The 144,179-nt window shown below is 43.9% G+C and overlaps 1 protein-coding gene across 1 annotated transcript; it reads left to right on the top strand.

Moving 5' to 3' along the window:
- Window positions 1-27,278: 27,278 nt before the first annotated feature.
- Window positions 27,279-98,875, top strand: GABRG1 (gamma-aminobutyric acid type A receptor subunit gamma1). Its single transcript, XM_028744256.2, has 9 exons — window positions 27,279-27,654; window positions 56,547-56,695; window positions 60,869-60,936; window positions 75,295-75,515; window positions 80,091-80,173; window positions 82,343-82,480; window positions 84,282-84,434; window positions 86,319-86,530; window positions 95,209-98,875. The coding sequence occupies exons 1-9, from the start codon at window positions 27,554-27,556 to the stop codon at window positions 95,482-95,484; spliced, it is 1,401 nt and encodes a 466-aa protein (XP_028600089.1). The 5' UTR covers window positions 27,279-27,553; the 3' UTR covers window positions 95,485-98,875.
- The last annotated feature ends 45,304 nt before the right edge of the window (window positions 98,876-144,179 follow it).

Here is a 144,179-nt window from a genome sequence, read left to right as displayed (position 1 = left end):
AGCCAAATGCAATCCACTAGCCATGCATTTTTGGCCTGCCAGATGTGTGTGACAAGCCCACTTTTTCTGTGTCCCTTGCTGACAGCAAAAAACAGATTCACTGAACCACTAGTAGGACTCTGTAAAACATGCCTAGCTGGTGGACTGTTTGCCTTGGTGAGATCGAAAGTTGAGCAAGCCTCGTTTATAGCCAGCTTGTTTTCAAATGCCATCTGAGTTACATAGGACCCAAGCTGTTTGGGGTCAAAGCCAGCACTTTGAATTTGGCTGGGGGATAAATTGGAAACCAGAGAAGATGGTGCAATCTAGGAGTTACTGGCTCCATATAATGCACCCTAGTTAGTGATCTAGTAGCTCCCGTGAGCTGAGCACACTTAAAAGGCATGTAGAGTGCATTGCTGTGATCCAGTGGATAACTGTCCCATGTGTGATAGTGACAAGGCCTGACTTTTCCAGAAAATGTTGCCACTAAGGCACTACCCTAATCTAGGGAAAAGTACTCACATTCATAGCCACTATGACCAGGGCATCCAGGGGCAGTGTTGGGTCCAGGGACACTCCTAAAACGTGACCCTGATGAGACTTTTTTGATTTTTTTTGTTGAGTGAAAAAGGAGCATCAGTGGTGAATTGTTTGCTTTTCTAAAGAAACACACACACACACACACACACAAACACACACAAATTAAACACTTGCACAATAAAAAAAAATCTGCATGATAAATGTAGTCTATGTAATTTTGAACATCAGTGTCATTAAAAAAAATCTCTGGATGGCAGTTCACTTTTAAGTGTTCTATAGTTAAGGAGAAAACAAAAATACAAAAACAAAGTGGGATTATAATATTCTGTAATTTGTGACCTTGTTTAGCTGGGGGGAAAGTTATTGCTTTCATGAAAAATGTAAAAGAAATAACTTGACCAATGTTTGAATGTGTCACTCTGCTTGCTGTTAAAAGAATATTTATTAACCCCCACACAGAATATTGCTAAATATTATCTTTTTCGTACTTATTAAAATAATTTAAATAGACTGTATTTGTTTTGTTTTGGCTCTGACGGCATACCTCTCCACATCTCTGTGTGTTCTGTAAAACGGAAAGAATGGAAGCACTATAATGAAAGGTATTCACATAAAAGAAAAAAATCCTCTGTGTTCTGTTGTACTATTTTGTGTGGCATGGGTATTATGGACACCGCCTCCTGCGTCGAGTGGGAGGCGGATAAATACCGGTAACACCCAGGACATGGGGGTGGGTGAAAACAAGCCAGCACTTTTGCACTTTGGAAAGCAGGGTTGCCATGGCATTGGGTCAGGTTGTGTTAGCTCCTAAGACTTCTGATCTAAAGCCCAATACACCACAGGTGGTGCTGTGGTCTAAACCACTGAGCCTAGGGCTTGTCGATCAGAAGGTCTGCGGTTCAAATCCCCATGACGGGGTGAGCTCCCGTTGCTCGGTCCCAGCTCCTGCCAACCTAGCAGTTCGAAAACATGCCAGTGCAAGTAGATAAATAGGTACCGCTCCAGCAGGAAGGTAAACGGCGTTTCCGTGCGCTGCTCTGGTTTCGGTGTTCCATTGCACCAGAAGTGGCTTAGTCATGCTGGCCACATGACCTAGAAAAACTGTCTGCGGACAAATGCCGGCTCCCTCGGCCAGTAAAGCGAGGTGAGCGCCACAACCCCCGAGTCGTCTGCGACTGGACTTAACTGTCAAGTGTCCTTTACCTTTTAAGACTTCTGATCTAAAGCCCAATACACCATCCCAGCTTGCCTTCTGGAGAATGCAGTGGCAGTTCACCAACACAGAAGGACCTCTGTGCCACATGACTGGAATGCAGCTGGTAACCTGAGATGAGTGATGCCAGGCCAATCCCATCCAAACTTGGGCCAGGAGCTGGTATTCCTTCTCAATACCCCCCCCCCACAAGGCACCCCATATTGTTTCTCCACCCAATGCCATTTCCACCAAAGTTTTGGCAGATGGCCATAAGTAGAACATCTTGCAATCATGTGTTACCCACCAAGAGACAGGAAAAAACCTCTCAACCATTGCAATTTTCTTTCTTTCTTTCTTTCTTTCTTTCTTTCTTTCTTTCTTTCTTTCTTTCTTTCTTTCTGTTAAATGCTTTTTATTAACTTATTATTACAGCACATACACACACGACACTTAGAAAACAAACTACAAAAGAAAACACAAAATAAATTATAAATATATATCCATAAATCCGCAAGTATCTGCACACGGACTTATGTTACCCAATCGTTAGTTCTTATTCTATTTTAATAGACTTCCTTCCTCCTCAACACGGGTCTGATTTTAAACTTGATAAACTGTTTCTTTATCATTTCGTCTTTTCTACCCTTCTCCATATGTTGTATTTGTAAACCGTGTTTTGTTTTGCAAAAATTATTCGAAGCAAGACCAGGTTTTAATTTGAGGGAACTGTTGGTTTTTTTTTTTTAATAATCTGTACTTTCCCCACTCTTTTTGAAATTTTTGTTTAGACTATCGCCTAATTGCATCCGTCATTTTTGCCAATTCAAGGTAATAAAAAAATCTCTTTTGCCACTCTTTTTTTGTTGGTACTGTTTCACTTTTCCAGTTTTTTGCAATTAGTATTCTTGCTGCAGATGCTGCATAGAGGAATATTCTCTTATTTTCATTTGCAATGTCTGAATCTATTATGCTCAATAGAAATGCTTCTTTTTTTACAAAAAAAAAAAAAAAAAATCAACTCCTCATATACTCAACCATTGCAACTTTCAGTTTTCTGGATGGGAAATTTCCAAGCCTCGGTACCCATCTCAAAAAGGGGAGGAATTTGCTTCATGGTAGGATAGAGTGGTATCTGATTAATAAGGCAGACCTGCCCATAAGTGCATTTCTTGGGCTTCTTAATGGAGGATAAATATTAAGACCTCAACCTTGGTAACCAACAGGCTGCATTCAATTATTTAACAAATGTGCTATCAGAAAATGAAAGTGATGGTTTTTTCAAGTCTTGGACTGTAATAATAATAACAATAACAATTTTATTATTTGTACCTGTCCATCTGACTTGGTTGCCCCAGCCCCTCTGAGTGGCTTCCAGCATATACAAAAACTTAATAAAACATTCAACATTCAAAACTTCCCTATTGAAAATATTATGTTTTGCTTCAGGCTCCATTAATTGCCATCCAAGCAGGCAATTAGCAAGCTATTTAAGCCTGGATTCAAAACAATCTTTAATTAATAGTAATGTGCTAATACTTGTGCAAATAAACAAATCCTACAGTCTTGAATTCTCAAAATAAATATATGCCAGCACCTCTCCACTCAAACTAATGATTCACTAGGGTAAGACTACTGTATAGGACAATAGGCAGGACAATATCTCTCAGGACCTTTTGGCTGTATGGAGATCTTGAGCGCAGTGCTTTTTGTTTGGTACAATGTTTGGAATCTTAGTAACCCCTAGAATGCAATTAGTCCATGAATGTAACTAGTCCATGGCATATTCCTTGCTCAACAGAGAATGTTGAATCCTATCTCTCTAGGGCAGCTTCCCCCAACCTTGTGCCCTTCAGATGCTTTGGGCTACAAATCTAATCAGTCCCACCCAGCATCGCTTAGACAGCTACACTATTCCGAAATGTTGCAGGAGGAGAGTTTTGTGAGTTGTTATTTTTCCCCACTACTACTTTTAGAAAAAATTTAAATGTGCCATGTTTCATCTACCGTGCTTGCATGGATGGTGGCTGGAGGATTTGGGTGTGTGTAATGATATATCATAAAGGGATGCGGGTGGCGCTGTGGGTTAAACCACTGAGCCTAGGACTTGCTGATCAGAAGGTAGGCGGTGAGCTCCCGTTGCTCGGTTCCAGCTCCTGCCAACCTAGCAGTTCGAAAGCACATCAAAGTGCAAGTAAATAAATAGATACCGCTCTGGTTTGAAGGTAAACGGCATTTCTGTGCACTGCTCTGGTTTGCCAGAAGTGGCTTAGTCATGCTGGACACATGACCCGGAAAAACTGTCTGTGGACAAAGGACAGCTCCCTCGGCCTGTAAAGCGAGATGAGCGCCGCAACCCCAGAGTAGTCTGCGTCTGGACCTAACTGTCAGGGGTCCTTTACCTTTACCTTTTAATGATATATCATAATATTTAAGATATGGAGATGTATATAACTGATGCACACACATTCCAGCACATTTATTTGGGCTGGGAGTATGTCTTTCTGAACTCAGTGGGACTTATTTCTGAGCAGATGTGTATAGGATTGCACTGCTATTATGCAAGCTGTTGGACTTCCAAATAGTATGTCTTATCTATGTTATATTAGCTGGCAACCCCTTTTTTTAAACATGACACTTGCTTTTCTGAAATTGAAACTCTGCTTTTAATAAAATGGCTAATTTTTTTAAGCCTACAGCTTCAACCAATGGGTTTTAAAAATACAGTTTTTTTTACATGGTATTCAAGGCTCAGCAATGATTCCATAACTTTCAACCTAAAGGAGAGTCAGAAAAGGTAGCAACGATGCTCCAGAAAAATAATGTTGAAAATATCTGGCTTTCCTAAGAAGCAAATCATTGAGATATGTGGGAAGGGAGCATGAAGGTTGCACTGCGATGTGTACTGAGAGAAGGAAGGGGAAGGAGACTTCAATTGTGTTTAAATGCCATCGTTTTATTAAAATACTCTGCAAAGACCCTGAAATGCCACAACCAATGTATAGCATTCTTCTCTCTGTTTGTAAGCTAGCTACACACAAGTCAAAAACTGAAGTATCAAGGAGAAGAGATGCACAGCCGGGTCTCTCACTGCTGGAGGGCTAAAGTACACACCTGCCTAGCGAAAGAAAGAAAGAAAGAAAGAAAGAGAAATTTGTTTGGGTGTAATACACATCAGTACAACCTGTCAAACACAGACTAACTGTCATGTATATAAAGTAAAGGTAAAGGGACGCCTGACCATTAGGTCCAGTCGTGACCGACTGGGGTTGCGGCGCTCATCTCGCTTTATTGGCTGAGGGAGCCAGTGTACAGCTTCTGGGTCATGTGGCCAGCATAACTAAGCCGCTTCTGGCAAACCACAGCAGCGCACGGAAATGCTGTTTACCTTCCCGCCGGAGTGGTACCTACTTATCTACTTGCACTTTGATGTGCTTTCGAACTGCTAGGTTGGCAGGAGCAGGGACCGAGCAATGGGAGTTCACCCCGTCGCTGGGATTCGAACCACCGACCTTTAACCCACAGCACCACCCGCATCCCTTGCCATGTATATAGACTCCTACCAAACATTCAATGAACCTTCTCCCACCCGATTCTTAGGTGGAGAATCAGGTGGGATTTTTCTTAAGTAGTCCACAGGAATGTAGGGAGAGATCCTCCTACAACAAATCCAGAGGTGATCTCTTCAGGATAGGGTGGGCTGGTGGGGAAAAAATGTCAGCAGGAGGCTTTTGCCCCTTAAGCAGTTGCGTAGAACTGGGAATGTCAGCAAGTCTTGCATGACAAGCTATACCTGGCTAACATTTTCTCTTCCGCAGAGCCATTGAATGTTCATGACTTTCTCTTTTTGACCTGGTCACTCACCTTCAGGATCTGACAGCATAAGCTCCTTGACCTGGGCTTCTTACCTCCATTGAGGCCATAGTTTCTATCCATCGCCACTTCATTCCCAACCTAGATGAGCAGGCACGGCGCCCTCAGAAGTTGCTGAAGGGCAAAGAGAGAGAAAATAAATAATTATATGCTCAAAGCTCAGGCGAGGAGGGAAAGTAAAGATAAGCATTTGCTATATTTAAACAGATTATGCCTTCTAAGAAGAATTCCCAGTAGACAGACTCGAGGCACCGAGCTACCAAAGTAATCTCTCATTTCGGCTTAAGGTTGCTGGCCTTAAACCACATGCTTCACGTTTGTCCTACTGAAGTTTTTATAAGCTAGGGAGTAATCAAGCTAGGGACGCGGGTGGCGCTGTGGGTAAAACCTCAGTGCCTAGGACTTGCCGATCGCATGGTTGGCAGTTCGAATCCCCGCGGCGGGGTGCGCTTCCATCGTTTGGTCCCAGCGCCTGCCAACCTAGCAGTTTGAAAGCACCCCCGGGTACAAGTAGATAAATAGGGACTGCTTACCAGCGGGAAGGTAAACGGCGTTCCGTGTGTTGCGCTGGCTCGCCAGATGCAGCTTGTCACGCTGGCCACGTGACCCGGAAGTGTCTGCGGACAGCGCTGGCTCCCGGCCTCTAGAGTGAGATGAGCGCACAACCCTAGAGTCTGTCAAGACTGGCCCGTATGGGCAGGGGTGCCTTTACCTTTTTAATCAACCTAGTGGCCTCTAGATGGAAGACTACAGCTCCCATCATCCCCAGCCAGCATGGCCAATGGCCAAGGATGACAGGCATTGTCGTCCAAAATGTTTGAAGAGCTCCACATTAGCTGCTGCTCGTATAAGCAGCCAGAAGACTGCAAGCAAAGGTATGTAAGAATCCTTCTGAACTGCAACATGCACCTGAAAATTTAAACAGGAGCAGTGTAGGTTTTCAAAGGATGAGTGCCCAGCAGCAAATATCACACACATACCAAGTGCAGCAATAGCCTTAAATAAATATGTGTAAATGCAAATGGAACCATTATACAGAGGTACCTCGGGTTAAGTACTTAATTTGTTCCAGAGGCCTGTTCTTAACCTGAAACTGTTCTAAAGAACCACTTTAGCTAATGGGGCCTCCTGCTGCCGGAGCACAATTTCTTTTCTTGTCCTGAAGCAAAGTTCTTAACCTGAGGTACTATTTCTGGGTTAGCGGAGTCTGTAACCCGAAGCGTATGTAACCTGAAGCGTATATAACCTGAGGTACCAATGTACAGTACACTTATCAGAGATCTGGAATTGGCTGGATTTTTCTGTCAAATGTACACAGTAGCAAAGCTGGGGTTGTTTTTTGAAATGCGCAAGATGGCCTAGAGTCCACTGGTGAGAGGAGAAACATGTCACATGATAGTGAAACCAAAATCAGTATTCCTTTGAATGGTAATCAATATGTTTGAGGGGAGGGGCAAGCGGCAGCAGCAAGTGATAGTTGCCTTCATAGCCCAGATATCGGGTTCTCAGAACATCGGATCTTTGGAAACCCCAAATTATTTCTGCGCCAGCTTCCAACCTCCATCCACCCAACTCATCCAGAGGTTTCACATACACTTAACCCCATTCATACCTTGGCCAAGGCCGGGGCACTCACTTGGCATAGGCTGAGATTACTCAAAATCTACCCAGATCAGAATATACCAGTTCAGCAAACAAGTCAGCAAACAACCCACAAAGACCACAGATTCGCAGTCAGTGAAACAAACAAAACAAAATTGTTGGTTTTATTTCCAACACTTGACCTAGTAGTTGATGAAATAAGCAGTTTGGCTAAATCCTACCTGCAGAGAATCCATAACAAAAGGCACTCGCTGTCTCAGAAATAAAGAGATAAAATCAATCTACCAAGGTGTAGCATAGATTCCATATTTTGTGAACTGAAGAAGCCTTTCACAAGACTGAGACATTCATAACATCTTACCTTTGAAACCTGTTCTAGGGGGTTCCACACAGAGGTGGAACCAAGGTCAGTCCACCATAGCAACATGTTAGGTGCATAGTTTTAGTTAGCTTTTATTGTTCCCCCTGGTCTTATAATTTATTATTGTTTTTATGTGATTTATTTAACTTAACGCTCTGAATGCATAGAAGCATTCCCTTAGGGAAGAAGCTGGGAAGAAAGCTTGGGGGCTCTATTTAAACGAAGTCTCATACAAGCTTATACATTTTATGCAATTTCTACAATTTAATACCTCCCTAACTCTCAGTGACAGTAACAAACAGATGAGAGGCCTAAAACAGTCCTTCAAGCCTGGTAGTCTATCGTGTAAGAAAGTCCTTTTTTCTTAAAAAATGTTTAGGGGTACTCTCATTTTGACTCAAGAAAATCACCATTTTATAGCTCAAATTGGGAAAAACAAATACAGTCAAGGGACAAAAGTACAAAGATTCACAAAATGTTTAGGGGTATGCGTACGCCTGCGTACCCCCAGGGGAAAAAAGAACTGGTGTCAGACAAACCTAAGAACTACTGATTAAGAAGTATAATTGGTTACTGGGAAAAAAAATCTATAGCCTTGAGTTTGAGAGGGCTGCTTTTGGTTTGTGTGTGTGTGTGTGTGTGTGTGTGTGTGTGTTATAAATGCTGATCAAACAAGGCGTTAAGTTAAATCCTACTGGGCTGTGGGGAATCCATAGCAGAAGGCACTAGCCAAATCAGATATTTTTTAAAAAGCTTATTTTCACCTTGAAATTATACATGCTCTGCTTGGGGCGGGGATCACCTAGGCAAACATTTAGATAATTAATTGGTGGGTGCCTACTGATCACTTTAGTATAAAGTGTCCACTGTTTTTCTTCCATTCTATTTGCTGCAACCCTATGCCTACTTACCTGAAAGTAAGTCCTATTTAGTTTCATACTTACTTCATATATATGTCTGTATATGCGTGTTTTACACAAGATGTGACATTATTCAATTCACTTTCAGTATAATAATTCATTACATTTTGACTTCCCATCCTTACATCCATGATGTTCCTGTTGTATTCCTTTATCTGCTGCCATATCTGCTGTTTATTTCCCGTTGTAGTATAACTTATATTACAATCATTTATTTACACTCCTTCCCTTGCCTATTATTCAAATCCTGCTCATGATTTCATTTGATTATAGTTCTCAAATAGTCCCAAAAGGAACTCCACTCTTCGACAAAGTTTTCACCTTAAAACAAGACTTACTTCTGAGTAGGCACTCATAGGCTTGCACTGTAAAGAACCTAGAAGCAAATTATCCATGGCTCATTTAACATATGGATGTCATTTAATTTATTTCTGAAATATTAATCTATTTAGATTGCTTGCTTGGCTTATTCTTGAAGGCTCAGGGCAGTCTAGCAAAAGCTAGCTGTTGCAACTAAGTCCCAATGCAAGAATGGAATAAACCACAGAGCCTAAAAGGTAAAGGTAAAGGTACCCCTGCCCGTATGGGCCAGTCTTGACAGACTCTGGGGTTGTGCGCCCATCTCACTCAAGAGGCCGGGGGCCAGCGCTGTCTGGAGACACTTCTGGGTCATGTGGCCAGCGTGACAAAGCTGCATCTGGCGAGCCAGCGCAGCACACAGAAACGCCATTTACCTTCCCGCCAGTAAGCGGTCCCTATTTATCTACTTGCCCCCGGGGGTGCTTTCGAACTGCTAGGTTGGCAGGCACTGGGACCGAGCAGCGGGAGCGCACCCCGCAGCGGGGATTCGAACCGCCGACCTTTCGATCGGCAAGCCCTAGGCGCTGAGGCTTTTACCCACAGCGCCACCTGGGTCCCAACAAATTCCATGAGACTTGCTCTCAATTACATGTGAATGAGATTAACTCAAGTTCTGCTGATTTCTCTCTGCTATGTGACCAGAGTTTGCTGGAATGTGACACCCAAACAGGTAGGGATTCATAAAACCACCCTGGGTTGGATCCAGATTTTGTCACAGTTAGAATACACCCACTGCAATCAACAGGCATCAAGAGAATCAAGATGAACTCTAGATCCACCTCATTAACATTTCCAAATGACCAAGCTATTACAGTGGTACCTTGGGTTACATACGCTTCAGGTTACATACGCTTCAGGTTACAGACTCCGCTAACCCAGAAATAGTGCTTCAGGTTAAGAACTTTGCTTCAGGATGACAACAGAAATCGTGCTCCGGCGGCGCAGCAGCAGCAGGAGGCCCCATTAGCTAAAGTGGTGCTTCAGGTTAAGAACAGTTTCATGTTAAGAACGGACCTCCAGAACGAATTAAGTACTTAACCTGAGGTACCACTGTATATGATAGTTGAAATGCTCTCCAGGACCTTTGAGGGTGCCAGAAAAGCCTAATGCAGGCATGGCCAAACTTGGCCCTCCAGCTGTTTTGGGACTACAACTCCCATCATCCCTAGCTAACAGGACCAGTGGGCAGGGATGATGGGAATTGTAGTCCCAAAACATCTGGACGGCCAAGTTTGGCCATGCCTGGCCTAACGGGTGCCAATTTTAAAAATGCAATTGACTATAGGAATAAGTGTGGGTTGGTATATGAATGAGAGAGGCCCTCAAGTTTGCAAGGATCAAGCTATTCTGCCTTTCGTGTCAGGCAAGCCTTTGGAGTTCGTCATGTCTCTACAGATTCCACTGATAGCCGCCTGGGAGGAAGCCGCCTGCTTTAGTTCGCTGGCTGTTAATTAGCAGCACGGAGTGTTCACTTTCTATCAGACGTAACTCCCCAGTGCTTCTTAAATATTGCATGGAGTTTGAAATCATATGGAACTAAAGAGAGAGCAATTATTTCTAAGTCTGCTGGATTTACCTCCCTGCCCCCCACCCCACCCCAGGCCTTCCTCATAGTAACAACAAAAACATTTTCAATTGCTTAAGTTGCAGATTTACGTGCTTTCGGTTCTGTATCTTTGTAGAAGCTGCAAAGAGCTAAAACTGACATGGGGGAGCCCATCTCTCTATCTGGCCATGATTCCTTCCCAGGCCATGCCCTTCATTGGCCTTCCTCTGCACCATCCTCCAGTGTTTTCGCCTGGCTGAGATGCCCCTTGAATTATGGGAATCGCTCTTGTTTGCCTGGGTGGAGAGGTATGCCCAAGTGTGCAGACCTCTTGACTGGAGATGGAGGAGAAATTCAGTTCAGGGAGCATTTGAAGCCAAATCTGTCAAAAACCACATTTTAAAAAATAATATGTGAGCTGAAAGACAAAATTCACGCTGATCCAAATTTTGCACTGCAGTTCTCTAACTAAGAGAACCACGTTTTACAAAAATGCATATATCAGGTGACGTTTGTAAATCGCTTTGCAGGTTGCTGATGCTTTTACAATCAAGGAATGTATTGATTTTATGAAATAAAATTAAAGTGAGTAAGTGCGCATAAAAAGAAGATATTCATGAAAACGACATGCAAAGATGCATTTTTTTTAGGGGGAGGGTGCGTACATTACTCAAAACTGCATATAAAATATGTTTATAAAGAGATATTCGCACTAAAATGTGAAGAATTTTCTTTTTTAAAAAGGGTGCAAATTGCTGCAGAACATGGGGAACTTAATTTTTTATTTATTTTAATTTTAAATCCTTTATTGAAATTCATGGAGAACTTAATTTTCTTAATTGGTCAGCATAATGATCAAAATATATCTGAACTGTTGTAAGTGTTAGAATTTCATCTCCTATCTGACTGGCTGTGCCAATCTACCTTTTAAAAAATAAATGGATTCATACGGCACAAAGAGTCACTACCCACCCTGGTCTTTCTGGCCATGCTTTCTATGGTGGAAAGCACATTTACACAGACTGGAGCACCAAGCACTTCCTACAATTCTCAGATTCAATAACTACAAAGTGCCGCCCTGATCCATAGACACGAGCAGCAATCTTGTGTGCATTGCTAGCTTAAATGTAGATGTGCATAGACGGATGCACATCTTGATTCTCATCCAGACCTCATCGAAATGCCTGGATGCATCTGTTGATGTGCGCTTGGATCCTGTGCCACATGCTGTCGCCTTTGACTCATCGCCCAGGATGACTACGGCTGGATCAGAGCCTGGATATCTTGCTATTATCTTGGAAGCAAGAGCCATAAGACAGTCCTGCAGATGCTAAGTTGAAACTGGGTTCTTGCGCACGCCCTAACACCTAGGCAGCAGTCCTTAAAGTATGGGCCACAAATTAGGAGGTTTGATTTGGAAAGAAAGATATAAAAGATATAAAAGATATAAAAGTAGGTCCCACACTGGTTTTCCATTTGGGCATCCCGGTTCATCCCCATGTGGATTGTTAGGATAATTCCATATGAATATTTTAAAAAACAAACCCTGTACTGTGCATGAGAACAGTTCCGAACACACAAAAACAAAGACTTGGAAGTTGAGGTAAGGCCTTCCTCTCTCTTTTCTCTGGTATAAGCAGTGCTGGATTTATATATAAGCTAAACAAGCTATAGCTTAGGGTCCCACTCTCTTGGGGCCCCAAAAAAATTTAAAGGAAAAAGAAACACCTGGATGTGCATTTCCAAAATATAAGATAAAAAACAAATAAAATAAAACCTACATACAGCAACAGCATTTTGTCTTGTGTAGGCTCCTATGGTGTAAGTAATGGGCCCTGCTGTGGACATAGTGTATTTTGATTTCAGTAAGGCAGGCGTAGACAAACTCAGCCCTCCAGATGTTTTAGGGCTACAACTCCCACCATCCCTAGCTAACAGGACCAGTGGTGAGGGGTGAAGGGAGTTGTAGTCCCAAAACATCTGGAGGGCCGAGTTTGCCTATGCCTGCAAGCTTTGACAAAGTCCCCCATGGTATTCTCGTGAGGAAGCTGGTAAAATGTAGGTCGAATTAGGTGGATTTGTAGCTGGTTGACTGACCGACCCAAAGACTACTCATCAATGGTTCCTCGTCATCCTGGAAAAAAGTGACAAGTTGGGTGCCGCAGGGTTTTGTCCCGGCCCGTTGTTGTTTAATGTCTTTATAAATGGCTTGGATGAAGAAATTGAGGGGATGCTCATCATATTTGCAGATGACACAAAACTGGGAGGGGAGAAGGCAGAAAATGACCTTAACATATTGGCAGAAGGCAGAAAATGACCTTAACATATTGGAGAACTGGGCACAAGCTAACAAAATGAATTTCAATAGGGACAAATGTAAGGCTCTGCACTTAGGCAGGAAGAACCAGATGCACAAATATAGGATGGGGAGGGGGCATCTGGTTTCCTAGCTGTACATGTGGAAAGGATCTAGGAATATTGGTGGACCACAAGCTTAACACGAGTCAACAGTGTGATGCAGCGGCAAAAAAAGCTAATGCAATTCTAGGCTGCATCAACAGAAGTAAAGTGTCCAGATCAAGGGAAGTAATAGTACCACTCTATTCTGCCTTAGAGAGGTACCATTGCTTCCCTTTATACTTCTGTTGGTGCTTGTTTTCTCCTGCTCTGGAGGGTAGGACTCAAACCAACGGCTTCAAGTTGCAAGAAAGGAGATTCCAACTAAATATTTGGAAGAACTTTCTGACAGTAAGAGCTGTTCAGCAGTGGAACAGACTCCCACGAGAGGTGGTGATCTATCCTTCCTTGGAGGTTTTTGAACAGAGGCTGGATGGCCATCTGTCATGGATGCTTGAGCTGAGATTCCTGCATTGCAGAGGGTTGGAGTGGATGACTCTTTGGGTCCCTTCCAGCTCTAAGATTCTATGAAAACACAGCTAAGTCATTATTTCCCTCAATTCTAACTGAAGTTGCTTTGCGGGGAAATATGTAATTTCCTACTAAATGGCAGAATAGTTATGGTTTGTAGCTAATGTGTGTACACCGCTTCCCAAGCCAGCAATGGGAGCACACTGGATGCAGAGTAAATAGGAGTGTGTACACAGCCTCAGTAACTAGGGATGGAGGGGGAATTCGATTCAGTCCGCATTTAAAGCGAAATTTTTCAAATCCACACTCTCTCAAACATTATGTGAATTGAAACATAGCTACGCTTCGTCATTCACACTTAACTCAATTTTGTGGGGCAGTTCCCCAACCAATGTTTACAAAAATTCAAATATTAAGGGAAAGGTTGCATCAAAGGAAGCTATTACTGAAAATAACATGCCATAAATGCATTATATTAGGGGAAATTGAGAGACAATGGAGTGCTGTGCTAGAATACGGATAAATTTTCATTAGGGTTTTAATTGGTTTTGTGGGGTTCTTTTGCTGCAAAATGTAGAGAACTGAATTTAAGATTGTAAAGAGAGAGAGAGACAGAAACTGAGAGAACTGGACAGATATTTCTATCCTTACCAGTTCATGGGACAGCAGCAGGAGTCAGTTATCATGCTTATGTCGTCAGCTTCCTATAAGCACCTGGCTGTTCAGTATGAGAAACAGGATTCTGGGGCAGGTGGCTCATTGTCTGACCCAGAAGGGCTTGTCTTCTGCTCTTAAGATCGCAAGCCATCCTTAGATGACACTAGAAGATTTATCAGCTGTAACTATTTATACTGGGTACATTCTGCTTTGACTAGGAAGCAACACACATACCCCACATTTGGATGTCTCATTCAAATTATTAAATTCTCACTGGAAACACCGGGAGAACAATTTTAAAAGGAGTCCTTTGCAAACGCAGTTCCACAAAGGAGCTTTAAAGGTGGAAAGCATTAAGATCTATGTCTTCAGAAATTTCCCATGTCACATTATACTCCCTGGATCAGATTAAAAAGCATAGGAGTAAGAAGTCATCACTAAGGGAGTTTGTTCTGCTGAAACCTACAAATCCCTAAGGTACTGTAAAAAATTGCAATGGTAATACTATGGGAATGGCTAAGAAACTCAGGCTAGCACAGTGAAGTGCTATTAAGATGAATGTGCTAACGGAGAAGTCTGGTCGCTTAAATAATTTAATTTGCTAAATCAATCTGGATTTAGTTCAGAACTTAGTTACTCGTTAAATTTTGCTTTTTCTGCAGCAGTGTTCTTTTCCTTGCAGATATTGGGCTTTAATAACCCTACTTCTATCTTCTTGAAAGGTTTAGACTGTTGTGCACTACTGATACACTGCAGAAGGTGATTTTCAATGCTTGCTTTATCTGCAAGGAGATTAAATCAGTTCACTGTGGCTTCACAATTCAGATGGGCAGAGCAAGCCCAATGAGTGGCCAGGGAGGATCACAGGGAGGATACCACCATATTCCAAAACCCTGCTAGGGTGGAAGAGCGTGATGTCCCTTCCTGGAATTTCCTCGTGATTTTATGTCACAGTAATTTAATATTTTGGACGCGGGTGGCGCTGTGGGTAAAAGCCTCAGCGCCTAGGACTTGCCGATCGAAAGGTTGGCGGTTCGAATCCCCGTGGCGGGGTGCGCTCCCGTCGCTCGGTCCCAGCGCCTGCCAACCTAGCAGTTCGAAAGCACCCCCGGGTGCAAGTAGATAAATAGGGACCGCTTACCGGCGGGAAGGTAAATGGTGTTTCCGTGTGCGGCTCTGGCTCGCCAGATGCAGCTTGTCACGCTGGCCACGTGACCCGGAAGTGTCTCCAGACAGCGCTGGCCCCCGGCCTCTTGAGTGAGATGGGCGCACAACCCCAGAGTCTGTCAAGACTGGCCCGTACGGGCAGGGGTACCTTTACCTTTACCTTTAATTTAATATTTAAATGGATGCCTCCATAAAGTCTCTGAAATGGAAGGACGGAAAATCTGGCAATTAAATTTCAAGGAAGGAAGAAGTTGCATGCATATCAGGTTAAAATTTGCAGAAAAATTGGCTGTAGTTCAGAACCAGCGATGCTGTCTAGTAAATCACCACCAGAGACTTTCTTTTGAACTATGGGCAGACAAGGGAGATGAATCAGTGAGCGATGTGCTCACAGTTTCCCATCATGCAGGAATTTGCAGTTTCTATGCATCCCTTGGACACATCAAACAAAGAAGTGGAGATTCCCTGTTTTTACACACTTTAATCTTTGCACAGCTTTTAAAAAATAGTTTGCTGTCCAGTGCATCCATGAATAGGCATAATGACAACAGCATAACACCTCGGGTACAATGAGCCTTTTCAGATGTCACATTCCTGACTTAATAAACCATAGTTTATTAAGCTGGGAGTGGGCAGCAAGCTTCTGGGACTTGCTCCTCACCTCTTTTCCTCCTCCATTTGTGGTGAGCTTTAGTGCTTCAGTTTTGGTTTGTGCAAACCAGAGTTCCCGATTGCATCCAAAATGGGGTACTCTGGTTGAATGCCAAGTTAACTAATGAGGGTCATATTATGGATCAAGTTACTGGATAATAAACTGACATTAAAACAGACTTACTAATTCTAGATGTAATGTGGATATCTGGTTTACATTAAACAGAGCAGGATTGAAGCATCAAAGGGAGGGTGTGAGGGTTGTTTTTTTAAAACAAAACATAAAACTTCTCTTGTCCCTTTATGTTTTGTTTTGTCTTGGACTATGATTCATATGCTATCATAGTAGAATGGGAGATTCTTTCCGCTGTTTACAGACTAGCATATGAGCTGCAGCCACAAATAACCCAGAGTGTGTTTCCAAACTCGGCCATTAAAATTCTGCTCTGGAGTTCTTCCTCGGCACAGATCTTTTCTCAAATTCAGCCTCTTTGCCACATCTGTTCAGCACCAGTTCATTCTTTTGTCCGCCACTGCATTCCTCCAACAACAGTCCAGGAATAATTTTAAATAAAGTAAGAAAGTATAAGAAAGCACAAAGCCTTGTCCTTCCCCCTCCTTCCCCAGCTGTTGTAAGGATTCTCAAGCTTCAAAGAAAACATTCAGATACCTTCAAAGAGCCAATCCCAGTCCTTTAGGCAGCTGGCTGATTGCAGCCCATTAGCATATGTCGGTCCAGAAGTGCCTCTTGGTTGATATCAATTGTCTGAATTATGGAGGAAACAACCACAAATCATGCCAGAGACAGAGGCTCGTCCATGGCAGGGACACACTCCCAAGTCACACCTGTTCTGCCTTTCAAGTTGACAGACACTGGCTTGAGCGGCACAGTGGGATGCAGTGAGCTCCCTAGACCCCATGGGGGAACACTGCCAGGATTTCTGCCTTATAAATCCTGGCTTTCCCTTGCCTGAACCTCCTCGTTGCCCTCCCACCACCATTGACTCATGATGTAGCCAGAAACCCCTTCTTTTCCCTTTCTTGATCAGTGTTGTCAACATTGACCACACAAGCCATTGGTTTGACAGATTTCCACATAATAAACTCTGTGTTCTCTATCACACACACAACCAGTACTTCTCTGCAAATATTTATGGATCAGGGCCAAAGACGGTGTTTCTTGATTCAGCACCTGCAGTACCATCTGGCATTCTTGTCTTCTGGTCAAGATGTCAAAAATACTGGCTAAAAGAAGTTAATGTACTTGTCAATTTGGGTCAATTTGGGTCTTCTTGCTTTGTCCCTTTGAATCTGTTTACTGAAGATTTGTCTTCCATGGTGTCAAGATTATTTAGATACCGTATGCCAATGATGTCTGCTGTGCACACACACAGTTTGAAAAGTTTGAACTCATTTCAAACATGGCAAAACTGCATAAGAATGGAATTTTTAAAATGACTTTAAAAACTTCAAATCAGTAGAATTAGAAGTTAACTTTCAGTTCTAACTTTCAAGCCTACAAGAATATTTTCATTGATGTTATGTAAACTAAGGCAGATCATAAGATCAAAATTAGAAGCTACACATTTGAAGGCTTAGCTGGTGTGATGAACAAACTCACTGTATATTAGCACAAGGTTCTTGGATCATACTGCGCTCCTGTGTAGATGAATGGATCTGCTCCTAAAACAAAGTGACACTTAGTGAGTTTTTGTAGAGTAAGTCAGCTTGGCATCAAATAGTTATCTGTCCTCTCCAATATTCAGCCTCTCTGAACATAAGATGCCATATTGTACACATAGAAGCTATTTAAAACTTCCAGAAGAGACCTACAATTGCTGCTTTTTAAAAGGCTGTAGTGAAGGCCCTATCCCTTCAACCCTTCAATTTTTTCTACTTTCTTGGATATTCTCTTGACGCACAATGGCAAGAAGGATGGGGTCATGCTGCCCTAAATTATGATACTTAAAATTATAACCTATTAAGGGATTGTCCCGCTTTCAATCACACATCCCGGCACATACAATGGGATTCCAATGCAAATTACTGTTATTTAAAAGAATTTACTCAAGAGTTAGTTCACATGTTAAACTGAAGAGTAGATGACATTATAGTTCATAGACATTTTAAGGAAAGTATAAGAGAGAGAGATGGGGAGGTCAGTCCTGTCACTAAATTCAATGTAAATACTTCCTACTAAGCATGTTGAAGATTGCTATCCAAGGTAACAATGGACCTGTTAATAAAGCTTCACTGATATATATTGCTAAACACATAGATTAAAATGACAAATTCCTAACTGGCTAGTCTAATGTAGCTTTTTTAAAAAGGAGGAGGAGGAGGAGGTCAATTTTTGGGAACTGCAATTCATTGTTTCTGTATAGATCCCAGCAAAACATATGTAAGTCTACTAGGTGAAGAAAACAATGTAAATTAGGATTTTCCACCTGATGATATTTCTAGATGAAATTGGTGATTTCATCACTAAATACATTAAAATAGAATAAAATTTAACTAGAAGAGTGGGACAGTTTTGTGCTTGGCGATAAAAAATAAACATGTTTGCTCTTTACTGGGTTTCAGTTAAGGTGGTAAAAGGGGTGGGAAGAGATGCCAAATTCTAACTATCACAAGCTGACTATTGCCTGCTCACTCATCACTATCTATTTGGCCACTCTGAGCCAAAGCATGCTTACAAGCCAATGTACCACCCAGATTCTGTGCTGGTGGGAACAGGACAAACTAGAAGACAGATTTAGCTTTCTTTCTCAATAAATGAGCATAACCCATATCTAAGTCAGGAAAGGTTTTTTGTTTTTAGCTGCTTGAGGTAGGGGAAGGCAGTGTGATGTAGTGGTTAAGAGTGGTAGACTCGTAATCTGGTGAACTGGGTTTGCTTCCCCGCTCCTCCACATGCAGCTGCTGGGTGACCTTGGGCTAGTCACAGTTCTCTGAAGTCTCTCAGCCCCACTCACCGCACAGTGTTTGTTGTGGGGGAGGAAGGGAAAATGAGATTGTTAGCCGCTTTGAGACTCCTTAGGGTAGTGATAAAGCGGGATATCAAATCCACACTCTTCTTCCCCTTCTTTTGTGTGGGGACACACAAACATTCTGCCCTCTAGGTTTTCCTCCAATGAAGTGTACCTTAGGAGTTTTTCTCCCCCTACTTGTGATCCATTTGGTATAGTCCATTTGGATATCTAGTCCATTTGAGAAGAAAATCCTGTTCAATTAAAGGAGGTTGAACTGAAATATTTTCAGGTAGAATTGTAGAGTTGGGAGGGTAGTCTAGTCCAATCACCTGTGATGCTGGAGTCTTCTGCCCAGTGTGGGGTTTGAACTCGCAACCCTGCGATTAAGAGTCTGATGCTGTACCAACTGAGCTATTCCAGTCAGATAATTTAATGATTCCAGCATTCCTAAATATCACTTTGAAAAACCACTGATTGGTTAAATACAGGATAAAGAGATATTTTTTAATACGTATATAAAAAAACCTTTTTGTCCTATAAAGTTGGTCTTAAAGAAATTACTGGACAATCATACTGTTAGTAGCAGCTGCACATAAAGCATTACACTGGATTACTGAACTGTACTTGAACAAATGAAGAGGAAGAAGAGGAAGGTTTAGCTTAAAGGGCACAGAAAACAGACTATGAAAGCCTAATTTTTCATTTCTGCTGTTGTATCAGGGTGAAAAATAAGCGAAACAATTGCGCTCTACCAAATAGTCAATATGTCTGCTATAAAAAAAATTGTATAAAGCTCTTATTTCCTACAGTTAAATACCATTTTAATTAAGATGTCATTGATTAGCTGCCTCGATTGCTTACATTACTCATTAACATGATTACTAGCAGCACGACTACGGCAACACTTAAAAATTAAATGAAGGAGGTAATCCTTAGCGTGGAAGTGCTTCTTCTCTTTTTGTTTTCAAGAAGCACTTGAGGCCAAACTTTTCATAACAATGAATTGCACCTTTCCTGCTTGCCCCATGTGGTTGAGCATCAGAATGACATGTGCAGAAGGATGTTCCCTCCATGAGTAGAGTTCATGTCTGCAGGAGGCCGTATCTCTTGCCTCTGACGACTTGCTCCAGGCCGTCTGCACCCCTACACCTGCATGCTCAGAGCAGGTGTTTGCAAAGGGGTGGCTCTGTGTGGGCAGCTGCTCACACCACTAGTAGCAGTCCATTGCAGACTCTCAACACACAGGTGTCGAGAACGGGGTCTGTGATGGATATGGCAATGTGGATGGGACCAGGAGGTTCTGCCCTACCACACCCTTCTCAATTCAGCATATGCATGAACAGCACTTTTTATTTTTTTAAGGGTATAAGCCAGGGGTCGGCAACCTAAGGCCCATGGGCCACAAGCGGCCCACAGGGGTCATTTTACTGGCCCACAAGCTGCCCCTGAACCGTAGAGATCTAGACTCATCCCAAATAGATAATGATGAGTGAGCAGGCAATAGTCAGCTTGTGATAGTTAGAATTTGGCATTTCTTTCCACCCCTTTTACCACCTTAACTGAAACCCAGTAAAGAGCAAACATGTTTCTTTTTTATCTCCAATTTCTAATTGTATGCTAAACCGAGGTGCAAAAATAGCCTTAAGTTGCACAGCTCTCTCTCTCTCTCTCTCTCTCTCTCTCTCTCTGTGTGTGTGTGTGTGTGTGTGTGTGTGTGCCAGCATTCAAACCATGGTGTGAATCCCAATCTTCTCACCACTGAAATCTAAGCCCTAGCAATAAGACTACAGTTTGTAGAAAAATCTTCACATTAAATAAGGGAGGATCTGAATATCTGTACAAGAATAACAACATCAGAAGCATTCTTGACTCACATTGATTTTAAGCACATTTAAGATTCAGGACAAGACTTCTACAAAAGTTGTTGAAGACTGTATTTAGGCCCCTTTTATGACTCATCAGCCAAACAAAGTGGTTTCTGGCATAAGTGTTGCTGTTGGTTGACTCAAGATGCAATTTCCACCTGGCAGTTACATTCTGGAATTTTTATTTTTTTACATTTAAGGTTTCTCTCCAAAGAAGAAAGGAACTGTGTCATAATTTTAAAAATGGCCCCCCCTGAGAAGTTCCAAGACATGTCTGTATTAGGTAAGCAGGGATTCTGTTGTTTCTCTTTTCTATCTATTCTCACAAATAACAGATTTCTACTGCATCTGAAATTTGCTTTGTGAATACACCATCCCCAAAAGAGCACTGTGTGAAACAAATTTAAGATACATGCTGCAGATACTTATGTGTGCATAGTGATCACAGTGAAGAACCACATGCAAGTTTCACAGAGTTCCCTGCATCAGAATAATTTTTGCTGTAGGAGAATGATAATGTCCTTACAGGAACAATAAAAAATCCATTTCACTCACCTGACATGTTATGCATTCTTGAAACTGTAACCATGCTATCTTTAAAATACATTTATGGAAGGCTTTCTAAACTTTTGTTATACAAAAGTAATAAAAAGCTAGTCTTGTTGCCTACTTTTGATAAAGCTTGCTGCTAGCAAAAACAACCATTTTTACAGACTCAAACAATCTTTGTTAAGTGTAACCATTTGCAGATGTTTAGTAACTAGAGAAGTACAAAATGATACTTTTAGAAATGCTTATTTTGAGAGAGACTACATTAAATAAGTGTACTAAACAAAGTTTCGCCTGTCAAAATATACAATTTGAAATATATATATGAGCTAAGAACTGCATTGAAACATTTGGGAAACACAATAGCCATTGGAGAATTTCCAAATCGGTAATGGATTGTGTTATGCTGTGAAGGCACACACCTGACCTCCTAACAGCTTATATACTTATAAACCTATCTGTATACCGCAATATCATAAAAAATATATCACAGTGATTTTCAGCAACATAAAAACATAAAATCAGACAGTAAAACCATAAAGTTACAAACAAGTTAAAAGCAATACAATAAAACATCAGTAAGCAATTGTAGAGGAGTGGTCTTAATTGCCTGCATAAGCCTTTCATTTTATTTGTTATATTTCTATGCTGCTTTTCACTCACAAAAATCACAACGCAACTCACAAACAACATAGTAGAACATCTCAAATACAAAATGAATCATGAATAATAATTAACAAACCACCAGTAAAACAACCACACTCCATAAAACACTATTTAAAAAAACTCTTAAAAAGCTAAACAGCACAACCACAACAAAAGTCCTATTATAAGATTATCAAAGCATTACAGCCAGTGCTATTTTTCTAGAAAAAGAGGTGTGAGAGCTCACAGTGAACATCTCCCTTGTTCTCTTATACCAGCAATGTTGCCCACCTGAGAGGTGATGGCGCAATCCACAAAAAAATACTAAGCAATGTTCTACTCAGTTCATCAAGACACTGACACATAATGCCCAGGACAGCAACTCCGTTCTGAAGGCTCCTAGGGCTGGAGGGTGGGGCAAGACAGGTGGAAAAAGCCATTGCCCAATGGCCAGTTCCAAGTCTCTCTCCTCCAACAGTTCTTCTTCTGGAAACAGGTCTCCTGTGAAGGCTGGAGGAATAGAAAAGTTTTCAGCTGGCATTTAAAAGTTGGCACAGAAGGCACCCGCTGAATCTCTATTAGCAGGGTGTTCCACAGAACTAGGCTGATGATACTAAAGACTCAGTTTCTGGTTGCTGTCAAACGAGCCTCACCAACTCATGGAATGACCAGAGATGCTTCCACAGATGATCTCAGTGCCTGAGCTGGGATATAAGGGTTAAGGTGACCTCTGAGGTATCGTGGAGGTATTCAGGGCTTTGTAAATGAACGCTAGAACCTTGAACCTGGTTCAGCAGCAGATAGGCAGCCAGTGCAGCTGTTTTAACAATGATGTCACGTAGAGACTGCAGATCAGTCTCTATCACAATTCACAAACAGCAAATTCTTCAGCATCCCTACTGGGAAGACCAAGCCACCTGGGAATGAGGCCTGGGGTGCATTTCTTTCTCAGTCTGTTGATTGTTGCCATGACATGTCCTCCCAAAATGATTGCAAAAGCTATGGAAGTTTTTGTGTATATTGCAACTGAAATGTGATTGACAATGAAGTTTCCAAAACAGTGTCTGAACACAGGATTAAGAGAAATGGCTCAAAAAACAATGTAGCTCCTTTGAAGGTTGAGAGAGTTTTACTAAAGAGATAAAATGAGAAGGAATATCTCAGCAGGACAGCCAATGAGAATACCTTCATACACGCGCTCATTCTGAGACCAACTAGATACTCTTGGTGGTGAAATTTACTTCCAACCCTTTGGACTTGAAAGTGTATTTGCAAGCTCACCCTAAACAGACAGCAAAGGATGTGTCATTCTGCTTCATACAAGAGGGTTGGTGAACTGCAGTCATCTTTGTGTTGTGACTAATCGAGCTACCAGCAAAAGCACAACTCTGTGGCCCATGCAGAACTTCCTGGACGCAAGGATTAGGCACCCTGCAAACTGAAAAGTTTCCGGTTACTATAAACCTGTTGTGGTGGCTCCTGCCAGATTTTCTCCATCCCCATAGCAACAGCCGAGTCTCAAAAAGCTTCAGTGGTATGCTGCTCATTAACATTGCTTCAGAGATTGGGTTGGGTACCAATCTGCCCATCACTGGTGCATTCAGTTGTGAGCATGTGAGATTAAAGCCAGGGAAGGTGGATTAGTTGGCATAAGCCATTTAAAGCGGAAATTCAAGTGTCTTTTATGGGAAGTGTATATTACACAAATCTAAAGGGGTAAAGTGCCTTAGAGCCTGCCAGAAATAATAAGCTCTAAGAGGTGGCCTCCAGCATTAAGATAATATATCTACTGTGCCCTGGTGAGTGGCTAGGTTTGCTACTGGGCCAAAATAACACATGCTGTCCTCCCCCCAATGGCTTGCTGCCAAATTTTATTGACACAATATTACACTTTTTGCATTTGTAGGTTGTTAAGAAGGAGGACTCAATGATACCTCCTGAATACCAAATGTGAGCCTCTTGTTACTGATCCCTGCTACTGCAATGTCAATACAGTAAAGGTACAGTGTTACCTCGCAAGACGAATGCCTCGCAAGACGAAAGGGTTTTTGGTTTTTTGAGTTGCTTCGCAAGACGAATTTCCCTATGGGCTTGCTTCGCAAGACGAAAAATTCGCAAGATGAAAAAACTCGCAGAACGAATTAATTTCGTCTTGCGAGGCACCACTGTAAACAGTTAAGTCCAGTCAAAGGTGTTTATGGGGTGCGGCGCTCATCTCGCTTCAGGACGAGGGAGCTGGTGTTTTTACATAGACAGCTTTCTGGGTCATGTGGCCAGCATGACTAAACCGTTTCTGGCACAATGGGACACTGTGACGAGAGGCAGAGCACATGGAAACACCATTTACCTTCCCATCACAGCGGTACCAATTTATCTACTTGCACTGGTGTGCTTTTGAACTGCTAGGTTGGCAGATTCAACGGGAGCTCACCCCGTCACACAGATTCGAACCGCGACCTTCCGATTAGCAAGCCCAAGAGGCCCAGTGGCTTAGACCACAGCGCCACCCACTCCCTTTTAATGTCAGTGTGATATTATAGTTTGTGATATTTCACTGCATCAGTATTAAACACCCGTCCTAATCATGTTATATCTGAGGACAGAGCTTCAACATTGCTAGAGAGAAGTATTTAACTCAGCTTGCCTGTATGGCAAGAGCTGCCAGGTCTCAAACAGGAAAGCATGCACATCTCTGCAGCTGGAGCATCTTCCTGGACAGCTTACCTGGGGTAGCCCACCCAAGTTGTACATTGGACCCTGCTGTACATGAAGTACTATGAAAGGAGGTCCTGCTTAAGTTAGGTCGTGCCTGCACAACCATGTCTTCCTGGCTCAAGTGCATTCCTGTGGGTTCTTTTGATTGCTGATTGGCCCTGACTTTTGCTTTGTCCTCAGCCCTGACTTCTGGCTTGCTCCCCAGCTCCAATTCCTTGGTTCACCTCCTGGCTCCTGATTCATCTCAGATAACTGTCGACAACCCATCCCTGACATCATGACAGTGATGGAACATGTAAGCGTTCACATTATTCTGAGCTCTTATCCCAGCAGAACTTAAAAAGAAGTCATCTTCCAATTCTACATGAAACTAATTTACTTGTAAATGAACATAGATCTAGTCATATAGATGTATTCCGGCCTGTATGCATGCAGTAGTGCATTAAAATTACTCTTGTGAATTCATCCTACCAATAAGTACATGAAGGATTGCAGCATGCACTTTACAGCACAATTCCATTCTGTAATAATGTTCGCTGGAGCTCTTTAGGGGTCCATTTCATCACATCTTAGCATCCTCTATCATTGTACCTTGGAAATATGCCATCAGTGGGCACCCAAGACTCTTTACCAGAAATTTGAGTATATTATATGCTGTGTAGGAAAGGGAATCTTTGCTCATAGATGTCCATGTGCAGGTATGACCTCACCATGTACTGCTGAAAGTAAATATGAGAACAGACACTTGGTGCAGCAGTAGCAAATACCCCACTGCCACCGTTTGTCAAATACTCACAATCCCTTTTGCCTTGTAATATTGCAGCAGGCACTGTGGAGCTTAACATTTAGCCACTGCATACAAAGTTCAGCTGAAAAACCCTAAAGGGAACAGGTAAGTATTGTAGGCACGGCAGTTAGTAATCCAAAGAGATGGAGCCCTAGAAGCACACTGCAAGTGAGAGGGGCTGAGGCAAAGCACCACTCCCATTTACGGCTGTTCCCTTCCCTTTCTTTTTTGTAATTCACCCCTCGCATCTGTTTAGCTAAAGGCAACCCATTACAGCTGTTAACTGGTCTCATAACTACCTTTGTCTCCCAGCTTTCCACAGGCAGCAGTCCAGTAGATACAGCAGCAACCTTGTCGGTACCATACTGACCAGAAGTCAGGCCCACATACTGGCCACCACTGCCACCTACAATTCAGAGAGATTGCCAGCTGTTCTGTCCTTGTTCCTTGGCAAACCTAATGGAGCAAGAAAGGGACATAACACCCACACGCCACACTCTGCCAAGTGCTTCAAAGGGCACAGGCACCACAGGCACCCTTCCAAGACTGTAGAGTTGGCAACCTCATCTGCACATTTTTCTTTCTGGATCCGGCTGCTCTCCGATTCTGTTCAAATTCACCTTGTTTTCCGTTGCAGCTGAGTCTTTATGCGAATATCTGGGCCTGAGATAAAGAGCCCTGCGCCCCGTTGTTCACCAGAGCTGCCTTCAGGGTATGTCCTACACTGGAAAGGGGGTCCAAAGCGGGAAACAGCTCCACTCACCACCATCAAAGGATCGGTCCCTCATCTACACTCTCTAGCACAAGAAGAGCAGGCTCTATAGTGCAAAAGAGCCACGGGGAATCACAATGAGCTGGGCTAGGAAGGTGAAGTAGAGTGATGGGTTTGTGCCTCCATCACTATGCCAAATATTTCCCATTTAGCCCCATGCAAAGCATGCTCTGAATGTCTTGGTAGAACCATGGACCAAAGGTTTTATTTTATAAAGAAACTATTTTTGTTCCTCTCCTTCCTAGACTTTGCACAGAAGTCTTCAGGTGTGTCCTAGCCAAACCTATTTTAAAAACCTATTTGGTTTCAGTGGAAGTGTTGGACGTAGGAACCAACTCCTAGGGGCCGAGGTTCTTTCGGTCCCCCCCCCAAAAAAAAATTGAGGGGGCCAGGCCTTCTCAAAATTTGATGGGCATCTTGTGATCAGTTTTGAGGGCTTGCCCCCCCCCCCAATATTTTATTCAAATTGGCACCCTTGAGATGGAGTATTAGGTATAGCGAATAGCGGCAGTATTAATTAATACTGAATACAACCATGTGACCTTGCATATCTAGGGTGTAGAATAAAGAATTAGAATACAGATATTGAGGGAGGGGGGTAAGGAACTGAAATAAAGCCTTAGTAGCTACATGTTTGCATCTGCAGTTCACTTTCTTCTCCTTTCGTTAAAATGTGTGTTTCCTCCTTTGATTAAAAGCTGTGTTTTCCTACAACCACTGGGCTTGGAAACTTTAAAGGGAGAAAATGGCGAGGGTGGGGGAGACAGAGAAATGAATCTGTTGTGTGGTGGAAAGAAATCTCTTGATCAAGCAAGGAACGCAGGATTAGCTGCATGATAATTTGCTTCAGCCGAGACCCCTTTTCGGAGCTTGGCAACGCAGAACCAGAGAGAGAAACTCTCCCGCCACTTTTCCTGAGGGGAGGTTTTCCCCTCGCTCTTTCCTGAGAGACTTTTGCTGGAAAGAGAATATCCCCAGGAAGCACACACACACACACACACAATTCTAAAAAGTTGGAGGAGGGAGCAACTCCCCAGTTTACACGAATAACCTCCAACTTTCCTCCACAAGCAGAAAGCCCGGAGCCCTTCCCAGCAGCAGCCCCGCTCCCTATTGCAGCAGCCCGCCAATTTCTCCTCTCTCCCCTCAGCCCCCCACGGAAAGCAAACCCCGCCCCCGGGCCGGCTTGATTGGCGCGCTCCATCATTTATGGCGCGGGCTGAGGCGCCGATTGGCCAGTCACGCCTTGACGGCTCCTCCGCTCCCGGACCGGCGGCTACCTGTTTGCTGAGGGGTTTCTCGCGCTCTCCTTAACTGCTGCTGCCGCCGCCACTACAACTATTATCGCCAAAGCAGCAGCGGCTGCAGCAGCAGCAGCCGGAGGGCAAGTGGCGGCGGCGGCGGCGGCGGCGCTGGTGTTGCTGCTGCTGCTGCTGCTTCCATTTGCGAAGTGGAGACGGGAGTCTGCGGACCCGGCGCGCCAGCAGCAGCAGCAGCAGTGGCAGCTGGACCCAGAGCGCCGAGCGCGCATGGAGCCGGAGTTGGGTGCCTGCTTCCCTTCGCGTCCGTGGAGCCCCCGCGGCGGCGCGAGGCTCCTGCTGCTGCTCTTGACGGTGCGCTTGGGCAGCTGGTGAGTAGCCGAGGCTCCGCACGTGCCCGCCCGGTCCTGCCTGTGGCCACTTCGCTGCACTTAACCTAAGGTTACCAGATTTTTATTTTTTCCCAGGGACATTTTTCAACTTCAATGGATTTTGTACGGGGACTGGTTTGCAAATCCGGGGACTGTATGCATGCATACAGCCTGGCAAAACTTAATTTAACCCTGCATTCGATCGGCGCATCTGGCGAGCAAAGGGAGCGCTGTGCTTTTTGCTGCTTAGGGGGTCCGGTCCTTTGGATGCCATGATCCTCATCATTATCATCCTCACGCTGCCATCACTTTCTGTTCTGGTCCAGGACCGAGCGGCCGCGTTGCTGGAAGGGGTTGCAACTCGCCACCTAGACAAAAACCGCTGCTCTCCTCTGCTCCTTTTTCAGAGTGTCAACTTCTTCTCTGCGAAGCTTGATCCAGTCCGGGTCGATTCTGAAGCAAGTCCCTAGGGAATTAGAAACTGTAGAGTTGGAAGGGACCCTAAGGGTCATCCAGTCCAGCCCCCTGCAGTGTAGGAATTCTCCCCACAGACGTCCCTGGGTCGAACCCACCAACCTTCTGGTTAACAGTTAGGCACACTGACCCATTGTGCTACAGGTTGCTGAGATTTATTCTTTAAAAGGAGGGGTGTGATTTGGGGTTATTGGGAGCTGCGAAGCCCTAAGTGTGTCTGCTTAGAAACAGTAAATCTTAGAATTGCACTGTTGGAAGGGATCCCGTGGGTCATCGAGTCCAACTCCCCTTGTAATGTAGGGATTTTTTGCCCAACATGGGGCTTGAACCAATGATCTAAGAGTCTCATGCTCTACCGACTGAGCTGTCCCAGGTCACTTCTAAGGAAACCAAGGTAGGGTGGCAGACTTGAGCCCCTAGCCTTGGTGAGTTTTAGTAGAAAGTTTTGTTTTTTTTTTGGAGTGGGGAACAGCCACGTGTTGACTAGTTGACTAACAGCCCGATTGCCTCTGAAGTAAATTCCTCTAAGCATCCCTTAGGTTAAGGTTATTCTGGTAAGCGTATATATTAGGATGGGGCTAAATGGGAATTATTTTGGGGTAGGAATGCACGGGGAATCATGTTGCAATGCTGAAAGCCTAAGCACATTCAGCTGGAAGTGAAAGCCTTATGAAAACAGCACCCAGTGCTTCTCAGGAAGCCTGCGTGCAAAGCAACATGCAAACTTACTTATCGGGGAATATGTCATACAGAATCTAATGGGACTTCCTTCTGAGTAACCCTGTTTAGCATTCGGCTGGGAGCCTGAAGCACTTGGGAATAAGTTCCACTGAGATCAGCAGGACTTGCTTTCAACTAACTGGGGAGGGGGGAAGTATAACCCCTGTGTCAGTCTTCCGTGCCTTCCAGATGTTTCACATGGGGGTGGGGGTAGTTCTGGGAGTTTTCTGCAGGAAAGGATCTTCTGGGTTTTGTCCTGAAAAGTGGCTGGTTTTGCCAGAGGGCTGTGGAAGGCACTGTAACTGGGAGCAGAAGTTTTATGCTCTTTCTTTCTGTAGCATCGAGTCATTCAAAATTCTGCACTGCACTGCACCGCTAGCACTTCTGGGTGAAAAGCAACTGGTCTTCTGTGTGCACGGACTGTCTTCCTGTGATCTCTCAAAACTACAGAAAATGGTTGTTCGAAAGAGTGTTTACTTGCAGAGCCTGCGGCTTGGCTAAACCTGATCTTTAATGGTCCGGGGAAACTACAGCCACAGCTTTTTACCCTCCTTTCCCCTTGATTCTTTCACTATGTCTTTAGCAATGGGATACATTTTGGATAGGAAGCCTTGGAAATATTGTGCCTTGTGAGTACACATGGAACAGCTGGGGTGCTCCTTCAGAGATTTTGGAAGCCTGGTGGATTGGTAATGAAAAAGGATTGCCAGGCTGACCCTAAAGAAGCAGCACTTCGCGGAGGAAGGCGAGCATGCTGCTTCTGAGATTTTTTTAGGGGGAAGAAAAGGAAATCAGCTGTCCCTTTTCAATCCCTTGAATAATTCATAGATACTGTAATGGGCATTGTGCCATCAGTTTGCATTTCTCATAAAGATATTAAATTGCAATGCATAAAGATATTAAATTGCAATCCATTGCCATTTTTTTTTTAATGACGTAGGCCAAATCATTAAGCAGGGTGGGGGAATATTCCGGATATGCAGTATCCAGGGTGGGGGTTTTTTTTATATTAAAAAGTGTTTAAAAGTATTTGAATTAATCCACACTGCGCTATCATTCATGCATCTGTGTCAAGTGTGTGAATCTTAAGAGTGTGCCTCAGCTTCATCACCAGGATGCTGTAGGAAATTGGCCAGAAACATCTCTGATTATCTATTATCTATTATTATTATTATTATTATTATTATTATTATTATTATTATTATTATTATAGCATATGCTGTAGTTTGAGCCCTCTCAAAGGCTGGTGGGAGGGGGAGACTTGTCAGGTTATGGTAACGTTTCAAAGGCATTGATGAAAATGACACCAGCACAGCTAAGACTTCTTGTGAATGAATCTTAATGAAACGAGTTGCTCCTCAGAAAAAATAATAATATTCAAGTGGGTACATTCTGTTTGCAGAGGGGAGAGAGAACAATCACCTGTGATCATTTAGCTGGTTGACAGACTTTGAGGGAAAAGGCAGGGACTGGGGAGGGAAGTAGTTTGGAAATGGGGCAGAGCAGGAAATGAACTATTACTGCATTCCTTAGCGAAGAGACAAAAGTTAGAGGAGTATTCTGTAACTGCACTAAGAACGTTTGATTTTTGCAGTTTGTGTGCAATTATCCTCAAATTACAAAACTATTAAATGGGAAACGGGGAGGGGGGGACTGCTTGACTTCTCGTTTTGATTCCAGGCAGCACTTCCTCAGCTGAATGCTCAGTGTAAACACCAACACCTGCATCAACTGGTTTTCTTTAAAGGCACACCTCCCCCCACCCCCGGCCCCATTCACAGGATAATGGATAAAATGGCTGTAAGTGAAGTGAGTGGTTTTCAGAGCTAGACTTTGCCTCCTAGAATTGTTAAAGCTCTAGTGGTTTTGTTCATAGCTCTACAATGCCTGGGCAGTAGGTCAGCCTCCCCCAACCTGGCATTCTCCAGATGTTTGGACTATGGCTTATACCAGCCCCAGCAGGGCTGATGTGAGCTGTAGTCCAAACATCTGGAAGGCATGAGATTGGGGAAGATTGACACAAGGCTATACTCTCTCCCCCCCCCACTTAAGCATCCTTTTGCCAACTGAAAAAAAGTTTAGAATGGATTTTGTTATCTTGACAGCATGTACGATGACCATCAGAATCCTTCATATTGGTGTTGGTGATTTTTTAGGGGGCAGGATGGCCAAAATGGAAACCCCAGTTGTCTATGTAACGGGAGACAATGTCAGCTCTGGAGCAAGCAGGGTTTTTTGCCCTCCCATTGGAATCCATGGGAGGGAACTTAAGAAAAGACACTGGGAGGGAAGGAAATTTGCCCCCCCCCCCCCGTTTCTTCCTTATTGGTGTAAGCCCCACAGGGCTTGAATACCACAGTTCATCTGTCTTTAGTTCTCTTTGCCCCTTCAGTATTGCTCTGTAAAGTGTTCTATGAATTCTCCACTTCCAAAGGACCCCTGTCACCTAAGAAGAAAAAGAAGAGTTTGGATTTGATATCCCGCTTTATCACTACCCTAAGGAGTCTCAAAGCGGCTAACAATTTCCTTTCCCTTCCTCCCCCACAACAAACACTCTGTGAGGTGAGTGAGGCTGAGAGACTTCAGAGAAGTGTGACTAGCCCAAAGTCACCCAGCAGCTGCATGTGGAGGAGCGGGGAATCGAACCCGGTTCCCCAGATTACGAGTCCACCGCTCTTAACCACTACACCACACTGGCTCTACATTTATATGCTGAAGTCCATCTCTTCTGGAGCTCCTGCACTAGGAATGGATGGTTATATTGCAGGCTGCCCCATATCCCACCCCCCACCCCCCAATACATAGACATCTTAAAATATTTTGGGGCTAATTCCTGTGCAGATTTTTTTGGGAATAATTCTGGGGGGAAACCTTAAAAATAATCAGCGAAAGGAAGAGGCAATTTAGGAGTCCTTTCAAGGTGTATCAAGCGTTTGATCTCTTGCCCCTTTTCTTGTTTTAACACATTGCAAAGCTGCTTGGAGCAGCTTCAATGAACAGGACCTCTGGTGCACTAGGTACAAAGACTTTTCAAAATGGTGCAGGAAGAAACTGCACATGGTTTCCTGTGTCCATACAAAGGGCCACACAAAGGGGTCTGCCACCATCAAGGATGGGGAAGAAATTTGATTCGGTTCATACTGAAAGGCAGATCTGTCAAATTTGCACTTTCTAAAACGATATGTGAACCAAAACACAGCCATCCTTCAAAATCCTCACTTTATATGGGTTTTTCAATGCAGTTCCCCAATCAGACAGGGTTTACAAAAATGCATATGTTAGAGGAAAGTGTGCATAAAAATTAATATGTGAAAATAACATACAAGTATGTGTCATATTAGGGAAAACCAATGTACATTGGTCAAAACTGCATTAAAAAGTATTAGGAGAAATTTGCACTAAAACGCTGGTGAATTTTCATGATGATTATTTAAAAAAAACAAAAATGCATAGTGCTGCCACAATCTGGAGAACTGACTTTAAGATTGGAAAATGAGAAACCAAGAAAGCCAAAAGCAACAGAACTTCCCATTTCTAGTCTTCATGTTGCTCACAAGCAGCCTTACAGTGCTGAAGAAAGATGAGAGCAAGCAAGGAAGGAAGCCCACCCTCTTTTCACCAGAAAGGTTTGTGGTTCAGCAGACTAAATCACAAATCTATATACTGGTTTGATTAATTTATATATTTGTAGGGTTTGAATCAAAATTTCCATGGCATATTCTGCAATGCACATTCAGTTTACATAGAGGCCAGGCCTAATGGGCTTTAAAGTTACCTAGGGTATACTAAAGAGTGTACTATAGAATATAGCCGAAGCTTATTTGTAGCTTCCCGTTACCAGAGAAGCTAGGCAGATTGCTCCCACTACCACCATTTGGAACAGGTTTTCCAGCACTATTGACCTTCTCTTTAAGGAACCTCTGATAAGAATACCAGAGTTCCCTAGAACATGCTCTGAAACCTCTGCCTTTTGATAATTCAGCAGAGAACATTTGTAAGGGGGGGGGGGAATCATTTTTCGGTATCTTATGAAACGTTTTGCCTTGGTGTATAATTCAGTTAAAAAGTTAAAATATTTGGTAAGATAATTCTCCTTAGTATTATGTTGGTCTTTCCGTCTGAATGTACGCACATGTTTTCTGAAAGAAGCACCTGGTGTTTAGGAATAGACTACCGTAATTCTCGGGGGGACGCGGGTGGCACTGTGGGTAAAACCTCAGCGCCTAGGGCTTGCCAATTGCATGGTCGGCGGTTTGAATCCCCGCGGCGGGGTGACCTCCCGTCTTTTGGTCCCAGCTCCTGCCCACCTAGCAGTTCGAAAGCACTCTTAAGTGCAAGTAGATAAATAGGTACCGGTTTATAGCGGGAAGGTAAACAGCGTTTCCGTGTGCTGCACTGGTGCTGGCTCACCAGAGCAGCTTCGTCACGCTGGCCACGTGACCCGGAAGTGTCTCCGGACAGCGCTGGCCCCCGGCCTCTTAAGTGAGATGGGCGCACAACCCTAGAGTCGGACACGACTGGCCCGTATGGGCAGGGGTACTTTTACCTTTACCTTTACCGTAATTCTCTGAGTACAATGGCACCAAAGTAAAATTTGGGACCACAAAAGTGATGCCTGGCTCCCTTTACAGTGGTACCTTGGGTTACATGCACTTCAGGTTACAGACTCCGCTAACCCAGAAATAGTGCTTCAGGTTAAGAACTTTGCTTCAGGATAAGAACAGAAATTGTGCTCCGGCAGCGTGGCAGCAGCAGATGGCCCCATTAGCTAAAGTGGTGCTTCAGGTTAAGATCAGTTTCAGGTTAAGTACAGACCTCTGGAATGAATCAAGTACTTAACCCGAGGTACCACTGTATTCTGAATCCTGTCCTGTATTTGCTGAGATATTGAAGTTGTGTGGCATTGCACAATGAAGAATACCGGAGGTAGGAATTCAGGTGGAACCACTCCCCCCCAGTCATGCATGGGACGTCTAGCTTCACATGGCTCCATTTACATAGGGTAAGAGAGACAAAATAAGGCTACAAGTAACCTGAAAGCCTTTCTATCTGTGCTACACATATGAAGCCCTCCTCTTGATGCTGTTCAGTAAGGCCAAACATGGTGCTCTCAATAGGCCCACAAGTACCCAGAAGCAGCTCATTTATACCTTTAACCTTAGTCATAACCAAGACTGCAGTTAGGTTGTGTACCAAAGCCACCCTCATCCTGTTTTAAGAGCAATGATATGCTATGGGACAAACAGCTGCCCTTGTTCTTGCCATAGTGTGGACAAAGAAATTGCAATGGAATCTGTAGTCATACTCTTCTGCGTAGGCTAAATAAGTCAGTTGCACATTTATGTGAATCAGATGTCCTGCTGATTAATGAAATTGCGTTGTTGCAGACATAAATGAATAGTCTTGTGAGATTCTCTAGGAGCTAGATAAAAGAAGCCTGGTCTTCTGACTGCTGAACCAAGCCCACTTGTGTGTGTGTGTGTGTGTGTGTGTGTGTGTGTGTGTTTGCTTGTTTGCTTGTTTAGGAGCCAGTGCATACTGAATATCTACATGTTTGCATCCCTGGTCTTGAGTCAGTCCCAGTTCAGTGAGCAGGCCACCCTTTAAATAATCTAGACTACTGGTTACTTTGATAGATTGCTCTTATCAAATTTTCCATCCATCTTGTTCAGCTAGGAAGACATCTTTAGTGACCTAGATCACGAATGGGGAACTGAACCCAAGGATCACAGAGTCCCTTGCAGGTAACTGAGAGAGTGAGTGCATGCTGGCAATGGGTGGGACCAGAGCCCAAACTGGGCAGCAACAATCTTTATCTCTCCTCCTGCTTGCAGCAGGTTGCTTAGGAGGGGCAGGTTGTTATTGCAAGAGGTCTGAACTCATTGCTTGCAGAGGACTTTTGAAAATGGGCTGAGGGTGCTTATGGCCAAAGGTCCCTGCAACCCAATTTCCTGTGCAAAAGCAGCAACTGCTCAGAATCCAGTAGCTTTCATATCACAAGAAGAATCTGACTGTACATTTAAGAATCTAGCAGCCAAAGCCTTGGCTTCTTCTTGAATGAGCAGCAGAGAGATAAATTTTCTGTGCCACCAGCACACTTGGCTTCTTTAATGGAAATGTTGAATAACATTGTTGATTGTGTGTACGCCTGCACACACAATCAAAAATCTTTATATGACTAAGGAGGACTCCCCCTCCCCTCTCCCAACTTTATGAAACATGCCACTATGGTGTATGAACAGCCATCTTCCATGAAAAGGATGAGAGAAGATGAATTTCAAGCAGCAGATGTTGGCCACATTACATAGTGTTGTTGGAAGGAACACAAATAACTATGGTAATGAAGGTGGAGGGGGGAAATGGAATGGGTTGCAATAGAAACAAATGACTAAAAAAGGAATATAAAAATGTTTGTAGCCCAGGCCTCTGTATATTCTAGATGTGTGTTATACGAAGCAAAAAGCTGGGAAATTGTTTGCATCCTCAGATAACTACTTTGAATGTTTCGCTCCTAAATGGAAATAACTGTAGGGAATTGTAACAAAATAACAAAAATTCCTTCCAGTAGCACCTTAGAGACCAACTAAGTTTGTTATTGGTATGAGCTTTCGTGTGCATGCACAAAAGCTCATACCAATAACAAACTTAGTTGGTCTCTAAGGTGCTACTGGAAGGAATTTTTTATTTATTTTGTTTCGACTACGACAGACCAACATGGCTACCTACCTGTAACTAGAATGTAGGGAATTGTGTGAAACCATGACATACCATATTTTAAAGGAATATGCACATGAAATGTGGACTCATCACCACAGACGTGGGTTTCACGTGATTTCCTGCCCAGAAGTCTTTTCCTTATAGGAAATGGGTGAAAATCTCAGAAACTCTAATTCTGGAATCATTGTGATACGGATTCAATATGACTCTTCCTTCATTGCACCATTCTTACTTAGGGGTCTTTGATCGTTTCTGGGCTAATTTCCTCCTCTGGTGGGCTACTTACATGCTCCACTTTCCACACCCTCATGAGCTACAGACTGGCTGCATTCACACGGCAGTGTATTCCATTTCCTCAACATTTCCCTAAGTGTTAATTTCCACCTTACATTTGAGCCTTCGCACAACAGCAGTGCCACTTCTGGAAATACAGCAGAATACAGCACAAGTTTAGTTCACATTTCCATGTTATTTGCAAACATATTTTTTTCCCCTGGAAGTGAATAACATAGGAATGAATGCTAAACTTCCAATGAATTCTGTTATACTGCATTTCTGGAAGTGGTGTTGATGTTGTGTGAAGGCTCAAGTATAATGTGGAAAGTATAACAGTTAGGGAAATGGAATATGGATTAAATAGTGTGAATGCAGCCCGTGAGTCCTCCCCGTTCTAAGAATCTCACTCTGTCACTAGTGACATCTATTTTTGTCTCTCACTTTAAATACAAAGCTACAGGTGTTCATGCTTTGGCTGAACCCAGTAATGGTGGCTATCTGGACAAATGCTCCGTCTGGCTGACGGAGGCAAGCTTGCTAGGAATAAGTGGAGCAGATCGATAGGTAGAACCAGATCAATTGAATTCCAGTTGCATTTGATGTATCGTCGGAGAATCATCAGCAAGAATCAGACCTATGAATCTTAACTTACAAAGTGCAAACACCCTCTTGGTGTGTTTGTACTTCCACATTATGTGCAGGCTACTATCTAATAAATATATTTAATCTAATCCTGACCAAGTAGTCTGGTGGAGTGGAGGTAATGAATGACAGCTGAAGGGAAGAGAAATTTCCAGTGAGAAATGATGGGTCTCAAAAAAAATGGCTGTGGTCCAACAGGGTCCTAGGAAATCTAATTTGCTCGCTTCTCAGACGCATGAGTTGGATTGGTTCCCAGCAAAATTGTTCATATGCATGAAGGTGTGGTGCCAGAATAAGCCATGCAGGTAACATTTTACACCTTGCAATAACATTCCAATATGCATTATTTTGACACAGTGTGTATAGCTGGGGCCATGAACAGTGGACAAACACACACACAATCACATGGTAAAGAACCTTATGTGCACCAGCTCTGCCTTATAAACCCCAGAGTACTAATTATATGGTGCTACTGTATATTTGCCCATAAAGCAGGCATAGGCAAACTTGGTCCTCCAGATGTTGTGAACTACAATCCCCATCATCCCTGACCACTGGTCCTGTTAGCTAGGAATGATGGGAGTTGTAGCCCCAAAAACATCTGGAGGGCTGAGTTTGCCTATGCCTGCCATAAAGCATTTTTTGGTGCTTCTTGCATGACAACTAATTCTAGCACACCTGGTCTCACATGACAAATAACATCAGAACATTTGGGAAAATACAGATTATACAAATTATAAAAGGTAAAGGTACCCCTGCCCGTACGGGCCAGTCTTGACAGACTCTGGGGTTGTGCGCCCATCTCACTTAAGAGGCCAGGGGCCAGCGCTGTCTGGAGACACTTCCGGGTCACGTGGCCAGCGTGACAAAGCTGCATCTGGCGAGCCAGCGCAGCACACTGAACGCCGTTTACCTTCCCGCTGGTAAGCGGTCCCTATTTATCTACTTGCACCCGGGGGTGCTTTCGAACTGCTAGGTTGGCAGGCGCTGGGACCGAGCAACGGGAGCGCACCCCGCCGCGGGGATTTGAACCGCTGACCTTTCGATCAGCAAGCCCTAGGCGCTGAGGCTTTTACCCACAGTGCCACCCGCGTCCCATACAAATTATAGCAGTGACCTATTAGCCAAACCGGACACCAGACTATTCTACGTGCTGTATGAATTCATTCATTCATAAAGTTTTGCTACAAGTGTTAAAGAGCTATGTGATGAGCAGAGAGTGGAAGCAGGAATTACTGTTTGGCTTGTCTTCAGGAGGATATCTTATCTACCACTCCATACTAAGACTATCCTTTGCTCCTGCTGGCATTTTGGAGCTGAGCTGTCTTTGCCTCTTGCTGACAAGCCTTTTTGTTATTTCCATTAGTAGTCAGAATGAGGCTGAATGAATTGTTACTGGGGCAACGCCTCCACCTGTTTCATTCCCTAGCATTCAAAAGCTTGTTATAGGTGGAGGCATCAGGCTGTGCACTGCAGGGGTATGCCAGAGCAACATTGACTAAACATTGACTATAACAATGTAGCTCAGGTGTATTCTGTGTGGCGTTATATTGAAACATTGCATTTTTGTTAATGTGCGCATCTTCAGCTGACTTGGGCCCCAGGTTATGCGATGTAACATGATGTCATGATGCTGTGACGTCATGTTATGTCAGCAGCGGCGCTTCCAAGGCCTTGCGAGGTCTCAGAGCTCAGGTCCTCGTGAGACCTTGGACGCAACTTCTGATATAAACGGGACGTCGTGTTTGGAGGCCTGGTATGGCCTCAGACATTGCCTCTGAGGCCTCGCAGGGTCTCGGAGGTCACATCCGAGGCCTTGCGAGACCTCTGATGCAACTTCCAGTTTATACTGGAAGTCATGTTTGGAGACCTGGCACAGCCTCAAACATCTCCAGAGAGGTTATTTCAGGGTAGTGTCAAAACCAGAAGTCGCGTCGGAGCTCTGAGGTGTGGGTGCCCTGGCACCCCGGGGCCCCTAGAGTTGGCGCCTATGGCTTATAGTACCACTCATTTGTATCTTTAATTTGTACCAATATGAAATTTGTTTGTAATACTTGATGGGATTGACAGAAACTTATTTATTTTTGTTAAGTCTGATTAATTGGGTGTGATTGGATTGCTCTTATCAGTGGCGTAGCGTGGGTTGTCAGCACCCGGGGCAAGGCAAGTAATTTGCGCCCCCTAACCCGTGGATTTGCGCCCCCTAACCTGTGGATTTGCCCTAACCCCAGATGTTGCGCCCGGTGCGGCCGGCCCCCCCTGCACCCCCCACGCTACGCCACTGGCTCTTATCACCCAGGTGTCCCAGATGTAGGAAATAGCGTTTCTGTGCGCTCTGGCAATTGTCACGGTGTCTTCTTGCGCCAGAAGTGGCTTAGTCCTGCTGGCCACACGACCCAGAAAGCTGTATGTGCACAAACGCCGGCTCCCTTGGCCTGAAAGCGAGATGAGCGCCACAACCCCATAGTCACCTTTGACTGGACTATGGGTCCTTTCCCTTTCCCGGACGTAGGGCCATTTAGTGTCATCTGTCATTGCAACACAGAGAGCTACAGTAGTCATGATGGTGGGAATAAGAAGCCCTGCTAAAAGGGCACAATAATCAATATACTATTGGTGTTCCCATAGAAATTCCACCATAAATACAAAGCCAATCTGAGGTTCCTTATGCAGGACATTCTGAAAGGAGCCAAAGTAGTTTTTTGACAGAACTGGCAAACTTCAAATATCAATTTGTGGTATTCCTATTTGGAATAAAGGAGGAAAGTCATTTGCTTAGGGCATTATTAAAATTGATCAGAAAAACCTGCATTTGAAACAAGTTTCTGTTGTTGTTTCTAGTAGGAAATTGCTTTCCTTTCCATTCTGAAAGTTCAGTGTAACTTAAAGTTTTCAAACTCCTAACTTAACAGATGCAATTCCAATAAAAGATGATCAACTCACCTTCTCTTATTATCTGGGAGCATTCTTCATAAAAACGTCCCAGCTCTGGTCTAACCTAATTCTCGTCTTTGTTCTTATAACTGTTCTCCCAAACAACTTATTCTTTGGGGTTTATTCTGCACCAGGTAAACTAAGAGTAGCAATGCATCTAGACTTTTTCTTCTTCTTTCAGTTTAGGTAACTCACCAACATAATAAGTACGGAATTTGTGAAAGTTGTTTCTGATGAGACCGTTTGCATTCTGTGAATATTTCTGATGTGCTGGAAATAATTTCACTTTAAAAACAGGAACTCTTCTTTCAAGTGAGCCGCTTGCTGGGAGTTTAGTTAATTATACTGAGCTTATCATGTGGAGAAGAAAATGTTTAATGTCATTTGGAGATGTGCTTCACAGCTGTAGTGATTCAGAAGAGACTTGATCTTCTTGGCACCTGCTGTATCCATCAAGCCACCACAAGTTTGATGGCCTGTTAAAAGGAAAGAAAAAAAGAGGATCAGATCCAATTTTTTTCAGTGCAAATGGAAGAAAAATGAGTGTGACCTCAGGCTCGGGATTGAGATATTGGCTGCCCTCTACCTATTGGGGGCCTGCATCTTCCATCAAAGGGACTGAAAGATGGTACATCTCAGGCAAATGGAAGCTCTGTCCGCACATCCAAAGGAAGCAGACTCCCAAGTCCCCATGGGTGCTGGCTGTTTCCCCATCACCACCTCTCCTGACCTTTCATGCATTGAATATGAATTGAGATTCCAACAAAGATTCTTCTGTTACGATATAGAAGCAGTGCGCCCGCGAGCAGCTGCTAGCATGAAAGCAAAACATAATGGGAATGTTGAGTCATTGAGAGGAAATCTCACACAATGGCTAGACCTTCACAGGTGGAGGACGAACCACTGTTTACTATTGGAACTGGTTCTCTAAAGCAGTGTTTCCCAACCTTGGGCCTCCAGCTGTTTTTGAACTACAATTCCAATCATCCCTGACCACTGGTCTTGCTAGCTAGGGATGATGGGAGTTGTAGTCCAAAAACAGCTGGAGGCCCAAGGTTGGGAAACACTGCTCTAAAGAGTCCTGAGACTGAACCAGTAAGCAGAGAGGATCAGCACCTCATACGTAGGTCTGAGAGAGTTACAAAGGGTGTACCACCCAAGAGGTATTCAAAAGAGTTTGCTAACTCAGCTGTAGCATGTGTTACTATTGTTGACAACTCTAGACAGGTTGAAGCTGTGTCTAAGTCAGAGACAAGGACACAACAGGGAGCTGCTAAGCGTAACACTACATTCCCTAGCCAAGGTAATGCAGATGCACTCATTCCTTGGAAGACAGACAACCAGAGAGGTACACTGGGGAAACCAGTGGAGGGTAGTTCCAAGGGTGGAACTGAAACAACAGGGGAGTGTTATATGTATAACAACTGTTTGTTTTCTTCTCTGGATCACGCGTTGCTCGCAGCGCACATTGATTCATATGGGGTAGTATGTTACGATATAGAAGCAATGCGGCCGCGAGCAGCTGCTAGCATGAAAGCAAAACATAATGGGAATGTTGGGACTGTTCCGTGGGAAACAGAGGGACAGTCTATTCACAGTGCAAAGCACCGGATTTGGCTCAGAGTGTAATATGAGCTGTACAGGAAGTACAGGAGGTGGAGTTTGTGTCTCTCTGCTGTTGGAGTTTGAACAGAGCAGACGTGTTTCTCTGTAATGCTGCAAATACAGAAATAAAGGCATGTAAATACTTTTCTGTCTATCTCTTTCCCCTGCCTGGGGAGAGCAGGGAAGAGTGGTGTGTTCTTCTCACGTTGAGGAGGATCGCCGATCGCAACCTAGCCTGTATCCTGCTTGGGAATGCAGACAGGGAGGTCACCAGGAGATCAAGCCAGGTGCCTGAAGAGTGGCCAGTTTCTCCTGATAAAGGCTTGATTTCCTAACATCTTCCTGCTCAATAAGATACCCTGATTGCACAGAGGTGACATGGTTGGGGGCAGCATGTATTTCTGTGCAGTTTGAGCCCTCATATGTTCTTCTGCACAACCAAAAAGGACATGTACATGAAATTACCCACTTCAGACAAGTCATCCGCATTGTGGGTCCACTGCCAAGTGCTGATTCTGGTCTCCACCATGCAGAAGATGTTACTGTGGACCATCAGTGTTTGAATGAGATCTAATGCTTCCAGGCATCTGGGTTGGTTTGTTTCTTTAAATCAGTACTGAGCGTTGCAGAGTCTGCATAATGTAATTGACATAAAATCTTAACTGGTAACCCCCCCCCCAATCCCCATTTGTATTTACTCCAGCCAACATTGCCAATTGGCAGAGGAAATAACGAGTTGTAGTTCATAAACATCCGGAGGACATCTGGCCCCCTAAGAAATTTTGCTAGACTTACCACATTTGCTTTCCTTAAAATTCCTTGAATATTTCTCCTGAGCAGAAACCTCCAAATCTGCCTTGCAGTTTCACTTCAGGTAAAATTCAGTAGCAACTCTAGTCCCAGGTCTCATTGATTCTGCCCACTGCCCAAGGAGTGTCTTCACAATGACTCCTAACAAAGGAACCAGTGCAGGTGAGAAACAGTGGTGCTCTCAGGGCAAGACAGAAGTCCAGGACCTGACCCCGTGGAATGAGCAGGAGGACCACCAAACAAAGTAAGGCTGGCTTATTATGTTTCGAATCGGTGCATATTTCCATCTGAAATGGAGACCGCCATAAGACCAGTGTGTGAAATTCCCTGACTGCAACCACTGGTGAGAGGTGGATGACCCTCCCCCTCCCCAAGTTGACCAGCACTGTGCATTAAAGCTGTCTCTGTGTTATAGGCAGTGATGTGCAGACCCCTGCCCAACTGAGAAATTTGATAGTTCGCTCAAAACTCCCCCCCCCCCTCTTCAAAATTATTCCGATGTTTCTTCTAAGAGGAAACTTGCACATCAGCCTTGAAATTTCTCTATGGGCAATATGCAGTGGCAGCTTGAGTCTCAGATTTGTGGGTTGTCATCTTCATCTCTTGGGTGAGAACACTGAACATTGCAACTATTTTAGCCTTGCTAGCAGGACATGGGGATATTAATTTTCTATAGGGAAGGGTTGTAATTACACTCCTATGGAGGAGGGTAATAATTCTTGAGTGCGACAAGAAAAAACTCTTGCAAGGAAGGCATTCTGCAAAAGCCATAGGAGGCTAGTCGATGTGATTTGCCTAGGCATGAAACATCCCACATTGTAGCACAAGTATTCTGGATAATTTGTCTTGGTATTAAAAGGAAAGAATCATGGCTTGTCATTAAAAAGAGAAAAGCAAACCCTCGGTGGGGTTTTTTTAATGTGATGTTATGACATTGTATTAACTAGCAGAGTTTTACTGAGATAGCAATCCTAGATAGTGTGGAAATGCTTTGTTTCATAGAACCCCCAAAAGCAGTTGTGTGAGATGAAATGCATAAAAACATTTTATGGTGCCCAGGGGAGGACATCTACATTTACAATTACCTCCTATCTTCACATTCACAATGGCACTCCAGCTGCCACTGTTGCAGGAGAAGGCAACTGAAAGCCAGGAAGCTGGAAGTCATGGCATCTATGGACCTGTTTCAGCTAGTATCTGGTCTGACAAGTGTGACGAGTCATGGTGCTTCCTATGGGATAGGATGAGAGTGATCTGAGGTGACGCCATTCCTCCGATGTCGTTCCCTTGTGAACAGGTTAACCAAAGATCAGGTCAAGTCTGCATCCACAGTGATAACCAACTTCATGGGGGTTGCCTCCATCCTGTAGGTCAATTTTAGGTCACCAGGGTGTCTAGTTTGGCCTGCAAGGCCATTTCCCCCAAACCACACCAGGGCACCCATCAGCTGTCATCACTGGTACAAGCAATGCTCATGAAGAAGACAAGGAACCAAACAATACAGTGATCTTTCTCCTTTCCTCTGCCACCTGCCTTAAAGAGTGTAGAGCATCTTCAAAGAGCACTTGTGCCAAGGGCTTTAAGGCAGTCCCTGTGCAGAGTCCTTGCAGAGGCTCACTCAGGAGTGCAGGGTCTGTATTAAAGTGCTTGGCAAAAGTGCTATTTGAAGCAGGCTCTTCTCCCTTTAAACATTGCCAAGTGATGCTAAATGGAGGGGGCACTGCTTCAAAGAGTGCTTTTGCAAAAGCCTGTCGGACAGCACCCAACACCCACCCTACATAAGATAATGTGGGGGCTATCTTAAGTCCTTTGCAAACAGCAAAAGGTCTTTGAGGCTGTTGCTGGTTCTCAAGCACCTGACACCCAGCTGGCTATCTGATATTCCACACAAGGGATTTTGAGAGGTTCACAGAGCCACCCACCTGTCAAATCCCCCCCCCCTCTGGTGAGGCTGATCCTAATAAGGATCTGACCCATGGTGCCAAAAACGGTTCCCTGCCCTTGGTTTATGAGGATGTTTTCGTCTCGAAGAAGATGCTTCTAGTGCAATAGGAATGACAAATAATTGTGTTCATACTTTCCATGCCTTAAATCACAGGAGTTGTTGCCCAATTAAATGTTTGATCAGACAAGAACATCAGCATACTGCCCTGGGTCTTGTGACTCATAAGCTCCTGTTCTGTGAAGAAATAAAAAAATCAGGAATAAAATGCCATCTCAGCCGTATGATTTGTTTATTGAAACCGGGAGGTCACGTTCACTGCCGCCTTTTAAAATTCATGGTCATTAACTTAATTTGGGCGCTCAGATTTACAGAGCTCAGATAACCCAACTTTGCTGCTGAAGCTCACTTACACTGTGGATAGCAGCAAAAGACCGTTGCTCTCTTATTTTGTGCTATCCACTGCATAATCTGACAGGTGTTAATTTCAATTTAAAACTCAGCTGATTGGTCTGCTCCATATTGAAAATAGAACAAAGATCTCCAATATTCATGTTTAAAGATGAACGTGCTGCCTGCTAGTGAAAATACCTAGTCATTAGTCATTTTGTGCTTGGGGATTTATTAGTCATGGTGCTGTTTCTAATTAGTTGGAAATAATAATTAGGACAGTTCTCCCCCCTTGTCTAGTACAACTTCCACTTGAGTATGAAATATTGGCTGTTTTTATCATAAGACTCTGGCTGGAACTAGATGTTGTCGCAAACACACAGCTGGTACCAAAAACCATAACAGCTCCATGCTTTGTTTTTCCCTTTTCTCTCTTGTATTGCGTAGTTGGGAAAATCAATACGCAGTGTGATGTCATCAGGCTGTGAGTTCTGCCAACGAAAGTGGGGGGGAGAGAAATCACAGCTTGATTACATCACATCCTGTGTTGAGTAGCCCTAGTCATATGAGGAACAGAGAAAAAGGAGACCTGGAGCAGTTATTTCCATTGTCTTGTGCAAAAGCATGAACTCTAGAGAGGAGGGGATCAAGCGAGCTAACCCAAACCTTCCATCACCAAGGAGATTTCTTTATTCCCTTGCTGCCTCCACTAATCAACCTTTTGGCCCCTGAAACTTGTTTACTTGCCCATCCTACACTCTGCACTGTATGATATGTTGGTTCAAAATAGGGATGCGGGTGGTGCTGTGGGTTAAACCACAGAGCCTAGGACTTGCCAATCAGAAGATTGGTGGTTCGAATCCCCGCAATGGGGTGAGCTCCCGTTGCTCGGTCCCTGCTCCTGCCAACCTAGCAGTTCCAAAGGACATCAAAATGCAACTAGATCAATAGGTACCACTCCGGCAGGAAGGTAAACGGCGTTTCCGTGCGCTGCTCTGGTTCGCTAGAAGCAGCTTAGTCATGCTGGCCACATGACCCAGAAGCTGTACGCCGGCTCCCTCGGCCAATAAAGCAAGATGAGCGCCACAACCCCAGAGTTGTCCGCGACTGGACCTAATGGTCAGGGGTCCCTTTACCTTTACCTAAATAACAAAATATAAGAGCATTTCTCTCCACAATGAGAAAATATTTTAAAGGGGAAGAGAAGTAATTTTACAACACTTTGAACAATTACACGTAAACAATAGAGGGAATTAAAACGAGATAGGAAATCATCCTGCTCAGCCTAGTTCAAACTGTTTCTTTACATAAGCTAATGCTTGGCAGCTAATCCATACCAGCTTTATTTTAATAAATTAATTCTACTCTCCCACCTCAAGCTTTTGGCCAGCCAGAAGTATACTGCATCTGTTTCACTTTCTCATAATTTATTTGGGTTTCCTCACCCCCCCCCTTCAACCTTTCAATTTCATTCCCACCCTTAAGTATCAGGTTCTTGGACTGAACCTTTGGCCCTGCTGTGAGTAGTATTCTCTGAGGAAAAGCAATCGTTCTACAGCGTAGAATTACCCCCCCCAAATGACATACAGTGGTACCTCGCAAGACGAATGCCTCGCAAGACGAATGCCTCGCAAGACGGAAAACTCGCAAGACGAAAGGGTTTTTGGGTTTTTGAGCTGCTTCGCAAGACAATTTTCCCTATGGGCTTGCTTCGCAAGACGGAAACGTCTTGCAAGTTTGTTTCCTTTTTCTTAAAACCGTTAATACAGTTGCGACTTGACCTCGAGGAGCAACTCATAACACGCGGTGTGGTAGCCTTTTTTGAGGTTTTTGAAGACTTTGGTGATTTTTGAAGCTTTTCCAAAACTTTTCCGACACCGTGCTTCGCAAGTCGAAAAAAATCGCAAGACGACAAAACTCGCGGAACGAATTAATTTCGTCTTGCGAGGCACCACTGTAAGTGTTAGATTCCTTCACATCTTGTGCTTGTGATCGTGTCTCATTCCAGGCTCAGACAGTGCTGAACCAGTCTGTATCAGAGTCTTCTTATATAGGCGTTTTGCAATTTACATAACTTGTGCTGTCTCCCTCAGCATGAAGTTAATGCAGCTTAAAAGTCCAGCTTCTTGCTACCAAAAGTTAATATAAAATGGCTCATTAAGAAGGAGCATCACTGACAATGTAACCTGAGAGCAAACTGTAATAAAGACATCCCAGAGGGCAACGTGTGGTTAATAGTCTGGCTAGGAGCGAAACCACTATAAACGTGTGTTTCTTTGGGGAGAATAATAAGCAGGAAACTTCTTTAATTTATGCCATGAATTTGTAAACATTTGACTGCTTCAAGTACCTGTGGCAAGAGTCAACGTTTATATGGATTAAGGGGGGGGGGGATATTTGTTTATTCAGGCATAAAAATTCTCAAAATGAATACTTACCAATTGCTCAAGCCCAGATTTGGATAGTGGAATTACAGTGGTACCTCAGGTTAAGTACTTAATTTGTTCCGGAGGTCCGTACTTAACCTGAAACTGTTCTTAACCTGAAGCACCACTTTAGCTAATGGGGCCTCCTGCTGCCGCCGCGCCGCCGGAGCACAATTTCTGTTCTCATCCTGAAGCAAAGTTCTTAACCTGAAGCACTATTTCTGGGTTAGCAGAGTCTGTAACCTGAAGCATATGTAACCTGAAGCGTATGTAACCCGAGGTACCACTGTACTAGCATTTAACTCTAGTTTGGGCATCCAGCTCGTGTGTGTGTGTGTGTGTGTGTGTGTGTGTGTGTGTGCGTGCGAAAAAAACTGAGGACCCTGACATGTGGAGTTGTTTCCTAAAGCAGTTGGAGGATGAGACCATCACAGAGGTTTATTAGAATAACATGTAGATGAGGATTAGGGCATGAAGCCTTTCTATTAATTCTCCTCCTAACCTCGGTATACTGTAGTTTGCTTCACTGAACTCGGTTATCAATTATTCATTTGCTACTTTTTTCCATATCTGATTAGCATGCCTTGAATTATTCTGAGGAGAGGGAAAAGCATATTTGAAAACCTCTTTGTTCACTAACTCAGCATAATAGGACACTAAGTTAAAAGGAAACAAAATCTCAAATATGAAGCACACAATTGGCTTCTAGAAAATGCTACCCATGGATAACATGCCCAGTTCATGTGACCAACTAAGCACAGTGAGGGGTGAGATGGGGGGTTCCAACCTGGACTTCCAGTACAGTAGAACCAGTGTGGTATAAGAGTGGTAGACTCGTAATCTGGTGAACTGGGTTCGATTCCCCGCTCCTCCACATGCAGCTGCTGGGTGACCTTGGGCTAGTCACACTTCTTTGAAGTCTCTCAGCCTCACTCACCTCACAGAGTGTTTGTTGTGGGGGAGGAAGGGAAAGGAGATTGTTAGCCACTTTGAGACTCCTTCAGGTAGTGATAAAGCGGGATATCAAATCCAAACTCTTCTTCTACTACTACAGTGGTACCTCAGGTTAAGTACTTAATTCGTTCCGGAGGTCCGTTCTTAACCTGAAACTGTTCTTAACCTGAAGCACAACTTTAGCTAATGGGGCCTCCTGCTGCTGTCGCGCCGCCGGAGCCGATTTCTGTTCTTATCCTGAAGCAAAGTTCTTAACCTGAAGCACTCTTTCTGGGTTAGCGGAGTCTGTAACCTGAAGCGTATGTAACCTGAAGTGTATGTAACCCGAGGTACCACTGTACTTACAAATGCCTCAGGTTACAAACTCCACTAACCTGGAAGAGTTACCTCAAGTTAAGAACTTTGCCCCAGGATGAGAATGGAAATCGTGTGCCAGTGGCGCAGTGGCAGCAAGAGGCCCCATTAGCAAAAGCACACCTCAGGTTAAGAACAGTTTCAGATTAAGAACGCACCTCCGGAACGAATTAAGTTCGTAACTATAATTTGTCTGGCAAAGCAGTGTTCCCAGTTATGCTGACAGAGACTGCACACTGCTTGTATGCGCTTAGGCCTTTACAGGTGAGCTAATGAATGTGCGCAGGCAATGCTGTCATTGTGATCCAACTTCCTTGTCCTCTGTGCATTCACTGTTCAGTGGTACCTTAGTACTCAAACGCCTTGGTTTCCAAACGCTGAAAACCCGGAAGTAAGTGTTCTGGTTTTTGAATGTTTTTCGGAAGCTGAACGTCTGATGTAACTGTCAGCTATTGTTTCCGGGGTGCCTGCACCAATCAGAAGCTGAGCCTTGATTTTCGAACATTTTGGAAGTCAAACATACTTCCGGAATGGAAGTTACTAAATTGGAAGGGACTCCAAAAACGTGATTTAGTCTAAACTACAATCCCATTAAAAATACAGTGGGCAATAGCCGTGGCTATCTCTAGATAGATGTGAGGATCGTGGGGTCTCAAAAACTGTGGTTGCTGGCTGTGAAACTCACTACATCTCTGTGACAGCTTGCAGCAGGAGGCCTGATCCCTGCTGTGCTGCACTGGCATAAACTGCGAGTATCTAACGGATGGGAAAACGGGTCAGCCTGGCAGGGATCAGGTGACACAAGGAACAAATAAGGTCCCATCTGGCCCTATGAAGCTGACTCCTCCGCCTGACTAATGTGTCTCAGGTGCAGACTAAACTGCTCTCACATCACAGTATATCCCTGATTACCAGCCTGTTCACTGTCTACCAAACCATTAGCTCACTTTCAGGCCACCCGCACTGTCAGTATAGACTGAGGCTGCATATCTCGGATTATCAGATGCTGGCCACAAACCACTGGGCATGGCTACTAGAGGTGTGCAGAAGATTCCTGAAAATCCAGGATAACAAGCCAAGGTGGACTGCCTCAGCTTGATTTGGGGCTGTGGGTTAAACCACAGAGCCTAGGACTTGCCGATCGGAAGGTCGGTGGTTCGAATCCCTGCGACGGGGTGAGCTCCCGTTGCTCGGTCCCTGCTCCTGCCAACCTAGCAGTTCCAAAGCACATCAAAGTGCAAGTAGATAAATAGATACCACACCAGCAGGAAGGTAAACGTTTCCATGTGCTGCTCTGGTTTGCCAGAAGCGGCTTAGTCATGCTGGCCACATGACCCGGAAGCTGTACCCCGGCTCCCTCGGCCAATAAAGCTAGATGAGTGCCGCAACCCCAGAGTCGGTCACAACTGGACCTAATGGTCAGGGGTCCCTTTACCTTTGCAAGGCAAGCACAAGTCAAAACAAGAAAAACCCCTGTGAGCTTTGTGGCCATCCGCAATCCAGACACTTTTGTAAAAGGCTGCAGACATGCATCTGTAAAACACAAATCTTGGTTCTTAAGCTTAACCATTAAGGCTTCTGCGTGGAGGAGTAGCAACTTTGCTAAACGGAAGCACCCATCTTTAGCATAAGGAAAACACCAGGATCAGAAGGTCAGAAGACAGGTATAGTTTGCAATCAAAGGGAATGGTATTCCCAGCCATACTTCTGCTGTCCTTTAACTGGAGATACCAGGGATTGAACCCAGGCTTGCTGTATATGAAGCATGTGCACTGCTCAGGGGTGTAGGAAGGGGGTATGTGGGGGGTGCAGTCCACCCCAGGTGTCATCCTTGAGGGGGGGTGACAAAATGCCACACCGTGGGGGGCTGCACTTACTGCGAGGCCAGGCCTGCAGTGTGCCTGAGCCACACGTCTCTCCTGGGAGTGACACAGTGGCTCAGGGCTCCGCGCTGCCTGAAATAGCAGTGTGGGGCTTGTGTCCACCAGATGAACTCCGTGGGCAGCTCATCGCGCTGCCCCCGTGGGCAGATTGCTGTGCTGCCCCTCATTGGTGGATCTCCGTGTCGCCCCGTACGTGGATCTCCATGGCGCCCCCGTGCACAGATTACCGCAGTGCCCCCTTGTGGCACCCCCATGCACGCGTCACTGTGGCACCCCCGAGGGTGGCTCGCCATTCCCCCCCCACTCCAGGTACCAGAGCAGCTAGCTACGCCCCTGGCTCTGCTAACGAACTATGGCCACAACCCACAAAGCACTGCAGTGGCAGCACTGTATGTGTCTCATCCCCTATAGCAAGAAAGGTGGGCCAGCTTTGCTGATTGGCTCCTCCTGACACGACTCATTCCCCATCCCGCCCTTCACTTGCCAGAGCAGGCATCTACAAGAAATGCCTGCGTTTGGGGTTTTTTGGCCATTTAAAATCGAGGGTCTGTTTCTACCGGCGTTCAAAACGTTAAGCATAAATTGGCACTCGCTGAAGCATCCTCGAGGCATAGACGTGTGCAGCAGACAATGAAGGCCTGTTTCTAAATGACTAGTTGGAGGATTAGCTCTCCGCCACCCTCGCCCCAGTAATGCAGAATGCTGATTTTGTGGCTATAGTGATGAGATTTACTAATATGCATTTGTCATTAATTCAATCATACTCATTATCTCGTTCGTTCAAAGGAGCAGCAGAGAGACTCTCAAAAGCCTTGTGGGTGGTTCAAAATCCCCCTGGCGAACCTGCATCCAAGAGTGCCCTACTTTTTCTCAAGATATGGCACAGGCACCCTCCTCATTTAGACTTCGCATACTTTTATTATTATTATTAATTTGCAGTTTACACAGCAGTCATATTCTGAAGCTGAACTTTCCCGGCAATGATTCTCCCTTATTAAATTACAAAGAGTTTTATGTGGGCAGCTCACCATTCCCTGTGTTCCAGAAATGGAACTGCAGACAGGATCACGTTTTAAATGAGGGGTCTCACCATGGAAAGTGAGAACAGACCTGGCCTTCAGTCCTAACCACCTTTACCTGGGAGTAAATCCCATTGAATCCAATAGGAGTTACTTTGGAGCAGCTCTTAGAGCAGCCATCCAACATATACTGCTTTACATGGCTTTGTGTAAATAAATGCTTACCATTCATCTTCATGGGGGATGGATAAATCACTAAGGAACAGGTGATGAGGGTTAGAAAAAGAAGAAAATTACCTGCTCACCATCTCATTAATTATTGGGGATATTGCTTTTGTAAAGGGTGGAGCAAAGGACATGATCAGGCATGCTTGTACTTTTGTGTGGGGTGAGTGGGATCTGGAGAAGTCAGAAGTCTGTATTCCAGCCTTCTCTTTCTCAACAAATTAGCAGCAGCAGCACACACTATAACAATAATGAATATAAGGTGTACAAGTATGTAAAGCATCACATCCGCATCTCAGTAATCTGTGTGATCACTTTGCAGTTTATATTTATACATGCCTACATGATTCTCAGTGCTATGTAGCATCACTCAGGTACCGTATTTTTCGCTCCATAAGACACACCTGACCATAAGAAACACCTAGTTTTTAGAGGGGGAATGCAAGAAAAAAAATATTCTTTAAAGGGAGCGCTGAGCAGAGCCTGTATGCATCCCAGGCTCTGCTCAGCGCTCCCTTCCACGAGCTGCGTGTGTGCGGCGCTTGCAGGCTTTTCCCCCGGGAAGGGAGAAGGGAAGCCCGTCAGGAGGTGGGGGAAGGGACAGAGGGGCTAAGCCAGAAGCTAGAACAGCAAGAGGGAGCGCTGCACAGTGACCCCTCTCACTGTTCTGGCTTCTGGGATAGCTGCGCGAAGCCTCCTCAGGGCAGCGGGATGAAGGCTCCCCGTGCCCTGAAGAGGCTTTGCGCGGCTAAGCCAGAAGCTAGAACAACAAGAGGGAGCACTGCGCTACAATCCCTCTCGCTGTTCTGGCTTCTGGGATAGCCTCGCAGCCTGCATTCGCTCCATAAGACGCACACACATTTCCCCTTACTTTTTAAGAGGGAAAAAGTGTGTCTTATAGAGTGAAAAATACAGTAGTTAGAAGGCAAGCTATTTTCACACTTTCAAAAACAGAACTGCCAGCAACACACTTGGTCATTACACCATCTATCTCCTATTATTAAAACAGCTTAATTTTTTAGATAACTCTTTGAACATCTTGTTTTCCATTAGTTTGGTAGTGTTGCTTTGCCATGTAAAGTTATATTCACATCTACCTGCAGTTTCCTCCCACCCTCCTCTTTTGCCCATTTACAGAGTGGGATATGATGGGGTGGGAAATGAGGAAGGAAAGATAGTGGGATATTGGGGATGGGAGAGGCTAGGATGAGGGATAGCAACAGATTGGAAAGATGTGCTAAATAGAAATTGCATTCAACAATGCAGTTTGCTAATGCATCAAACAAAAAGAATAAACATTGAAAATCAAAAACATTCAAGATGTAGGGTTGACTTTACAGAATATTTCTACAGTATTGCCTTTCTTTGCATCCACTCTTCATATAATGTTCAGGTTAGTTTTCTAGCTCTCTGTTAATCCTTTAAAAAGACATGGAAACTTAATTTATTTTGTGGAAGTGCAATTCTACCCAAATAAAAACCATTGTATGAATAAAAGACTACTCTCACAGTTACTGAATCCATAATGCTATTCCTTTTGGAAAGTCAAACACCCTGATCTAGCCATCAGTTCCAGAAAGGAATGAATGAATGAATCTTTATTTGCGTCAGCCATCGGCCATAGCAATAAGACAACAATAATATATACAAAGAATAGAAATAAAAAGTCAATCATATAAAATACATTTTAGGGTTTTGAATCAATAGTCAATCTTATTCTGATTGCCCCAGCTAAAAACCTTGCCACCTTTGCTGTCACCTGCTCATCTTGATCTGCCAAGAGAAAGGACACTGTAGCAGTGGCTGGGCGACCCAGAATGGACAATAAAAGAGGGGTGATAACCTCATTCCTCAGGTCTTTATAAAGAGTGCAAGCCAGAAGGACATGCGCCACTGATTTGGTACTGCCATCTCCACAGGGACATAAACATTTTCCGTGTGGAATCTGTTGGAATTGTCCTTCAAGTACAGCCAAGGGCAATACATTCAATCTTGCGAGAGTAAAAGTGTGTCTATATTTTAGACGCCATCATTCCAAGATATGGGAACCTGCACAGAACTGCCTTAGAATAATAGAATTTTTGAACTGGAAGGGACTTCGAAGGTCACCTATTTATTTGTTTAATTTATTTATATGCTACTTTATACTTAATGCATTCTTTAAAGGATCCAACCCTTTTCTCAATGAGGGATCTACAATGCAGGATGCAATTGCAGTACAGTGGCCCTGATCTCTTCTTGGGTCACTCATTTCGGTGGAGGAAGCAGATTCATGAAATCATTTTTTGTGTACGGAGATCCATATTTTCCATTGGTAAAGGTTGTACCATTTTGTAACAGACTTACACACACAGAGAGAGATTTCTGGATTGGGCAGTACTCTGTTGAAACTAAGAAGCAGCAATAATATATGTTTACAAAATATTAGGATTCCTCCCCCCCCCCTCAGAAACAACCGTGTTTAACTTAGGTTTATAATGGTTTTCTCTCCATTCTATATGTGCATTCTGCGCATTAATTAATGCTCACCATTGTCTGCCTGTCAAGATATGCTCATCACTGCTGTGGTTACCACTTTCAGTTTGGGTGCACTTTGTTTGACTTCAAGCCTCCAGCAATTGCTTGAAAATTTATTGGAATGAGTAATGGAGATTGCAAACTTTAGCACTGGAGGAATATTTAAAGTCCACACTCATTTGATTCAAATAGAGAGAAAATTACTTCTAGGCATTCTTTGACCTTTGAGGGGATCATCTGAATGAATTTGCAGACACGCTCAAGCTGTTGCCCATTCCCCCCCCCCCTTGCGTGTATTTGCAAAACAGCAATTTATACTTTATCCAACTGAAGGGTAAGTAATAAATGGACATGCAATTGTTTTCACTCTGCAGCTCCTTCCTTTTTTTCCATCTTGATAAGAGTATGCAGATAATAATTCAACAGAATTATATTGAGTCTAGCAGTAATGTATTTGTGAACAACTAATTTACTTGCTAACTGTCCTCATTTGGGGACATCATAATAATGTCCAAGATTAATAGATAAGCATGTGCATGCCAAGGGGGGTGTTTGATTTGTTTTCATTGAACGCTAGACTAATCCCCCCCACCATCCATATAGCCAACTCCTTTTGAATGCCACCCCCCATTTTGAAAGCAGTTTACCATTTGGAGTAAGAGGACAGCTGTTTAAGAAACACAAATCCACAGCCCTGTTGGAAGTATATGTTATGTACAGAAGTCTCACCCTGGGCCAGCAGGGGGATACTGTAGATAGTTATGCAAATAAGGGATCGAAAGTGATGTTCAGTGATTGGATAGTTTTAGAAAGTTGTTACAGTTACGTTGTACTGGAGCTCTATATAAGCAGGCTGGCTGAACCCTTCAGTTCAGTTCTGTTCTGGCCTGTGAATAAACAAGAGCTGTTTGAAGAATCGCTGTGTCGTCTGATATGTTCACCCACAACTTAACAGTATGGAACTATCTGCCTGGGTTTTTGGACCCTCTCCTATGAATCCATTAAAATACTTTTTGGAAGTGAGAACTAGGCAAACTTGAACACGCAGCTAGTCTAACTTTGTACTTTCCATATGGAAGCTTCTGGCTTGATAACGATTGCCATTGCCAGCCTGGAGAGCCATTCAGGTGATGATTTGGATCTCTGAGGGAAGAATGGGAGATAATCCTTCTAACATGATTGAATGTCCTGGAGCAATTTGAGCAAAGTGCTCAGCATGCCACAGCTTGAAAAGGGGATATGCTGGAAGGCTGTGGGCTGCAGTGCAAGGGAAAAAAAACATGGCAAAATGAAGGAAACTGGCAAAATAAAATGTAGGATTTCATTCCACGAACAAAAGTGTATGCTGCCTATTATGGTACTTTGGTATAGGAAAACCTGGAATAACTTAATAACGAAATAGATTACTCAGCAGTCTGGAAAGAACAAATTTCATCCGTTGATTTTTTTTAATGTACATAAAAGCTACAATTACCTTCTGATTACCTTGCGACAATCTAAATTTGTTAAGAGCATTATATATACGTTGTCTTCATTTTTTAAAAAAATCTGCCTTGTTTTAGTCTGTGTAATATCAAGTTTGTATTTAAAAGTGTAAAAATCTATAAGGTATAAATATTAAAAATTTGGGGATTTTTTTTTTTTTAAAAACGAAGGATATCTCTGCATAGCAGGTGCCAAATGCCATCTCTCTCAATGAAGGACAGCATCTTTTACCCCTTCTATGCATATATAAAAAATGAGAATACAACTGTGTAAGAACTGATACCTGGATTTGTTTGTTTTCCTCTTTCCTGCCCATCCCACTTCCCTTTTTGTATTGCCTATATTAGAACAGAACACTATTTTAAATTGTAAACCACCTTGGATGAATTAGCAGAAACATGGATCGTAAATGTAGTACATACCTTAATAGCAAGGATGTGCATTTGATTCAGATGAATCCAGAGCCCAAGCAGGGTACCTCAGAAAGAGTTGTGGCTTGTCTGGGGCAAAGTGGGATCAGCAGAAGGTGGCCTGAGTTGAAGGAAAGATTTTATCATATATAGAATAGTACCAGGGTGGGGTGATGGGGGAAGGGAGAACTCCATTGCGATTGACAGGCGAGTTTGTATTCCGGGTGAATTATAACTTATTATACCTGGAAATCAAATCCCTTTTGGCACGTCTCATTCACAAATCAACTAGTGCAAAAGCCCCTGAGTCTCTTTAACTGCAGTTCAGTGGATTTCTTAGCTATGAGTGCCTCTGTCTTGCCTGAAGTTCTCAGACTCATTGCTCACAGAATGCTGGTGGAGATTACCCACCCCAAAACAGCAACGGCTGCCCTAGCAGAAAAATACTTCTGCTATCCATTGGAAATTTGGCATTGTCCATGTCCTCAGAAGGGGTGACCTTGCCTACAAATTTCATTCAATTCTGCTTCAGAATAAAACAAATATTGTCAACATTTCCTTAAAAATAATAATTAAAATTTGAAACTACGCAACACAAAACCCCCTGAACATATTTGCCTATAATTTGGCAGGTTGTATCTACTCTTGAGGGACTAGCGTGCTTGCAAATTTTACTCACTTGTGTCAAAAGAAAATAGTTACAGATTTTTAATAAAATTCTTTTTAAAAAATTCTCAGGAGTTTTTAAGGTGAAGGAAAACATGCATGAGTAAACCCCCTATAAATTATATTGGGAGTTGCTGTTACAGACCTGTGGTACTATCCCCCTCTAGTTCTGATAATGTCACTAAAATGCATAGTTTCAATTATACAACTTCACTGGGATCAAGTTGACTGATTTTTCAGGAAAATGAAGATAGTTGGGCTAGGAATGAACAGTTAATTTTATTTTTTAACCCATTTTTTTGTTTCATTGTGACCCTAACTGCTGCTATTATAATGCTTTTGCGTATTTATTTTATGCAACACTGATTGTTGAATATTTCATTCCTCACACTGCTAAGTTCTATTATTTTCCCTCTCCCAACCTTTCATTGAACTACCATTAGCATGGATAAAGCAGATGATGAAGATGACGAAGACCTAACTGTGAACAAAACATGGGTGCTTGCTCCAAAGATTCACGAAGGAGATGTCACTCATATACTGAACTCTTTACTCCAAGGCTATGATAATAAACTCCGACCAGATATTGGAGGTAAGTGGTATTAAAATTTCAGTTTTAAAAGAATATATATTGAATACATCTTGGCAACACCTGGTTTTGTTCTTGACATATCTTGGTAGCATACTGGATTAGGCCTCTAATTCTGGGATAACTGTGCTCCGAGCCCCCAAACCCATCCCCCATGGAAATAAAGACACAGTGGAGACAGAATTTAGTTTAAATGTTAATGGGCAAATTTTGGCCACAACTTTATTAAATACACAAATGTGACTGGTATTGACTTAGGCATTGGTATCAAAACTATAATTGGCTCCTGCCCCTGGAGGAAGCCTGGAAGGGTAAACTACCAGCAAGGGGAGCTCCATCAATGTATATTGACTGGTGCTTACCCCTGGGTTTCCCGGGGGTCCTGGCATGGCCCTAGCCCCTCTCCAGGCTTCGGACAAGATCCAGACCCCCAGATTCCTCTAACAGAATACCCTATTCATTGGAGGGGCAGGTGATGGCCGCACCTCCCCTCCCCACATTCCCCTAAACCAATGCCTAACCGCCAAACCTTACAAAGTTGTGACGATTGCTAAGAGGTAGGCAAAAACCAAGTGGCCACAGCCAATCTGCCACATTGAACAAAATTCCTACCTGGCCCCCGTTCCAAAACAGGCGACCAACCGAAGTCCAAAGCAAGGCCAAACATGACCTAATTAACGGGTGGGTGGGCGGGTGTTCGGCAGCGCGAAGCAAAAGGAGGTCCCTACGTTGCGCTGCCAAATAAATACCCCCAACCTTGCCATGCTGCTGATTGGCTAAAGGCCATTGGCATAACTGTGGCACCACCGGCTTGGATCGGGGCAAGCCCCGCCCACAAGCCAATTGGGGGAAGAGTTCCAGGGCTGAGCACAACATGGACCCTCTGTTAGGAGGATCCAACTTATCACAAAGTGTCTGTTTAATGTAATGCATGTAAGACCTGCTAGTGGAACACTCATTATCCAAAATTTCAGTTATCGAAACAAAAATAATTATACCCAAGCCTCGCTACAACAACTGAGGATTCGGATATCTGAACAGCTGGGATTTGCCCACTTCCTTACTTGTTTGTGCTTTGCTGGTCAGCGGCAGCCATATTGGGCTGAAACCATGGAGGGAGAAGGAGAGTTTGGACAAATCAGTCTTTCCTTTGTTTGCCTTTTGCTGGTTGACTGCAGCAGTTTCTGGCAGAAACCTGGGCCAGGAGGGAGATGCAACAAATTAGAAATGTTCCCATAGGAAATAGTGGAAACCCTCAGCGCATTATGTGAACACTTGCCTAATGAACAATTTCTTGGGAATGCATTGCATTTTGAAAGTCGGACCTGTGTGTCTATTAAAAGCAGAGATTCAATATACTGATTTTATTGTAAAGTTATTCCTGGCTTATACGACCCCCATAGTCCAGATAAAAAGACAAACAAATCACTAAACTCTTCCGTGCTGAAAGTTCCTCTTTTGATTACACTTCTTTAATTGCTTAATTGATCATAGTCACATTTCTATCCTATTTTGCACCTAGGGAAAGCAACCTGAAGCCACACACCTACATCCCACCCCAACTGCAGCAATGGACGCTGCTTGCATACGATACCTGAAAAATAATTAAGTCTGCTTTCAGAGTGAGGAACCACCTTTCTTATGGCACAAGGAGATAGGCTCAAATGACAACTGTTGCTCATTAGCTATTGAGATTATCTGGAGATGACATTGATAACATTGCTACCCAAACCATTTTGTTGGATTTGGGGTGGGCTGTGAAATGTGTAGTATAGTTTTTAAAGTTTATGTGTATGTCCCAGGTGGCTCCCGGGCAGAGAGAAATTCACAATTAAATGTATTATTGCTCAGGCAGACAAGGACAGGGGAGTGGGCTGGTGAAGATATTTTCTTTGAAGTTAAGTTTGAAACTACTCTGCAACATAACAATTAAGTTCTGAGTCACTGTTCTTTCATATAAGTGATTGATTTTGTGCCCGGTGTTGTGTATTGATCAAGAGTCTAGCTGAAAAGATATTAATAAACCTGAGTTGTGCTTTGGTCGGGATACAATTATGAGGGCTGAAGAAGCTAATGGATTTTCTAAACCTATCTTTGCTAAGAACATATTGAGAGGAAAGAATTGGTTTTGTGTTTTCAATGTATTAATTTGCAGGCTGCATAATTAGTGGTGCATTTGATTGGTTTTACCCATTTGTTACTTTTGTGCATTAATCATAATTTGGAGTATGGATGCTTGCCATCCGCTCCCTGTGCCCCAGCTTTAAAAGCTTAAAAAAACCTATCTTTCCCCCCAGTGTTTTAATATGATCCATGTTAATAAACAATATTTTATGTCAACTAAGGTTGCAGTCCTACAGTACAGTGGTGCCTCGCAAGACGAAATTAATCTGTTCCGCGAGTCTCTTCGTCTTGTGTTTTTTTCGTCTTGCGAAGCACGGCTATTAGAGGCTTAGCGGCTATTAGCGGCTTAGGGGCTATTAGCGGCTTAGCAGCTTAGCGGCTATTAACGGCTTAGCGGCTTTAAGAAAAAGGAAACAAACTCACAGGAACTCGCAAGACGTTTCGTCTTGCGAAGCAAGCCCATAGGGAAATTCGTCTTGCGGAACGACTCAAAAAACGGAAAACCCTTTGGTCTAGCGAGTTTTTCGTCTTGCGAGGCATTCGTCTTGCGGGGCACCACTGTACTTGCCTTGGAATAAGACCCATTCAGTTCAGTGAGACTTCTGCGTGCATTGGGTCTGAACATAAATAGAGGAGCAAAGTTTTACATGAGGTGTTCCACCGAAGCATGATGCTTATATTAAGAACATTATAAAATCGATAAATTACAGGTGTTTGGCCTGATCTACCCCCTCCCAAATGTGCAGAGCAGTAGGCAAGCAACTCTGTGTTTTCAGGAGGAGGTCTGAAACTTTCTCTTCTTCCTCTGCCAACCTTCTGCAGGGATGCTGCTGATATGCCAGCAAAACCTCTGCCTAGCTGGCTACATTATATAGCAGGGAACCCTTCCATGCACCACATATGGGCATTCAACAGCTGTTTCCTCTATGTGCTCCTCTAATGTTCCATGTTGGAGTACATAAGGAACTCCCTTATACTATCAGACTATTGGTCCATGTAGCCTTTTACACCCTTGTGCAAACTAATTGAAACAAACAATGTAGTTTATTCTACAAAACTCACATATACATGTACAAAACTCACATATACTGTACGTACATTAGTAACGGATATGACCGCCACTATTTTAAAGCAGCATTTGAACACGGTTTGGCATGGAGTCTACTAGTTTCGAATAGTCACTGTTGATTTTCAGATCCCTGTACCACACTTGAATCAGTGCCTGAATGAGCTTCTCCGTAGTCGTACAGTCTACAGCACGGAGGCGACTTCTGCATATAGCCCACAAATTTTCAATGGGATTTACGTCCGGGGAATTCCCTGGCCAATCAAGTACCTATATTTGCTGCTCTGTCATGAATTTCTTCACCACTTTCAATGTGTGACAGGGGGCTAGGTCTTGCTGCAATATCCCAGTACCGTCAGGATACCTCTTTTCCAGCTCTGGAATAACTCTCTTTCGTAGAACCTCAATATATTGTGGCGAGCGCATCATTCCTTCTACTGGCTGCAGGCTTCCAACACCATAATGATCAACTGACTTTTCGTGTTTGTTTTGAGTACAGGATTACGAGTCAGATGGAAAACATGCTTTGTTTCAATTAATTTGCACAAGGGTGTATTGTCTATTCTGAGTGACACCTGTTTCTCAGGGTCCTAGGTGCATCATCATTTACCTGTTCCATTGTAACCTGGAGTTATGGGGTACTGAACCTGGGACGTTGGGCTTGCAGAGCTTGAGCTCCCATAGAATAGCCTGCTGTGGGCCTGGAGAGCAGTGGTCAACTGGATGCCAACATGAGGTGTGGAAGGGTACCCCATTGTTAAAAATGGCCAGGCATGTTGCAGTGTGCCCAGCATAGTAGCATAGCATACCATCTGAAGGCCAATACCAAGCTGTGTACAATGCCCATGAAGCTGTATGTCCACAGAAAGGGATGCATTAGGAAGACTAATGGTGTGGTCTTCTATTGATTAACAAAAAAATTGCATTACTAGACAACAAAGGAAGCACTGCATTTCACATGGAATTATGCTTACTGTTTTGTTTAGTGAGAACTACAGTAATTGAAACTGATGTCTATGTTAACAGCATTGGTCCGGTCGATCCAATTAATATGGTAAGTTTATGGTTATTATAGAACTTCCAAGGTAAGATTATTTTTTGATATCCATCTGCTTTCCAATCCATCACGCTATCAAGAGATAAGGTAACCTTGTGCTTTTGAAAAGCGACTATTATTTTGACTGAGATAGCTGAGACATCAAGTATTCTTTAGAAGCTACTTTTGTTATCAAGGAAAATCTAGCTGAATTAAGAGTCATAGAAGACAAAGGCAACATTTGAAATAGAACTACACTAACCTTATTCAAATGACTCCCTTTTACTTCGTATCCTCCTGACAATCTGGAAATGACTGCTTGGCAGATCAAAACTAAATTAGGCTAAAATGGAATATGATCTAAGTATATTTAAATACCAACAAATACTGTTTAGGTACTTATGCTGTTAAAATATGCAAGGTAGAAAAATGTGCATGCTGCTGAAGCTTTAGTAAGGTAGCTTTTGACTTCCAATTTGGGACTGAGGCAGTTTTGATTGTAGGAGGGTGACCCAACATTCTGATCATACTGTGATCATACTGTGTTTTAGAACCCTGATTTTCTAGGATTCTAAAATATGCAAAAGAGCACCCTCTAATTTGTGGAGGGTGATCAGAAGGGTCACTGTGATCCCACTTTACATGTTTGTTTAACACTAATATAGAATATGTAAAGAGGGCTTTCATCTTCGTGAATTCTGATACAGACTGTCCTGAGATTCACAACTAAAACACCGATTCAAATGTTGCTATCAATCAGATTTTTCACTTCTCTGAATGTTGTAGTGCAGTTGTTGTTTTTGTTGTTTTGTTGTTGTTGTTGTTTTAAAAAATCAAAACGTATTTTAAAATTTGTATTTTGAGATATAATACTTTCAGATATGTTATTTAGATGTGAATTTTCATGAAGATTTTTTTTAAATTGAAGATTAATGCAAAAATGGAACACAAGTCATCAAATGGTGGCATTTGTCCATAGCTAGTAATGATCTCCTCTAAGCACAGCTCTGGACAGCTTTGTGTTCTCTCTCTCTCTCTCTCTCTCTCTCTCTCTCTCTCTCTCGTGTGTGTGTGTGTGTACCTTTTCAGAGCTTCTGATCTTGTAGCTACACTGACTCCCATGGCCATAGGAAGAAAACCTATGGATCATGCATAATGCCTTTGACACCCCTAAATAATTATTTAAGAGACCCTCTCAGGTAAAACCCTCAATACTGAATAGCAACCATGGCTCAGAAAGCTGTGTTTGTAGTAAACCATCCTGAGAGGAGCTATTCAGATTGAGAGAGTTTAGAAATTTTAAAATAAAGAAAGAAAAGTAAGTGTTCAGCAGGGTGGGTTGGGGGAAAGAAACCCTGTCACAAACGGGATTGATTTTTGTCAAGGTGTTAAGTGTCTGCCTATTTCTCTTTGCTTCAACAATCTATATGCAGCAAACTTTTAAGAGAATTCGTGGAGTTTGTTTCCATGTTTTTGGCTGCATAGTTATTCAGCAAGGTGCTTGTGTTAGCATTCAGGGATTGATGCCAAACACCGTAGTTCACAGCTTACATTTTCAAAACATTCAAAATAGATGATAATTTCCAGGTAAGAGTTTTGTTTGCTAAAATATTTTGATAACTTTGCATAACACTTAGCTGTAAGTGGGAATAGGTAGTGCTAAAAGATTAATTACTTCAATAAATTACCATAAGAACTTGAAATAATTTTTAGATTCATTTCTGGGTTTTTGCCAACTTTTGCAGTTGGCTTGTTTTGAAAAGCTACCCCAAATATTTACCCCCAAAGACTTCCGAGCTCTCTTTCACACCATTTTTCCAGGTCAGTTATGGTCACAATTTTGTTCTGGATTCATCGTTACTCAATATATTTTCCCTCTTGAATCATTTATTTTATGTTGTTGTTTCTCATTGTTGTCTTTTCCACAGTATAATATTGTATCATTATTCAGAGGCATCTCATTTTCAGGATTTAAAGGGGAAATGTTGTGGAAGACAGAGTCCATGGAAGGGGACAAATTTGATGGGTGGTAGAGTAGTGACCAGGGATGTGGGTGGCGCTGTGGGTTAAAGCCTCAGCGCCTAGGACTTGCCGATCGAAAGGTCGGCGGTTCGAATCCCCGCGGCGGGGTGCGCTCCTGTCGCTCGGTCCCAGCGCCTGCCAACCTAGCAGTTCGAAAGCACCCTCGGGTGCAAGTAGATAAATAGGGACTGCTTACTAGCGGGAAGGTAAACGGCGTTCCGTGTGCTGCGCTGGCTCGCCAGAGCAGCTTCGTCACGCTGGCCACGTGACCCGGAAGTGTCTGCGGACAGCACTGGCCCCCGGCCTATAGAGTGAGATGAGCGCACAACCCTAGAGTCTGTCAAGACTGGCCCGTATGGGCAGGGGTACCTTTACCTTTACCTTTAGAGTAGTGACCACTAGATGCCTTTTTAAAAAAAGGTATTTCTTTATCAGCATTCATGATACTTATCCCAAAACAAAACAATAAGATGTACAACAAACCAATTAGAGTGCCCAGAGGAAAGGCATAAATGAGGAGGCCCAGACCAGAGAGCTCCTGATAACAGCAGATTGAAAGGACTCTGTTGCTCTATATTTGATACCATTTTTAAATTGGGCGCCTTAGCAAAAAGACAATATAAATGCAATCTAGCAATCAAAGTAATCAATAACACAATTAGTACACTACTCAGTGGGTTGCATTAGTCCGAGTCCGAGTAGACCCACTGAAATTAATGAACGTGACAAACATGACAATGGGTCATGGGAATTAATAGGAAATTAATTGGCAGCCGGGTTGGCGTTATATGCGCAAACCATCTTGTGAGCAACCCGGAGGCTGGATTCTGCACCAGCTGAAGTTTCCAAACTGCCTTCAGAGGCAGGCAGCCCTACGTATAACCTAGAAGTTACTAGAGCATAGATGACAGAAGTGCCATTGAATTCAATGAAACTTATTTCCAGGTAAGGGTATACAGGATTGCACCCTATAGCAAATCCCTGTGCAGAATTATGTACTGTAAGAAAGTTTACCACAAATCCCTCAAACATTTTAGTTTGTCATAAATGTGTGAGTCTTCAGGCAATCAGCACCTTTAAAAGGTAAAGGGTAAAGGGACCCCTGACCATTAGGTCCAGTCGTGGCCGACTCTGGGGTTGTGGCGCTCATCTCGCTTTACTGGCCGAGGGAGCCGACGTACAGCTTCCGGGTCATGTGGCCAGCATGACTAAGCCGCTTCTGGCGAACCAGAGCAGCACATGGAAACGCCGTTTACCATCCCGCCAGAGCAGTACCTATTTATCTACTTGCACTTTGAGGTGCTTTCGAACTGCTAGGTTGGCAGGAGCAGGGACTGAGCACCACCCGTGTCCCTAATCAGCACCTTTATATTTTACCAAAGGCAAAAGGTGCAGTATCTAGGGAAGAGGTAGCCCTCCAGATATTATGAATTACAATTCCCAGCAGCCCCAGCCAAGATGGCCAACTGTCAGGGATAATAGGAGTTGCAGTCTAACAACAAGCTGGAGGGCGCTACAGTGTTGGCTACCCCTGACCTAAAGTAACATGACTACTCAGAAGCATGGAGTGGGGGTCATGCTTTTAGTTCTACCCTGATGTCACCTCTTTGTATTTCAACAGTCATGTCATATGTGTGGATGTCTCTAAAGAAAGCCCAAAGCAAATCTTTCTCCTTAAGAGTAAAGGCTCCATGCGACCAGGACACCTGAGGTGGACTGGTGGGAGTTGCAGCCCAAAATATTTGGAGGATACGAGGTTTGAGGAAGGCTCATCTATACAATCATGTACTACCTGTGAATAGGGCTTTAGCGTTGTATCTTTTTCATTTTTTAAAAAAACACCCCAATACCTTGCAAAACTGATGTTTTTGTGAACTCTGTTAATAAAATGACAGGGTAGTACAGCATCTTTATCCCGCAGGTGACTGAGGTGCCATTGAAGGTCATTGTAATTTATGTCTAATGAGGTCTGCCCGTGATAATCACAACATGAGATACTTGTAGGTCTTGGTTTCTTATCACTTCCTAAATTAGACACCTCTTCATAGAAATACCCTTAATTTAAACTTGGTATAAAATCATGCTTCATTGGTAGCATCTGTGGCGATCACACAGGGCCCCTGGATGTTTCACGGTCTATTGACCCTGTGCCACCACTGCGGTTGCTCTCTTCGCTGCCACCACCCCGCTTCTCACGGGGACACACGGAGTCCAGACAGTTGTTAACATAAACAAATAATCAAGTTTATTTTTAAGTGCAGGAATAAGCGTATGGTTTCGGTTTATTTTTCTCTTGTCAGTTTCTTAAATCTTAGTTCCTAACAACTTCAAACGGAATTATTCCCAACTATCTATCTAACTCCCTAACAATTCCTCTCACTCTCTCACGATACAGCTCAACCAATCCACTGCCTATTCCACCCTCTTCCTTCTCCAACACCCAAGCCTTAACTCCCAACTGACAAACTTCAACTCTCAACTCCCAAACCTCAACTGTCATTTCAAAACCTCCCACTTTATCTTTTACTCCCCCCTCACATTCTCACTGGCCAATCACATCACACCCATTTTTAACTCTTTCTTTGACACACCCTAGGGGCAAACGCCACAGCATCTATTTTGAATTGCTTGTGAGCTGCTTCAGGATGCTCACTCCAGAACTGGAATTCTGGGGGCTTTGGCACGGAATCTCCAGTGGGGACCCCCTCTCCTTAACCTGGGAACTTTTTCATGCTCCCACTGTCCTCTTTGAGGGCAGTCTTAGTGAGAGTGGCAGTGCCTGATGTTGCTATTTTGTTGCTCCTAGAGCTGGCTCTACATAGCAAGAAGTAAAGTCTAGACCAGGCATAGCCAAACTTGGCCCTCCAGATGTTTTGGGACTACAACTCCCATCATTCCTAGCTAACAGGGCCCAGTGGTCAGGGATGATGGGAGTTGTACAGTGGTACCTCAGGTTAAGTACTTAATTCGTTCCAGAGGTCTGTTCTTAACCTGAAACTGTTCTTAACCTGAAGACCACTTTAGCTAATGGGGCCTCCTGCTGCTGCCGCGCCGCTGGAGCACAATTTCTGTTCTCATCCTGAAGCAAAGTTCTTAACCTGAAGCACTATTTCTGGGTTAGTGGAGTCTGTAACCTGAAGCGTATGTAACCTGAAGTGTATGTAACCTGAGGTACCACTGTAGTCCCAAAACATCTGGAGGGCCAAGTTTGGCCATGCCTGGTCTAGGGACAGGAAAATAATTTGGTCTTTTTGCAGTGGCTCATCCTGGCCTGGTGTTCCAAAACTTGCTTCTGGATCGAACTACAAATCCCATTCCAGTCATGCACTTCTTTGGGTTTTACTATTCTTTTTCACTGTGCAAAAAGTGTGCGCAAAAATACCTATTTTATGTAAAAGCTGTGTGAAGAAATGCATATGGATAGCTGCATTGGAAAGTGTATATTTTATGTTAAAACTGTGGGTTTTACATAAAACATTGGTCACAAAATTCTTGCAGTGGCACACAACAGGATAGAATGGAATGGAACAGAACAGAGTGAAAGGAAACAGTATTAGTTGCTACGCCCCTCCCTAGTAAAGACTTCAACAAGTCTATGTGACTGTGCTCTGTGTGGATCAAGGAGGTGGGCTTCAGACGCAATAAATTCTAGTGCTGTCACTCAACAGAGTTTGTTTACTTGATGTTTACAGCACAGCCTGCCTCCTAAATCATGCTTATGTGCTCAAGGTTGGAGATGCAAGAATGGAAAAACAATGAAGAAAACAGTCAGTCCATTCCAGCATGTGTGGCTTGTTTACTTTACATAATGTCCCTCATTATGCTGCAAGGTAGTGGGAGAGAAATGTTTGTTTGTGTGAAGATTTCAAGAGTTGCAATGTGTGCCTATGTATTGTACATAGATACACCTACAAGTTTGTCCAATCCACTGTCACATCTTAGCCCTCTTTAGGCATTCCAGTGAGGGCCATGTAAACACTTGAGGCAGTGAGGAAGAGTATGCTAGCTCCATCTCTTTCTTCTCTGTCCCCATCTCCTTCCAACTTGTGGAAGGTGAAGGCTTTCTGTGCTCATGGAGACTTCCTGTTTTAGGACTCTGGAAAACTGACTGGCCAGCCGGTCATTACAGACAAGGGCTGCATCCGGCCTCCAACCACAGAGACTTTGTAAGCCCTCCAGGGCAACAGCAAAACCTGCCACCTGCTTCTGCTCCCCCCACAGGCACGATGGATGGTTACCTTACCCTGGCAGGCATCAACATCTACCTGTTACTACAGTCACTCTCCCTGAATGTAGGCTTGCTCCATCTGTCTGCTGAAGTGGCTCAGCAGGCAAGGAGCTGTATGCATGTGGCAATAGAAAGGGCTTAGGCACATACCTACAGGACCTAGCCCCAACCTCTGGTGGTGGTGACCAGCTCCCCTTCCACCCTGATGCTGTGCATCAGGCAAGTTCAAAGGTGACAACAAAGAGTCAGGTGAGGCAGGCAGTGATGGCTCTGCTAAACTTGGGTCTGTGAGAGGGAATGGAAATCTGCTCCCATAACCTATGTTCTGCCATAGTGAAATGGGTGGGGAAAACATTGGTGCATTGTGGGTTATTTATTTGAAAAGTTCCCCTTGAAGTCAGAAAGTATGAAATTTCTTGCACTAAGTCTGCTTCTGTTCTAAAGTTTTGTCATTGACCAATGTGTTGTTTGGATTTGATATCCCGCTTTATCACACCTGGGACGCGGGTGGCGCTGTGGGTAAAAGCCTCAGCGCCTAGGGCTTGCCGATCGAAAGGTCGGCGGTTCGAATCCCCGCGGCGGGGTGCGCTCCTGTTGCTCGGTCCCAGCGCCTGCCAACCTAGCAGTTCGAAAGCACCCCCGGGTGCAAGTAGATAAATAGGGACCGCTTACTGGCGGGAAGGTAAACGGCGTTCCATGTGCTGTGCTGGCTCGCCAGATGCAGCTTGTCACGCTGGCCACGTGACCCGGAGGTGTCTCTGGACAGCGCTGGCCCCCGGCCTCTTAAGTGAGATGGGCGCACAACCCTAGAGTCTGTTAAGACTGGCCCGTACGGGCAGGGGTACCTTTACCTTTTTATCACTACCCTAAGGAGTCTCAAGGCGGCTAACAATCTCCTTTCCCCTCCTCCCCCACAACAAGCACTCTGTGAGGTGAGTGAGGCTGAGAGACTTCAGAGAAGTGTGACTAGCCGAAGGTAACCCAGCAGATGCATGTGGAGGAGCAGGGAAGCGAACCCGGTCCACCAGATTACGAGTCCACCGCTCTTAACCACTACACCACACTGGCTCCTTGTTGTGGACAGATGTGGCATAGCTTGTGCCATAAGTATGATTCTCCGCTGTGCTGCTCCAAATTCTATCCTCCTCAGTGTCGTCCCAATTCAGCATTCCTGCTTGCCTATCTGTGCCAGCAGAACTGCTCCGCAATGTGTTCCAGCAACATATCTGAGGTCCATTGTATCCATCATGGCAGTGACATATCACACCCCTCAACCTGCAGACCTGCGGTGTGGGATCGTGCCCCAAAATATTAAAAAATAACATATTTTGTTTCTGTGTGGCTGCTGCTGCTGCTGCCTTCTCACAGAAGCAAACCACTTTTCCAGAGCAATATAAAAATAAACACAACAGCATTTGTTATATAAATGTGCATAACTGCCTGCTCAACACATTTGACACGACTCATAATAATAAAGCATTGAAGTGATACAGCTTGTATTTTCTACCTGGCAACTTCAGGACATATTCCAGGTTCAGCTGAACCAGAAAGTAGGTGCATTAGCTGTATGTGGAGGATTCCTAAAGACGAAATAAAGTCCTGTCTCACACTGGCCCACCTGCCTGTTGTTGTTTAGTCGTGCCTGACTCTTCATGACCCCATGGACCAGAGCACGCCAGGCACTCCTGTCTTCCACTGCCTCCTGCAGCTTGGTCAAACTCATGTTTGTAGCTTCGAGAACACTGTCCAACCATCTCGTCCTCTGTCGTCCCCTTCTCCTTGTGCCCTCCATCTTTCCCAACATCAGGGTCTTTTCCAGGGAGTCTTCTTTTCTCATGAGGTGGCCAAAGTCTTGGAGCCTCAGCTTCAGGATCTGTCCTTCCAGTGAGCACTCAGGGCTGATTTCCTTAAGAATGGATAGGTTTGATCTTCTTGCAGTCCATGGGACTCTCAAGAGTCTCCTCCAGCACCATAATTCAAAAGCATCAATTCTTTGGCGATCAGCCTTCTTTATGGTCCAGCTCTCACTTCCACAAAGACAACAGGCCCACCTGCCTAGGGCTATATTAGTGCCCAAGCACTGAAGGACCATGGCAGGTTCATGTGTACCTCTCATATTCCCTTCTAGCAATCTTCCAGATGTTGATGAGTAACTTGCATGATGCAGACAGACAGAAGACTGTGGGAAATGCTCATAGCTGTTTCATTCTTGCTGTGGCCACGTGTGCATGTGTAGATGTGGTGAAGAGGAATGGGGAAAACAAGGATCAGTTCAGACCCATGGGAATCTGTGCAGAGAAGATGAACCCTCCCACCCACATACTGCATTGCTGCCATAGTGCATTTGGTATCATCACTTCCCTAGGAACTCAAAATGCTTTTTATTTGTATTGTATAAAGGGCATGGTGGCATTTATCAGAGTAAACATCATAAGATGATACAATGTTTGCTTATTCTGGGCAGCACAGCAATTTATTCAGATGAATACGTTACCTTTGTCATGAGATTAAAATTAATAGAAACTCAATTACTGACCAGTAGAGGCTCTGCAAGATGAAGTGGCCAATTTGTAAAGTCTAATGCTCCATTAAGGAATAGAGAAAGATATTGGGAGGAAATGCATGCCTTGGTCAGGAGGAGTAATTTCCCTCCTGCTGATAAGCATGGCAGTCTTTTTAATGTGATGGATCTGAATGCTGTTGGGAGAAGAATAAATAGAATGAGGTTGTCTGGATGTCTTATTACAGTTTATGTGGGAGATGAAAAACAGTGTCTGGATATGAAATCAAAAGAGAATGTTATACGAGTAAGAATTTCTGCCCAAAGTCTGATGAATCAGTACCCACACCTGCAATTATGGTATAGCACACAGAGCATTGGTGCAGATGTTTGGGTCGGATGTTAGATGGTTGCTGCCAAACCGCAGGGAAAGAGAGGCAAACTAGAAAACGTGAACACTCTCCGCCCTTTTATGTGCTAACGGCTTTGTAAATCTCTACTGCATGGAATGATGGCTCTTGCAGGTGCACATAGTATGTTCCAACCCATTTCATCTGATGGACTGATTTCTCATCTGTGTCACTTTCATATGTCAATTGCTCACATCGTTCCCATTCCTCTTCTGCTTTAGAATACATATTTAAAGAAATGCATTTGCTCCCATGGAATATACTCAGAGTCGAGTAGTGATTTCATGCTCTTTATTTCAGCTCATAGGAACAGTGATTGACCCCCCCCCCAAAAAAAAACCACCTCAGGCTTTATATACATTATTTACACAAAGGGTCCCATGTGATTGGCTGACTCTGCTTCTCTCCTGGAGCCTGGTTGGTCTGCTCCTGCAGGCCAATCAGGTTGTTGCATTCCAGAATCCTACCGACCTGATAGGCTGATTAACTTCCTCCTGGGGCCTGATTGGTCTGCTCCTGCAGGCCATTCAGGTTGTTGCATTCTAGGATCCTAGCTACCTATTGTTCTAGCATCCAAGCTCAGTACATAACATCCCAACACACACATTTTGCACATTGTTAAATGCATTTTTGACATACTTTGCATTTGAACATTCAGGAAGTGGAAAAGCCAATGAACAGCTAAGCAGAGGGCGATTTAGGGCAGCACAATTAGTTCTATGCAGGGCATAACGACTTTGACGTCGTGAATTGAGAAGAATGGAAGGCAAGAGGAGGGGGGCACCAAATTTTGGCTTCGCATAGGGTGCAAAGTCTGACCCTGTGCTAAGTTCTCATTCAGGCAGGCGATACAGATCAGGTTGTTTCATATCAGAATTTGTAAAGGTCAAATTAACTAGCACCCCTACTACAATGGAGTGATCTTCTTCTTCAGCTCTTGAAGTTTGTGCCACATCACCCAAGCATTGTAGGACAGGGGTCATCAATGGAGAAGTTTGCTATGATCAGGTTGCTTGATAGGTATCATCCAAATGTAAAGGTGACTGATGTGCCTTTTAAAAAGAAAATTCCCCGTGTGAAAATTAGGAATGCAGTGTGAGAGATGTAGTGAACAGGTGGGTATTATATTTTTTTTAAAAGGATATCATTTGTAGTAAACAACCCTACAGTTTTCTAAAGAAGCAGCCTTTCTTCATGCAGGCATCCTTCTTATACTACAGTGGTACCTCGGGTTAAATACTTAATTCGTTCCGGAGGTCCGTACTTAACCTGAAACTGTTCTTAACCTGAAGCACCACTTTAGCTAATGGGGCCTCCTGCTGCCACCGCACCGCCGGAGCACGATTTCTGTTCTCAACCTGAAGCAAAGTTCTTAACTTGAAGCACTATTTCTGGGTTAGCGGAGTATGTAACCTGAAGCGTATGTAACCTGAAGCGTATGTAACCTGAGATACCACTGTATTAGGAAACTTACCCTTATCAACACATATTTGTGAATTGCCCTGACGAACATGTAAAAGCCAGTTATTAAATTATTTTATACAATTGACTGTCATCCAGTCATGGGAAGTAGTGTACACTCAGAGATGTTGTGTTTACTGTGTGTCTTTAGACCCATAGAAAAGCACGCTGCAACCCAAGGAGCCATTGAAATATACCACCTTTCCTGCCAGTGTGGCATTTTGCTATTTCTTATTATTCAAGTGTCTTGCCTTTCATTTCAACTATTGTCATGAAGCTAAGCCAGAAACCCAAGTGGTGCATGCCTTTCTCCATGATACTTCTATCCTTTCCCCCTCATCACTGGCTTTGTAGCATACACAACCATTGGTTGGCATTCTGTGGCCACTGAGTGTACATAGCCATTGCTGGGCATTTTTCGGGGTTCCCCCTCTCAGTTTTTTGCTAGCTGGTTTTGTGCTTCTGATTACTTTGGGGCTTTCCTGCTGACATTTCACTACTCATAGGAGGAACTTCAGCAAAGGCAGTTCTATCCATTGTCAGGCACATAGAAAATTTATTTGAATCAAAGCTCAGGAACTGGGCTAAGATACGGGCCATGGAAGTAATAATTATATTGAAAAAGGCTGCAGAACAATGGAAAAAGTCGCGTGAAAGTCTCAGGAATTGGAACGCAAAAATAAAGGTGATTTGGCAGTCAAAGCAGACGTCTCAGTGAAATCTAAATGACTGATGTTCCTCCTTTGATCTGCTCCCACCGTATTAAAAATATTAATCCAACTTCTTGAAAGAGGAACAATGTGACCATGTCACACCACAGGAATTCATCAGTTTACAGACATAGAATGCAGGCAGGGTTACTGGAATTAGATGCCTAAAGTTAGAAGCGAGATCTGTAATTGAATGAAGCTGATTTTCAAGAGTTTGGCACCCAGCCGCTTTCACTAAAAAAAATAAAAAATGTTGGCAACTGTGATTAGAGAGGCTCCACAGTGTGTGCTACTTAGCTCAGTTTCCTCATGTAGAAACCAGATTACCTAATTAGAACTAAATTCAGAGGGTGAAATCCTACGTTTGTGGCATACAGGCAGCTCAATGTTTGCTGCTGACTCCAGCAATCTCAGGGCCTCTTCACACCTTACAGATTTTAGGTGTACACCAACAATCTTTAAGGTGTACCCCTGAATGTGCAAAGTGTAAATGAAATATACTTATATTTGCAAACGTGCTTCATATCGGTACACAACCAAGGAGCTCTGATTGACTGCAGCTCCTTCTTAAGAGTTTGTTGCAGATGATTACAGGAGGTCATTGGGCCTTACATTTTATTTCCTGTTTATCTCATATTGTACTGCATGTGTGGTAGCGAAGCCTCACTGCTCAAAGTTCATGCCTTGGCCTGGGATGAAGGAGCCAGACATGGAATTGCATGTAAATAACTCCATAGCCTTCTCTGCTCATGGAAGCTGATCATCCGAGGTTCTGAACCACACACAGGCTCCCTTCTGCAGACATAACCCCTCAGATGTGTGAGAAGGATGATGGGTCCAAGCAACGGGAATGTGATGGAAGGTGGCAGTGAGCATGCTCCTGCTATTATTTATTTATTTATTTATTTAGTTAGTTAGTTACCGTATTTTTTGCTCTATAAGACTCACTTTTTCCCTCCTAAAAAGTAAGGGGAAATGTGTGTGCGTCTTATGGAGCGAATGCAGGCTGCGCAGCTATCCCAGAAGCCAGAACAGCAAGAGGGATTGCTGCTTTCACTGCACAGCAATGCCTCTTGCTGTTCTGGCTTCTGAGATTCAGAATATTTTTTTTTCTTGTTTTCCTCCTCCAAAAACTAGGTGCGTCTTGTGGTCTGGTGCGTCTTATAGAGCGAAAAATACGGTAGTTAGTTAGTTAGTTAGTTAGTGAATTTATATACTGCCCTATACCCAGAGGTCTCAGGGCAGTTCACATAAAAAGATCCTACTATATAAAATTAAAATAAAAACAAAAACAAAAGCCCAGTAATACATGCCCCCCCAAAAGAACCACATTTTAAAAGGATATGGGATGTTGATCAGGTCAACCCAAGGCCTGGTTAAAAGGAACATTTTTGCCTGGCACCTAAAGGTGTGTAATGAAGGCATCAGGCAAACTTCCCTGGGGAGAGCATTCCACAGGCAGGGAGCCACTGCAGAGAAGGCCCCGTTCTCGTGTTGCCACCCTCTGGACCTCTCGATGAGGAGGCAGACAAAGAAGGGCCTCAGAAGAAGAACTCAGGGTCTGGGTAGGTTCGTACGGAAAGAGGCGGTCCTTGAGGTATTGCGGTCCTTAGCCTGCTATCTCCCTCCTGTGCTTCAAATGGCATAGAGGAAGCGAGATCTGTAATTGAATGAAATTCAATTCTGGTGAAAACCAGAAAAACCAAACCCTATGTGTCTTTGCTCAGAAGTAGGGATAGAGGAATCTTACCAATTTCAGTTTCTCATTTCCCCCATCTTGAAAATATTTTCTCCACATTTCCACAGCAATTCATGGTTGCTTTTTTAAAAAAATGACCTCATTGAGATTTGTCAGCAGTTTAGTGTGAATTTATCCTAAAATGCACAATGGTGCCTACTTGAGAGGTGCCAGAACTGAGTTCCAGTGAGTTCCGGCTGAAAGAAAGCCCTGCTTATATGTAAGGCACTTTAGTTGGATACTATCCATAGGATCTGAACCTAGACCATGGGTAGGCAAACTAAGGCCCAGGAGCTGGATCCGGCCCAATCGCCTTCTAAATCCGGCCCGCAAACAGTCTGGGAATCAGCATATTACCGTATTTTTCACACCATAGGGCGCACCGGACCATAGGGCGCACCCAGTTTTTTGGGGGGGAAATAAAGGGGGGAAATTTATTTTTCCCCCCCAGGCGCGGGGCTGGGGCGGGGGAAGCTCGAGCTTCCCCTGACCCCAGCCCCCAAACAGGCAGCTCTCTGCAAGCCATGGGAGCGCTCCCACTGCTTGCTGAGATGTGTGCGAAGCCTGGACGTGCTGAGCTTTCGCTGAAGCCTGGAGAGTGAGAGGGGTTGGTGCGCACCGACCCCTCACGCTCTCCAGGCTTTGCGGACCTCTCCGCAAGTAGCGGGAGCACTCCCGCTGCTTGCGGAGAGTTGCCTGCATGCTGAAGCCTGCACGCGCTCAGCTCAGCACGTCCAGGCTTCAGCATGCAGGCAAGTCTCCGGAAGCAGCGGGAGCTCTCCCGCTGCTTGCGGAGAGGTCCGCAAAGCCTGGACGCGCTGAGCTCAGCGCGCGCAGGCTTCAGCATGCAGGCAACTCTCCGCAAGCAGCGGGAGTGCTCCCGCTGCTTGCGGAGAGGTCCGCAAAGCCTGGAGAGCGTGAGGGGTCGGTGCGCACCAACCCCTCTCACTCTCCAGGCTTCAGCGAAAGCCTGCATTCGCACCATAGGACGCACACACATTTCCCCCTCATTTTTGGAGGGGGAAAAGTGCGTCCTATGGTGCGAAAAATACGGTATGTAAAAACATAACATGAGTAGAATGTGTTCTTTTACTTAAAATTCATCTCTGGGTTATTTGTGGGGCACAGGAATTCTTTAATATATTTTTTTCAAAATATAGTCCAGCCCCCCCCCCACAAGGTCTGAGGGACAGTTGACCAGCCACCTGCTGAAAAAGTTTACTGACCCCTGTCCTAGACTGATTCCAGTGTTTTTACTACCCAATTTGATACCTTATGCTGAAATTATTCTCTCTCTCCTTTTCCAGGAGTACACCATAGATATCATTTTTGCCCAGACTTGGTATGACAGTCGCTTGAAATTTAACAGCACCATGAAAGTACTTATGCTAAATAGCAATATGGTTGGAAAAATTTGGATTCCAGACACTTTTTTCCGGAACTCAAGAAAATCAGATGCCCATTGGATCACAACTCCAAACCGCCTGCTTCGCATTTGGAGTGATGGACGTGTTTTATATACCCTAAGGTAGAGTTGTTAACCACCCACTGAGAATTTTCGGTTCTCTTTGCTGTTGTTTCCTGTTAATTGCTAATTTTGCATATTGCTCTGGAAAATTTAAAGTTACAGGATTTGCAGCCTAATCCTACTCATGTGTAGTAGAAGCAAGTCCTGCTCTTTTCAAGAAACATTACTTCAAAGACATGTGCATAGGGTTACAGTCGAAGAAAATCAACACTGCTAAGCAAAATTTCCTGCCTAGAGTTCAGAAAGAACTGCAGCAGCAGGGAGTGCCATTTTTTTTGCGGGGGGGGGGGGACTTAATTTTTGCAAATTTCATCAGCGAGGGGTCTTAAAATAAGGGTTTTTTTGGGGGGGGCGAGGAATTCAAATCTGCTATTATTTCTGTTATTGGACAACATTCAGCTTGGAAAGTCTATCTTTGATGAAGAAGCACATAAACTGCTTTTGGAAAACCAAAGAATTTTAATGTTGCTTTCTGAAAATGTCAAGTAATACACTTCCGCTGCCGCTAATAATAATTAATAATAATAATAATAATAACAATAACAACAACAACAACTGCAAGTACTTGGCAATTATTTTTAATTATTTCCATGCAATTTTGCACACATCTTACTTATCAAACAAAACTTAATTATATTAATTTAACCAAAATATATTTTGAATTCCCAAATCATGTCTACGGAGGAAGCTGCTTTAGCTGCAAATACGGAAAAGGAGCACTCTTCCTTGTCCTTCAGGAGGGAGGGACAAGAACCCGTAGCTCTCCCACCAGACTTCAGCCCAGGCCAATATGGCTAATAGCCACAAATTATGGGATTTGTAGTCCAGCAATGGGCCAGAGGCTCCCCACCCCTGGGTTTTAGGGTTTTCAGTCCTAATCGACAAAACTGCACCTAACATGCAGCTTTCATTAAGTCAGCAGACAAGCTGGTAAATTGAGTTCTTAAATTGAGCACGTAGCCCCATGGTTTCCAACTGCATTTTTGTGCACAGGGGACTTGCCCAAGGTGAGAGCATTCTGGAAAACAAAGCAAAGTTCAGATGTGAGCAAGTGTAGTAGCAATAAAAGGATCTGACAACCCTTTGGGCTGTTTGGCTCCCCAAGAATCTCTGGCACCCTCCCTTTCTCTATGGCATTCTGTCCATGGAAGGCTGGAGGGGAGAGCTGGCAATTCTCAAACCTGCTTCTTTTGTTGTCAGGCTGATAATTTGCTTATTTTGCTCCCCTAAGGCCAGCCAGTTGCTGTATCTTGTGCTGCCAAACTAAAGCAGGGGGGAGAGACATTCCTGTTCTAACGTTTCATTGGTATAAAAGAGTGTACTTTGCAAAACACAGACCGGGAGTTAAGGGAGAAATAAGGAGAGTTGCTGACTGGGCCGCTACAAATAACAAACACACAGACAATTTTAAACTCTGAATTTAAAGGCCTTCCCTGAGGGGCTGGAATGGGTTTTTTAGATGGTAATGCATTAGCAGCTAGTTGCTATGAGTAGAGTGGGTTGCACTCACCTCAGCCATAGCCCATTCTCTCTCCAACTGGGAGTAATGTAACCCATTCCCCCCTCAATATAAATAAGTCAGTGCCTCTGTCTTGTCACTGCTTGTTTACCCCAGTGTCCTTTCTGGCCAGAAAAGAACTGATCTGTTGCATGTACATTCCCTGTTGTTTGTCCCCGCCATTCTTTCCTTGTGTGCTGGTCCCGTGGGTTTCCGTGAGGCATGGTCTGAGGCCAGTACGAGGTCGAGGGTGCAGTATTGAGGCCGTCCGTCAAAGCTGAAGCTGGGTTCAAGGCAGGGAGTCGGGCGAGGTCAGGAGATCCGGCAGGACAGGGTTCAGGCAGAAACTGGCTACCAACAATGTTGCTCCCACAACTTGGGACTGGGGCTGGCTGGCTTTTATCTGCCCCGAGGCACAGGGCGGCCCCGATCCACAGGTGACTCGCCTCTCCTGGCCTGGAGCCGAGCACTCCTCCTGCAGGAACTTAGTTCCCTCCACCTCTCTGCCCTGAGCCTCTGCAGCTCAGGAGAGGCTGGAGGGTTACCAGACCCAGAGGCAACCTCAGCTTCCTCTGACGGGGCTGAGAGTGGAGCACCTGCAGGCAATGGGTCCTCCATCACCTCAGGAGCCAGAGCAGACTCAGCTGGTGCCTGCACCTGAGCATCCAGCACAGGTGAGGACCCTTCAGGCTCAAGCCCCAGCCCCGGCTCAGCTGGTTCTGGAGGCAGGGAATCCTGTGCAGGCTGGGATTCCTCAGGTTCAGCCTCTGAGTCCGAATCCCAGGCCATCACACCTTGCGATTGGTAACACCAGCTAGGCACCTCAGAGCCAAGTTGTTTACATGCCTGTAGAGGGTCATGACTGGCACCTGCAACCAATCCGCATTTTAAATTCTCTGGCCATGGGCCTGTTGCACACCTGCATGGTTTGACCGACTTGCAGGACTCACTTTTGCGCAGGTCTGTGGCGCATTTCTGCGCAGAGACAACAGGCTCCAGGGAGCCATTGAGAGATCCCTCAAAGGCAGTGGCAGAGCACTCACTGCTGGCACCCAGGGCGGGGGGCGTGGATGCCAGGGTGCATGTGGTGTGCCTTCAAAGTGACCCCCACCCCCTGTAGCTAAATGGGGCCACACTGAGCCACCTGCTAAAAGGGGAAGAAACCCCTTCTGCATTCACTGCTTGGATTTCTCCTACACACACAGTAGGCCTTTAAAGCACCTTCAAGGCACATTCTTCCCCTCAAGGAATTCTGGGCACTGCGGTTTGTTAAGGATTGCTAGGAATTGTAGCTCTGTGAGGGTGCCTACAGTACCCTGTACAGTGGTACCTCGGGTTAAGTACTTAATTCGTTCCGGAGGTCCGTTCTTAACCTGAAACTGTTCTTAACCTGAAGCATCACTTTAGCTAATGGGGCCTCCTGCTGCCACCGTGCCGCCGGAGCCCGATTTCTGTTCTTATCCTGAAGCAAAGTTCTTAACCTGATGCACTATTTCTGGGTTAGCGGAGTGTGTAACCTGAAGCGTATGTAGCCCAAGGTACCACTGTATTATGGTTACCAGATTTTTTTCAGTGAATCTGGGGACACTTTTTTTTTTGTGAAGCTGAGTAGCAACAGGGAGTCAGTAATGGGGATGGTGAGGCAAAAGACCCTGGGCCCAAACACACATGCATATTGTATAAAGGTGCAAAGCCCTTCTTTCACACCCTGTGAAACATAAATGCACAGTTTTTTAAAAAACTGGGCAACGGCGCGCCGTGCGCCCGTGACTCCCGAGCCTTCCCCGATCTCCTTCCCACTTCCCCCTTTGTTTTGACAGATCAGGGGAGGCTCAGGAGTCACAGGTGGGTGGCTGTGGTTCAGGAAAAATGGCGGGTGTCACGGCAGTGAGCAGCTCCTGAAGACAGCCAGAGCCAACTGCACTACCAGGCTGGCTCCAGGCTGCTGAGGCTGCCACTGCCGCGCTTCCTGGGGACAGATTTGCGAATCTGGGGACATTCCGGGGACGGAATTTGTCCAGGGACAGATTTGCAAATCCTGGGACTGTCCCCGGGAACCGGGGACGTCTGATAACCCTACTCTGTATTCTCGGGGGAGCAGGGAGAGATGTGTTTCAAATGTGCTATAAAGGTATACTGGGGACGTGGGTGGCGCTGTGGGTTAAACCACAGAGTCTAGGACTTGCTGATCAGAATGTCAGCGGTTTGAATCCCCTTGACGGGGTGAGCTCCCGTTGCTCGGTCCCTGCTCCTGCCAACCTAGCAGTTCGAAAGCACGTCAAAGTGCAAGTAGATAAATAGGTACCGCTCCGGCGGGAAGGTAAACGGCGTTTCCGTGCGCTGCTCTGGTTCGCCAGAAGCGGCTTAGTCATGCTGGCCACATGACCCGGAAGCTGTACGCCGGCTCCCTTGGCCAATAAAGCGAGATGAGCGCCGCAACCCCAGAGTCGGCCACGACTGGACCTAATGGTCAGGGGTCCCTTTACCTTTACCTTTACATAAAGGTATACCGTGTAGACAGCCTTCAGTTGCTGGGCTTGCAAACTCTGCATCCTTTAGGAGAAGGCCCCCCATTGCACCTTGCAGCCAGGGCAACATTTCTTCCAGGTAAAGGATGTGCAGTGGTGGCAGTAGACCTGGGACATAGGCGACAATCCCATAGCTGGCTGCTGCTCCTGATCCCAGACACTCACTTACCAATGGGAGGAGACACCTTGTACCTTCTCTGCTTTGCCATGGCTTCCTTTCTCATCATGCAGCACAGAAACCCTGCTGTCTGCTCTTCGGCAAAGAGAGCCACCCAGCAAGGCTATTATCTATCACAGCTAATGTTTACTGGTGTAAGTCCATTTAAAACCTGTGAAACTCTCAATTAGTTATGTGTGCTGTGTCCATTCCCAACGCAGTAAAGTGTTGCAGCCTGGGAAACGACTTCTGGGACTGCGCAGAAGATGACAGTAGTGCCTCTTTAGGGTGGGAAGGTTTTGCCACTGAAGAGAAATGACTTTGACATCTTAGTTAAAGTGCCCAATTGTTTCCAGTTCGTTCTCTCACGCTTTTCTCCCCTTTCTAACCAGGTTGACGATTAATGCCGAATGTTATCTCCAGCTTCATAACTTTCCCATGGATGAGCATTCCTGCCCTCTGGAGTTTTCAAGCTGTAGGTGGTAAAGCATTTCATAGAATTCTTCTCATCTTAAATAGAGGCCCCGTGGATTAACAGGCTGTTCGGAGGGCTTTGTCGCACTTTCCACCAACTTAGGCTTGAAGTGTCGCGAGCACTTTTGGTATTGCGTATCACTTCTTTCCAGTTTAGGTGAAGCGACTCGCCTATGGGGAAATGGCATTGCACCTCAAGGCCACCAACAAGGGTGGAAACCTATTATGCAGATCCAGAGCTTTGATACACATGAGCCATAATCCCTGCTAAGGAAGTCTGTCAGGTTCGGGTTCTAATGCAGAAGAAATAAAGATTATTATACATGGCTCCAGGGTCTCCAGGAGATGCTAAGGATTGAAACAGCGACCTTCTGCATGCAGAAGCAGCTGCTCCAGCACTGAGTTTCTGCCCTTTTGCCATCATAGCTGTACCCACTGATCCTAAATTTATCAAGAATTTGTAGCTTCAGTGGTTTTCAGAATTATACCCAGTGTTATAAATGGCAATAAGCTTATAAAACTAATCTGCTCACAAGGACATAACACTGTCATGGGCAGAATGAAAAACAAACAAGCACCAGAGTACTACTACTACTACTACTACTACTACTAATTTATTATTTATACCCCGCCCATCTGGCTGGGCCTCCCCAGCCACTCTGGGTGGTTTCCATAGAAACCAAAAATACACTAAAATATCACACGTTAAAAACTTCCCTGAACAGGGCTGCCTTAAGATGTCTTCTGAATGTCAGGTAGTTGTTTATCGCTTTGACATCTGCTGGAAGGGCGTTCCACAGGGCGGGCACCACTACCGAGAAGGCCCTCTGCCTGGTTCCCTGTAGCTTTGCTTCTCGCAATGAGGGAACCGCCAGAAGGCCCTCGGCGCTGGACCTCAGCGTCCGGGCAGAACGATGGGGGTGGAGACGCTCCTTCAGGTATACTGGACCGAGGCCGTTTAGGGCTTTAAAGGTCAGCACCAACACTTTGAATTGTGCTCGGAAACGTACTGGTAGCCAATGTAGGTCTTTCAAGACTGGTGTTATATGTTCTCGGCGGCCGCCCCCAGTCACCAGTCTAGCTGCCGCATTCTGGATTAGTTGTAGTTTCTGAGTCACCTTCAAAGGTAGCCCCACGTAGAGCGCATTGCAGTAGTCCAAGCGGGAGATAACCAGAGCATGAACCACTCTTGCGAGGCAGTCCGCAGGCAGATAGGGTCTCAGCCTACGTACCAGATGGAGCTGGTAAACAGCTGCCCTGGACACAGATTTGACCTGTGCCTCCATGGACAGCTGTGAGTCCAAAATGACTCCCAGGCTGCGCACCTGGTCCTTCAGGGGCACAGTTACCCCATTCAGGACCAGGGAATCCTCCACACCTGCCCGCCTCCTGTCCCCCCAAAACAGTACTTCTGTCTTGTCAGGATTCAACCTCAATCTGTTAGCCGCCATCCATCCTCCAACCGCCTCCAGACACTCACACAGGACGTTCACCGCCTTCACTTAATCTAAACAGTTTCTTTCCAGTTCTTAAACTTAATTGGGGATAAAATGTAACCACTACGTATGTCTTTAAACTGTGATTTATTGCTGTCCTTTATTTTAGTCCTCCAGATTGGAAGTGCTTTCAGAATTCGTTCCCTTCAAAGACTCAGCTTATTCACACTTACTGTCCTCCACTCCATGTTCAAGCACCGCCCCCCCCCATGTAAATCAATACTTCCTTGTAGTATGCATAATTCTGATTTTCTTTTTTTATCACTTGCATACTTTATGCTGGTTTTACTAACTTCAGTAAATCATATTCAACAGCCCCTTTCAGCTTCCGAGATTTCAGCAGGCATTGCCTGTAAGACTTCCAAGAATATATTTTCAGGTCTAATAATGGAATCATGGTACACACACGGCCCTGAAATCTACTCAAATCTATTGCAAAGGGTGGTTAACTTCTTAATTGAAGGCTGTCTTCCATCACTCTTAGCAATAACTTGGAAAAGCCTCCTTATTTACCTCCACAAGCCGTTTACCCATTCGTGGAACTGGACTATTCTCTGAACGTTGTTCTGTAGTTATAGACAACATGCTAAAACATTCTGTATCTGCATTACACCACCCCTCACTGCTACAGCGTGCTTGATGTTTTGTACAAATGTTGTGCTACTATCTTCTAGATGGATATCCGAGGAATGAAATTATATACAAATGGAAAAAGTCCTCTGTGGAAGTGGCAGATCCCAAATACTGGAGATTGTATCAATTTGCATTTGTAGGCTTACGTAATACAACAGATATCTCCCATACACAGTCCGGTAAGGAAACAACCACATTTATTTAAACTAGATATTTTTGGACTATGGATGCAAGTAGACATTGTTTTCTGTTTCCCCCTGTTTTCATCACATGCAACACTGTTTCTGTCCCACTACAGCTCATCTTCTGTTAAAAACAGCACTATTGATCTCGATCTCTGCTGCAACGAAATCACATAACTTACACAATTGATGTAACTGATTATATAAATTGAGTTGTGATGTTATTCCACCTCGTTCACTGCAGTGTAAAGGAAACAAAAACGCTAAGGGCAAAGGAGGAAATATTGTTTGCAGACTGAAAACAACAACAACTAATACTGATTGTATTCACGGGATTGATTTCCATTCTGGATGTGAAATGAATAGGCAGACTTGGGCAGTTTCTACTCCTGTGTCCTTATTTGTCAGAATTCTCTGACATTCCTATTCTGGACTCATTTTTTGGTGGAAGATTTGTGTGTGTGTGTGTGTGTGTGTGTGTGTGTGTGTGTGTGTGTTTCCTACCTGTAACAACCTCAGAGTAATGTTTCAGACTCTGATATTTTCACTCATATACAGTGGTGCCTCGCAAGACGAAAATAATCCGTTCAGCGAGTCTCTTCGTCTAGCGGGTTTTTCGTCTTGCGAAGCAACCCTATTAGCGGCTTAGCGGATTAGCGCTATTAGTGGTTTAGCGGCTTAGCGGCTATTAAAGGCTTAGCGGCTTAGCGGCTAAAAGGCTATTAACGGCTTAGCGGCTATTAAAGGCTTAGCGGCTTAGCGGCTAAAAGGCTATTAGCGGCTTAGCGGCTATTAAAGGCTTAGCGGCTTAGCGGCTAAAAGGCTATTAGCGGCTTAGCGGCTTAGAAAAAGGGGGGGGGAGTGAAAAAAATTGCAAGACTCGCAAGAAGCAAGCAAGCCCATAGGGAAAATCGTCTTGCGAAGTGCATCGAAAAACGGAAAACCCTTTCGTCTAGTGGGTTTTTCGTCTTGCGAGGCATTCGTCTTGCGGGGCACCACTGTAGTAGAATGTGAAAATGAACCTTACTCAATCTTTTCCCCCCAGACCAAAGCAGCTCTGGCCATCACAGAGTGCACTTCCCTCATACCTGTGTCTAGTTCCCACACTGCAGAGTGTTTGCCCCTAAGCAGTCCCCTCCAGAGTCTTCCCATTGTGTGTCTCCAACCTTCCTCCATGGTGCTGTCTGCTGTGTTTGAGGAAGTAGCAAGAACCTGGGAGCAGTGTGCCATGCACAACACCCCACTCACCCACTGCAGGCACCTCCGTGCAGTCTGGGTGCATCTGTGTCTTATTGGGTCAACAGGGAGGAAGGATCCCACCTCATGGTACACCAAGTACACACCCTTTCACAGCGGGTTTGATATTATACTAACTAGAGAGTTACTGTCGACTTCTTTGTTAGAAGCCAAATAGGCGAAGATTTAGTAATTTATTTTTAATAACCTATGGTTTTATTGAGTTTCCATGATACAGAAAACAATGAACAGAACCCCCATCATTCCTAAGAACAACAAGAAAATAATTACAGTTTCCCTTCACCTCCCAGCTGCTCACTTTGACCTTCTGTGGCAATTAGAGCAAACATACAGTTCTCGACTTCTTTGGCTTCTCCTGGTCCACAGGCTCCCTGTCCACTGGTCTTCCATAAAACATTGAGGATATTTGATCAGAGAGCACTTCACCAGCAGCAAATTCCCATCCACATTATAAGGTGTTCTTTTGGTGGGAGAGTGGAAGAGATAACAAGAGATCACTTGCAGGATATAACTGACCGAATTTCTTTTCTTTTCCTTGCAGGGGATTACGTTGTCATGACGATTTTCTTTGTTCTGAGCAGGCGTATGGGGTATTTTACCATTCAGACGTACATTCCTTGCATATTGACAGTCGTCCTTTCCTGGGTCTCGTTCTGGATTAATAAAGATGCAGTGCCTGCAAGGACATCATTAGGTAGCTATTCTCTTTCCAACCCCATCTTCATGTACGCTCCTGTATGTGGTGGCATGCATTAAAAAAAAAAGTTTTTTAAAAACTATGCCCTCTCTTTGTGGCGTAGAAAAATTCATGAACAAGAAAAGAACTTTTCCAGTCTGCCCCTCCAACCCCCACCCCATTCCTCACCTTTTAAGAGAACCTGAACTCTTGGCTCAGCTCTAGTAAAGGTAAAGGGACCCCTGGCCGTTAGGTCCAGTCGCGGACAACTCTGGGGTTGCGGCGCTCATTTCGCTTTACAAGCCAAGGGAGCCTGCATGTGGCCAGCATGACTAAGCCGCTTCTGGCGAACCAGAGCAGCACACGGAAACGCCATTTACCTTCCCACCACAGTGGTACCTATTTATCTACTTGCACTTTGACGTGCTTTCGAACTGCTAGGTTGGCAGGAGCAGGGACCGAGCAACGGGAGCTCACCCTGTCGCGGGGATTTGAACCGCCGACCTTCTGATCGGCAAGCCCTAGGCTCTGTGGTTTAGACCACAGTGCCACCCGCGTCCCTCTCAGCTCTAGTAAAGATACACAAAGACTTCCCACAAAGGCATCCATCTGGTCTCATTTTAAAACAGGAACCATGCTGGCCATATGAGTAAGTCATAACTTGGAACATTTGGTGACAACTATATACCTTTAGGTACCAAACTCTGTGTTCTGTCCCCTGCTTTCACCCCATCTGAGCTCCCTTTGGACTTCCAAATTAAATAACTGAACGCAATAGTGATTTTAATTGTTAAATAGGTTGCTTTGTTGAGAAAACACCATGTGAACAGGGTCATCAGTCCTTTGTGCTGTTTGAGAAAATGGTAAATGGAGGAATAGGCAGACAAGAAAGGTGAAATCTATATTTAGCTGCATTTTGTTTTTCAGCCACAAAGCCTTCTATAGCAAAGCATGATTAAACCTGTTATTAAAATACCCTTAAAACAACAAATGTAAAGAATGAGCTAAAACCTATGCAGCAACTTTTTCTATAATGAACAAAATAGAAAAATTAGTGGGGTTAAAAAGTCTTAAGAGATATATGTAACCTTAAAACGTAAATATGAGTACTGCTTTGATTATTCTGAGAAGTACACAGAGTCTAATTGTGTGTGTGTGTGTGTGTGTGTGTGTGTGTGTGAGTGTGTAAAAGGATGCCTGCAGTAACAATGCTTTCATTTGCTTGCTTGCTTCTATTTCTATCCTGCTTTCCAGCCAGCAGGTTTGAAAAGTGCCTGACCAAAATAATCCAGTTAAAACACTAAAAATATGTAACCAAAACCAGAATTGGATCTATATTTTCATGAGTTTGCATCCTTGTAGAACCAAATTGTTACTGCCTTTGGTATTTACGTCACACAAATGTTTCCATAGCTTAATCATCTCTAGAATATTAACACCTAACAGCATACAGTCATACCTTGATTCTTGAACTTAATCTCTTCCGGAAGTCCGTTTGATTCCTGAAACCATTCGAAAACCAAGGTAAGGCTTCTGATTGGCTGCAAGAGCTTCCTGCACTCAAGTGGAAGCCGCGTTGGATGTTCAGCTTCCAAAAAATGTTCGAAAACTGGAACACTTACTTCCGGGTTGGTGGCATTCGGGAGCTGAATTTTTTGTCAACTCAGCCATTCGAGAACCAAGATATTACTGTAATCCTATGTGTGTCTACTTAGAAGTAAGCCCGACTGAGCTCCTAAGAACCTTAAGAAGAGCCCTGCTAGATCAAACCAAAGGTCTATCTAGTCCAGCACTCACAGTGGGGGTTATTCCCAGGTCAAGGGGGTATAGGGTTACAGCCTAAGCATTGTTGCGAGTTCTCTTGGTGAAACCATTTCTGTTATTATATTTATTTTTTAACAGGCATCACCACTGTGTTGACCATGACCACGCTGAGTACAATTGCAAGGAAGTCCCTTCCCAAGGTTTCCTACATAACAGCAATGGACCTTTTTGTCTCTGTGTGTTTCATTTTTGTGTTTGCTGCCCTGGTGGAGTATGGCACCTTGCATTATTTCACCAACAACAAAAAGGGGGCCAAAGAGAAAGACAAGAAATCAAAAAACAAGTCCTCAGTAAGTGTAAATAGCTAGAGAATTCTAGCATTTTTATCTCCTCGGTCCTAACGTTTGATTATGAAGGAAATGTTTCGGGAGCAAGGTTGCGGACCTGACATTTTAGCAAACAACAACACTGTGCTTTAAGGTTTACAGACAGCATCCTTGGGAATGCTTAAATAATGGTGTTGTAGGATAGTCTGAATTCAGCCTACGTCTTTAATTTGATACAATCCTTTGGTTGTATGATGCTGGATAATATCATAGCCAGAAATTCCATTCCGTGACCAAGCAGAAGGGAAGAGTTTAGCAGGAATAAAGGACAGGTACGTAGTCCCCCCAGGGACACGGGTGGCGCTGTGGGTAAAACCTCAGCGCCTAGGACTTGCCGATCGCATGGCCGGCGGTTCGAATCCCCGCGGCGGGGTGCGCTCCCGTCGTTCGGTCCCAGCGCCTGCCAACCTAGCAGTTTGAAAGCACCCCCGGGTGCAAGTAGATAAATAGGGACCGCTTACCAGCGGGAAGGTAAACGGTGTTCTGTGTGCTGCGCTGGCTCGCCAGATGCAGCTTGTCACGCTGGCCCCGTGACCCGGAAGTGTCTGCGGACAGCGCTGGCTCCCGGCCTCTAGAGTCAGATGAGCGCACAACCCTAGAGTCTGGCAAGACTGGCCCGTACGGGCAGGGGTACCTTTACCTTTACCTTACATAGTCCTCCCAGTTCTCATATTGCATGGGGAGTAGGAAAAATCGAGGTCAGATATACTCTAAGGCAGGGATGGGGAAACCTGTGGCCGTCCAGGTATTATTGGACTCCAACTCCCATAATTCTGGCTGGGGTTCGCAGGAGTGAAACACAACAACCAAAGGGCTGCATGTTCCCCAACCATGCCCTAATGGGATCTCTTCACACCCAGGATGGATTGTGCCAAGCACTCTGTACCATAAAGCTGAGTGAAAGTGGACTCCCAAATTCTACATCCTTAATTGCAAGGATGGGGGTGGTTGGGGCCAAGCCCATTACTTTCTTCTGTAACATTAAAACAGTTAAAAAAAACTTTATTACAGTGGTGCCTCGCAAGACGAAATTAATCTGTTCTGCGAGTCTCTTCATCTTGCGGTTTTTTCATCTTGTGAAGCACGGCTATTAGCGGCCTAGCGGCTATTAGCGGCTTAGCGGCTATTAACAGCTTAGCGGCTATTAGCGGCTTAGCAGCTTTAAGAAAAAGGAAACAAACTCGCAAGAACTCGCAAGACGTTTCGTCTTGCGAAGCAAGCCCATAGGGAAATTTGTCTTGCGGAACAACTCAAAAAACGGAAAACCCTTTCGTCTAGCGAGTTTTTCGTCTTGCGAGGCATTCATCTTGCGGGGCACCACTGTATTGATGTCAAAATTTACAAAGGAAAACCCAAATTAATCTCGTTTACAAATTCAATACTGACAATAACTGTATTTAAAATATCACCCGTTCTTACAAAATTCAGAACAATTCATTTTAGCCCATTTCCCTCCCTCCTTTCTATTTTTTTTTTAACTTGGCAATGTTTTAATCCAAACCCCACTTGCTGCCCAGTAGTCTTCCTGGAGTGGTGGGGCCATCTTCATTTCTGCAGCCCTGCCAAGCACACCAGCCAGGAAGGAAGGAAGATGGAGGTGGTGAAGGCTGATCACGAGTAGACGCAGTGCAGTCATGTGAGGGCAGTGGAGCTGGCTCAGGACCCACCAACTCCTAGGCTGACTCAACCCCTCCGTTTGTTTGTTTTATCCTGACAAGCAAATGCCTCAGCATTAGTCCTCATAGCAGTGGCAGCACCATCTACCGGGTATACATTTTGTTTCTTAGGTTAGCAAAACCCCTCCATCTGTTCATGCCATTTTGTTTGCAACAACAACAACAACCTCAAATTATCCATGAATCAGCAGTTTGCTTAGTTACGGGAGAGATAGCCATAGCATGGGTCTGTCTCTGTTTATGTAATTATATCAAAATAATATTATTGTATTTTAGTGTTTTGTTGGAAGCTGCCCAGAGTGGCTGGGAAAACCCAGTCAGATGGGCGGGGTATAAATAATAAATTATTATTATTATAAATTATTATGTGTTCTATAGTGAGTCAAATAGCAAAGATGGAAAAACGCTCACTCACTGGCAGAGGAAGAGGGGGGCAAGGGAGTGCACCGGCCCTGGCACCATGATCCCGATGGGGTGCCATCATGGCTGCTCCCCCTGTGGGTGGTATGCCATGCCTCCGGGATACGCACCAGCCACGCCCCCACTTGCTCTCCGCCCCTGGTGCCAGAGCATGAAGCTCCACCACTGCGCTCACCTGACTCTTTTTCTGGCTCCAAGGTGACTATCAGCCCATTGGATGGTGCAAAAAGGACTGTGCTACTAGGCCAACCGTATTCGTGTCTGTCCATTTCCCGCCCTGGAAAAAACTGCCCTGGGGGAGGAACTCAGTGCGAGTATAGCAGAACAATATTCCTACTCCATGATTGCAGTCATGGGATTTTTGTCTATCACATGACGGTATATGTTTTGAGTGGGAAGTGATGGAGACAGGATGTTTGTGTTACTGTGTTCCGTGAAGTGGGACTATTGTCCTTTGTTCTTTTTCTCTTTGCTGTCTGATGCTAGAGACAGAGAGAGGGAGCCATGTTGCGGTGCTCCATGTGTGCTTATATGTAAATAAAGTAGATTAGCAGAAATGCTGAGTTGCTGAGGTCTGTCACGCAAGATGCGCAAACTCTGTGGATCCCTAAGTGTGCCGGTATCTGTATGCATCGGTCGCCATGATGTTCGGGCTGAAGAAAGCTTTTGAAGCTCCCGAATGAAAGACCAGGAGGGAGAGAACATGCCAGTTGGGCATGTGTCTCTACCAGGGTCCTACTCAAGTGTAGGACAGTTCACTGTGGTGTCAGTACATGAGCTGGTATTTGGAAAAGGCTATGATCACATGTGCCTGCTCTGTTTTGTGTAGTCCTGCACGGTGCCCATTTTTATATAGGCTGTCCACACACTCCCATTTACTCCCGTGTGCTCTCCAGGGCTGGCTCAAGACATTTTGCCGCCTGAGGCAAATGGCACCCTTCCTCTAGGTACAAACAGAAGCCAACTGGACTTCTAGTTGACTCTTACTCCACTACTGGTGAAAGGACAGTGTCTTCCACTGCAGTTGAGGACAGGAGGCTAGCGTAGGGGGTATAGGGCAGACCACATAGCACTCCCACCTCCATCCAGTCCCCGCGCCTCAGCATCTGCTGCCTGAGGCAGCTGCCTCACTCTGCTTCATCATAGGGCCAGCCCCATTGCTCCCAACACTGACTAGGGAAGCTGTGAACACGTGGCATTAGTCACAATCCACATCCATCCTGTCGTTTCTTGTGAACTACTGCATTTTAATGCTTTCCCACTCAAAAACCGGCCTCGACCCAAATGGAGAACTGCTCATTGGCTAAAGCCATCACCATCCCATCTCCACCCACTGATGCAGATACATAGTGGACAACTTACAATCATTTCCAACCATGCTCATGTGTACAATAAGGTGCAAATACAGTTTCAAACACAGTGAAGAAAAAGGACCTCACCGTATGTTAAGCTGTGAATGTGTACAGAGACATCTTTTTAAAAATCTGGTTGGTTTGGTTTTAAAAATCTGGCTGGGTCTGGGGAGAGCCCTCTGTGTTAAAGGGTACAAACTAGAACAGGTGGTGGAGCTGGCAGTTTTGGTCAGTACAGTGGTACCTCAGGTTACATACGTTTCAGGTTACACACTCCGCTAACCCAGAAATAGTGCTTCAGGTTAAGAACTTTGCTTCAGGATAAAAACAGAAATCGTGCCCCGGCGGCACAGCGGCAGCAGAAGGCCCCATTAGCTAAAGTGGTGCTTCAGGTTAAGAACAGTTTCAGGTTAAGAACAGACCTCCGGAACGAATTAAGTACTTATCCAGAGGTACCACTGTATAAAAGCAGAGCCCAGAGACAGTGCTGGAGAGACGTCTTCAGTTCTTTGCTAAGAATGCAATGACAGACGATTGCTGAATATTGTGCTACATACATTTTGCATATAGCACAGAATTTTGAAGCTGGCTTTCAGTTTTTGCATGCCGTGCAACCTTGCTTAGTGAGATAGAAATCTCAGGTAAATGTATATCAATACTTGGCAGTCACACACTTGCACATAATTATGTTCACTTCCACCATTGATTTCCGTGGTACTAAATTTCCCATAAGGTTGCCACTAGGAGCCAAAACATAATAAGCACTCTAGATTTTTCCTTTTCTTCGTCTATATGCACTTCAGCTAGAGAGTAATGAAGAACCCATGCTTCTTCCAGTCCTCTAATCATTTTGATATTGTTTGAAATTTGTCACAGGGTACCTGGGTGATGTTCTGTAGTCATTTTGTTATGTTTGGAGAGAGCTCCTTTTTTTATACCACTGTCCCAGTCACTCTAAATAACAATTACCATTCGCCTCTTCAATTATTTTGAACTTCAAAAGAGACCAGTGCACAGAAACATGAACATTTAATAATCCCCAGAGGGTAAACATACTAAAATATTAATATGGAGCATATCATTAAGCAATATATAAATTTAGCCCTCTCCTATAAATAAATAAGAAGTTACTTTTCGTTACTATGATGTTGAGATTTTTTTAAAAAAAATATGGAAATTCCCAAGCATGGTAATAAAGGATCACTGAACTGGAATCATGAGGACTGCAAAGAGCTTTCCGAAATGGAAGAATGGCTAAGTTAAGAATTAGGACAGAAAGCATCGTCTCATATTTAATTCACTGTGCATTATATCAAACCTTAATGCTAAAACCAATCTTTACAGCAGCTTGAATTCACCACATTTTCACTTTCCAGACAGAGGGTTGTATCTAAGCTCCAGTACACCCACTGAATTTAATGGACCTACATTGCTCATGCCCTCTAATTTCAACATAATAATAATAATAATAATAATAATAATAATAATAATAATAATAATAATAATAGCACCAGACATTAAAAACTTCCCTAAACAGGGCTGCCTTCAGATGTGTTCTAAAAGTCAGATAGTTGTTTATTTCCTTGACATCTGATGGGAGGGCGTTCCACAGGGCGGGCGCCACTACCGAGAAGGCCCTCTGCCTGGTTCCCTGTAACCTCATTTCTCACAGTGAGGGAACTGCCAGAACGCCCTTGGTGCTGGACCTCAGTGTCTGGGCTGAACGATGGGGGTGGAGACACTCCTTCAGGTATACTGGACAGAGGCTGTTTAGGGCTTTAAAGGTCAGCACCAACACTTTGAATTGTGCTCGGAAACGTACTGGGAGCCAATGTAGGTCTTTCAAGACCGGTGTTATATGTTCTCAACAGCCGCTCCCACTCACCTGTCTAGCTGCCGCATTAGTCATTAATATGAGTAAGGCTAATGTTGAACACAACCCTGTGTGTGTATTCATTGCTGGTAATTTTTAAATTATTGCCAAAGCAAACACCTATTCTTTCATTGCTTACTTGTTAGCTTCTGTATAGACAGCCTGGACAGCTGCCTAAAACAGCACAATCTGACAGGTGCCTACCACAGAAAAAGAAGTACCCCAGTTCTGATTTGTGTATTATTTCATGCACAGAAAGCTCCCTGCATAAACTGGAAGAGCAGCTTCCAGTTCCCCTCTGTGCCATCAGTGTAGTGGAAAAACGTTTTATGACGGTCCTTAGGTGTTTCCCCCCCTAATTTTTTTATTTTTATTTTTTGTAATTCTGAAAACCTTTCGGTTATCCCAAGCTTACTGATCTGCCCCTCTTGTGCATGGATGGTACCACTTTTGCCACATTGAGATCCACATAGGGAGAGAACTGACTGAGATTGCTATCAGTATATATGACAATTCCATGGAAATAATAGCATTTATACAATGAAATAATGGCAGCAATAAGAGCTCCTTTAATGCTTTTTTTATATATAAAAAAACTTGCATAAATTGTACAGGTACAGTTAATTAATATGGCCATTTGGTGGTAGAGGAATAATACCCATCTTTGATGCCACCTCTTTTCCGCAACACTTACAGTTCAATTAAGGAGATTAGATTCTTTCTACTGGCAAGATATCATCGTTTAGTAACCAATATGTCAGAATTGTGTCCCATCCAAAACTTTTTATTTCTTCACACAAAGAGGAAATTATCTGCCTGCTGTATTAAAATGTGTTTAAGCATTGCATTTTAACAACACTGCAGATGGTAATTGGCTCAGTTAGATCCTAAACGCTACCAAGAATGCTGAAAAAGCAGCTTGTATGAAAATACCTATTTAAAATTTAATCATATAATTTCAGTAAATTTGAGTAGCTCTAATGGTTACTGGACTATTTCAGCTCCATTCCTGGGTTATGAACAGGCTTTGAAGACCTTCATTCTGAGACACGGCACTATCTCTGAAAAGTCAACATTTCACAAACTCTTGGGTCTAATAATATTGTAACTTGAGTTATTAGGCTCCATATGATTAGATTCCTAATCCTTGCATTTATATTACCCTATAATCGCACGTATACCTTGACTTTCATGATGGAAGAAAAGTAGGATGCAAACACACTTAAATTAAACAAATACATCTTTAGCATTAACCTTCCATTATTCTAGCATTTGGTCTTTCGACATGCGTATTGGATAGTGAACTTAACCACATACTTATCTCTCTAAAACGTCTTACCCTTTGGCCTATTAGGACCTATTAAAACTGCACTGTTTTGCAGATCTTGTTACTTAAGATTTTTGTTGTGAGCAAGGTCCCTTGCATCCCACTTCATTCTCTACTGGAACTAAATAATATTTATATTTATATTATTTATATTTATATTTATATTTATATTTATATTTATATTTATATTTATATTTATATTTATATTTATATTTATATTTATATTTATATTTATATTATTTATATTTATATTATTTATATTTGTTTCTTCATACATACATACATTCCCCAGCCACTCTGGGCGGCTTTCAACATAGCATTAAAAACAGAATAAAAGTTCAAACATTAAAAACTTCCCTAAACAGGGCTTGCCTTCAGATGTCTTCTAAAAGTCAGATAGTTGTTTATTTCTTTGACATCTGATGTGCCTACAGTAAACTGTGCCCACAGTAAACTATTTTAGGCATGCATAATGCTCCTCCTTGGACATTTAAATATATGAACTGTAGTGGTACTGCTAAGTTCAGAAACTATGCATCATCCACATTAGGAAGATAGCACTGAAGATTTAGTCAAAACTTGAAGAAGATAATGATAAATAATGGCTTGGAGGACAAATGACGAAAGCAGAGCTGCTTAATTGCTGGGAAACAAGCCCAGGTTTCCCCACAGAGTGTTCATTTGACACATTGTTTACTGCTGTGCGCTGACATGTGTATGTTTAGGTGTACACTTGATGATTTAGGTGTACACCAAACAGGGGCGGCGTGTTCCATTTCACTGCTTGAGACCACACCTGCCACCACTTTCTGCCGCTACTGCCACCTTCTGCCACTCACTCTGCTTCATCCACCACTGACAGAAAAGTGCCATCGACACTGATTTCAGGTGAGATCACACCAACTTCAGGTGAGATCTCACCTGAAACGGACATGACCTTGCCTGAAATTGGCACCATTGTTGGCACTGCTTCTCCACCACTGGTGGAAGTGGCGGTGTAAGCAGGGTGCCCATGGGAGTGGCATCTCAAGGGTTTCTGCTGCCTGAGGTAGCAGGCCCACCCTGTCTAATGGCTGGGCCAACTTAAGACACCCAAAAACATAATGTGTGATGTGTTAGCAGAGTCGCTTGAATAACAAAGTCCAGAGAGAAACGAAGCTGATAATAAACTTCATAACTTTAATAATAATAATAAAGCAGAGTCGCTTGAATAACAAAGTCCAGAGAGAAACGAAGCTGATAATAAACTTCATAACTTTAATAATAATAATAATAATAATAATAATAATAATAATAATTTTATTTATATCCCGGCCTCCCCAGGCGAAGCCGGGCTCAGAGCGGCTAACAACAATAAAAGTAACACAGTTTAGATAAAATCACAATCAATTAATTGAAATGCATTCCAAAATCAATTCATTCTAAAATCAATTCAAAACCAAATTAATGGCAACCATTGGGCTAGAGTTCTATGAGGATTATCGAAGGAGGGGGTCAGACTGTGCCTTGGCCAAAGGCCTGGTGGAACAGCTCTGTCTTGCAGGCCCTGCGGAAAGATGTCAAGTCCCGCACGGCCCTAGTCTCTTGTGACAGAGCGTTCTACCAGATCGGAGCCGCAGCCGAAAAAGCCCTGGCTCTGGTTGAGGCCAGCCCAACCTCCCTGTGGCTTTGACCTCCAAGATGTTTTTATTTAAAGACCGTAAGGTCCTCCATGGAACATACCAGGAGAGGCGGATGAAGCAATACATCATTTGAGGAGAAATAAAACAGAGGAGAAAGGAACATGACCAGGACATTGGAATAATTGACTGACCCTTGTTCTCAAAGGAGTTTGAAGGTGAATTAAGTGGGGATAGAGAGGTAAGGGGAATGGTGATTCCTAACAGAGTGGGGTTGAGAAGCTCATCTCTTCTTTTCTCCTCTCTCCATTGAACTTGACGGGCTTTTAACTAGTTCGTAAAAGCTGAGCCTTAGCCTGTTATCATTTTCTTTAGACTCCTGCACTTCCTGTCCGCCCTGGATCAACGTTAATTCCAATCAACAATCTCCGTCACCTTCAAGAACATCATGGCAATTATGGATATGAGTGCCTTGAAGGGAAAGACTGCACCAGCTTCTTTTGTTGCTTTGACGACTGCCGCACGGGATCGTGGAGAGAAGGACGAATACACATCCGCGTGGCCAAAATTGACTCCTATTCCCGGATCTTCTTTCCCACGGCCTTCGCTTTGTTCAACCTTGTCTACTGGATTGGTTACCTTTACCTATAAATGCCAGATATTTGACAATCTTGAAAAAAGGGATAACTGACACTCTGAAACACACCGCAGTAAATAAGATTAAAAGGTTAAAGCCCAGCGTATCATTTCATTTTGTTTTTATGTTGACATTTCAAGATGCGGAAATGAAATTGAGAAAATGTTGACTAGAACTTTTCTATCTTGACCATTTACAAAGCTGGTTGAAAAAAACCCATTTGGAAAGTTGGTGTTTTTTTTATGTTTTCCATCATTTTTGCACTAATTTTTACAAAGATCCATGGTTTAAAAACTAGAAAAAACTAATTTCCTTATGATTTGTTTAGAGAGAACAATAATTGTTTGAAGTGGATAATTTTGTTGCAGCTCTTACACCAAAGCTGACAAAGCCTTAGGAAACCGAGACTACTCTGAAGAAAGATTTAGTCAACAGCTTATGTTCACAGAGTAATTGGATTTAAGCCCATTGACAAATAAATCACTTTAATGTGATGAAGTCAGCTCAAACCAGTTTATCCTGCTCAGACCAACTTTTGGATAGGGCTGAAAAATGAAACTGAAGACCAAACTACATGTGATTCTGTGGGGGTAATTCATGATCGAATTCCCTGATGTATTTGTATTTAACCTTTAAAAGCAGCCCTGGAGATTGGAATCATTGGAATTGGGCTGCCATTAGATGGGGAAAGGAAAGATCTGTATCTGTATTGCAGATATCCTTCAACTCCATCAGGGCTATTCAGAGCTTTGGCATGTGTGAGAGAGAATTCCATTGTTGAAATGCTCAGAGGTTTTAAATAAGAGGTTGGAAAATTCATTCTTGGATCTCCCACATGTAGTTTGGCCTTGCTAATTGACCACCCCTCTCATGTTTTTAGCTCTCTGTTCCTCTGTGTAATATTGTTTCATATGGAAATATGTTGGACTATGAACAAGATACTCATTTGCCTAAAGAGATGAGAGCAGCATGCAACCAGCATGTTACATCAAATCATGATACTTCTGGGTCCTTTCTGCCCTATATTTATTTATTTCATAAAATTTATATACGACTTGATTTTAGGGGGGAGGGGAGATCAAAGTGGTTTATATGTCACATTTGTTACATGTTTTCCTTAAAAAAGAAGAAGTCTATTTGTCATCACTTTTGAGAGACTCCTGCCACACAACACAACATCCCAGAAAAGGACCCCTCCTCCCAGCTGTCTTTGGTATAAACTGAAGTGCACCAGAAATCCAAGATCTGTGTTACTTTTAAGTGGTGTTGTTGCTGCCTCTCTTTGGTCATGTCACATGAGGAAGCAGAAAGCAGCAGAATAATGCCTCAAAAGGTGCACTTAAAACAAGGTTTTTCTTCAGGCCCGATACTTTTTGTGTAAGCCCACTCATCTTCATGGGCAACCGAAATGTGGAATCGCGTCAGATCAAGGAATTCTTTATGCTATTCGCCACATCTTCAGGGACACTGGAATCGAGGAGATCACATAGGGTGAGATGTCACAATCTTGCTTCCCATTAGCATTGTCCCTCCCAGAGGTCTGGGCAGCACTAATGTGATATATAACCCCATTGTTAGTTTCTCCCAAGTGGTGTCATCAGTTCCAGTCATGCCACAGAGCAGGACCATGCAGAGGTGGCAAATACATTTGGAAACATAAGAACCATGAGATTTGGACATACAAGACAGATGATGAAATGCTATTCATAGGAAAAGTTGTATGTCATATTATAGTGGAGTGTTGGAAATCACTAGAAGTTACTAGAAAACCCCTCATGCATAGATGAGAGATATTGTCTCCCTCAGATGTCAACATGACTTGGCCAGCTTTGGGCATTGTGCACCTTAACTTGGCAATGGGAGAGTGGTTCACCTTTTCATCTGTGAAAGCAAAATGTCTTAGGTCGCCCTGTCAAGGAGCAATCCACATTGAAATGCAGAAAACTACAGAGATGATATTTCTTTAAAGTCATCTCATGGGTTCCAGTCTGAGCTGAGATATGGGCCAGAAAGTTAAAGATAAATGCAAAGAGCTCCTTTAACAATTATTTAGATGTAAGGATGTTCTAGAAGAGGAGGGGCAGAAATTACCACAGGACGTCGCCACAGCTTGCCCCACGCTTGTTGTGTTGTGATTGACTAGTTGCCCTGGGCTCACCATTGTATGGCAACCACCAACCACCAGATTTGTTAGGTTTTAAAACTTTTTGTAAAGGCTTTTTAGAACAGATCCTTTCAGGAAAATAGTGTATTCTCATGACGGATTTCCTGTCAGTCACTTGGAGCCATGCCGTTGTCAATTGTGGTTCGGCCTGCACAACACCACTTGGCTCTGGAGAGATTAATCATGTCAGCTTCTCAGCAACTATGGGTTACAGAACGTGATACTCTTCGATCCTACAAAGGCTCCCAGTTTCAGTTTGCTCATTAATCTGAGCATTTTGGGAACTCTGTTTCTAATTCTGGCTACAGACCCATTGGTGCCTTTTTGGTATCACATCTTTTGAGCCTCCTGGCTTTTCCTTTGCCTCGTTCCATTTTTCCTCACCTTGTTTTGCCTGTGGCTTGACTAGAACTGGATCTGATGACAGAACGAAGGTGTGTCTCATACAGGTACACTGCCTCCACCACAGCTGCCTATATCCTGAAAACAAATCCCGTCATACAGAGTCTAAGTATGACAGTTGTAACTATTTGTGATGTACCTAAATGTGGGACACAAAATGGCCGACTGGCAATCGTGTAAATAAATTTAAAAAATCAGATAGCCTCCAGCGCATTCTATGAAGCCACACACCTTGTCCCACAAGCGACCTTGTCAACGAGAATCACTTACTGGCATTACACTTCATGTCGTTGCCTGAGCAAGCATTTTGTTTGCTGTAAAAAAACACCCAACCCTAAACTCAGGGACAGGCTGTGAATGTGTTTGAGAAAGCTATGACTGGTCATAGCCCAATGGCAAATGTCTACTGTGGGTTTTGAGATGTATGCTTTCCCTTCACATTTTATGTCTGCTGTGGAAGACAGGTGGACTTGGGATGCCCTAAATGGTGTTCTAAGACAATCTGGCAAACATCTGTGGAATATTCGGCTGGGGAAAAGAAAACGGTTAAAATGTGCAGGAAAATAGTTCAAGTACATCTCTTTGCTTCTAGAGTCATCCAACAACTACTTCTTGGTTTAATGTTTTGTAATAAAATGGTCTGATGTGCTAGTGTTTTGTGACTAGTCCATTATCTGTCTGAAGTGACTGAAAAAATATTGATGTTTGAAATTCTCTAGCTGTATATAGGCAGAGAATTGTATGGTTTTCCTATTCTTCATGGTGGAGAGTTCTGTGAACTCGTTGTCTTCAGTATTCCTTAACCTACAGAGACTGATCTAATAAAATATACCACTTTACCTCTTCTTATTTGCTATCTATGTTATAATGCACTCAGATAATTTGTAGGAGTAGTGGCGGCTGCAAAGCCACTGGCAGTTAAATATCGGAAAATTCAGAGATTTTATTGGCTGCCGTTGAATTAGCTGTTCAGGTGCTGGAGAGGGAGAAGGCAAAAGGACCCAGAAGAGAAACAGGCTTCTGAGGCCTAGGAAAAGGAGCTGATCGCCACCTAAGTAACTGGATGCAGGTCCATGGAAGTTGAAGTGGGAGCTCAAGACAGAAGAGCTGAGCAAGGAGTGGTCTACAGGAATGAAAACAAGGGGAACAGCCGTAGCTTGGTGGTAGAGCATCTCTTTGCATGCTATAGGTCCCAGGTTCAATCCATAGCTGTCAACTTTTCCCTTTTCTTGCGAGGAATCCTATTCAGAATAAAGGAATTTCCCTTATAAAAAGGGAAATGTTGACAGCTATGGTTCAATTCCCAGCATCTCCATGTAGGACTGGCAGAAAACCCTGCCTGAGACTTTGCATGACACTTTCCTATGTTCCTATGGTCAGAAAAGTCCAAGAGGAGAGGTGAGCAGGACCAGGTCCGGGAGTGGTAGGGAGCAGAAGGCTGGAATTCATAAATCAATCAGCCAGATCTTCTTCTCCAGGCCTTCAGCACCCGTTTAATACAACACATCCTTAAGTATCTTCATAGAAAGCATTTACAATAGATGGATCAGCCTATTCAAATATTTAATTGGAAGTTTTGAGATAGATTTTATTTGATTTGCTCCTTTTATTAAAAACATTTTTTAAAGTCACTGTATTACTGCAAATGTTCCACTTTGGTCTCTATAGTCTGTAATAATTGCTTCTGATAATGTAATGTGTATCCTTTCTGATTAACTGGGCCATTAACTTGCTGCCACATAGATCTAGGGCTTAACCAAACTGTTTGAATAATGTTTTTGTTGGAAGCTGCCCAGAGTGGCTGGGGCAACCCAGTAAGATGGGCAGGGGTACAATTATTATTATTATTATTATTATTATTATTATTATTATTATTATTACTACTACTATTATCTTCTGGTAATTTTGGAGCAACGCCTGTAAAATTATTCAGCGACATTTCTCTCTGTTATATGTTTGTTTGCTATCAGTGTAGTCAAATCTGATAGGCTCCTGATTACCACAGAAATCCTTAACTAGGGATGACCATACTTCAAACACGCCAATTCCTAAATGACTGTATCATTACGTATTACAGATTGGGAGTGGGGTGGGAAGCTGAGAGAAAAGTCTATCCAGTAGGGCCACTGCTCAGGTGAAATGTGTGTCAGATACTTTCCAGCACATCCACATTACACAGCAACAGACAATAGTAATTCTTTCTTGGCTGCAGACCCTGGGAAGGATGATTCTGTGAGGAGGGCTAGATTGTAATATCTGAGGGGATGCGGGGTGGCGCTGTTGTCTAAAGCACTGAGCCTCTTGGGCTTGCCAATCCGAAGATCAGCAGTTTGAATCCCTGTGACGGGGTGAGCTCCCATTGCTCTGTCTCAGCTCCTGCCGACCTAGCAGTTCAAAAGCACACCAACGCAAGTAGATAAATAGGTACCGCTGTGGTGGGAAGGTAAATGGCATTTCCATGCGCTCTGGTTTCCGTCACGGTGTCCCTTTGCGCCAGAAGCGGTTTAGTCCCGCTGGCCATATGAGCCGGAAAGCTGTCTGTGGACAAACGCCGGCTCCCTCAGCCTGAAAGCGAGATGAGCGTCGCAACCCCATAGTTGCCTTTGACTGGACTTAATTGTCTAGGGGTCCTTTACCTTTACCTATAGAGTTTTCAAGAACCTTGAAAACTTACATTGTATACCCCCTGCAGTGCTGTATGCTTCTGAGGGTTGTCTTATGTCCACTAACACCATGGCTTTTAGGTGGCATCTCTTCATCTAGACCTTCTCTGAGGGGTGCTGGTCTACTAAGCTGCAATGCACTTTTACTTCCTTTATTGATATAGTGTTATTGTTAATTTTATGCTGTTTTCTGGCTGCCATGATATTTGGTTCTTCAGTGTTGGTGGTATAGAAATGTTAAATAAATAAATGATTAAATAAACAAGCAGCCACACCCCCAAATTACTATTCCCCACATTCTTCGCAGAAAGCCATAGCAACTGAAGTTCTATAACAGGGCTGGGGAACCAGTGGCCCTTCAGATGTGGCTGGGTTGGGGTGGGGAAAATCCCATTGTTTCTAACCATTGGCCATGTTGGCTGAGGCTGATGGGAGTTTGAATTCATAACATCTTTAGGTCCACAGATTCCCTACCCTGTTGTAGAAAGCCAACATGTTCTATGTAGTGCAGATCAGTCCTTGACCACTAGGTAAGGTCTGCTGTCATCATTTTAGTAGCACAGAGTTCAATGGTAGAATTTGGGAGGTGATATGGAGGAGCTCAGGGGACGCGGGTGGCGCTGTGGGTAAACCCTCAGCGCCTAGGACTTGCCCATCGCATGGTCGGCGGTTCGAATCCCCACGGCAGGGTGCGCTCCCGTCGTTCGGTCCCAGCGCCTGCCAACCTAGCAGTTCGAAAGCACCTCCGGGTGCAAGTAGATAAATAGGGACCGCTTACCAGTGGGAAGGCAAACGGCATTCCGTGTGCTGCGCTGGCTCGCCAGATGCAGCTTTGTCACGCTGGCCACGTGACCCGGAAGTGTCTGCGGACAGCGCTGGCTCCCGGCCTATAGAGTGAGATGAGCGCACAACCCTAGAGTCTGGCTAGACTGGCCCGTACGGGCAGGGGTACCTTTACCTTTACCTTTATGGAGGAGCTCAACCTCTTGTTGGAAGATGCAGACAAGCCAAGGCTACTTCATCTTCATTTGACACTTTTCTGTGATTTCTTTCCCTTCTATTTGGTTGTGAGGTGTCAGTGACTCAATTAGAGAAATCCAACCCTTGGATCAGATTTGGGAATGGGGGCAAGGGCTGCTGAAGGAAGGGGGAGTAATAGAAAGTTGCCTCCCAGCGCCCCTTCCTGGAAGCCTCCACTGGATCAAAGAGCTTCTATGAATGGTTGCAATTGGGGGGGGGGGGGGAATCCAGTGGCTGAAATGTTTTGATTTGAAAAGACAGCTAAATTGATCTTTTAATCTATTCCTTGATGATACCTGATGGGTGCTTGTTTTTATATGTTTGTTACAAATATTGTGTATGTGTGTTTTAAATTTTATTTCCCCTCTCTGATTATTTGCGGGGGCCGGGGATACTGGGTTGTTCTTGTTTTTATATTGAAGATGTATTTTGTCTTTTTATCCTGTGGACTGCCCTGAGAGCTGTGGCTATAGGGCGGTATATAAATTTAATTAATAATAATAATGAAATAATTGGCAGAAAAGTGGAAGAAGAAGAACTGTCTCTAAATTCTGTAAAACACTGGGGTGGCATATTAAAGCAGTTCCGGCTGCTTGGCTTATAAATACACAGTGCTTCAGTCTGTTGACAAAAGTTTTCTTTGTACCTCATTTGTTTCCTGGAGAAATAATTTCGGCTCTTCCTAGTACTGTGAGCGTAGACACAAATGGGAATGCAATGAACCGTAGTTTGGCAGGTAACAAATGTCTCACTTGAACCTGGTATGGCTTTCCTTTTTCTCATCTGCCTGCAAACCATTTCCCTGGGTATGAGAAACTCTCGCAGAAACTTCCCCAAATACAGCAAGCAAGGAGTGAGAAGATTGAGCGGTTGGTGTTTCTGGGTTTAAGACTGCCCCAGCAAATAAACGCTCAGGACAAATGTTCAGTGAATGCATTGTTCCACCATTATAACACCAATCAAGTGTTCCACTCTCAACATCAAAAGGTTTGTAGATATCATGGCGGGTTCTACATCTGTAAGTGTGGGAGACGGCTTAGGTTTCGTAGCACCGTTTTATTGAGGAATACGCCAGAGGCTAGACACCTGAAATGGCATTTCCCACCATTCTTTACAAGGTTTAATGAAAAGTACCTTGTGCAATTGTTTGGTTTGGTTTTGGTTCTTGCATTTCTATCATACCTTTTTCTCCAAGAAACTCAAAGTAGCATATGTGGTCTCCCCCCCCCCTCATTTAATCCCCAGAACAGGCCTGTGGGTAGGTTAGGCTGAGACCAAAAGCAATAATGGTCAGCGGCGCAAGGCTGCTGACCTGACCTCCCACCACCAGAAGCACTGTGGTTTATCTGGGGGGGAGAGGGACGAGGCAGGAAGGTGCAAATGCAGTGTCAGAGCTAATCTGGTGCTCCCAGTGATACACTGGCACTGCGCCAAGCTTGTGCCCACTCCCTCCTGGTAAGCTGCAGCGATGCTGGTGACAGGAGGTCAGTTAAACATTGCAACTCTGCCAGCTGCTACTGACTTGAAGAAAAACAAGGAAGGAACACTAACAATATAGCATTGTGCAGGCAGCAAATCCAGGGATTGCTTGAACACTCATTTCCCTGCATGGCTTCTCCATCCTGAAGTAGAACCCAAACACACTATACTGTACCTGCCTGCACCAAATGCAGGGACTAACTGAAAACATTAAGGCTTGTCACACTGCATGTCCATTGCATGAAATTTCAAATTAAATTGTTTTTTAAAAACTTCCCTGAACAGCGCTGCCTTCAGATGTCTTCTAAAAGTCAGGTAGTTGTTTATTTCCTTGACATCTGATGTGAGGGCGTTCCACAGGACGGGTGCCACCACCAAGAAGGCACTCTGCCTGGTTCCCTGTAACCTCACTTCTCACAGTGAGGGAACTGCCAGAAGGCCCTCGGTGCTGGAGCTCAGTGTCCGGGCTGAACGATGGGGGTGGAGATGCTCCTTCAGGTATACTGAGCCAAGGCCGTTTAGGGCTTTAAAGGTCAGCACCAACACTTTGAATTGTGTTTGGAAATATACTGAAGCCAATGTAGGGGGAAATTGAACCCTGGTCTCTCAGATCCTAGTCCAACATTCTAACCACTACACCACACTGGCTCTCACTTGTCCATCACTGGCTGTCATCATTATCATCATTGGTTGTACCATCCAGAACTGTTCATCAAATCTCCAGATTTGTATATCCAGCTGATCCCTTTCTTTTCTCGAGAGCCAGTGTGGTGTAGTGGTTAAGAGCGGTAGTCTCGTAATCTGGTGAACCAGGTTCGCGTCTCCGTTCCTCCACATGCAGCTGCTGGGTGACCTTGGGCCAGTCACACTTCTCTGAAGTCTCTCAGCCCCACTCACCTCATAGAGTGTTTGTTGTGGGGGAGGAAGGGAAAGGAGAATGTTAGCCGCTTTGAGACTCCTTAAAGGGAGTGAAAGGCGGGATATCAAATCCAAACTCTTCTTTTTCTTCCCTTTCTTGGAAATCAGAGCTTGTCAGTCAGTCAGTCTGGCTGACTGCACGAAGTTGCAAAATCCCAGGAGTTCTGTGTGAATGCTGTCCCATTTCTTTTACTCTGTTCAAGTTCCTTCCATTTACTCAATTCACTTGACTGGAAAAAGGAACAGGCAAAATGAGCAGCCATTTCTTGAACAGATAAGGTAGCCTTCAGTCCTTTGTTATATGAAGCACAATGTGGATGAACGTGTGTGCTTATGTGTGTATGTGAGGGAGAGGAAAATTGATTTTTGCCTAGGGCAGCAAAATGGGGCTCATCTGAGTTGGTCGTGCCTGAAATCTTCAAATGCTATTGTTCTGTGTAAAGAGAGATCCATGACTTCAGTGTCCTGGGTTTCACACAGTGCCAGTCAATACCTCTTACGGAGCTGAGCTTTGTTCTGTCTTGAGGCAAATAGCTGTGCCTGGCTTGTTGTGTCATCATAAAAGCACACGGCACCATTTCACTGTCATGTTTGAGGGCTTCTTAGTTGTCGCATTACGTGATTTAAAAGAAGGCTCAAAGATGCATTGCAACCTGATGGGATTTGGGAAAGGGCCAAAGCTCAATAGCAAAGCATGTGGTTTGCATACAGGAGGCCCCATGTTGAATTCCTAGCATCTCCAGGAAGGGCTGAGAGAGATCTGAAATCATGGAGAGCTGCTGCCAGACATTACTGAGCTAGGTGGACCAGTGCTCTGACTAAGGCAACTTCCTACGCTGGAGCACAACTCCTTTCCTTCACCATTTGATCTCATCTTGCCCTTCCATCAATCCCTTGTTATGCTTCCTGTGTATCCATGCTGTGTATGCATGCTCAGACATACTGTATTTTTCGCTCCATAAGATGCACCTGACCATAAGACGCACCTAGTTTTTAGAGGAGGAAAACAAGAAAAAAAATATTCTGAACGAAACAGTGGATGTATGATTTTTGTGGTTCATGCTGTGACCACAGACACGTGATCTGATGGTGAATTTGGGGTGACCCAATGCAAAAATCCTGAGGATCCATGGGCTTTTACCTCCCCCCTCCCAGGCAGCCTCCACTAGCCTCCCTTATCTCCCTTCTGAGCCCACTGATTAGCTGTTTCCTTTCAACACCCCATTCCCTCTTGTTTGCCTTAGTGTAGTATCTTTTCCTTAGCTGGAGCAGTTTTTTGCTCCTCATTTTCTTGTAATTTCTCTCCTTATTGCTTTTGTCTTCCTGTTTCCCCACCTTTGCAAGTTTGCTGCCTTTACCTCCTCCCTCGCAGGCAGCCTCCTTTATCGCTAGCGTCCCTTATCTCTCTCCCCGATCGGCAAACGATCAGCGGTTTTGTTTCAACACCCACTTCCCTCTTTCAAAAAAGAAAAAAGAAAAAAGCAAGATCTGCTTTTTGCCCCTGGGCAATTCGGCTCCAGGGACTACGCATTCACTCCATAAGACGCACAAACATTTCCCCTTACTTTTTAGGAAGAAAACAGTGTGTCTTATGGAGCGAAAAATACGGTATATATGTCCCAAGAGGACTGTTAGGGTGGAAGGCAGGGTCCACAGCAGGTGGAGCCAGAGTCAATGATGACCAAATGGACCAAGCTCCAACACTTTCCAAATGGACCACCTTCCATGGTCCCGAGAACTGTTGCTTGCTTGTCCTATCAAAACGCTTCATTTCCCTCAAACCCCTTTGAATATGTCACTTGAAGAGAATCTTCTACAAGGAGTAGATCTGTTAAAAAAGATAAAGGTAAAGGACACCTGACAGTTAAGTCCAGTCGCAGACGACTCTGGGGTTGCGGCGCTCATCTCACTTTACAGGCCGAGGGCTTTTGTCTGCAGACAGTTTTTCCAGGTCATGTGGCCAGCATGACTGAGCTGCTTCTGGCGAAACCAGAGCAGAGCACGGAAATGCCCTTTACCTTCCCGCCGGAGCGGTACCTATTTATCTACTTGCACTTTTCGGCGTGCTTTCGAACTGCTAGGTTGACAGGAGCTGGGACCGAGCAACAGGAGTTCACCCCATTGCAGGAATTCAAACCGCCGACCTTCTGATTGGCAATCCCAAGAGGTCTCGTGGTTTAGACCACAGCGCCACCCGCATCCCTGTTACAGATCCTTCCTTCAAGGATCTCACACCTATGCACACCCTGATCCCAAATAACCCAGTGATGTAGGCTAGGCTGAGAGATAGTGACATTCCTATTTTCATTGCAGAAATGTTGGAGGTTATGAAACAGGACATCCCTATTTTCATTTGAGAAATGTTGGAGGCTTTGGCAGGACATCCCTATTTTCAGCAGAGTAATGTTGGAGGTTATGTTTGCCCCTCACCCAGGCCATTCTATAAGCTTCCCCTATCCAATGCCAACCTCAGCTGCTCTGCCATGTCGGCTCAGTGTGATGGAACAAGATACAAGGGGTAGACAACTCAGGAGAACACATGGCCACTCATCTACCACCAAATCACTATCTTGCCCTTATTAATTCTATTCATACCACATCAGTAAGCTCTTGCTGAACTGAAGCTAAGCTTGTGACCTAATAAGTACAGCTTATTTTCTTTCAGTCATGCCCGTTGCATAGTACTGTCAAATTGCAAGAAAACAAATACAACCCCCATGACAGATCTTTAAACATAAACAAATAAATAAACAGAAGGCATTGGCCAATGCCTAGGGATTAATGACCAAGCGAAATAAGCTGCGGGCCATTAAATTCTCACTGGCCATTAATTTGAACTCAATATCCTGCTCTTGGACTATTATTGCTAATAGGTCTTTTAAAACATGGTAATCATGGAGACAGGATGTGGACAGGGTGTTTAAAGATGGGCCGTCGAGTTACTTGTGGCATTTACACATCATTTCCAGAAAATGAACAATCTGTTTATCCAGACACAGTGACTGCCTGCTGAATGGCCTCTCGTTGTCTTATTTCCCTTTTGGAGAAGTGTGCAGCAGGTGTGCAGGATAAAAGGGGAGAAGGGGGTGTAATTAAGTGAAGTGGGCACATTCTCTTAAAATAGTCTAAAAACGCAGCACAACAAATTGTTCTTGCAATCCGCCAGAGAGTCACTTAAGAAAAACAATTCAGGTCTATACCACTATGGAGAAATACAGAATTTTCAAGCTGCATGGTGCTTTAAAGGTGGAGCAGGTACAAGTCTTCTTCAGCAGATGGGGTTCACTGGTCCTTAGGAACACTGGAAACAAAAGTCATGAACTTAGGGAGTCAGACCACTGGCCCATCTCACCCAGTCTTGTCCACATTGACTAGTTCTTTGGAATTTCAGACAACTGATTTTTTCCCCCCAGCCGTCTCTGGAGATGCCAGGAATTGAGAAGACCTTCTGCATGGGACATCACTTGGGGCATGAAAGAGGCAGATTGATGGTGGAAGGCCCCCAAATCAAGAGGTGGGGGAAGTGAGGGTCTCCCAGGGTGAGAGGCTGGGGGCTCAACCACACTTCCGCTTGTGCCGTAGCTAGAAAACATGAATCTGAGCAGTTTCCCCCTTACCCTGCTATTTTCCAAGAGAAAACCCACTCTTCAATAATAGAATGGAACAAATGGCAATCTGGGGGAAACCCAAATTGCTGTTTGCTCCGATTGAGTGCCAAAGAGTTGTTTTCCCCATAGCACAGATAAGGTCTGGGAGGAAAGCAAAGCTCCCAGGTGAGCATATATCATTTTCTATGGCTGGCTTGGATTAGGAGCTACTTTAGATAGAGAGAAAATTCTGCATTTGTGCACTGTTTTGGTATTTTAGATGCCCTGCTGCTGATTTTCTCCTTTCTTGTTTTTTATGTTGCTGCTGTTATAAAAAGCTATTGTTCACAAGAAGCTGTTTTCTGTCATGTATTAACTTTAGCAGTTATAAAACTCTTTTGATTTTTCCAGGTTGTAAATTGCTGTGTGGTCTTTTCATGAAGGGTAGTATATAAATTTAAATAATAACATTAATCGACTTCCGGTCGGTGCCAGCGCTTAATGGCGGTCCTCCCTCCGAGCTCCGGAGAAGGACTGCTCCGCAAGTTCGGGTCTTACCCGCTACGGCGAGCGGGGGACCCCTAAAATCCCAGGCGCTGAAGCCTGAGAGCAAGGAGACTCGGTGGGCACCTTTGCGCCCCCCGGTACTGTGAAAGAGCCTTTTTAAAGGCTCCGGAGCGGCATCGGGAGTGAGCGCGGTGCTGAGAGTCGCTACCCAGCCTGCGGAGTGAAGCCGCGTCGCCATAAGCGGAGAGCGCCGATTCCTTCCTGAAAGAAAATCTGGACTGGATTCCCGTGAGTAAGAGCAGGAAAAAAGAAACGGGACCTTTAAAATTTTGAAAATTTGGCTGAAAACGGGAGGGCATAAAATAAGGAAGTCTGCCCCCCCCCCGGACTGCAGAAATTTAAAGCAACGAAAGACCTCGCTGCAGTTATAAGAAACTTAGTTGCGAACTGTCAACCCTGAGCTGTCAAAAGTATCTCTTCCCCCCCGATCGGCAGGAGAAGGGGGAAAAAAGACAGTCTTGCGAAGATACTCTTAATTCAAAGGGAAACAAAGTTTTTCACTGCCCTGATCCCCTGGGGACGATCTGCCAGGAGTTAACACCGGGAAAATTGTTCTTTAAAATAGGTTTGAAGTGGATATAGACTATACCTTAAATGGTGAAAAAGTTTTAAGACTTTTAAGACTTGAATGGGACTTTGTTACAGATATTTGATTACCTAAATCTAACTGGAGAAAAAGTTCTAAATAACTTTAATGGCGGACTTTAGATTCTTTACATCCGGCTTTCTGTTTCTTTGTTTCCCCTAACTTGGATACTATTAATTGCTACCTCTTGAGGACTAAGAGGGAAAAAACTGTAAAGTAACTGACTAACAGTGGGATTTTCCATTGCAAGTTTTTCCTGTGAGAACGGCCTTGGGATATGAGTGGCACGGCAGAGGAGATAAGAACCAGATCTAAAGCTAAAGTGACACAAAAGAAAAGAGGCTCAATCTCTGGCAATACAGTGCCTGCACCGGAAAGTGCGACAGCAGCATCAATGGAATCTATGACACAGGCACTGCTTAAAATAAATCAATCCCTAGAGGCCTTAACAAAGCAATCCACAGAAAATTCAAAGAAATTGACAGAACTTACAGCAAGATTGGACTTGAACACCACGTCAGTGGCGACTAATACAGAATCTATAAATAGACTGATTCAGGAATCTACAGAAACTAGGAAAATTGCAGAGAGTGCAAGATCTGTTGCAGGGGAGACACAGGAAAAACTTGCGCCGATAGAGAAAAAGGTGAATGAGCATGAAGCGGCCCTCTCCTTATTGGAACTACAATGGAAAGAACGGAATCTGAAATTAAGACAGGTTCCAGAGAATGAAGAGGACAATCTGACGGAATTTCTCACAGAGGCAATTTTGGAAAATTGGCAAGGAGATCTGGAGGAAGATGAAGTAGAGATAACAACTGCTTTCAGACTTGGTAGAAAGCAAAGCAAAAAGTCAAGGGATTGTCTGATTACCTTCAGAACCAAAGAGGAAAGAGACAAGATACTGAACCTCCATTATCAAAAAGCTTTGGTAATTGGAAATATTCAAGTCCAAATCTTTAAGGACATCCCTAAATACATCTTGGAAGTGAGGACTTTTTATAGAGACTTGGCCAATTTGCTGAGGAAGAACTTTATACTCTTCAGGTGGGAATTTCCACAGGGCTTGTCCTTTAACTACAAAGGGAAGAAAGTAAGAATAAGAACAGTACAGGAAAAAGAACACTTTTTGGAGAGAAACCTAGAGGACCTACAGAAAGGTACGGTGGACCCGGCAAGAGAAGGACAAGGATCAACACCAGAAGGAGGAGGGCTAACGGACATTGCAAATCTATCATTTGGACTACCACAACCGCTAACTGAAGAGGAAGAAAAGCTTGGAGCAGTCGGAGGGTCAAACATCTAACAAACAAAATGTCTCTGCAACTTCTTAGCTGGAATTGTAACGGTTTGAACCTTCCCAGAAAAAAACGACAAGTTTTTCACATTTTGAAAAGGGAACAACTGGATCTGATATGTCTACAGGAAACCCATATAACCAGAGCACACAGGAAACTGTTGGTGAACAAAAGATTAGGACAAGAATTTATATCTTCTGATAAAGTAAAAAAGAGAGGAGTAGTGATCTATGCAAAAGAAAAATTGGACCCAAAAATGAAATTTAAGGATGAAGAAGGAAGATATTTGGCAATTGAAGTACAGATTCAGGGGGAAAAATATTTGATAATTGGAATATACGCACCAAATGATGGGAAGGCAGAATTTTTTAAGAAGTTGCATGAGACCTTACTGGACTACCTCGACTGCAAAATAATAATGATGGGGGACATGAACGGAGTGGTCTCCACAAACATGGATAAGGCACAAAGACAGACAATTTCTAAAGAAGGAAGACTACCAAAGACTTTCTTCGAGATGACGGAAAATATGGACTTGATTGACATCTGGAGAACAAGGAACCCTCTCGAGAGAGAGGGAACTTTTTTCTCGGAATCTAAAATGACATGGACAAGAATTGACCAAATCTGGGTATCTAGTGTGATGGCTACAAAGATTAAGAGAGTAGAAATCTGCCCAAAAACCTGCTCCGACCATAACGCTGTAAAGATGGAAATGAAAATGACAACAACTGGATCCTTTAGATGGAGAATGAATGACTCCTTATTCAGAGATGAACAATTTTGTAAAAAGGCCCTAAAGACATTGAAAGATTACTTTGAGATAAACTTGAGAACAGAATTTGAAAAAAGAACAATTTGGGACGCGAGTAAAGCCGTGATGCGAGGCTTCCTGATACAACAGAATTCAATCAAGAGGAAAAAGCAAAATGAAAGGAAAGAAAGAATTTTAGAAAAAATGAAGGAAGGAGAAAAGAAACTGAGGTCAAAACCAAAGTCTCAAGAAATTTTGAGAGAAATAAAGTATTACCAGACGCAATACATGGAGCTGACAAATCAAGAGATAGAATGGAAAATCAAACAAATGAGACAAAGGACTTTCGAGTCAGCAGACAAATGTGGGAAGCTCCTTGCATGGCAATTGAAAAAGAGGCAAAAATTGAATACAGTCACCTGTTTGGAGATAGAGGGAAAGAATATTCATAAGCCAAATGAGATAAGTAATTGTTTCCAAAGTTTTTTTAGGAAATTATACACACAAGGGCCAGTGAACGAACAAGAAATAGATGAATTCCTTAAAAATCATGGACTACCTAAAATTTCAGAACAGGGCAAGTTGACTCTGAATGAGAAAATAACAGAACAAGAAATAGAGGAGGCCATTCAAAAAGCACAACTGGGAAAGTCTCCAGGACCAGATGGTTTGACGGCCAGATATTATAAAGCTTTGAAAGAATGTTTAGTGCAACCATTGAAAGAAGTCTGCAACGAAATACTGGAGGGGAAAAAGGCACCTGAAACGTGGAAAGAGGCTTTTATCTCACTTATACCAAAGACTGAGACTGAAAAGAATCAGGTTAAGAACTACCGCCCGATATCATTACTAAATGTGGATTACAAAATTTTTGCAGACATTTTAGCAAAAAGACTGAAGAAAGTATTGATAGGTGAGATTCATAAGGATCAAGCTGGCTTTCTCCCGGGAAGACATATGTCTGACAATGTGAGGAATATAATAGACATTGTGGAACTGTTGGAAATGAACATTAATAGAAAAGCGGTTTTGATTTTTGTGGACGTGGAGAAAGCCTTTGACAACATTTGTTGGAGTTTTATGAAAAAGAATCTCCAAGGGATGGGGGTAGGCCAAGGTTTTGAAAATGGTATAGGTGCAATATACTCTGAGCAGAAGGCAAAGCTAATTGTGAATAATGTGGTAACGGAAGAGATAGCTATAGAGAAAGGAACACGACAGGGATGCCCTATTTCCCCTCTACTTTTCATACTGGTCCTGGAGGTTTTGTTAAATATGATTAGAAAGGACCAGTTGGTTAAAGGAATTCAGGTCGGAGTGAAAGAGTATAAACTAAGGGCATTTGCAGATGACCTAGTTTTGACTCTGCAGCAGCCAAACACTAGTACAAAAAGAGTTTTAGAACTGATTGAGATATTTGGTCAAGTCGCAGGATTTAAATTGAACAAACAAAAAACTAAAGTGTTGGAGAAAAATCTAACAAATGAAGAAAAAGAGACATTTCAGAATGAAACGGGTTTGGGGATAGCAAAAAAAGTGAAGTACTTGGGGGTGAATTTGACAGCGAAAAATGTGAACTTATTTAAAGACAATTATGATAAATGTTGGACAGAAGTCAAGAAAGATTTAGACATATGGTCAAGGCTGAAACTTTCCTTGTTAGGCAGAATTGCTGTTATCAAAATGAATGTATTGCCTAGAATGTTATTTCTGTTTCAGACATTACAAATAATAGACAAGATGGACTGTTTCAAGAGGTGGCAGAAAGACATATCGAAGTTTGTTTGGCAGGGCAAAAAGCCAAGAATAAAATTTAAGACATTAACAGATGCAAAAGATAGAGGGGGTTTTGCCCTGCCGGACTTAAGACTTTACTATGAATCAGCAGCATTTTGCTGGTTGAAAGACTGGCTGCTCCTCGAGAATACAGACATTTTGGATCTTGAAGGATTTGATAACAGATTTGGTTGGCATGCATATATATGGTATGACAAGGTAAAAGTGCACAAAGGTTTTAAGAACCATATGGTGAGGAAAGCTTTGTATAATGTTTGGATAAGGTATAAAGATTTGTTTGAAAGTAGAACCCCTAGGTGGCTGTCACCAATGGAGGCAAAAGAGGTGAAAAAATTAAATATGGGTTCTAATTGGCCTAAATATTCTGAAATCATAGAACAAGATGGTGAAAAAGTAAAATTGCAGAGTTTTGAGAAGCTGAAGTTTAAGGTGAGAGATTGGCTACATTATCGACAGATAAATGAAGTATTTAAACAGGACAGAAAGAAAGGCTTCCAAGTGGAGAAGTCAAAACTAGAAACAGAACTGTTAGAACCCAATACTAAAAATTTGTCAAGAATGTACAACTTGCTGTTGAAATGGAATACCCAAGATGAAATGGTGAAATCTAGTATGATTAAATGGGCACAGGATATGGGGCATGACATTGAGCTTGCTGACTGGGAGCAGTTATGGACCACTGGTGTTAAATTCACGGCATGTAATGCCTTAAGAGAAAACATTATGAAAATGATCTACAGGTGGTACATGACTCCGGCTAAGTTAGCAAAGATCTATCATCTGCCCAACAACAAGTGTTGGAAATGTAATGAAACGGAGGGAACCTTCTATCACCTTTGGTGGACCTGCCCGAAGATTAAGGCTTTCTGGGAAATGATCTATAATGAAATTAAAAAAGTTCTGAAGAGAACCTTTATTAAAAAACCAGAAGCCTTTCTCTTGGGCATGGTGGGCCAAATGGTGCCAAAGAAGGATAGGACATTTTTTATGTATGCCACAACAGCAGCAAGAATCCTTCTAGCAAAGTATTGGAAGACGCAAGATTTACCCACGTTGGAAGAATGGCAGATGAAGGTGATTGACTATATGGGACTGGCAGAGATGACTGGCAGAATTCGAGACCGGGGGAAAGAGGCGGTGGATGAAGATTGGAACAAATTTAAAGTTTATCTTAAAAACTGTTGTAATTTGGAAAATTAGGGGCTCAGGGTAATAAGAGATAAAGAACTACAGTTGTATTAATAGCTTATGGAAGTTAAATTTATGAAATATAAATATAAACAAGTTTATTACGAAAGGGTTGCTGAAAAATCTTGAAACAAGAATGCAGAAAAGGGGTGGTACGGGGAAGTCAATTTTGTGTTTGTTTATGTTTTTGCTTTGTTTCTTTTTTTACTTATGAAAAACTAATAAAAATTTATTTAAAAAATAATAATAATAACATTAATCAGGGTGTGGCGTTTTCCCTCCTAGGTGTGTGACATCATACTGGGTTCATAAGGAACGGGTTAACTAATTGTAAAATGACTAACCAATAGGAACACAAGGGGAGGAGTTAGAGTCAGAGTTGTTAAGAAGTCAGTCTGGAGTTAGAGAAGAGACAGAGAGAGGATAAGTCTGTGGGTTGGGCTAGTCTGATGTGGTCTGTGAGAGAATCTGTTAAGAGGAGTCAGTCAAACAGTTGAGATAATCATTCAGAAGGTATTAGGAAGGTATAGGCCGGTACAGAAACTAAAGTTAAGAAACTGACAAGAATATTATCTGAGAAACCATAAACTTGTTAATACTTATAAAATTAACTTGTTTATTTGGTTCAAGTTTAACAACTGTCTGGATTCAGTGTGTACCTGAGAGTAACCGGTTGGTGGCAGCGGGGAAGCGAGCACAGTGGTGGCACAGGGATCAATAGACCGTTAAACGTCCGGGGACCCTGTGTGATCGCCACACAGGGTTCCCCCCGCCCCAGCCAGCCAGAACTTAGTTCTGGCACCTCTCAGGTGGGCACCATTGCCATGATAAGAGAACAAGGGGGAGTTCTGGCACCTCTTTTTCTAGAAAAATGGCACTGATAGTAATAATCACAATGACATTTGAAACATGTGCTCTTGCACCTTACTACAACCCCTTCCTTACTGGAGGGTCTGAGGACTGAACCTGTAATCTTCAGAGTAACATGAATAACCTCCTTCTCCCTTTATTTCCCTGTGTCAATGCAACTGGGGTTCGCCTTTTTTCTATATCTGCTCATGTATGTCAGACCAGATTCATGAGAATCCAAGAGGAAATCTGCATCATTCATACAAGCAGAGATAAAAGTTTGCCAAATGCAAAGCTGTTTTAGAAAGCTACAGAGTTCAAATCAAGCTATTAGTACTGTGTCCTTTCAGCAAAGGAAACTGATAAGACTACGCTGTGATGTTCCAGACAGTAATGTGATAAGAATCGAGTGCAGTTAAAACACCGCACTTTATAAATCTCCTTGTAATGCTTCCTTTTCTGCCTGGTGTCATCCTGGGATTGGATGATTGGTCATCCTGTGATAAGTGAACAAGAACCTAGAAAGCTAGTCTTTTAATGTTTATTTATGACACGGGTTATGTATTTTTCCCCTTTGAAGAAGCCGATATGACAACTTTGTAAAGCCAGAGATATTGCTTTCAAGTTAACATGTTGGGTGGGAAACAGGGATGGGGGGGGGGACGACAAAGATTATTATTTTTTTATTTAGTTTCCTATGAAATCAACCTTAATTTGATTTCATATTAAATTAAGGTGTCAGGCTTGGTTTATGGATAGCCATGTGCTGAGATTGCAGGACATGCAGCTCTTAGGACAAAGAGCAGTCAACAGAGTCATTCTAGCAGGACTGATACAAAAATATTTCAGGCTCTGAGTTTTGAGAGAAATTGGCAGAATTTACATGAGCAGTAATATTTCAGTGATCTTCAAGTACTGAAAAGAGAGAGACCCTGCTTAGGGCAATGGTTTTAACTTGTTTATAAACCAGTGGTCGCTATTAAAATTTAACAGAGATCTTTAAACTTGCAACATTATTTGCCATCGTTGCAGCAAAGCAAGATTGGTGCTGGTGTTTTCCTCTTTCCTTTCCATTTCTATGTGCATCTTTTAGATTGCAAGCTGCCTTGTTTAATTGCTGTTATGCAAGCTGCTCTAGGAGACATTTTGGCTGATTAACGGAGTAAAAACGCTTTAAATAAATAATTGCACATGGCAAATGGTAAAAACTGTGTATAGCTCAGCTCTAATAACCCTAGGCTGCTATTCTCAAGAGGACTTCTAATATACTGGCTAGCAACACGCTGTTAGAGGCAAGATTTGTGGCTCTGTTAAGGCGAGAAGGTGGCGAAACCCTTTAAGTGATTACCGAGCTAAATAGGAAAATTGTTATACAGACAACCTTCACATTTCCCAGCAGATCGAATGAAGATGAATGGGGATGTGCTGTCATTCCACCGTTCCTAAAGAACACTAGGGGAAAATTATAAGTGGAAGCTAAATTGTCCTTATGACCACTTAGGGCAGCCATTCATAATGGCGCTGTCTTTTAAAAGTGGAGATACTGAAACGAAGGCATTTACAGTATGCTTGATATTACTCTCAGTGCTTGGAATGATGAGGCTCATGGGAAATGTTTGAGGTAGCTAAAGACCAAAATGCTCAGTCAAACAAAAAGTTGTAAGGTGGGGGCTGCCCAGGCAATGGTCTCAGGCTCATATTTTAAGGGGGCTCTGTGCATTTGGCTCCTCCTATCGCAAGGCTGGGATGGGATCTGAACGATTCGCCGGGTGAATAATTCAGATCAGATCCCAGCCTCGCAAAGCAGCACAGGGCTGACAGGGTGGTGTGAGTAGAACGCAACCGTTGTGTGACCTTCAATCCCAGCCTCAACCTCACTTTGATTAATCAAGGGCCATGTCAGCTGGCCGGGCTCCCCCCTTGGCTCAGGGGTTGGGGTTTCACTCTGGCAGCATCAGCAGTGAGGGCTGGGCTAGTGAGGTAGGCTCTTTTCAACCCCCGTGCCTTGTACCCCCAGTGGGTGCCCATCCTGGGCACCAGCAAACCATGCTACACCACTGAGAAGCGCAATTTAGAGGCTGCTCACTTTGCCCCAATCTAATCAGCGTCAGACTTCTCTGACAGGAGGAAGCACTTCCAAAAAGCACATGGACAGAATTCCTAAAATGGTTGCCGTGAGGTGGTGCCATCTTGCTCTACTGCATGATCAACCAACCACTCTTGGAGGACCTTGGGCAATGTGTACGCCAGTTAAATTTGACAGAAGCTTTCCTTCTATCTATTCTTCCCATTTTGCTTCTTTGCTTCCTGAAGAAGCCCTGCCTATTAAATATTCTCTTTCTGCTGTTTGACACTCTAACTTCTCTTATTTCAAGTCATCTTCTTATCATTATCAATTTATGAACTGACTGTGTTTTAAAGTTCCTTAGAAAATGCTGTTCTTGGCTGTGAAGAGCTCATATTGGCTATAAGTCCTGGAGGACCTGCCTTGCAGGCCTCTTCCCACCTGGCCTGGGAGTATGGGACCCTGGCTGACTCCAGATACAAAAACCAAGGCTGCTGAAGAGGCCAGAGAACATCTTGAGTGGCTCCAGTGATGTTTTGTTGTCCATGTTGTTAACTGGGTTAGAAAACCAAACTTAAAGCGTATTTACAAATAGTTCAAAGTATCTCCAAGGTGCTGCTTGGTTTATTTTTAAATCTTTATTTTACTGGAGAGCTTTAATGTGCTTCAAGAAACTCGCTGATACCAACTCCTTGAACTAAAATCACAAGGCTACAAAGGCAAAGGCACCTACTATCATTTAAAATATATGCAATTAATTATTATTCACCTTTTCTCACCGCACATGAGGGGAAAAACACTACAGGCATATTCACTTTCCCTTTGCAAGTGAAGTTAGTGTGTCTCCTTGCTGAAAGCCTATTAATTTGTCATTCTTCTCTTCCTTCAGACTGACTATTAAGTTGTCCTGGGTAAAATTTGTTGGGATTATTTTCAAAATGTGTAAAAAGTGGTGGATGGACTAGGTGCTTAAAATAGGTAGGATTAGTAGGATAATCAACTTTCTCTGTCATGGATATGCAGATAGTAGAATATGTGTTTACCATTGTCTATCAAGGCGAGTTGTTTACCAACATTTCTTTAAACTGCTAATGTAACCTGATTCTTGCATCACATTGCATTAGAACACAGTCTTACCTAGGGATTGGGAAGTATCTAGGTAGATCTGGCAAATAGGAGAGCCTTGTAAGGCGCTTGTTTCAGTTGCGTAAAAGTTATTTGAGGCTTCATGCAGCTATAAAAGCAGGAAAGATTAAAGGAACTTTGGCTATAAAGGTACAAACGCCCCTATTTTGACATAGAGGCAGAGCATATTCAAACTAGGCCAGAACCAAAAGTATCTCCTAGAAATGCTCATCAGAAACTCACCAGAATATTATTTGCCTCAACATAGCTGTAGTCACCTCCTACATAGCAGAGAACGAGGAGAATGAGCTCAGAGATAATAATGGCAAGTCTCACTCACTTAGATTGCTTTTTTGGACTTACGGTTTGTCTTCAGGTTCATGAAGAAGTCTGGCAAGGGCTGTTGGACATGGGGATTTATGTGAGATTGTGAGATGAGGAAGATGGTCACTCTTTGACCTGCTGTTACATCAGAACCAGACACTGCATGGAGAGCATGGGATTCCTGTTGCTTTGTTTGCCAAAACTATGAGCATTGAAGCAGTGGCATAGTGTGGAGAGGGCACAGGGTGTTGCCCTGGGTGCAAAATTGTTGGAGGCACAAATTTCAAAACCCAGTACTGTACTGCCTCTCTTGAATGGAAGCTGCGTGCTTCTGTTGCTGGGCTCCGTTGAAAACAGCTTCTCCAAACGAACCAGGAAGTGACCTCTCTAGACAATGCAATGACTCTTTTTTCCCTTATCTCTGCGTCTCCTGGGTGACACGGTAGCTGTTAGGCAGTTGAATGCACATGCATACTCCATCCATTTCCCACCCTCTCCTTAACATGGCCCTGGGCACTAGCAACCCATGCTACGCCACTGTGTTGAGGATGGAGGGCATTTGTAGGGGAGAAGTGGTTGGTACATAGCTGTCAACTTACAGATTTGAAAATAAGGGACCAGCAGCCTCGAAAATAACGGATCAGCAGCCAAAATAAGGGATTTTCTGAACACAGGTATGTTCAACTTCTGAGCCCCTCCGAGCCAAAGGCAGAAAGCCCAGCCAGCAGCCAAACGAAGCCTGAAGCAGTGGTTCCCACAGCACAGCAACCCGGCAAAGGGGATGCAGCAAGGAAAACCACCATCACCTCTCTGCTGGGAAGTGCTGAGCAAAGGCAAGTCCCCAGGCAACACAGCCGATTTGATTGGCACAAGGCATGCAAGCTCCACCCCCCCCAGTCATTCTTAGACTCCTTATTGGGTGAGCAACACAGCCAAGCAACACAGTTGGAGCCTCCCTCCTCCCTGGCCGGAAAGGAGGGAGGGAGAGGAGCTGCTTCTTTTGAAACCTGGGAAATATAAGGGACAGCAGCGGGACACAGCGCTGGGATAAGGGACTTTCCCGCCAAATAAGGGACGGTTGACACCTATAGGTTGGTGAAGTGAGGTGCTTCACCCCTTCCTTTACCTATGTATACTTAACTTCCAGTTGCTTCCAGTTGCTGGTTCTCCCTGCAAAACCAAAACCAACCCCCCCCCCAAAAAAAACCTGCATCATCATCTCTGGTCATTATTTCAGCCTTCGTCATCCCTATCTAGATACACTAGTTTGGTTGCTTAATGGTTCAAGGTGAATTTGCAGCAAATAGAACTATGCTGCTATGTGGATTCTTTGCTTCATAGCATTAATATGAATCTTAAACGTGTGCTTTGTTTTTAAGGAGAGCAACAGTCTATGATTTAGCACACTGTCGGCTAAGTCTTTGCTATTATTTCAGAAAACCTGCGAGCGTTTGAAGATTTCCATTCCCATGTTATCCACCAATAAACTCTAATATCAGCCACTTACACAAATGATATACATCATTTATACAGTGCATTAAGGGAGACAGGCATTTTGCAGTCCCAGTCTTTTGCTAACCCAAATAACCACCTGTATTAGGCAACTCAGTCATTGTTAGCATCTACATTTGAAAATGCAGCCATGAAAAGGAAGCCATGAGGCTGCGATCTCTTCAGTGATATCTGTCTTCCTTTCTTAAAACCAAGATCCCATCTATTCCTAGGAGTACCAAGTTTCATGATGAGATTGGGTGCTTGCGATCTTTCTCACAATAATAACAAAATCAATCAATCAATTAATTCTAGAATGTGGAGTTGTTGGGTGAAACTGATTAGCAATAGGTTTGGGACAGATAAGAACAATAGGTTCTATTTAACACAACTTACACTTAACATGAAATTCATGACTAGAAAGATAATAATGGTCAGTGCTATTTTTCCATTTTTCTTTATTCTCTTAGGATGACAATGGCGCCTACCTAATTTACCGGAATTGAGTTCCGGTAAATTCTACCGGGGGGGGGGGGGGAGCCCTGGAATGGTGTTTAACTTGAATGACAGATGATTCATGAAAAATAGATCGAGCAATAGCTGCTAATCATGAGGGCTAAATGGAAGTCCCAATATTCAGAAGCAATAAAGCTCTAATTACCAGAAGTGGAGAGTAAACAAAGGCTATCTCCATCTTGCTGTGTGTGTGTGTGTGTGTGTGTGTGTGTGTGAGAGAGAGAGAGAGAGAGAGAGAGAGAGAGAGAGAGAGTGCACTTCCCTGGGAGAGAGAGTTCTTCACTAGATGGGACACTTCTCTGATCCAGCATATGTCTACAACTACAATTCCCAGAGTTCCCTGTGAAGAGGGATTGCTTGTTAAACCACGCTGAGAATTGTAGTCAGTGCTATTTTTCTAGAAAAAGAGGTGCCGGAATTCACCATGAACGCCTCCTTTGTTCTCTTATAATGGCAATGGCGCCCACCTGAGAGGTGCCAGAACTGAGGGAGCCCAGATTGTAGCTCTGTGAGAGGAATAAAGGTAAAGGGACCCCTGACCATTAGGTCCAGTCGTGGCCGACTCTGGGGTTGCGGTGCTCATCTCGCTTTATTGGCTGAGGGAGCCTGCATACAGCTTCCAGGTCATGTGGCCAGCATGACTAAGCCACTTCTGGCGAACCAGAGCAGCGCACGGAAATGCCTTTTACCTTCCCGCCAGAGCGGTACCTATTTATCTACTTGCCCTTTGACATGCTTTTGAACTGCTAGGTTGGCAGGACCAGGGACCGAGCAATGGGAGCTTGTCCTGTTGCAGGGATTCGAACCGCCGACCTTCTGATTGGCAAGTCCTAGGCTCTGTGGTTTAACCCACAGCGCCACTCGTGTCCCTAATCAGCACCTTTATATTTTACCAAAAGGTGCAGTATCTAGGGAAGAGGTAGCCCTACAGATATTATGAATTACAACTCCCAGCAGCCCCAGCCAAGATGGCCAATTGTCAGGGATAATAGGAGTTGCAGTCTAACAAGCTGGAGGGCGCTACAGTGTTGGCTACCCCTGACCTAAACCTACTCAGAAGCATGGAGTGGGGGTCATGCTTTCGAACTGCTAGGTTGGCAGGAGCAGGGACCGAGCAACGGGAGCTCACCCCGTCGCGGGGATTCGAACCGCCGACCTTCTGATCAGCAAGACCTAGGCTCTGTGGTTTAACCCACAGCGCCACCCGCGTCTCTGTGAGAGGAATAGGGGCCTCCTAAAAAAATTCAGCACCCTCAACAAACTGCAGCTCCCAGAAATCTTTGGGGGAAAGCCTTCATTCTTTGCAGTGGTAGAAGAGTGCTTTAAATGTGTTGGGCATGAATGTGCCCTAAAGTCAGTTTCTCTCTGCTTAGGCTCTTTCTCAGGCTTGTTGGAGTGCGGGAGCATTGGGGATCAGAGGCAGGATTGCCTCAGAATACCAGTCACTAGTGAACAACAAGAGGAAAAGCCATCGCCCTCATGTCCTATTTGCGTGCTTCTCATAAGCCGCTGGTTGACTGCTGTGGGAAACTAGATGAGGCTTTGATGGGACTCCTCTCACATTCTCCTCACAAGAGATAAGGAATCGCCAAGCACTCTGCAGGGTGAAAAACTGTAATAATGAATCAATAACAACTCATTAAACAAATAATTAAATAAGCCATAAATAATGGAATCTAATGATTTTTTAATAGTGGTAGAGAAAGCTGTGGAAATAATAAAAATTAATGGTGTGGTTATTTTTTAGTTAATAATTAAGATGCTATTTAGCTGCCCTTGCAGGGGGTGGGGTGGCTGGAGGAGAACCCCAAGTAGCTGGGTTACTGCTTACCAAGACAAGAGCTCTCTGACACTCTCTGAATTTTGCAGTGCAGTTCCCAACCGACAGATGTGTGCAGAAATGCATATAATAAGGGGAAATGGACATAAAATGCATATAGATGTCAAAATGGCATACAAAAATGCTTTACGTTAGGGGAAACTGCTTGCAGAAATTAGTCAATATTTCATACAAAAAATGTTTAAGAGGAATTCACTGAAAAATGATGCCAAATATCCAGTGTGTGTGTGTGTGTGTTAATGCAGAAACGTGGGAAACTCAATTTAAGATTTGAAATTAAATTTTAGATTTGAAAAATGAGAAATGGAATACAAAGTCAGATTTGTCTACTTTTAGTATAGGTAATACTATGACAAAATACTATTCCTCCCTCTGTTCCCTCTCCAATCACTGGGCTCATCAGTTTGCTATTTCCATGTTAGAGAGATACATACAGTGGTACCTCAGGTTACATACGCTTCAGGTTACAGACTCCGCTAACCCAGAAATAGTGCTTCAGGTTAAGAACTTTGCTTCAGGGTGAGAACAGAAACCATGCTCCGGCGGCGCGGCGGCATCAGGAGGCCCCATTAGCTAAAGTGGCGCTTCAGGTTAAGAATAGTTTCAGGTTAAGTATGGACCTCCGGAACGAATTTAGTACTTAACCTGAGGTACCACTGTATAACCATGAGCTTTATGGAAGCTGTACTATTAGAATGGTCCTGTTATGTTAAGGAGCCATGGTCAGTTGATTAGATAAGTGTCAATATGCAAAGCTGTTACCTAAGGATTTGCTCCAGGATTTGGGGTTAAATGGCTAAATATGACTGCTGTGTGATTTTGTATAGTTAAACCCCCAAAGTAACAGTTCCTCTGGTTTGAATAATTTGAAAGATATGAAAATTCAGGAACAAGGCACAATGATAACATAAAGAACCATCTATGTTCAGTAAAATTGAATAATTTGAAAGATATGAAAATTCAGGAACAAGGCACAATGATAACATATGTATAAAGAACCATCTATGTTCAGTACAATTGTGCTGTTTGGTTAGTATAACGCTGGGTGTGATTCTCCATACTTATATATTCCTTCCTTTTATTCACAATTATTTTATGTTATATTTTAAAATGTGTCTCTTGTGTGCACTACAGACTAACAGGCTGCTGTTCAGAATTCCTCCCCTAAAACACTGTATACCTGATGTTATAGATTGATGACTCCAGCATTGCCAAAATGGAGCAGCTGAATCTATAAAGCTGGAACTTTGCCAGATCACTAGATATGTAATCCACTACTTGACAATTGATCTACGTACGTGTTCATGACCTCCTTTGACTTCTTCGGCTTTCCCATTACTCACTTGGACACAGATGGAATATAGACTTTTCCCCAAAAAGTGTAAGACAAGAAGCCAGAACCACACTAAATAGCCAACATAAATTCCAAGAGCTTTCTACTGGAAATAACTTATTAAATGGCAACATCAATACAAGGAGAGGGTCAACAATGCTCATAGCCATACAATATAATGACAAGCCCAAGGCAAATAGCATTACTTGTGCTCATGATTCATAAGTCCTTGGATATATAACATTTTCTTCTTGGTTCGGTGGCTTTATCTTCCTTTCTTTCGCAAGAGAATTAACAAATGGAAAGTGTTGTGAAAGCAACGGCTCTTGATTTCGTTCATAGATGTGGCTGTCATTAAAATCTGCACTGCAAGTGAGAGCCACTTTTTAAGGAAAGGTAGAATCTTACAGAGAAAAGGGATATCTATGGGGGGCAGAGAGACACCATAAAAGGGTTATGTTTTGTCTTTTTTGCTGGTATAGTGTTTCTGTTTGTTAAGATGTAAGCCACTGTACATACCATTTTATTAGTACAAGTCGCTACTATATGTTGGAACTCCGTACGGCCGAGCTACTCCTCCTCGGACGTGTCTTCGGAATCTCCTCCGACTGTGATTAATGACCTAAGCCTTTGATGAGGCTCCAAGCATGTTCCCATTACGCAAAGTAACTGGACAGCAGCAGAAGGACAAGAAATATATGAGCTACATTGCTACATTTTATTTTTAACTACACAGACAGAAAAGAATATACATCCTCTCTCTGTGAGAGACAGTGAACCAACTGGTACAAAGAAACAGGAAACCAGTAACATCAACATCCACCTCCCATCTCCCGTGACACTTCCAACAGTCTGGAATGTAAACAGAGTCTTGTGACTCCAAGCACTGCACAGTGGCATAAGCAGAAATCCAACACTGTGTTTTCAAGAGTGTTTGACACCCTAAGCATGGCAGGATAAGAAAACCCATCACCAAGTTCAGCAACATTCAGCTAAGGCTAGATAGCTCAGTTGGTTAGAGCGTGGTGCTGAGAATGCAAAGTTTGCAAGTTTGATCCCCATACAGGACAGCTGCTTATTCCTGCATTGCAGCAAGTTGGACAAGAGCCTCAGGGTCCCTTCCAACTCTACAGTTCTATGATTCTGGGTCATCCAGAATCATAGATCATGAGAGAGGGTCCCATGCTCTACCAACTGAGCTATCAAGCAGCTGGCTGGTCCACACATTGGTAGAACTGACCATGCATGGTCTGTGTATGTATCTCAATGGCAGAGTAAATATTTTTTTCTTTTCTTTTTTAGCCTATAGATTTCCATTCAAAAGTGCAGCAGATTGCTGAAAAACTGAGCAGCCTGTTAAGTGTGTGGCTGGAGTGACACCAATTAAAGTATTGTGTGTTTGTTAAAGCTTACTGTTCACCTATTTGCTCTCCATAGCCCCAGGTTCTCCTTCCTTCACAGTGCATGCAAGTAAGAACCAAAACAGACCAAGAGGTGGTTTGAAGCAGAAAATAGTTATGTGATGTTAGGGATTGTTGGACAAGACCTGCCAAGAATAATAAGGAATTTGTTTATGTATTCAGTGACGGCGGCAAGAGTCTTGATAGCACAAGGATGGAAGAATGAGGAAACCCCAACAAAAGAACAGTGGCAACAGAAATTAATGAACTATGCAGAACTGGCGAAACTGACATGTAAATTGCGGGACAAAGACAACTGTGACTTTAAAGAAGAATGGGAACCTTTTACAGTCTATTTAAAAAGACAACAAAACGAACTGGACTCCTTGGCAGGTTTTGAATAAACATACACAAATTTATTGGGTTAATATGTTGGATAGATAATATAAGGATGTATACAATTTTATAATATGCAGAGAACAATATGAGATGAGAAATCAGAGAGAGGAGCTGAGGGAAATCTTGGGGGGGAGGGAGGGTTTATTGGGGAGGTGGGAGGGGGAAAAACCAATGAAGACGATTTGTATTGTTGATTTGTTATGCTGAATTTGTTAATAAAAAAACTTTAAAAAAAAGAAAATAGTTATTTGTTAATAAAAAAACTTAAAAAAAGAGAAAATAGTTATGTGATGCTGCAGAGGCATCCATCCATAAGATCTGATGTTTTATGTTCATTGTCTCTTCTCTCTGACATGCTAGGGGCAGAAATGTGTGGCTGCATCTGAAAACGATGGCTGTGCATTCTTTTCAGACACAAAAATGGAACATTTAACAGAACAGAACAGAACCCATTTGTCCTGAAAAATGGGGGGAAATTGGTATTAGCTGGGAGTCCCTTCCAGTCCATTTCAGGGGGAAATGACAGTTGTCAGAGGAGGCTGCTGTTTTATGGCAGCCATGTTTCTCCAATACCCCAGAATTAGGAGACACTCTGGGGGGAGAGACAATGGCTACCTGAAATATACTCGGAGTCAAGAGTGGATTTCATGCTCTTTATTCAGCTCATAGTGGTGAGGAGGAATGGAAGTTCCCCCAGAATGTCTGCTTTATATACATTATTTACACAATGGGCCCCACGTGATTGGCTAATTCCGGGATTCACCTGTAGGCCAATCAGGTTGCGGATTCACTTCCACCTGGAGCTGGATTGGGTGGCTCCTGTGGACCATTCAAACTGCTGTATTCTGGACCCTATTGTTCTAGGACCAATCAGACTGCTGCATTCTGAATCCTATTGTTCTAGGACCAATCAGACTGCTGCATTCTGAATCCTATTGTTCTAGGACCAATCAGACTGCTGCATTCTGAATCCTATTGTTCTAGGACCAATCAGACTGCTGCCTTTTGGATCCTATTCAACTCAGTACATAACACGACTTGTAGGAGGGGCTTCAGCTGTTGTTCTACTGCTGCTACTGCCCCAGAAGGAAGGAAAATATAGTAAAGAATTGGGAGGGGGACACAATCCGTCAAAATGGATGTGGATACCAGGACAAATGGAATGCTAATGAAAGAAACAGGAAATGAATCAGATCTTAACCAATTGCACACAAAATGAGTAAAGCTTTCAGTAATTACTGTAAATGTAATTTTGAAATTATTTTTTTCCAGTGTTACATCAAGTACTGAATCTGGTTTCTTGGTAGTATTACTGCCTTCATTGTAACATCCTTTCAACCTATGAAGTAGATCGGTGGTGGAGAGAGTGTGATGGTTGTGTCACATGTTTTGGCAGGAACCCCATGTCTCCTGTGAAATCTAGCTTCCCCTAACTGTTCATCCACCTTACAACATTATTTTCATTCCCATATGTTGCATACATAGCAGACATTACCTTTCAATGAGATGTTTATCCTTATTAGTTATACTAATCAGTAAATGTTCCTGATATGTAATTAAGAGGTAAATACGGTGTCCTAGAACACATATAGTCTTATGTTCTTTACTATAGGGTTGTGTGTCTTATGCCCATCCAAAATAAAAGGCATAATGACACCTTAATGATAGCTCACACCCTACAGAATTATACCAAGAATAGCTCCAGTTCTATAGTGTTTTTTCACTGAACAAAGGAAAAGCTCTTTCTGGAATGTAAACTTACTGTCATCCCACCTGCAAAAGTTTGCAAAAGAACCAAAGTGAGCCATTTCCCCATAATGATCTGCTCACACCTTCCTTGCTTCCTAGAGAGGGCAGCTAGAACTGAAATAGCATGCTATTCCATCTGCAAAATGCCTTTCTTGAGAAAACTGGCAGGCCAAGTGTCCTTTGTGTGCTGTTGCAACTGCTTACCTCACCCACTGTGATGTAGCACCGTTGCCCAGATAACCAAGTTCTAGCTAGGCTTGGTGTCATTTGATTACAGATGACCCTAGCCCAGCACAGAAGGAGAAACGACCAAAATGACAGTCGCACGAACAATCTGAAGGTCATGCCAGGCCGTGCCAAAAAACTCTCCAGACATGAACATCCTGAATGCTCTCCTTTCTATGATATTTGCATTGTTGGCTGGGCTTATCCTCGTTTTCTGCATCACCATCATGGCTTGCGTCCTGCTCTTCAGCACGAAATTAACCATCACAATGGGCAAGACTAAGATGGTCACAACATTTCAACAAAGGGCTCCCGATGCAGAATTTGCAAGGCCCATCGTCACATCTGAACCAACCGTCCTAACAATTGAATTTGATGAAGCGGAGCTTTTAGCCAAACTAGTCAAAGAAATCGCTCCCAATTATGGCATGGTGGGTGGTCTTCCTTTTCTTTACTCTTGCAAGAATGTGCCAACTGACTTTCTGGATCATACTGAAAACTCATCTAGTGTAGCAGCAGCTGTCAGATGCTCTGGGAAGCTCCCAATGTGATATTTGTCCTTAGCATCTGGATGAACTCAAATGTATACTTATATAGACATCTCTTCCCTGCATTTGTTCATCCGTATGATGGCACTGTGGGTTAAAGTTCCACAGAACCTAAGACTTGCCGATCAGAAGGTCAGCGGTTTGAATCCCTGCGACGGGGTGAGCTCCCGTTGCTCGGTCCCTGCTCCTGCCAACCCAGCAGTTCGAAAGCACGTCCAAGTGCAAGTAGATAAATAGGTACCGCTCCGGTGGGAAGGTAAACAGTGTTTCCGTGCACTGCTCTGGTTTGCCAGAAGCGGCTTAGTCATGCTGGCCACATGACCCAGAAGCTGTACGCCGGCTCCCTTGGCCAATAAAGCGAGATGAGCGCCGCAACCCCAGAGTCGGCCACGACTGGACCTAATGGTCAGGGGTCCCTTTACCTTTGCCTTATGATGGCCAAATTAAATGTAACGGGGCCACTATTTAGGCATTCTGCTCATTCACACCCAAAACAGAGATTTGCCATCTTAATTTAACGCTAAAAGAGTGTGGGAGAGGAACACAGAATCTGTCTTATACTGAGTAAGTTCACCTATCCTCCTAGTTCAGTATTATCCACACCAGCTTTTCCCAACCTTGTCTCTTCCAGGTATTTTGGGCTACAGTTCCCATCATCCCTGACCACTGGCCATGCTAGATGGGGCTGGTGTGAGCTGTAGTTGAAAACATCTGGAGGACACCAAGTTGGTGGCTAAACTACCCCTGTAACCTGAGATGATCAGAGCATGGAAAGTACATGCTCTACCACTGAGTTATGGAGAGGTGAATGGACACCTCACCCCTCTTGCACTATCCCTCTCCTCAATCCATTGCTCCAAGAACTGTTCTCTCCTCTTAATTCCAGTGCCAGAAGTTATCAGAGAATAAAGATAAATGCTTGGAGCAATGAACCAGAGAGGATAGAAAAGGGAGGAAAGGTTTGGTGTTCTTCTCCTGTGTACTTCTGTTAGACACACACATGTTCATCCCTTTATATGTACACAGAGTATACACATGAAAAGAAGCACATGTCTGTTATTCTTCACATCTAGTTTGATGCCATGGCAGTGCATTAAGTAAAGTAAGAAAAATACAGAACGCCATTTTGGCTTCTTTTCTTTGCAGAATTAATCGGGGGGGGGGGGAATAGATAACAGTAGACTGTCATAAATCCAAATTCATGTGTTTCAGCCAATAGACCCGCTCTAGAGACCGTCACAAGCAGCAGAAAGCTGTATTCCCACTGCTGTGTGTGAGAAACTTCTCTTCACCCTTTGAACAGATGGTCAGCGCTGTAAACACCACTCACCTACTAGTGGGGAGAGAGCAGAAGTAACTCCACAGCTGTCATTAAAATCTTCACTTGGAGGCTGCTTCTGTACGCGATGAGCTCTCTCACACACAGTGGACAATTCCATGCTTGTCTTTCTTTCAACACACAGCGACTTAGCTAGAGAGGAAGAACTTTGCTTGCACAAAAATGGAAAGCAGAGATCACACAGTGCTGAATTCTTGGCATTACAGGAGATTACAGTGGTACCTCTGGTTGTGTATTTAATTCGTTCCGGAGGTCCGTTCTTAACCTGAAATTGTTCTTAACCTGAAGCACCACTTTAGTTAATGGGGCCTCCCACTGTTGCTGTGCTGCCGCCACACGATTTCTGTTCTTATCCTGAAGCAAAGTTCTTAACCCGAGGTACTATTTCTGGGTTAGCGGAGTCTGTAGCCTGAAGCGTATGTAACCTGAAGTGTATGTAACCTGAGGTACCACTGTAATTTCCTGCAACCAAATACTTCAAAAATAAATGTGGAGCACACCATTCAGAAAACAGAGGAGTGTGTTCATTAAAGAGATGCATTACAGGAAAGTTCCAAACTCCACGGTAGGACAGCGTCCAATATAGTAGTGAGCATATTCTCAGGTTCTCCAGAACTCTTCAGCAGTCCTTGCTTAACTATTGCTCAGTATCTTGTGAGCTTTTGGATTATCCTAATAAAAGTATTGCTCTACTGGTGATTTTGGAATTTTTCTGAAGGGCCAACATAGCTACCTTTCTTCCTGTGTGCCTTGCGGCACAAGAGTGTCTGAGGCTTGTGTAATATAGAGTGAGAAAGCATTATTATTATTATTATTATTATTATTATTATTATTATTATTTATTATTATTATTATTATTATTATTATTATTATTATTATTAATTTATTTATTTATTAAATTTGTATACCACCCCTCATCTGAAGATCACGGGTGGTTTGCAACCTAAAAATCCAACACAAAAGACATAACACAAAAACAAACCAATAGCCCCACTCCCAGAAACACATTTAAAAGGCCATATTTTGTTTAAACAGCCAAAAGCCTGGTTATAGAGAAACATTGTCACCTGACATGTAAAGATATGTAACAAAGGTGTCTGGCGAGTGTCCTTGGAGAGAGCTTTCCACAAATGGGGAGCCACTGCAGAAAAGGCCCGTTACCGTGTTGCCACCTTCTGGACCTCTCATGGAGGAGGCACAGAAAGAAGGCCTCAGGCGATGGTCAAAGGGTCCAGGTCAGTTCATATGGGGAGAATGAGCTGGGCATTTACCCGTTCAAGTCTCACCTTATTCAAAATTCACTAGGAAAGACTCTGAGGCAAGTATGTTTCAACCTTGACCACCACCCCGCCTCCAACTATAATATGGGTATAAATAGTACTGGCGTGTCTTAGACAATTTTGTAAGGATTTGTGAGAGCATATGAGGAGTGCTTTGAACCCTTGAAAGGCGCTGTATGAATTTTTTCCTATTATTTATGAACTTTTGAAACACCAAGTCAAAGAGAAACCACCAACCATGTTTTTACTGCTTGCCCAAAACTGCTAAGACAAGGTGGGTTTGTCAGGCCTAGGAAGTTTTGGGTTCGGCTGTGCAACCCTGATCACAGTTGTCCTATAAAACAATTTATATTTTGATTTCCCAGACCAGCAGACAGGCAACAGTTACTAACCCATCAGACAAGTCGCTGGTTAACTTACATTGGGCCATGATAAAGAGACTTAGTGGTTTTTACTGGTAGGTGATGTTGCTGTGTTGTATTATACTATTTATGTACATCGATTTATTTCTTGAGTTAAGAATAAGACTGGGATAAATTGTGTTAGCTGAGCCCGTATTTTATACAGTCTGTATATGATGTTTGTTTGTTAATGTGAGGTGTGATATGCCTAATAAAGGATTTTGAATTTGAATTGAATTTGAATTGGTTAACTTACATTCTTCATTTTCACTGAAAAAGATTATGCAGGTCGCTGTGAGGAACCAAACCTGGGCTATCGTCTCGTTGAATGTTCAACCTAGCAACAGCACTTGGAACACAGATCTCCACCTCAAGGAGGACAAAGCAGAAGTCAAAGGCACAGGGGAGCATATATTGGTGTTCATCTGCAAGCAGCTGAGTGAAAACTGCACCTTAGAGAATTATGAGGCTCAAAAGAAACCTGTCATTCAGAGCCTGGAACTCAGCGATGTCATCAAGGCCTTCTTGAGGGCTTTTCGTAATTCATATCAAGCTTCCCCTGTTCAAGAAACCGATGCTTCTGTGGATGTCAAGACTGAAGAGGAAGAAATCTTCCAGAGCAGTGAGGAGTGAACTTGCATCTACCACTGTCACCCCAGAGACGGGCACAATCTGCCCACAATGTGCCACCTTTAATGGGATATCACCCTGGCATCTAATGTATTTTAAAGGCAAAGATAAAGCATTTGACTGGTGAGAAATCTGCACTGTTTTCCATTGTTCAGGATGTCTTCTTCATAACTCCTTAATGTATATAATGTCTGAACCTTGCCAATCTTGGGCTGCAATCCTGTATACCAATAACATCCCCTCCAACATTTCTCCAATGAAAATAGGGATGTCCTATTTAATTATAATTATAATTTTACCCCACCCATCTGACTGGTTTGCCCCAGCCACTCTGGGCGGCTTCCAACATATGTTAAAACATAATAAAACATTAAACACTAAAACTTCCCTATACAGGATTGCCTTCAGACGGATCAAAGGTCGGGTAACTCCATACCCTCCAACATTTCTCCAATGGAAATAAAAGTAAAGGTGAAGGGACCCCTGACCATTAGGTCCAGTCGTGGCCGACTCTGGGGTTGTGGTGCTCATCTCGCTTTACTGGCCGAGGGAGCCGGCGTACAGCTTCTGGGTCATATGGCCAGCATGACTAAGCTGCTTCTGGCGAACCAGAGCAGCGCACGGAAACACCGTTTACCTTCCTGCTGGAGCGGTACCTATTTATCTACTTGCACTTGATGTGCTTTTGAACTGCTAGGTGGGCAGGAGCAGGGACTTAACAATGGGAGCTCACCCCGCCACAGGGATTCAAACTGCTGACCTTCTGATCCGCAAGTCCTAGGCTCTGTGGTTTAACCCACAGTGCCACCCGTGTCCATCCTATTCCATACCCTCCACATTAAGCATGAAAAAACTTCCCTATACAGGTCTGCCTTCAGATGTCTATTAAAGGTTGTATAATTAGTTATCTCCTTGACTCGGGTGTTGCATAACTCCATACCCTACAATACTTCTCTGATGAAAATAGGGACGTCCTACTGTACCCCCCACCCTTTCTCTGATTAAAATAGGGACATCCTAAGGAAAAGCGGGACATTGTGGGATCAAACCAGAATAGGACAGCTTCCCTAAATTCAGGACTGTCCCTGGATAATAAGGACACTTGGAGGGTCTGCAATAGCTCCTGTAGTAAATTCCAGTGAGTTTAATAGGACTTGCTCCCAGCTAAGGGTGTGTACAGGACTGAAGCCTCACTCATATGATTACTGTAATTGATTAATATCTCCCTTTTTTTGCAACTCTAGTCTTAAGTAACGCAGAGCAGCAAATTAATCTGAATTGGCCTAAAAAGCCCAATGGGAGAAGAGGACCCTCAGGCTGGATACACACAAAACCATCATGAAAATCCATTCTACGTTCTTAATCTGCAAGTATAACTCTGGGAGGCAGAAATAAAACCCAATCTCTTCTCTAAGTGACTCGTGATTAAGAGCCAATAGACACACTGTCTCCTCATTAGTTGAGGTGCAGTGCGGAAGTCTTGAGGGTTGCACGGCAGTAATGAAAAGCTGGAGTTAGTCCATTGCCATCTGTCATTCTCCCCCCTGCTAACCCACTCCATTGGACGCCTAATTTCCTGTGAATAAGTGTTTCTAAAAATACAGTATCTGCCTTTAATACAACAGAAACACATTGGGAGGGCTGCAACACAAAGCTTACCCTGTGCATTTTCACCCCAACAAACTTTGCATCCCCACCGGGAAATCATACTTCACATACATTCTTGATGTAAGCAGGGACCTAGGAGAAAGTCAGGATAATCTTTCAGCTGGAGACATTTTGTTTTATTCTGCAACCCTCTAGAGTGTTCTTCTGTGCCATAATTAGTTGGTTACTTTTTTTAGTGCACTAAATAAAGTGTTGTGTCTCTCTCTCACACACATCTTTTCTTTGGATTTCCAAAATTCTTTGGCAGTGTAGGAAAAACAAGAGAGAGGAGTATAATGAGCTCCAGGACTGACTAGGATTTTGCTCACTTTCACACCATGCAGAATGATACAGGGTCACCTTATCTCTATGCCTCCACATTGCACCCAGATTTCCCAAGCCAGTCCCTAAGGTGAACACAGACATATGTCTCTTAACCAACACAAGAAGCAGCCAAGTATTACAGCTCTGGGAAGGCCATGCCTGCCCCCTGAAAGCTCCTGGGAAATTATGCCTGACTTCTGTTGTCTGCCACTTTTTGCAGTGACTGGGAGCTGCCCATTTGCTCCATGGAGAAGGGATGTGGCTCAGTGGTAGATCACATTCTGGCAACACATATTCTGGAAACCTGAGAAACACACAGTGGCTTACCAGCTTCAGATGAAGGCTATGAGAGGGGGACTCTACCAGTCAGGACACATTAGCTAGAGAAGTGGGTATGAGAAAGCGTGTTCTCCCTCATGGAGAGCACGTGTTGCAGTGGGGTCTGCCGAGCCACCCCTCTGTTGCCAGGCAGGGTTGCTAAAGTGGGCCTAGGACAACGATTGGATGGCTGGGTTGCTGGGGTAAAAGTTACGTGGCAATTTGGGTGGGAGGGGTAAAATGTTTTAAATACTCTGCACGCAGCCTGGAGCTTTCTCTTTGCTGCGTGCAACGGATCACCTGCCCACCCACCCTAAATTAAGGGGTTATTTGCGTTGACCTTGCTATGCCTGTCATGGGGTCATCTGCTGTTGGGGCAGGGGCCTGGTAGGAATTTTGTCCATCTGGCTGATTGGCTGGGCCATTTGGTTTTTGCCTACTGCGTAGCAAATTGTCACAACTTGTAAGGTTGCGGTTAGGAATGGGTTATAAATTGGTTGGAGGAGGGGCTAGGATAGGCTGGGCCTGCCCCTCCAGGGTTGCTCCATTAAAGGAATCCAGGGGCTTGCCATATTTTCGTCCGAATCCCTGGAATGGGGCCTTGGGGAGCATGCGGGGAGAGGTGAGGGCCTGTGACTTAGCTTCATTTCTTCCCGATATTGTTTTCCCTTACTGGCTTTCGGTGGTGCCCGGAAGTCAGTTCTGTCCCCAGGCGGGGGGACAGATAGTCTTAACCAATGCCTAAACAACCACCCTCGTTTATGTATTTCAATAAAGCTGTGGCCAAAATTATGCCAAAAACATTAAACAAAATTTATGTGTGTGTTGTGAGTTATTGGGGGGTGGCTTGGGGACCTTGACACGCAAATAGATCAATTTAGGTCATGTTTAACATTTCCAGCTTATATCTTGGTCCTTCTGAAACTAAAGACTCTTTTTAAAGCAGTCCTTCATACAAAATTACAATTAAAGGTTGGCTTTCAGAAAGTGACTCAAATGAAGGTATTCAAAGCTTAATCTGTTACTTTGCCATTCATGGGCAGCTTTATGCTTTCTTTTAAATGATTCACTGTTCCCCATTTCTAGGCATTTCACTCCTCTTGGAGAAGCACATTGGGATACTCTGGCTAAATTAATGTTATCTAAAAAGAATGCTTTTACAACTTCCCTAAGAACATTCTGCTCAAAAGCCAGGCAGTGACCAATGAGGAAACAGTGGGCTTGCTTCAGAGTACTGGCTTCAAGAGTGATTTTTCAAATTACTTTTTAATCATTGCTGCTATTTCTGATGTTCAGTCAGTAGTGGAAGCAGGAATTGCTGGTGCTTCCTTCTTTGTCCCATGTCCAGAATGGAAATCAATCCCGCTATTAGGATCAGCATCCACTGTTGTTGCTGCTTTCCATCCACAAACGATGCCTGATTGATTACATGTCATCCCAGCCTCTTTGCACTGTGTTTCCTTGGCACTGAAAATAACGGGATGGAATAACACAATGACAATGTAACTTGGATAAATTATGTAATTATTACATAAGTTTACCACAGTGGGCAGTGAGATGAATAGCAGTCTTAGATGGAAAATGAACTGCAGTGGAATGGAAACAGTGGTGCCTGCTCAGTCAGTAGAGAATGAGACTCTTGTTTTCAGGGTCATAGGTGATGACTACAGGGAGGAATGGAAAACAGTGGCACAATGGCATCACCCACACATAAGGTGGAGGTATCAGGAGCACTGAATCATATTATTGTAGACTTGGAAGGGACCCTAAGAGTCATCTAGTCCAACTCGGTGCAATGCACTAAAAACCCCCATAACCTGACATTTTTGTGCCTGTTTCTAGCCACTGCTTCCTCTCTCTGATGCTGCTTGGCAACCATTTTCTCTCCCTCACTGAGTGATCCGAGCCAACCAGGAATCTCAAAGGGAACATGATGATGACATCACATCAGCACAGAGTCAATCAGATTGGCCTGCATCATGATGTCACTGGGAGCAAATGAAGCCAGGTTAACCACATTCTAACTGTCACATCCTTTTTGCAGCATTATTGAAAGGGTACACATTTTGTAGTGGGAGAATTATTCAGATGATAGTCGTTACACTTTTCACTTTTTGGTGTGGTCCTTTTTCGTTTAGTCAAGCACGGCATTGTTAAGGCTTTAAACAGAATCTGTTTCTTCCTAATAATAATAATAATAATAATAATAATTTATTATACCCTGCACATCTGGCTGAGTTTCCCCAGCCACTCTGGGTGGCTTTCAGTTGAGTGTCAAAAACAATACAGCATTAAATATTAAAAACTTCCACATGGTGTGCGCCACTACCGAGAAGGCCCTCTCTCTGGTTCCCTGTAACCTCACTTCTCGCAATGAGGGAACCGCCAGAAGGCCCTTGGCGCTGGATCTCAGTGTCTGGGCTGAACAATGGGGGTGGAGTTTAGGGCTTTAAAGGTCAGCACCAACACTTTTAATTGTGCTCAGAAACGTACTGGGAGCCAATGCAGATCTGGCGGTCAGTCCCAGTCACTAGTCTAGCTGCCACATTCTGGATTAATTGCAGTTTCCGGGTCACCTTCAAAGGTAGCCCCACGTAGAGTGCATTGCAGTAGTCCAAGTGGGAGATAACTAGAGCATGCACCACTCTGGCGAGACAGTCTGCAGGCAGGTAGGGTCTCAGCCTGCATACCAGATGGAGCTGGTAGATGGCTGCCTCGACACAGAATTGACCTGTGCCTCCATGGACAGCTGTGAGTACAAAATGACTGCCAGGCTGCACACCTGGTCCTTCAGGGGCACAGTTACCCCATTCAGGACCAGGGAGTCCTTCACACCCGCCCGCCTCCTGTTCCCCAAAAACAGTATTCTGTCTTGTCAGGATTCAACCTCATTCTGTTAGCCGCCATCCATCCTCCAACCTTCCTTCCTGTGCTGTGATACTATACATCCAACTTAAGCATGTGGTGGTGGAAACCCCTTGAGAAATTATCCAAATCTTTAACAGAACTCTCCAGGCATCCCTTAACATTACTGATATTTTACCTGAGGACTCTCCATACTCACTTTCAAGGGAAATTTCAGTGTGGCAATTCTGGCTACCTTTCCCTGTCACAAAAATTTGCCCTGACTTTACTTCAGGTAACAGGGGACTTGTCTTAAGTGAATCAGCAAATGTATTCTTCAGTATTCTGTGGCAAAAAAAGTCCTTAAAAAAGGAGAGAAAGTCAGGGAGAAAGAACCCTGCCCCCCTCAGCAGTTAATTCAGTTCATTGCCAGGCATCTGCCAGGACTGATTCAGAATAACAATGCTCTCCTCTGAAAGGAACTGGGGTTGTTTTATTTATTTGGATGTACAGTACACATCCATTGAAGTCCCTTGGCACTTTAGTCTTTTCAATGCGCCAGTGCAAATGTAATTAAACTCCACATTTCTATTTAAAGCATTTGAAGTCCATCATAAATAAAAGTTCCTATTCTCTGTGACTTTGCAGGGCTTTCCCCTCAAGGGGGTCACAAAGATAGAAAATGGGGAGCAGGGAGACCCTTCCCCTCTTTATATGTCTGCCTATAGAAATATTTTTGTACAGTGGTACCTTGGGTTAAGAACTTTATTCATTCTGGAGGTCTGTTCTTAATCTGAAGCACCACTTTAGCTAATGGGGCCTCCTGCTGCCGCTGTGCCGCCGCTGCACGATTTCTGTTCTCATCCTGAAGCAAAGTTCTTAACCTGAAGTATTATTTCTGGGCTAGCGGAGTCTGTAACCTGAAGCGTCTGTAACCTGAAGCGTTTGTAACCCGAGTTACCACTGTATTGTCTTTTGCCCCCCCCCAAAAAAAAGGTGTCGAGGCAGTTTTCAACAATATAAATCTCAATGCAATCAAAATTAAGAACAGAAATGTTACGAAATTCGATCTGCAGAGCCTGATCGATGAGCCGTGACCTCTGATTACTTTACGAACGTCAATCAGCAGTTTACAACGGGTCCGGCACACTTCTTCAAAAGCTGCACCATTGTTGCTCCCTCCAGTTCACGGCTTAGCAGAGTTGGACACAGCGGGAAAACTATCACGTCCTTTGACAAACACACGCAGTCCGGTTTGTCTATTTACAGCTCTTTATTGAAACAGTTCAGCCATCGCTGCTGGCAGCCATTGCAAACATGTCTCTCTCTCAGACACACAGAGAGAAAACTGAACAAACAGGGAATAGTCCCGCCCAGCTTCTAAAGCTTCTGTCTCCGCCCAGCTGTTAGCTGACGTCAGCAGGTGACACACACCAGGGAATTTAACCAGATAAATTCTGAACTATAACACCCCCCCTTGTGTCCCTGCGTGATACCTGTGCAACATCTTCAGTACCTTGTGAGATCAATTCCTTCCCCAATGCCTTGCGCCTTCCCTTGGCAAACCTGTTTGGCATTTGTGGAACCACCTCACAACTTTCAGAATCGCACTGTGCGAAACTTATCCACGCACCTGTGGCCTGATACCTCTCTGGTGGGACACCCTTTGTTGCGCGACTGGACCTCCTAGGCACAAACTCAGGTGTTCCCTCTGACTCACTTTGATCAGCAGGTGTGTCCTCTGCATCATGGGATTCTCCTTCTGACTTAAAGCGTTTTCGAATCCTCTCCATTACACTCACAGGAGAACTAGGCTCGCTTTTGGGTGCTCTCTTAACAACTTGTGGAGATGCCACATCCTGCTCCTGACCCTGGTCAATGACCTGGTCGTCATCAGCAGCCTCAGCCCCTTCTTCCTCTGCCTCATCAGAACTGTCTTCTGGATCAGAGAGACAATCTGAGAGAACATCACGCCTAACAGGAGTCTTTGACTTCACCTCCTCCTCTAAGAACTCAGCGTGTTTACTGATCAGCACCTTACTCTGATCACCTGACGGGTAAGCAAATCGCCATGCACGGGCTTCTGGCTCATACCCACAGAAGATCATTTTCTGGACTTTGGCTCCATCTGGCCCTCGCAAAGCCTCAGGCACAGAGACAAGCGCAGGAGTCCCAAACGTCCGCAGAAAGTGAACCTGGGGTTTTCGGCCATTTAACAAAGAGAACGGTGTGTCACCTACCAATGAGTTGTAGACACGATTCCAGGTGAATGACACAGCCCTTGTAGCCTCCAGCCAAAACTCAGGAGGTAACCTGGCTTCTTTCAGCATCACCTGTGCAGCCCTAATCAGAGCTCCACTTCTCAGCTCTGCCACTCCACCTTGCTGGGGTGAAATAACTGTGTGTCGTATCCCTTTCTGTTGAAAGAACTTCTGCAAAGCAGAACCAGTGTACTTAGCATTTCTGTCACTGATGATAGCTTGAACCCTGGTGGAGAACCTCTGTTCCACCCCCTCAATCCAGCTCTTGATCAGCTGTGCTGCATCCTCCCTGGATTTGAGACCGTGAGCCCAAGAATTCTGCGAGAAATCATCCAAAAAAGTTAGCAGAAACCTGGCCCCCCCTAGACTTGGTGCCTTGACAGGACCGGACAAATCTATGTGAACCAGCTCAAAAGGTTGAGTGGCTACACGTTCCACCTTTGGGTAACTGCACCCTCTCACCTTTGCCTGCTTGCAAGTGTCACAATTAATGGCACTTTGACAATTTTTAATCTTACAACCTGTAACAACCTCAGGTAACACCTGCAAATCCTCTAAAGGATTGTGAATCGTTCTCTGATGCCATACGCATGCACATGTAACATTATGAGCGGGAATTGTAGCACGCTGGTTGGGAACTGTAGCACGCAACGCTTGTGCTTTCTCAACCTTCCCCTCACCTCCAAGAGACGTTTTAAGAATGAAAAGATCATTCTGTCCCTTCCGCACTTTGGCCAGTAACCTCCCCCCTTTGGAGATTGTGCAGACATCATTTTCAAAACAAACTTTGAACCCCTTACTTAACAAATAAGGCACAGATAACAAACATTGTTGAATCTCTGGAACAATACAAAAATCCACCGTTTCCTGTAAAACAGAAAGATAGGCATTAGTACACTTGGAAACTCTAGTTTTCTGTCCATTTGCAAACTTAATAGTCTGTCCCTTCGGAACTGCCGTGCAATTCCACCTCTCGACTGCAGGGGTCTCTGGAACCATGTTGCGGTTAGCTGCAGAGTCTATTACAAAGGCCATCTCGGGATTTTCCACTCGGCCCTCCTCAAACACTGCCATACTCGCTGAGACTTGATAAGACTCTTCTCCCTGCTGTTTACCACGGCCACCTGGCTCAGTTCCACGCCTGCCTGTCTTCCCAGGCCTGTTGCCATGGAAACCCGCCTGGTTCCCATGGGAAATGTCCTTCACAACATCCTGCCGCGGCTCTCTGCACCGGTGGGGGCAATTACGACGTAAATGCTCTGTTGAATTACAGATGTAACAACGACGAACGGAAAAAGCCTGGACAGTGCATTCAGCTGGCCTGGCTCCGCCCTTACACCCAGAGCTCCCTGTGCCAGCCTTGCCCTCTTTCACCGCCCTCTGCCGCTTTGATTCTTCGTCAATCAAGCGTCCGCTAATATAATCAATCGTAAGATCTTGCGGAGGCATCGTTTCCATCGTTAGAACCAAGTTCTCATAACTCCTGTCCAAAGAACTTAAAAGTGTATAAGCCTTAAGTTCATCAGGGAAGGGCACATTGAGCTGACGCAGCTTACTGAAAATAGTCAGCACCTGGGCAATGTGATCCCTTATCGGTTCCCCTGGCGACAGCTTCTTCTCAAACAGAGAACGTATCACATGAATCTTAGCCCCAGCTGTGGTCCTCTGATGTATTCTAGTCAGAGCAGACCAAATCTGATGACAGGTACGTAAGCCGTCTATATGAGGGAGCTGCGACGCCTCAAGCGCCATCACTACATGGGACATGGCCTTCTTGTCTTTCTTTGCCGCTGCAGTGGCTCTCTCCACGTCTGCGGCTCCTGCATTGGGTCCGGCCACGACTGGATCAGCCTGCGTGCATTCCCACAGCTGCTTTCCCTCCAGCCAATAGTACATGCGCTTATTCCAGTCTTCCCAATTGGAGCCATTGAGCCTTTCGAAGGGAATATTGAAGCTCTCATGGCCCTGTGCCTGAGCAGCAGCCATTCTCCTCCCGTTCTCCCAAGGGGCCCAAGCCTACTTACAGCTTATCCAGCACCCGTCCGGAGAAACGACGATTTATCCAGCTGCTCTTCAGCTCTCAGCTCTCAGCACAGGCAGACCTTTCAGCTAGCCGCTTGCCTCAGATTCCGGCCTCCGTCTCCTGCCGTGCTCCGTTGCACGCAACTTCAAAGCTTCCGTGATAGTTTTACAAGCGGTAATTAAGTACCCATAACCTGTTACGAAATTCGATCTGCAGAGCCTGATCGATGAGCCGTGACCTCTGATTACTTTACGAACGTCAATCAGCAGTTTACAACGGGTCCGGCACACTTCTTCAAAAGCTGCGCCATTGTTGCTCCCTCCAGTTCACGGCTTAGCAGAGTTGGACACAGCGGGAAAACTATCACGTCCTTTGACAAACACACGCAGTCCGGTTTGTCTATTTACAGCTCTTTATTGAAACAGTTCAGCCATCGCTGCTGGCAGCCATTGCAAACATGTCTCTCTCTCAGACACACAGAGAGAAAACTGAACAAACAGGGAATAGTCCCGCCCAGCTTCTAAAGCTTCTGTCTCCGCCCAGCTGTTAGCTGACGTCAGCAGGTGACACACACCAGGGAATTTAACCAGATAAATTCTGAACTATAACAAGAAAAAGTCATTTAAAAAATTTAAAAAGCCACAGTCTGCAAGTTTGAATTACACTGAAATCCTGGTGGAATTAAAATGTCTTAACTGCTTGCTCAAAAATACTGAAGGACTAATCTGCTTCTTTTCAGAGGGAGTTCAAGAACCAGGGCAATGACACCCCAAAGGCCTCATCTTGGGTTCCCACCAGATGCATCTCAGCTCAACATGCTGAGCTGAAGGGGAAGTCGGACGACCAGGACAGAGTAAAAAAACGATAATAAGCAGCTTGCTCTTCCCATTGCATCAATAAATGCAAAAGTGCAATGCAGAACTCCAGGATGCTACCCTAATTATAAGGAGTGTTGATATAGTAGATGCTCTCCTTCTACTGGAAACGTTTGCCAGAATCTGTGACAAACAATTGCCAAGTTTGGGGAGAAGAAAAAAAAAGTTATATAAAGCAAACTCGTAACGCTTTTTCATTTTTTTTTGCCTTGCTGCATTAGGAGCAGGTCACACGTCTGTAATACGATTTCCCAAATGCTTTTTGTTTTTAATCACTTCTGCAAAAGAAAGAAAAGAGAAGAATGAAAAGACTGCTCCTCTTCTGATTAGCTTCGCTCTCCTCTCTCATTCGTTACTTTCGTACAAAGTACTTTAGCCGGAATTAGGTCAAAGTCTGCAAATAATCCCTGGATATAGAAGAAGTTTTGTTGAGAAGTTTGGGGCTAAGCAGGCCAACATCTTGTTCAGAGATGGCACGGAAATCTATTATTATTAATTTTTGTAGCTTTAGTTCATATTTACCTCAGAGAAAAGGGACGCGGGTGGCGCTGTGGGTTAAACCACAGAGCCTAGGACTTGCCGATCAGAAGGTCGGCAGTTCGAATCCCCATGATGGGGTGAGCTCCCATTGCTCAGTCCCTGCTCCTGTCAACCTAGCAGTTCGAAAGCACATCAAAGTGCAAGTAGATAAATAGGTACCGCTCTGGCGGGAAGGTAAACAGCGTTTCCGTGCACTGCTCTGGTTCGCCAGAAGCGGCTTGGTCATGCTGGCCACATGACCCGGAGGCTGTACGCTGGCTCCCTCGGCCAATAAAGCGAGATGAGCGCCGCAACCCCAGAGTCAGCCACGACTGGTCCTAATGGACAGGGGTCCCTTTACCTTTTTCCCTCAGAGAAAACATGGCTGGAGCCCACCCCCAGCACATGGAACATTATGGAAGGATCACTGTGGTAAATGGTATCTTATGAAACTATGCCTAACTCATTTATATAACAATTGTCACCTTATGTTTATTCTTCTACATGACTGGACCAATGGAATATGCACTATGCAATTGGTATGGATATTAATTGTATGATTGCTGTCCTGTATATATTATTGTAATTGATACTGTTCTTTAACGTTCTAATTTCAGTTTTATAATAACTTTCATTTTTAAAAAAGAAATGGCATGCAAGCAAAGATTCCCAGAGTTGACTATTCATGGCAGTTTGTTGAACTGCAGCAGCATCAGCAGGATGGGGGGAGGTAAGCAAGACTGTGCCTGAATAGCAATCAATATATATATATTGGTTGCTGGGTTTCCCTTTTGCTTTGTTTTTAAATCTCAGTACCAGTTCACTCTTTACTTGAAGAAAATGTCTTCAAGAGGTCCTATATTACAGTGAGAAAATTTCATCAATACCCGTTTCTGTGATTAGCCGACAACTATGAGAGTGTCTGGGGCAACCCAGCCAGCTGGTTGGGGTATTAAAAAAATAAAATTATTATTATAATTATTAAGAGGCAGAGCCTTTTCAGTGGTGGCTTCACATCCACAGAATTCCCTCCTAACTGAATCTCCCTTTCTAGTTGCTTATAAATGGACTCTGAAAGATTTGTTTTGCTTATCCTTTGTGGACTGATTTCTTAGGTTTTAAACCCTCTTGATTCATGTATGCTGGCCTTATACTGCTGAGGCCACCTGATGCTTAGATTGCATTTGTATTGTAATTGTATTGCTTTTAGCTGTAACTGGAAGCTACTTTGTCTTAAAAGGCAGAGTACAAACATTTACAATTTGCTGCTGTTGTTCCTTTTCTTTTCCATGTTATTCTGTAAATCTTCTCTGACCTGTTTGCTTCTAGCTGTCTTGGACTACAGCTCCTCTCCACCCTAGCCAGCAGGGCCAATGGTCAGAGATTATGGAGGTTGAAGGCTGCAGTAAATAATGGGCATTGGTTGTGCTGTCCTTAGTACTGGGCAAAATTCCTTCCTCACTTTTGTCAGATCTTTCTTTCCAGTGAAGGCTGAGAGTGGAAATCTACTATTCTTTTTGTGGGGGAGGGGGAGAAAACGTCTTCAGACCTTTTGTGGTGGAGGAGAATGTGGAGCTTATGTGGACCACATTATGAGATGGTCCAACGACTTATTTATTTCTGTTTTCTCTTACCTTTAAAAGTGATGTCCAGCTTGGCCGAACAGTCATCATGGAGGTAGCCATCTTTTTTCTGAAGTATGCTCTGTGGATGACCTATCTGATTGGAGTATGACAAATCATGGGGTGACTTTCCAGGGACATTTGAAAACCCATTTTCAAAGTGTGCAGGAATAAAGAATCACTCAGACCCACACAGAATTTAAAGTGTAAGCACCACTGACACCATCCACCTGAACTCTACACCCTAATATCTGTTCCTTCCTCCTAATCACAAGAAGGTTCCCTTCCCCACTAAACCACCCAAATTGGAGAAACGTGAAAAGACAAAACATTTGGATG

This window comes from Podarcis muralis, chromosome 9, assembly GCF_964188315.1.
Source record: "Podarcis muralis chromosome 9, rPodMur119.hap1.1, whole genome shotgun sequence".
Taxonomy (NCBI): domain Eukaryota; kingdom Metazoa; phylum Chordata; class Lepidosauria; order Squamata; family Lacertidae; genus Podarcis; species Podarcis muralis.
The sequence above is the reverse complement of the archived record's forward strand: the minus strand, read 5'-3'. Positions and strand labels throughout refer to the sequence as shown.

Bases quoted from the DNA above. Each gene is read 5' to 3' on its own strand.
- GABRG1 (XM_028744256.2), top strand. From the start codon at position 27,554: ATGGAGCCGGAGTTGGGTGCCTGCTTCCCTTCGCGTCCGTGGAGCCCC. The intron at 56,696-60,868 runs GTAAGTGGTATT...TGTTTTGTTTAG, and splicing joins ACTCCGACCAGATATTGGAG to TGAGAACTACAGTAATTGAA. The intron at 80,174-82,342 runs GTAGGTGGTAAA...ACTATCTTCTAG, and splicing joins CCCTCTGGAGTTTTCAAGCT to ATGGATATCCGAGGAATGAA.